Here is a 128,347-nt window from a genome sequence, read left to right as displayed (position 1 = left end):
CATATTGCAACCCAAATTGGATTTGGACTAGCATTTGCCTCTGCTTTTATGATAAGATTCAATGTGATTTTTAAGTGCTTAGGATCCTCCCAGCTACATTTCATTAGGAAATGTAGTCTGGAAATGCTCTAACTCAGTAAACTGAGGCGGGGCAGAAGTCCTAGAGAAAAATGGTTTCTACAGTAGAGCAAAAAGAGTACTCATAGCATCCTTGATATTTTTCCTGTCTTCATTTCTAAAAGGAAAGGCATTTGACATACTGGTTAATGTAAGGACTGACATTGATAAATAAATGTTAAACAGCATTTGGAGAAAGTGGGATGTTAATTAGTTACAAAAAAATATGCCGCATTTCCAACAGTTCATACTAGAGCTTTTTTTCTTAAGCAGAAGCAAACAGGAAGCATAACTCTTTCAGTATCACCACTGATTCGGATTTGATTCAACTAGGGAAGAAAAGTCTGTAGTAAAAAAAAAAAAATTAAAAAACCCTCTTTCCTTCCTGGAACAGGAAATGTAAAAATAGGAATAGTCTACTTCCAAATCCTGCTAAAACACATGAAAATAATCTCATTTCTTTGCCAAAAACAGGCTCTACCTTGGTTTTGAAAAGACAAGTATGATGACCTAACCAGTTTCAGATATGAATATGCAGCATATTATAAAAGCTTCAGACTTCAATGTCTGAAGTGACATTGAAAACACTAAAGCACACAGAGATCCTAACTGCCTTGATTTTCAAGACCACTATCACAATCTCCAAAACAGTGTCAATCAATTCAATCTGTGAACTATGAACCACTATTGATCCATAATATTTAAGAGTACAGGCAATGGAATACTTGCTGACTTCTGACTGTTGGAAGCCAGCGAGCAGTATCAGTTAAAATCTCCAGTTAAAATGGCTGTGATTATAACATGTAATTTATTTTTTCTAAAATCACAGCATTTTATTAACTAGGTGTCAGGTGCTTTATTTATTGAGCTCCTAGTTGACAAACACTAGTACTATATAAAATCTTCTAGAGACTCACCACTTTTTCTCTTCCCCCCACCCCCCGAAAACTATTTGGCTTGTTAATTACAAAAGGTTGAGAACCACTTTTCTTATGGCCCAGGTTTGGGCTTGGATATTGATTCTCAGTTACAAAATTCCTGTCCCAACTCTCTCTTTCTCTTGGTCAGCTTAAAGCCACAGTTTGAAATATGGATGCCTTAGTTTTCCATATGTTGAAAAGAAGCTTCATGTTCAGAAGACTCACTAAACCAAATAGGTAAGCCTCAAATACTGCACAGTTCAAACCCCGGGCATCTTGAAGTGAGAGCCTGAGTCTAAAAATCTCTTTCTGCTGGATTCATGAGAATTGCTGTGTTTGGACAACCATTCCCATTTCTCAAGATAAGGAGGCAGAACAGGAGTTTTGAATTTTTTAGGTCTGATGCGTGGCGAGCAACTTGACTAAAGAAGCAGCCACGTTTGGGGGGACTTGAACAGATGAACCCCTCTCAAAATGCTGAGGCCAAATCTCCTCCCATCTAGAGCAGGGAGGTTTCTTCCAGAATACTTTCTTGGTTGCATCCAGCAGCCTGCACTCACCTCCTTCTGCAAATACGATCTACATGATTAGCTGGAACTGAGTCAACACCCCCAGACTAGGGTACAGGATACAGGAGAATTTTATTACGAGTTGGGTTTCCTGGAGGGAAGTCCAGCTAAAGAGGAAGCTCACATTCTCCCCAGTCTATTGTTCAGTCAGACTTGGACCCTGGCCTTTTCTGTTTATTTGTTCAGATAGCCCATCTCCTTGCGTACCAATCTGTACGTTTACAGTAAACACTGAAAGCTCATTGTAGTGGTAATAACGCATTGCAGCTACAAGAATCCACGTCTTCCCAGGTCAGCTGCTAATCTTGGTTTTCTCTGGCCTCTCTTCCCCGCTGCCAGGCTTATGCAAGAAGGTAGGTGCAGGCAGCGTGTATCCTGTGCACACAGACTGTCATTCCCCTGAGCACTGTTGCATACTGCAACTTTCATCAGATGAAAAAAATACCTTTATGTCAGCAAAATGTCTTTTTCAAGGGTAATGGAGGTGACAGAAGATTTCATTGCTTAAAATTACATATTTATAACAGAGGAATACTTTTTTTTCGTTAATTTTATGACCACTGTGTGTAGAGAAGGGGACAATATGGAATCAGATTATGGCTAATTACAGTTGACTTCATTGACTTTGCAGTTCAGGCTGTGGCTACGTATTTGGCAGCAACATAGCGTAACTCATGTTAACGCAGTTATTTCTCTTTGCCTCCTCCCAGGGATGTGTGTCATCCTTGTGCCATGGAGTTTTCCCCAGCAAGACATCTGCCCTTTGCAGATTTTAGAAAACGTAGATGTGAAAGTAAATTCAAACACATTGGCAATTGTAGAGAAGGAGTGATTGAAGTGCAGGGAGCACCTCTTGCTAGCTTTAACTTAGCTAATACAGGTAAAAATAGCGGTGGAGATAACTAAGAGAAGTTATCTTTCCATATGCTTTTCCTGTTCCTATGGTACTTTTGGCTACTGTTGGAGACAGAAAACTGAGCTAAAAGGACCCATTCTGCCCATTAAGGTGTTACATTGCCTAGTAACCAAACGCAAGCTGGCTGAGGTCCCTGCTAGCCTGCCTGAGCTGAGAGTTTTGCAATCAGACAGGTTCCCTATTTCCAGTTGCTTGTAACAATTGTACAACTAGACTAAGCAAGCGTCTCTCAGTGGTAGAACTACTCATTTTTAAACAGGTTGATTATTCATGGTGAAAATGGATCTGTCAGACAACATGTAGCTGCACTTGCTTTTGCCTCTCACTTCCAAAATCCACTGCCTAGGGCTGAACACCACCTCCCCCTCACTGAGCAACCCTGTGCACTAGGTGTGGCCTAATACAGAGTCCCTTCATAAGGCACATTCCCCAGCTGCAGGTGAACACCATAGCCTGTTGCTCTTTGCATATGTGCTTCATTTGGTAGGCCTCCTGGCCCGTGACATAATGCAGTGATAGCCCAGGCATTGCTTTACTGAGGTCTCATTAAAGCTATTTTTTTCCACAGTTCAGTCCTGTGCCTTTCCTTAGCCATGACCCAGCAGATGCACTTTCTGTTGCAGAGGGAGGATGTGAGCAAGAACGCCTGCCCAGGGCATGGTGTGCATGGATCCGGTGAGTAATAATCCGGAGTAAATTACTGTTTACTTGGCATGCTTTTGCCATTTTGATTTCACATGTTTCAGCAAAGTGTGAAAATGGTGGGGAAGGGACAGAGGAGGAGAGGGAGGGAAGGAAAAGAGGCAGGCTGTTTTATTTGTTGAATTTTTTTGCTTGCAAAGCCCAAGTGTTTGCCCTGTGTCTGTTCTAGTGAGTTGGCACTACACACACACACAAAATCTCAGATTTCCTTTATGAATGGCTGAAATTCCAGTCTTGCCTGGCAGAAGGGTAAGTAAGTTCCACATAAAGAACAGTCTCTGTGGAGAGTTTTTGAAAATAAATCAAAAACCTGAGAGACTGAGAAAAAGCCTGAGAACTGGAGATGTGTCAAACCTCTTTGCCCAGCTTCATATTGGCGCAGTTAGGATATGACTTTCTTCCACACAAACGCAGAGCCACAGGTGGTGTTCAAACAAACAGCCATGTTAGCTCTCTGGAGGAGAGTGTGTCTGTACACACAGCCATTTGGCCACTATACGGTATCTCTCCTAAGCAATATGAACACGTGCATATGGGATTCTCTAGTTAAATAAATTTATTCTGGCAATCACAAGCTGAATTCCACAAGTGCACAGGCCCTACTGGCTTCCAAAGACTCATCCTATGCAGAAGATTGATATGCAGTCTGCACCTTCATTTAAGCAGCACTTTTAGCAGCTTATATCCTTCCTCCCACTTTATGGTGCCTTTGTGGTACAAAGGCTCTATCTGATAACAATAGATAATTTGGGATCAGAGGCATCTGATAACATGGAGGAATACTCCATGAAGCTGTCCTTCACTTTACCACCCACATAACTACCACAAGCGGTGTATATTCTGGGTATTTGCATCTTACTCTGTATATTCAAATGCCGTCCACCTTTCAAATGCCCCCATTTGTCCACCAAGCCCTTCTTAGCCTCTCTAGTTTAATCCTACAGTATAGCCTCACTGTATACATCACTTCTATGCCAGAAGTCACTGATACTCCTGTGCCAGAGGAAAGCATCTATTCAAGGAGTTTAACTGGTCAAGAAAGAGGGATATAGCTACAGAGTTATATGCCAGTCCCTTTCTCTGTGTAGATAAACTCTGAATGGCCAAGGGCTTTCTTCTCCCCCCTGACTCCCCCCCAGCCTTCTACCCCACAGCACAACCCCATTCTTGGACAGACAAAATAAGATCCTTTAGCTACTAAAGGCATCTTCCTGTTTGGCTCAACCTCAGCACTGCTACATCTGGACCTGACATTTACGGTGGGAGTCAAGAGCAGACGAGTAAATAAGCACCAAGCTGTAAACCTGTAAATTCAGACTATGGCACCTGGCTGCATTCTGTCATTCCTCCCTTCATCAAGGAAGGCAGTGTCACCCCAGGAGGTGACGCTAAGTTGTCAGCCACTGCGCCAAATCAGTGGCATATGCCATACAACAACAAATGAGAAACCTGCTCTGAGGGTAAAGGGCATGTCTGCTCATCATCCCACCAAGTGTGGGATGGCTGGAAGGGTTCAAGTCTCTCCTGCATTCTTTCTGAATATAAATATAGGCAGAGCCTCTGTGATCACTTCTGGTGCGACACATGATTTCTTCTTGGCCCCTGACTAAACTGTTTCTTGTGCCAGTCAGCTCAGGAGGTGAATGTGTCCTCCTGCTGTATCCACAAGATTCGTTGACTTCAGCTGGCTCTGAGAGCTATATCAAAGTGACGGTACTGAATGCATTTATGTGTTTTAAGGAGAAAAGCCTATTTTTTCTCACTAAGAGAGCTCTACCATCGGTAGTGGCTTTCACTGTGTCAGAGTGCTTCTGTCCTGCAGAGCATAGCATGGTCAGCAAGTGAGGTGCAGGAAGTGAAAAAAAGACTGAAAACCAACAGATGAATCACAGCAGGTCAGGGATGAATAAAGAAAGGAACCTTAGAAACCTCCTGTAATTAGAACAGCATGATTTGGCATCCCTTCACCAATAAGAGTCATCTAACACCCAGTGATTCACTTGTTTTGCCATAAGAAAGATGTCTTATACCACATGCATGCTCTTTTGGGTGTGCAGCTTTGAAAGACAATATAACCCAAAGTTGTTGCCAGCAGACAGCTGATACTTGAAATATCAGACATCTCTGCAGCTGGTAACTGAGCTATTGGTCACCTTGCCAAAATTACCTACTGCGGTCACCTCTTTACTGGCACAGCCTACAGATCCTAAATGACCTGAAAGTGAGCCCCATGGAGCAGGCTCACAACAAGGCAGCGCAAACAGCAGAGAAGCTTGCAGTGCTGCTTTTGGGGCTTTCCACATACACACTGAGGTTCTCCTGGGCTCTTAGGCTGGTATCACTGTGTGATTCGCACAACAATGGGTCCAATTGCCTTTTTCCAATGCCATCAACAGAACAGAGTCAGGCCAAGCTCCCCATGCAGAGCGAGGGTGGTGTCGGTTTTGTAACCCAGTTCATCTTCCTGATCCAATTCGCTGTGCAGTCGAATAGATATTTGGTGGCACAAGGGAGGGACAGTGCTGGGCAGAGCTAATGGCCAAAGCCAGTGTGAGTGTGAGATGGCCTTTTTCAATGGCAATCACAGCTAATTTTGGTGAAAAACTATGATGTGTGAAACTCCAGTAACACGAAGACAGGCTGAGAGCTGTGGTGATAAGTAGAGAAGGATGGGCCAAGAGAGGGATGGAAAGTGAAAGGGATTGCTTTCAATGTGAGAAGCGAGGGCAATGACATTTGTAGCACCGCTGCAGAGCAGTAGATAGATATGAGTGAAGATTATATGTTTGAAAGCTGGAGGAAAAGATATCACAGTAATTTTGATATGAAGTGACTAAAGTCAGGCTGAGATACATTGCTCTGTGGATAAGTAAGGACATTAGTTAAAAGAAGACACATAGAAAGTATCTGCAAAATTTAGACATTGCCTGAATATGAGGACCTAGAGAAAGAAAGGTCTCAGTTAAAAACAATGTCCAAATAAATGTGTATAGGTGGGACGGGGGGGTGTCATTTATAGTGTAGTGTAGTAAACAGGAAAAGGAAGAGATAGGACTGGAGTAGAGAGCACAACCATGCAGTGGCAGTTAAACTGTTTTTGTGTATGTGAAATTACCTGGAGACAACATGAAGGAGAAGAGAAGTGACCAAAAGAAAAAGCCCTCTGTTAGGAAGCTGAAGGAGGATACAATGATGAAGCAATTAAGGAGGTAGAAGAAACCACAAGAGGACCATCAGGGAAAACAAAAGGCAAAAGGACAGCCGTGTGCTTCAAAAATGGCTGATGCGTCAGAGAAGATGGGGACTGCTCTGAGGATTGACTGAAACATGTGACACACCACTCTGATGCCTAAGGTATAGAAACTAGATTGGAGAAGGTTTAGGATGGATGTATAGGATTCCAAGTAATGAATTTAAACATTCAGTTTACTGACCTTGGGGATGAAAGGCAAGAGGGAGACGGAGCAGAAGAAGATGCTGGAGAGACACATGAAGTCAGGAGTGGGATGGGAAGAATTAAAGCAAGAGGATGGAAAGAAGGGTCTGTTCTACTTGCTTGTGTCCTTTGGAAATTTATATTATGGGTTCTAGCAAAGGTCAGTATAAGGAAGACTGGTCACTACTGCCTTTGCCTGGCTATGATTTGTGGTGTGACTGTAAAGTATCACACACAAACATGCTTTAGCTCTTTTCTTCATTTAGATCTTCTCTCCCTGTGGGCTAGTTTGTTTGTCTTCTCCTCGGAGGTTTGCCACGGACACGACAAACAGTGCTGTACAGAGGAGGAAGCATTAGAAACATAGAAATTAGAGATGGAAAATTCCTCTGTAAAAGATCAACTAGCCCACTGTGCTTGGTAGGCCAAGGGATGAACAGCAACATTGTGCTTATTTAAAATACTGCAAGAAGTCTCCTGGAGCAACTGCTCGACCAGGCAGTGGATCTTACAGCCAAGCCATTTTAACAGTACTCACCCTAATCTTTTTGCCTCATTTCATCCTAGTTTCTCCTTCCTCACAATAATAATGCTCTCACTTCTGCAAACCTAAACAGTTGTTCTCCCACGGTGCCTACTTTTTGTAGCTGTGTCCTACACACTGTGCACAGCTGTATTTAGCTCTTCCAACTCATACGACAGCATCTCTAAATCAATCCTCATTACTTCTACTTTTTAAAAAAGTTAATTCCTTTATGTTTGCTGATGTCTTTTTGACAAGAAGATGTTCACGACTGAATGCAGTATTCCAGGGGGTTTACACTACAATACCACTAACAGAGGCCTTTGTTACAGTTTCTGTTTATGAACTCCACTATCCCATTGTTCTCTTGTTTCTGTGTCGTCGTCATCCCCCCCCCCCCCCGTCATCTCAAATTACAGGCTTGTCCTCACTGTTTGAGCTGGGATAGGAGGTTGCTGCTCCCAGCTTATCCCCAGCCACCTGCCCCATGCTCCTTGCTAGAATCTGTAAGGTAACTTCAAGTGTAGCTATTGCCTAAACCTTTGCTGTCAAAATCATCCACTTTAGTTCAAGTCAATTTTTTCTCACTTGCTTGTGTGCCCCTCCCTCCTCCCACCATTGGAGAGCTGGAGCAAATACATGCTATCCCAGCAGATGGAAAGGGAAAGAGATCTTTGGTGGATAGGATAAGAATAAACTGAAGGATGGTGACCTCTTAACCTGGTTCAGCTGCAACCCTCAGCTCTTTGAAAATTAGTGCCAGAATTAGGAATGCTCTTCAGAATTGCTGACTCTCCTCATTGCTCCCCTCACAGATCACACTGTGGGTCTTTTCCCAGAACTCATTTCTGGGAAGCACATGATGCTGAAGACCTGTTGGATCACACAGCCAAAGCAAAGGCGAAATGTTGTGGATTCATCCCATCATCAACTGCATTATAAAGCAAACCAATAAAAGGTCACATCTGTTAGTCACAACTCTTGTGGTTTGGCTCTTATTGAACACCAGGCTGTGTGAGAGCAGGACGTGTGTGTGCTCAGGGCTGTCTTGCTATAGCATGTGCTGCAGAGAGGATGTGTGGTGTTGAGGCAGAGTGTCAAAAACAAAATTAAGGCTGTAGCTATTTTTCACATATCTGTTCATTATGTAAATGTCTGTAGCAACATCATTGATGTTGTCAGTTTGCCTGCTTTTCAGTTCTCTGAGATGATGCTTGATGATAGACTTGAACAAGGCCACAGAAGAGCTGATTCGTCTCACACAAAGTGCATGGCAGTCCATTTGCACCATGTATTGGCTTCGGTGCTGAGAGCGGACATCTGTAAATTATTACTTGTCTGTGTAAGGCAAGGAGCTTTCTTTGGGAACCATATTCTTCTCTTTTTGCTCTAACCAAAGCTAAAAGGGAAAAAGGGAGCCAGTAAAGGTCATTTTTCTCATCTGTCAATCTAAACATAACTCTTTTCTCTTCATATCCCTTTCACTGCAACCCTATTCCACTCAGGTAAGGTTTAGGGCAGGATTTCTCTGATCTGAATTCTCTCAGTGCCAGAAGGCACACAAGGCGCGAACATCGTTCTTCCACTTCGATCGGTCTGCTGCTGCATGCTCTGGAGTCAAGGGCCACAGCGCAGTCTTCCGTCGGTTTCCCCCTCAGGACATGATCGATCCAGCTCCATCTCCTCCTCCTCACTTCGTTACTGATTTTCTCCACCTCTGCCATTTCTGATGCTCGTCGTTTCTGCAACTTTTTTTTTTTTTTTTTTTTTTTCCGGGAGGAAGTAGTTGGCCTCCTGTAGGGCAGGATTTACCTTACCTGATTTTGAAAGCTAGGTGTGTTTTGCATAATATCAGATAGCTGAAGTTAGGTAAAGTGAATCCCACGTAAGACTTTTATCTCTCTGCTGGGCTAATGTTTCTAATTCTCTTTCTTGTCTGACCTTGCCGTGTATTAAAGTCTTCCCAGTACCTATGCTCCTGCGTAAGATAACAGGGGGCCCTCACTCCCAGTGACAAATACTCTTTCCTTTCCACAGAAGCCTCACTTCTTGCTATTGAAGAAATCAAAGAGGACCTCCCCCTTCCTCCTGGTGAGGTGGCAGGGATCTTTTCAGCTCTTTTGTCCCTCTTCTGCCACAAGCAGGAGTCCAGCTGTACATCAAGATGGTCACAGTAAGTCTGTGTTGTGGCAATGGTGTCCCTCAATGTCCTGAAGCTAGAACCACATGGGTATAGTGAACAGCTTCCTCATAAACCCAGAGTTCCACAACTCTGCATGTGCAGGTATTTGTCCCACACCTGAAATGTATTGTCAAGTTTTGATTCATAACCATGTGAGTTAAAATTTGGGGAAAGATGCCAGCTTGTGTGCTTTTTGTGCTTTTTTTCTTAGAAAAGCTGAGAATTTCTCTCAGATTGAGCATGCCACCTAACCAGGTATGTCAGGTCACCATTCTCTTCAGCTGCAAATTCTTTAGGATCTTTGCTGGCCCATGGAGAACAGTTCAATTATGATAAATCATATCCTTGCTTCTGCAGTCAATCTACCCATAGTGGCAGTGACTTCCCAGCTTTATCATGAGCCACCGATTGAGACCACCACTCAAACTCCACTTCAGCAATGGTGTCTCTGAAAAATTAGTAGCTGTTGGCTTGAAAAGCAGGTGCAGAATGAATGACAAAATGTACTTCTAATTGTTAGCAGATTAACAGATGCACTAAAATTTTATGTGCTGGATAGGTATCAACTCTCATCATATGCCACATCAGTCTGGGACAGGAAACATGTTTTTGTATGTGTTCATACAGCTTGCAGTAAAGTCCTGTCTGCAAGCCCCAGGTACTGATTTCATGTTCATAATAGTAAATCCTATTTGTATAACTAGTAGTAGCAATGGGCAGCAGGTAAGGTTCACAGTACCTCAGTGACTCTTTGTTTTACACATCTGGAGATAGAAAATGATGAAAAGGGACATGAGAATACCTCTCCTACAAACACATATGGCAAGTGTTCTCATCTAAGCTTGCTATGGATACCTACAGAACAACTTAAAAGTGTTAGAGGATCCCCACATGGGCTGATGGATCAACATACTGGTTCCAGAGTAGCATCAGCTTTTCTCATTTTAAGACCAGATGCAACTCAGTTGTAAAGCTACAAGTTGAATTCTCTTAACAAGCAGTGCATTGGGTTACCAAACATCAGCAGTATCGTGCATAAACTAATTCACAAAAGCCTCTTAAGCAGTTAGAGAAAACAATACTATTTCACAACTTTGGTCTGTCTCCCTTAAACACTTAACAATCTCAGCGCTTTAAATTAATGAGTAGCTCTCCAAAAGTCGGCGTCACTATTTGAGTTACACGTTCCATGCAATTGCTCGCGGATGGCAATTAATTGAGGCTTTTTGATCTCCTTAAGGACCGCGAATGACACGGGATTTTTTTTCAGCAGTTTCCTGTCTGATACCTGCTGCAGGCTGTGACAGCTGAGCAGAGCAAACTGCACGGGGCTGCGGCTGCCAGAGGAACCTTGAACCGTGAGATCAAAATAAAATAAGCCCTATCTTTAAACGGCACATCCCCTTCCCCCGCGCTGCACGTTTTATTGGCCGTAACGACCCGTGTCTTTATCTGTAGCTCGGTGTGAAGGCAAATTCCGCGCCCGGGCCAGGGCTGCGAGGAGCCGGCGGCGGGTCCCGCATCTCCCGGCCGAGCCGGCGGGACCCCTGGGAGCGACGGCGCGCCGGGGCGGGGGGCGCCCCGGGGGAGGCGGCGGAGCGCCCCGCGGGGCCCGGGCGCGCCGCCCTGCCCGCGAAGGGCCTCCGCAGCTCCTCCATCCTCTCCCTTCCCTTTCTTTCGCTAAAGGTCAGAAGAATTTAAACTTCCTGACTCTGCCGGGACGGGTCGGGGCGGGCTTCCCCCACCCCGCAGCGGGGTGGGAGGCCGGAGGAGGTAGCCCCCGCTCGGCCCGGCTCGGCTCGGCTCTGCCCGGCCCGACCGCCTTTTGTCTCTGCTGGGAGGAGCCAGCAAGAGGCAGATTGTAAAAATAAAGGCTGGCCGGCAGCCAGGAAGTGTAAAATCCTGGCCGGTTGGTGGCAAATTTCGCCAGATCGCGGCGAAGAGGCAGCACGTCCCCGGGTCGGCGGCGGAGGGGCGCGGAGCGGCGGGGAGCGGAGCGGCGCGCCCCTGGAGCCGCGGCTCCGCAGCCCGGCGGGGGTGAGTGCGAGCGGCGCAGCCGGGCGCCGGCCTCCGCTCGGAGAGGGCTGCGCGGCCGCGGGGGTTTCGGCGGCGGCCGGGCGCGTCTGCCCTGCCCGCGGAGGCAGCGGAGCCGGCAGCGATGCTGGCATCCGAAGGACGCCGGTGGCGGTGCGAAGGGGATGTTTACCGGGGAGCGGCTTGCGGAAGGGAGAGGGCTGAGCCGGCTCCCCTCGCCCGGCGGTGCCTCTGAAGCAAAGCGCAGGCATAAAACCTGGGTAAGTTCTCCATTTAAAAATATTAAAAATAGACCCTCCGGCTCCATAGTGCTGCCGAGTGAGTCATTTCCAAACCAACTGTCTCAGTCTAACCCTTCCCCCCAGGAGACATAATAATTCTGAAACCGGGGGTGAAGGGAAAGAGATTTTTGTCCCCTCTTTCTCTAAATAAATTGAATTAGCACGTAGCCGCTGCAAGAGGAGACAAAAGCCGTGAGTAGCAGGCTGCCTGTTCAAAAAAGTGAAATGTATCTCCATCCCTTTCTCTCTTCCCTGTGGCCTCTCCCCCTGGTGATGCCACCCGTGTTTCCCTGACAAGCACTCAGAGCCTCTCTGTCCTAGGAATATTTACAGTGCTTTCCATTTTCGCAAACATAATCTACTTTTCAGTTCCTTCAACTGCCAAACCCATTCCCCGCCACCTTCTTCTCTGCAGGACATCGGCCACAGCCGCGCGTCATGCCAGCAGTGACCCCAGTCAACGCAGCTCCTGGCTGTCTATGCCGAAAAGAATAGTCCAAAGCACAGCTATTTTTCTTCTGCCTTTTCCAGTCATATGATGATTTGTTCATGTAAGTGGGCTGTCTCAACTTGTTTGTCAGCAACAAGTGCTGAGCGAATTTAGACGCAATGCTGCAATTTTGTAGTATGAAAGGTTTCAGTTATGCAGCAGTCGTTGGACCTGGATCAGTGTGCAAGAGCTGTTTACATCTTGTATGTAGTGCTGTATATGCATGCATATTTAATGTACATGCCCATAGATCTTATTGCGCAGTGAGGCAGCATGCACAAGGCACAGAAGCTGATGTGTAGGCTACGTAGTTTTTTTCTAAAATAGATGCCACAGTACAACTGTGTGGTAATCCCTAATGGTATAGATAGATCAGCAGAGACAAGACGTTATGCTCTCCTGATAAAATGACTTTCCTGAAACTAGGAAACCACCTAGCCAGGGGTAAAACCCTGTCCTCTAACCCCTGTGAAAAACTTTGTTAGCATTTTGGCAACAAAAAATGACCTGTAGCTGAAAATATGTGCAGTAAGTTACGCCAGCTATTTTATAGCCATGTGAAGGATGTTAGGTTCGGGAACATGATCTGTGGTAGCAACCCAAATCTAATGGCATTTCTATATAGGTAAGTGGAGAATCGTGATGTAAAACCACTTGATTGATTGACCTGTCACGTAGGGTGCAGAGTGCTGACAGATTCCCGCAGGTTTGCAACTTTTCTTTTAGCTGTAACATGTAAGAGATTCATGAACTTAAAAGTGCTACCAAAGTACTAAACTCAAAAAAGAAAATATGGTTCTGTTGTGTTCCAAAACACAAGAAAAATCAGACTTCACGTCCCAAGTAAATGAAAATTTTACAGTAATCTAAGACAATGTATGCTCTTGATACATAGTTCATAGGCAACATCTGGCATTCTTCCTAAGATTTTAGTGCCATGGACTTCTATAACATACCAGAGGGAGGAAAATTCTTGGACTTTGGTCGAAAAACAGCTGCCTTTTGGTGAAGCCAGGAAGAAACTTTTCCAGAGGTGGATTATTCCATAGTTGTCTATGATGGGGGCATCCTGAATCTCTGATTGAAATAGCTGTCAAGTCAGGTATGGTGCATGGCACTGGGTTCTACATGGATGGTATGTGCAAACTGGCAGTGCCAAGGTTGGGCAGGGAAGTTGAAGTGCACTCAAGCCCACATGGGAGTCTTTTTTGCTATGTTAATTTAATAGCAGTATTTCCTTTTGGCAGTTTTACAGCAGAGTTAAGGTGACAGTTTCGCATTTGGCTTCAGCCTTCAAGACAAAATTCTTTGTAATTATTTTTATGCAGTGTGCTTATGGGCTGTCTGATGTCAGCTGAGACTCTGATAAGACTTCCAATATTGGCTTTCAAAGTTCAGCTGGAACACAGGTAGTATTTACCGACTCCTCAATCCCTTTTGGAAGAATTTCAATTTCTTAAATTTCCAGCAACCAAAGGCACAGAATAGGTGAGATATTTAACCTTTTATTTGAGAAACAAGTAGATATAGTTTCCATTCTTATGGAAAGAGTGGAGGAATAGGACTTGAATGCATCATCAAGGGCTTACAAGTACCAGGCAAATAAGTACTAGAATTGTATCCTTTTTGTAACTCATTTCAATGAGTTCAGTTTTCATGTTACTTTTCTAGGTGCCTGTAGTCTTTGTGGTTCCCCCCCCCCATAATGTATGGCCTTTTGTACTTATTTCTGCTGATGTGAATTCAAGCATAAATATACACTGACTAAGTATGTGCTGGGTTCCAGGGCTTATTCAGTAGGGCATAACAACCCCTTCTTGCTACACAAGATGGGGCTAAGTGCAACTCAGAGGATGGAAGATTGTGCTGAGGATTTTAGCAAAAACCTGGTTATACTAGAGCTGGCTGACAGTGGGCTGTGATGTATAAGCAGGCTACTTAACTGCCGTGTTTTGTATCCCCAGGGTTAAAAATGTGGGGTATACTTATGTTTTTAATAACAAAACAGGAATATGAAAACAAAAAAACAAAAAAAAGGAATAAGTATGAAGTGCAAGAAAGCACAAAGATAATAGATTGTCATTCTAGTGGCAGCAGAGAGAGTTCCTAAAATAATTGCAGTTGCTGACGTTTTATTTGATTTTGATGAAGTGTATCCTGCATACTTTCTAATTAACATTACTAGAATATTAAAGATGTCATTACATTTAGACTGCTTTGTCTTTTCTGCTTCTGAAACTCCCCTGTTCTCCCCCCCCCCCCCCCCCATGCTTCTGCCTGGCATCTTCAGGAAAGCATCCCTGTGGCTCTCCCTTGTCTGTTCCCCTTTTGTAACTTTATGAATTTGCTTGTGAATTTCACCGTATTTGACCAAGGAAGGAAAGGTCTAAAAGGATAAAGTTTCTCTGAGCTTTGTGAAGATGGCTTTAGAGCCCATGCTGAAGGAAGGGCTCTTGGTGGGGATTACCTCATCCTGCATGTGTGAAATTCAGAAGGGAGCGTGATGTGGGAGAGCAGGGCTGTTTTAGTTCTGCTGCTCATGTAACTACCGAGTATGAACAGTTTACTTGTTGAGCAGTTATGGCTTTTATTCCTTTTAGATACAAGCCAGCATCTTCTCTGTATGCTAAGCAAAACTCCTGTGATCTCTACAGACTGTTCCATGTACTTTGTAGTTTGTTTTGTATGAGTTAATACATATATTTCCTGAATTTTGCAGCAGATGCTACTTGGAAGTTATTGGAAACAGGTTGAAGCTGCTAAGTTAGTTTCTGGTTTTGAAAACACGTTTGTCAACTCAATCCAAAGGCCTTTTCTACAGCAAAAAGTTTGATAGCTTACTCATACTTGTGTCATTCAAGTGATACATTCCTGGCCTGTTTTGCTACAGTAGGGATGCCCTTACTAGTGTGTCTATTAAATGCTATTCCCGACAGTGGAAGAAAATAACTGTTTATGTGCACGTCATCTTTTTTTCTTGTTTTCATGCTATGACCTATTCCCATATAGCTGTACTGATTAAAAGTTGTTCCAGTAATCAACAGAGTTTAAGACTGGTAGGCATCGGAATAACATAGGCCACTGAACGGGGGGCCTGAGCTCCTTGGAGCACTACTTTGCTATTAAATCAGTTGTGGTTTTTAGAATGTAACAGCTTGAGTAAAGCCTTGCTATAAAATTGGAGACAAAGCATTGGTGATTTTAACCCTGTTGTCTGAAGCGAGCTACATCTTGGTGGGTGAAACTCAAAGGAGGGATGCAGGTAAGCTTGCTGCTTAAAAAACCTGTGCCAGCTGCCGTGGATTAGGACAGTACTTCACTGAGTTCATTTTGAAAGATAGTTACTGTAGCTGTCATGGATACAACTTTATGGAATGCCTAAAAAAACCCTAATGCTTTCAGTTTTTCAGAAAATGGTGATATATCTCCACTTTACCCCCGTCTTATCTGTTCCTCCTCTCTATTGGGTTCTTATTTAACCAAAGAGGTAAGTGTATTTTTTTCAATCCCAATCCAGTCCATCAGTTTTATGATTCTGAAACTCCACTATGTTTTTGCTTCTTGCCTTTCATAGCTAGGTTTTTGGTATAGTAGTTGCGTATACAGGGAATACAATTTCTTTCAACCAGATTAAATCTGTTGTTAATGCATCTAATTCAAATTTGTCTCTAGCTTCATACTGATCAGCTAAGCGATTCTAATGAGGTGTTGTCCTCTATTCTTGACCCAAGCATTTCAGAGTGTTTTGCAAACATGTGGCACCTTTCAACAGCCATAAAAATTTTCTCCATTTTTGAATGATGTGAGTCCAAAGAATTAAGAAATGTTTTTGAAATATCACAGAAAACCTGTGGTAGAGAACAAAATAACTTTGTTTTCTTAGATGCTACTCTTGTATTGCAAAATATTTCTTTTTCTGTATGTTCTTTACTATGACCTGATCTCTTTAGTTCACATTGAACTGGCTTGCTCTGTGCCATTACTGATTTCTTACATTTTTTTATGAGGAATTGTACTATCATATATATAGATGTGAAGTAGCAGTCTTACTTCTAACCAGCCTTCAGCTCCAAAGGGGTTGCAGTGATCTCTGAATTACAGAGAAGATTCTCAGACCATGGTGGGATATAAGCAAAGGTTTTTCCCCCTCCTTTTCTCATATATTTCCTCTCACTCTAAGCAGAGTTTCACTTTGAGTTTCAGGTTTGCTTTAACCTCAGAAACTCAAAGTATAACTAAGTGGAAACCACTGAGTTTCTTTTCAAATGTTACATGGCTCTGCTATCAAAGCCAAGTTAGATCTGTTTATGAATTTGTTTGAGATGTATTATTAATACAGGCATAATGTGGGTCCAATTTGAAGAGGGAATATGGAAAAGATGGGGGAGGAAGGCAGGGATGCTGGGGTCTCATTTGTGGAGATGGGCATGTACTAGGAAGATAGGGAAGGTGAGATCTTGTTTTGGGTAGTCAAAGAGTAGCAGTAAAATTGCTGGATATATGGGTGCATACCAGAGCGTCAACACTTTGTACTGAGAGGGCTGTTTTCCCATATTCTCTTGATGTCGCTTCTTTTATATACTTCATCTCGATCAATAGTTAAAATCTATCAAGTTTAATTAAGGATAGGTGAGGCCAGTAGAGCACGTCCAGACTATTTATGGGGCACCAAGGTGCTGCCTTCATGGTGGGGTAGCCCAGCAAAAGAATAATAATAAAAAAAAATTGACACCTTTTGATATTGAGTCAGCTTTGGAAAGGAGAGGTAGATCAGATGAATCCTTGTTCTCTCCAACTCTGTGGAATAATTTGAAAAGCTTCATTAAAGAAGCTTAGAGGGATATTTTTGTTCGGTGAATAGAATCCTGTCTTGGGAGGTGGAAGTCCTGGGTAAGTCACTTCAGTGGCTTTGCAACTTCATTTTCTCAGGCAGAAAATGGAGATGATAATTATTTTTACTCTTATTAGTAATCCTCCAAGAGCTCTTGATGAAAGGAGCATTTTGCAGGACTGAGTGGGCCACCCACCCCGGGCTGAGCCTGCCTGGGATACCTCGGGGCTTTCCCATGGTGCAGGGTGGGGAGGGCAGGCCGGAGGTGTGGGGCGGGTGGTTTCCCCTTGCAAAATTTCTAAGCTGGTTTTGTTGGTGGGATTTCAGAAACAAGAGGTATTAATATATGGGCGGAAGAAGCTGTCTTTTAAAGGCTGCAACTGGAATCAATCCTACTGACAAGATTGTCAGACCTGAAGGCTGGTCTTGCACTCTTCCATTTACCTTCCTGGATCAGGAATGTCTCTTATCATGGGCTGTGCTCCTGGTGCTAGCATGAGCACACCTGACGATATACTGTTCCTTATGTGAGGGGCTGCTCACAAGAGAAAGACTTTTCCTTGATGTTTCAGGGCTTGACTCAAACCATATTAAGACCAATATTTAGATTCCTATTGTTTTTGATGGGCTGTGGATTAAGCACTAAAATTTTCATGAGTCAGATTTCCAAAGGTGTGAAGGCATGAAAGGATGAGGGTGTAGGAAGGACTATGCCTTGAGATTGGGCCCCAGACTGCCTCCAAAATTTTTAAAACTCTTGCTTTCAATAACTTCTGACATACATCTAAGACAGAGCTTCTGATCAATGTTAACCAGGAAGGACCTTTGTTAGTTATTGAATAAATCTCGATTTGATCATCTTCTCTCCTTCTGAAAAGCAGACCTTGTTTATTTTTAAGAAACTGAGAAATTGGGGGCTATAAGAGGAACTGAATGAGTTGTAAATTTAACAGTGGCAAATGCTGTCTGTGTTTTCTTAGAATATAAACTAAGTTCATGCATGTGCATGTGTATTAGTGATGACCTAAAAGACTTGAAGTTATAGATTGTGGGCTGCTTTTCCACTTCTCAGTATGGCTGCATAGCAGATAAATGAAGGATTTTTGTCCGAAATGGTGTCTTCAGATCTTGTCAGCTGAACTTGAATCACGGATTTTGCTAGTCACATACTTTGTTAAGGATTTACTGGGCCGGAAGGAGAATTAGCTAACAAGAATCTAGATGGTTCTCTGCGTATTTTTTGTGACTGAGGTAGGATGAAACTGCTCATTATGGGTGTGTAGGCCTAGTACAGTGGGGGGATTTTTGTTAAGATTATGCTTCTTCCACACCCAAAATCATTACAAAAAATTCTGGTGCATGTAGCGGTATCTGGTTCATGTATTTTGTGGTCATACGTCATCAATGTCACAATTGCACAAAGCATATAAAGAAGAGGAAAATGGGCAAGCGGATATCTTTCGTCATGAAGGGCTGCTTTTTACTGCTAAAAAAAGTTTAAATGGCAAAACATCACTTATATCTGGATAACCCCTCATTCTCTGTTGCTCTGTTTCAGGAGACCTGGGAAATGCTTGTTTGGATGAATTGAGGATCCTGTGATTTCTCTGCTCTCCTTTTCCCTCCCTTGCCATCTTGTTTAAAGTTACTTTTTGACTTGTGGCTTTTTGGTGTTAATTTGGTGTGAAATAGTGTCGGTGCAAGTTTTCCTCAAAGAAGCAAAAACAGTTGTAGTTTTTGCTGCCCCATCACTTCCATTAGCGGGTATTGCACTGAGCCTTGCAGAGAAGGCATCAGAGGAATTTAAAATGGCCTGTTCTTTTGTTAAATCTCAGTTACCATGGGCTTTTTGTTTGTTTGGCCCAAGATTATCAGGAAGACTCATAATTTGGAGGAATTGCTGCCAACTTTTTCTTTGGGTTATTTTTTTCTTTAGTAGAGAGAAAGAGATCTAGGTATATTGTCTGATCTTGCTTTTCCTCCAGACAGTCAGATGTATTATGGTCTGTTGGGAGGCAAAGGTCTTTTCATGAAATAATTTTATAATGATTCCTCTGTTGGTTTTCGTGGCTAACAGAAAACAAACGATAAAAAATTCCTAGCTTGATGACTGTACTGTTTTTATAAATGCCTGTATCTATGTATGTTGGGAAAGGGTTTGTCTCCATCCTTGATTCTTCTCTTTAAGTATTCAGATTAATCCTAAAAGTGTTTACTCAGATGTGACGAATTACAAGTGGATGAAATTACATTGTTGTCAGATTGACTCATTGTCCTGCTTCGCTCCCCCAGTTGAGAACATTGACTTCTAGCTCTGAAGAGTTTCCTCACTCGAAGACCTGGGTTTTACACAGATGACATATCTCCATTGTTAGAGGTCTAGAGGGTTTTGATAGCTGGTTTTTGAGATGATAATCAAGGATAAGCGAAGAAAAAGACCAGGGGGTAGGACAGCTGGAAGGGAAAGAAGATCAATACCTGTCTCTCTGACTTACTTATAACAAGCTTCCTGCCAAAAAAGATGGGCAGGGTTGTTAAGCAAGATGAGGAGAGCGGGGAATGTTTTAGGATATATCAGCTGGCAAGCAGTTTGAAATGCCCTCATGCCACGTAAAGCATTGCCCCAGCAGCTGGAGCATGTGGCAGTGAGAGATTATCTCAGTGTGGCTGTATCTCTTAAGCAGTTGCTGCACATTAGTCTCCAGGTCTTCATACCTTTTATAATCAATGATGAGAGTGTTGCTTGGTGGCTAGAACATGCTATACTCTGGTGTCTCCCTTCACTCTGTATAAAAAGGAAAAGTAATAATTGCTTCTCTGTAAAGCTTTTTCTAGTTCTGTGGTTGATAAATAATAGGACTATGATTATTAGAGGTAGGTTTTATTTTGTAGTCTTCTAAAACACTTTAATCTTAGGAAGAGGAGACTGTAGATGTAGAGTTTGGACTAGAAGGCCTCTAGGGCAATATCTGTTTCTGAATATTTCTGCATAATTCTATGAGAGTTTTACGGCAAACTGAAGAGGAAATTTGTTCCTTGCTGTACTCAGCATTTTGCTAAACACTGTTCATTCCCAATAGCTAAAATAGCCTGAATACCATGAGGGCTTCTTACTAACCTATAACTATGTTAATGCCTTTCTTGCCACAAGGATAGTTTCTCTCAGTAAAAAGCCAAAAAATTGCACACTGCAGAATGCACCATGGACATCATTGCCAACAAACTGCTAATGCAGCTTCCCTGTGAAAATGAAGCAGTATTTACAAGGCTGCCTTGCTTTGGGGAAAACTTTCAGTGGAAACTAGTTGCTGTGAAAGGAAAATCTGGTCTGATGGAAGTGTTTGGTTGGGTTTGGGTGCTTTGTTCTACCTCAAGGTGCACAGAATCTGCAAACTGCTTGTGCCAAAAGTCTGTTTTCTAGTAAATGCTCTGTTACTTCGAGCTTTATGAAACTCTGAAAATAGTTTAAATAGGCTGCTGGCATGGGGTCCTTCTCACGGGCTTTGGCATTTCCAGTTCTGGTAACGTGAGGGTCAGTTATGTTTGGATACCATTTGGTGGCTAGCCTGCCTTTAGAGTAACAGTTTGCTGTGCCTGCCATTTAACAGTTACCAGTTTAGATAAGATAGGAGAGATTCATGTCTTTGAATCCTGAAGAAAGGAAAATAAGACTCTGAATCTGGTCCTAAAGCTGAAGATCTTGTCTTAAATTCCTGATGAGAACCTAAAGTAAGGTTGACTTGACAGTAACACAGGACTGCAGAATAGGGTTAGGGGAAGAGGGGTGTCTTATCTGCTCTTTGCAGGCAACAGCTTGTTATTATCTGTCGGAGAGACTTTAACAGAGATTAAGGAAAACAACGTGTATGTTTCCGTGAGCAAAAACAAGCACATTCCCTTGGTAAGAAGTGTTCAGGAAATTTTTCATGGGGCCCTGTGTAATGCCATAGTTCAGCTGCTGTGGAATCAGTCTCATAAATCCATAGCCCAAGCTCAGTACAGACCTTCCTGATCATGGTGTTTTACCGCTTGCGCACAATGGGCCAAAGAATTTCCTACACAAACTTTAAATATATGTATATTAAGGCATAGAGGTTGTTCTCCTGATTTACATTTCTGAATTTAAGCTTTCCCCTTGCAACTTAATCTAACTCAAATTAATATAAATGCAGCTTTATAAAATTCATTGCTAGGTAGAAAGATACTTGTATGCACTTACGGCACCTGGAATAGTGATAGGAGGCTTGTGGGCTAGCACAGGCATCTTAACCGCTGCTTTCTAGCCCTGTTAAATGCCTACAACTGATCTAAAGTAACACTTACATTGCATTTTATAGCTCTGAAAAATATATGCGGTTTTCCCTGTGTAAAAATTCCCTGTGTAAAAAGCTAGAAATTTTACTGCACTGCTGGGAGCAGCGAGCTGTCACTCATTCAGCTCCTCACACTGTCTGTCAGCTTTGGAACTTGGAGACAACATACATTGGCACAAGCACTTGTTTTGCAACAGAAACATCCGTTATACTTACGCTCTGCCTCCTGGACACCTTTTGGTATGTTGTGAGGAAAGCCTGCCCTCGGCTCTCCAAGGTGCTGTAGCTTTTTCCCTCTGATGATTTCTGATGTGGTTACAATTGCCAATAGAGGAATTGCTGGCAGATTGAAAATGTGTGGGCAATGTCAAATGAACTGTTATTTCAAAATGCACACAGAAGATCCTGCTGATTTTGTTGTATTAGTTTACATTTATTCTTAATTTCTGAAAGTTATGAATTGGTTGGTTTTTTTTGTTTTTTTTTTTTAAAAAATTGGAACAGAGCAGCCACTGAATCGACAGATTGCTGCCCTTTCAAGCAACAACAGTCAAGGCTAAGCTCATGGCATGAAAGACCGTCTGGGCTTTGTCATCTCTAAAGACAGCCAGGAGTTGTCTAAACACAGAGAAAAGTTGCACTTGTAGCCATGTTCCAGTTCCACAAATATCTGTGCAAACTGTATTTAGCCTGTGGGGGAATAACAACCATATTTATTTCTTGAATAGCACCAAGAATGGTAGTACCACATGTTTCAGTGCCTAAAAATTTAGATGTTTTCTCTGTGTTTTCTCCTTTAACTTCCTTGGTGGCAGGGCGCATGGTGTCCATGGCACAGCAAGGGCTTGTGAGGGCTTCATGGTGGTTGATCAGAATCTGACAAGGCCACGCAGAGGCGGGGTAGCAAAATGAGCTCAGCATGAAATGTGGCTGGCCGGGGGGGAAGAAAACTGTTCTCTTACATGTAAAAAAGTTAATTATGGTTTGGGGAGTGGAAAGTGTTTCCTGAACCTGAGCACTAGTCAAATTAGAAGCACTGTGCAGATACACAATCATCTCTCTTTTCACCTCATGTTGAAGATGTAGTGGAAAAGAGAAGATTTTTCTTTATATCGTTTGTGTGCAGTTCAGTTACACAACTTCTTTGTTTGGTTTTATTTTTTTCTTCTCTCTCCTTTCTCCCACATCTCCATTCTCCAAACTGCCAACTACATCTACTGCTTGTATTCGTCTGAAGTGGGATTTCAAAGTACAGAAGCTTTGCCAAAGTTTTTTTTTTTGTGGTTTTTATCCAAGCTAACTTCTTCTATTTCTGTGGTTTACTTGGGGCTACATGTTCATCTACATGGAGATGACGATCAGAGTGGAAAATACAGGCATTTTGTATTTGGCCTAGCAATTACTTCTCATTCTGTAGGAAACAAAACAAACAGAAAAGTCCTGCTTACTCTCAAAATATCTGGTTGTCAGACCTCTTTTGCAGAAGCTCCCTATTGTATCCTTTTTGTAATGGACTGATAACAAGTGGGTTTATTCCCTTGCACAACACTTCTCAAAAAAAAAGGCATTGTGTTTGTTCATCTTTTCTTCCATTGTTCATCTTTTGTTCCTTTCTGGTGAAATAGTTTTCTTTTCTCTTTCTCCAGTTTCTACTTTATACAGGCTGAATGGCTAACTATATTTAAAGGTATTTGTAAAGTGCCTCTGGCAGAAAAGTTTAGGCACCTCTGTTCTTGCATCTCTGCTAATTGAAATGGCAAGAGAGACCATGCTTCTATTTCTGGCTGTCTGTGTTGGGTCATTATTTAAGGGGCAAGATGGGAAAGGGGGCTGCTGTTGAAGAAGTCCAGAAGATTTGCCCAAATTTGCCGTTAATGTGATAAGATATTTTCACACCTCCCTTCTCTGTCTTGCTCTTTTACTTTCTCTTCGCTTTGCAGGACTGCTTCAATTCTTTCATTGTCTTGCAACATGTGTCCATGTCACAACCTGATGCTGTGGGGAACTGCTAGTCCAAGGCTGACTCTTTGCTTTTGCTGCAGGGTGATTCCTTGGGTTTGAAGACTCGTTGACATCACTGAGATTGATGCTTCGACCTTCAAGAGAAGAGACTTTCTGACAGCCCTGCTCCACTCCACCTGACCCTATGACTGGAGGGTTCACCGTAGCTCCATCCTTTGCTCTCCAGTTCCACAAGATGGGTTCGTTCAGAAGGCCCCGACCTCGCTTCATGAGCTCCCCGGTCCTCAGTGACCTGCCACGGTTCCAGGCAGCCCGGCAGGCTCTGCAGCTCAGCTCCAGCTCTGCCTGGAACAGGTGAGCAGGTCCACCTGAGCTCTCGCCCTGCAGCAGCCTCGCAATAAGGGCCGTGCATGTCTGATCTTCGTGCTTCAGACCATTTATGGCTAAGCTCATCTGTTTATAAACATGCATGAATTTTTGGCATTCCCGAGCTTTGCTGACATTGAAAGCCTCCATGGAGGTGAAAAAATTAGACCTAGTAGTGATGAACCTTGGTTTTGGCTAACGTTGTTGGTACTGTCTTCAAGTAAAACAGAATTGCTCTTTGTTAACAGTTGCATCTTTTAAGTACCATTTAGGAAAACACATTCCTAATACTGTAATAAAGGCCAGTTTCTTAATACACGACAGGCATCTATTTGCATATTATGAAGCTTTTACCACAGTCATGTTTCTCTAAACAACTGCTAAGCTTGTGGCTTCTACCAGCAGTTCCTATTGACAGCCAAATCCTGTCTGCAGTGCATGTCATGCAGCAATGGCAACTGGAAAAACGATGTGTAGGTTGAAGAGTGAGATGTCCTGATCTGATCTAATGGCCTGCTGCTACCAAAAGTGGGTGTTCCCACCTTCCCTTCTGCCACCTTGCGCCCGCTCTGCGCTCTGTAGAACCGTCTCTCTTGCTGACCTAGCTCAGCTTACTAATGTCACACAAAAGTAGCCTGGCAAAAACATTGCAGTTTTGTGCCAGGATAGAGAGCTGAGGTCCGTGAAGCATGCAAATGCCATAACTGGCCCACAGAAGGGAATGCCCGTTAAGGGAATGACACGTCCTCTTGTTAGCCATGGCTAGCCTTTAGACCTGCTAAACCATCTTGTATGCTGTCACTTTATGACTTCCTCTGTGCTGGTGACAGAAGCATGAGTTAGAAGATCCTCCAACATCATCTTATAAGCATTAACAGGGCTAGAAGTTGGGTCTGACTGAGGTGATGCTGGCTGCAGACTGTCTTTCAGCACAGCCAGGGTCCTGTCAGACACTGCAGATAGGGTGTTCCTGCTAGCATCGCTGGATAATGTAATGTGATGTGTTTGGCAGATATTGCCAAAAATCTGTGTGTCCTCATAGCAGCTAGCCTGCAGCACACAGCACAGATTCCCTAAACAGTCGTGTTAAAGATATATCTGATGTGAACGTGTTCTTTGTGAACAGTGTCCCTGTAACAACTTTCCCTCACTTACTCTAGGCACCAACTTGAGGTTGGTTCTGTTCTGCCTTCCATGAGAGATGTAGTTAAATAAGAGTGATGATTTCCAGGAGAGAAAGAGTGGAAGTATTTAAGTGCAATTAACCTCTCCACCCCATTATAACCACTCAGCTTTTGGCGGCTAGCTCACGTTGTGCTCTGTGTTAAATCATACTGGTGGCTGTTATTTATGGATGTTGTACTGTCTCATTTCTTTTTTGGCAGTGTTCAAACGGCAGTGATAAATGTGTTCAAAGGGGGAGGCTTGCAGAACAATGAACTTTACACCCTCAATGAAAATATCAGGTAGGTTGCTGAAATACATGAAAAGGGATTTTCGCTGCTGCTTGTTTGGTGTTTGCTTGGTTTTGTTCCCCTACAGAACCACAGTTAGAGCATATTAGTGGGAGGAGCAGGGATCGAAGCAAACTTAAGCACAGCTTTGGGGTTTCAGGCTAACTTACTTCTTTTTTGCTATTGGGTGGAGTGAATGGCATGGGGCACTTGGATAATGTTTCTCTGACTTGTGTGGATGTGTAGCTTTGACAAGGATAGGATGTGTATTGGCTTGGATTATAAGGATTTTGTCCCCTCCTAGGGAGTTTGCCTCTTCTGGCTGCTCTTTACACATTTTTATCAGGGCATTCATGATGGTGGTAACATCTCTTTTCTCAACCCAAGCTTCTCAGAACAGTGGAGTGTTTAAAATGAAAGCAAAACACAGCATTTCATTTAAAAGCTTAATCTTCACATGATAATTGCAGAGCAAGACCTGAAAATATGAACGCTAAAGATAAAAAAACTAAAAACCTAACAAACATTTTCTAACACTGATGCTAGTGATGGTTAAAAGTATCATTTTTTTTTTTAATCAAGTCTCATGATTATCTGTCGTTTCATTCTGATTATTTGGAAACTTTGGTTAGCAATAGATAGGACTGTAGAGTAGATAAAGAACAATTTATTCTTGCCTTGCTTCCAAGTGCTGCTAAGAGGAGTATTGTCAGAGCTCATGGATGTAGTTTGTCCTCTCTCTGTCTTTCCCATCCGTATTAATTCATCATGAATGCTGTCATATAGATCTCCGCTTCTCCTTTTATATGCCGCCCCCATCCCTATTGCATTTTTCCTGAGCGCCGAGATTCAAATAGCAATTTGGGCTAAGCACATACTAAGTAGCAGTTTAAACTACCCCTTTCCCTACTTTCAAAGTAAATGCAACTTGCAGGACACAAGACTCTGTCCTAGTTGGTCTGGTCCCAAAGCTGAAAGTTTAATATAATTCCTTCTGAGAGCTGAGTGAGGGCAGTGTCTCAGGCTTTAATGGCATTTTAGTGTGCTCAGGTCAGAAGTCCTCAAGTTAGGTTTAAGTACTTGGAGCAGTCTTAATTCTCCATGGGATGAGTATTTCTGTACATGAAAAGAAAAACAAGTATCGTAAGACTTTGGAAATACCCTAACCCACAGCCTGTTGGCAGACTTGGGGACTGGCCAGGCTGTTACCTGCCATGGTGGCTGCTTTCCCTCCCCTGTGCAAGGAGGTGCTCCTTCCCATCCTTGCACGGAGGCAGTGCGCTGGGTGGAATAGCCATGTTGCCTGGGCTTGGCCTCAGTGGCTGGACCATGCTGTCTGCATGTTGGTTACTGAATTGGATCTAGACTGTTGAGAGCCAGGCGAAGAACAGGAAATTCTTTGTGAACTGTGTATGCTTTGTAAGCAGTGCTCATGGTGGGAGGGGAAAGGCTCTCTTCCACGGACAGGCACTCCCAGGCAACACTTGGAAGCACTCACCTTGAAATACATGATTAATGTTTCTGCAGGTGCCCTGAGCATTGGTTACATCTCCAAATGTCATCCTCTAAATAGGCCACTTTAGCATTCAAGTAGCTCATTATCGGCTGCCTAAGGAGCAAAGGACATGCATCTGCATGTACGTTTATAGGCACACCTGCAGCCACACATCTGTGACTCTTATTGTAGCTCCCAACACAATGTTAGCTCTGTGTGCGCAAGGTGAATCTCTAGCTTGACACTGGGCAAAAAGCCAGACCCGTCAAACAGCCAACTCTTGTGTGCCATTAGGTCGAGCTGGTGCATTTTCCTTGTTTGTAGTTCTCCATTCAGCTCCTTGGTGGGAGTTAGCAAATGCAGTGTTTTAAGACACTCACAGATTCTGCACAGCACTTAGTTATTTGACAGTGGGAAACGCAGGAGCGTTTTAAAGTAGGACAGTAATGACAGGACCAGAAGACGAGCAGGTGGTAACATTTTGCTCTGGATTGCTGCCACCAAGTTTTTATCTTGCTGTGATTTGATATCATCTCACTGGATACTTTTTTTTTTTACTTCTCTGAAAGTCAGTTGTCACAGCAAGAGGAAATGTAAAAAACGCCATCAGGAGATGGGATTTCAGGAAGCAGGAGGTGACCTGGCCATGATTAGGAGGAGACCCCTCCCTTGGGTTGTCTCTAGGGTGCAAGCCTCCAGTTGCTGGTCTGCCTGTGTGAGGCGAAGTCTTGCCGTGGGCTTGTCAATCAGCTGGTGGAGAGCCCCCTGGATTCTGCCCAAGCCAGTGGAAGAGCTTCTGGCGAACAGGGCCCCAAAGACTTCTCTGGTTTATCAATCTATCTCACAGAAATAGAAATGTGCTTTGAGATGGGCGGGGTGAATATAACCGCTCTGAGAGAGAAAGAGTAAAGGCATGTTGGCATGTGAATAAATGTAGAAGTGTTACAAAATGGTTCGGGAAGAAGGTTGCTGTCAAAATTGACTTTCAGCAAAGATTAGGAAAAAGTGGTGTAGTTTGTTAGTAAGAACCCAGCCTGAGAAGTGGATGGTCCTTGATTCAAATGCCATGTTTGAGCACTCTTGATTATACTTCACATTGAGGAAAAGCAACACTCTTAAAACAGAAAAAAAATGCAGTGTTCTGCAGTGGAAAGTGTTGGCTGCCTTTTAAATTTTAGGCAGAATTTACTGCTACAGAATTTATGCTCACAGTCACTGAAAGCTGAAAGTGCAAATGCTCTGAACTTTGTGTGTTTTTTTAATGCTTCTTCTGATGTAAAACAATCCTGATTTTTATACTGAAGTTTTGAAATATAAATATGTATTAGAATTTAAAACTTTTATCACAGCCTGATTTAAAATCCAACAGATTTTACCAGAAATACTTGTTTAGAGTGTCTTCTGCCTGCATGTATTTAAAATGCATCTTGTTAAATTTCTAGAATTTCTTTCTTGAAAAATAAGCCTTCTTTTTTTTTTTTTTAAATGTGGTAGTCAAGGGGAAGCCGCAGCTTCTGCTTGTGTGTTTACTTCATTGCTCGTCTCCTTATCCTCCCACCTTCTACTTCCAAGAGAAAAGGAAGTACAGCATTAGGGAGATATGCTATTTTCAGTGAAATGAAAGGTGTCTTTGTTTAAACAAAAAGCAGAAAAAATGATTAGTTTCAAACTAAATAACTTTAAATTGTCTCCCCAACTTTCTGTGTATTCAGGGTGGTAAATGTTGTTTTTTTGCTTGTTCTAGGTGTATGGCTTATAAATAGGATACTTCAGGGAAACTGTTTCATTCCTTCATAATTTGAGAATAGCCTTTGTGGGGATTTAAAGAATAGATACCTAAATGTAAAATAAATCTAACTCTGGCCAAAATGACACATTCACATATACTCATGTATCTTTGGTATGACTGGTAGTAAAGTGTGGATATACTTGTAAGAAATGACCAGCAATAGCTGTTACTTCATAGCTGCATTCCTTCTGTCTACAGACGGCTGCTGAAGAGTGAACTTGGATCCTTCATCACAGATTACTTTCAGGTATTACATGATTTGCTTGCTTTTTTTTGAGGTTTGCTCTCTTCAGCTTTTTGGTCTATAAAAAAATTAGGACCCCTTTTTACATGCACATAGCTTACAAGTTTCATTTTTGTTTTGCTACAGAAGATGTTGGAGGTACTGGACCTTTTTAATGTGGGCCATATAGCCTTGGGAGTAATCATATTTATGGGTGTATGTGCTAAATTAAGGATAATCTTTCTTTGCACTTAAGAAAGGCTGCTAGTAGCCTGCCAAGGTCAAGAAGGAATTCACTTGAACTTTTTAAAGATGATGGGATACCTTTTCATATTTTTTTTCACCCTGTTTCTCTAGTATAGAGAATTCAGGAGTAGGTTTTCTGCAACAGGGGCCAGCAAAGGGGAAGAGAAAAGATAACGGCTGGCTGTTTTGGGGGCGGGGGGCAGAGAAGGAAGTCCCTATCAGCAGGAAATCAACCTAGGTACTGTTTGCCTTTTAGTCCCACAAATATAAATGCAACCTGTGAAAAAACAAAAGATGAAGGATGAGGGAAGACAAATGTGAATAAGTGTTATTGCCTTTTACCGATACTGTCCAGATAGACAGAGGTTCAAATGTAACCACATGAAAGTGTGTTGGATGATTTTGAGAGAGCACTGATGGCTTTCAGTGTTGTAAGTTGTTCAGTGTAGTGTTGATTAAAAAAAAGGAGGAGGCTGCTAAGAAGACAAGAGCTTTTTCTTCTCCTTGAGTAAGACAGAGAGGGAGAGAAAATTTCAGTACTTTCTGAAGTGGCTGACGCTTCTGCGTACTGTGCTAACAGCTTAGAAAGGGGAAAAAGAAGACTAGTGTTGTTTCCTATCAGTATTAGATTACATGACTTCTTTAAAAAATCCCCCACGCTGTGCTATCAAGTGAGAAGCAAACCCCTGCCCCAGGGGTAGTCATGTTTCACTTCTTTAGACCCTATCTGCACAAGCTGTTTACTGGAAAGAGGTGGCTGCTGGCGCCGAATGGCGGGACATTTCCTAGACTGTGAGTGGGGTCTGGTGGCAGCCTGGCGGCAAGCCTGTGAGCCCGTAGTGCAAATTGTCTGGTTTAAGTGGAAATCTGCTACTGCTCCTGCTAATTTAAAAACAGGCAAATGAAAGTTTGCGACTAAATATATGTGGCGAATTGAAATTTGAAAGGTCTTGATCAGGTACCCAGGTACTACAGTGTTAGGCATGGTGTGCAAGGCTGGAATAAGCAGAAAATGTCCAGAGGCAACTTCATGCACCCATAAGCCTGAACAGAGCATGGAGATGAGCATGGTCCCGAGGGATGTGAGGTGCTGACGTATGACTGTTAATCTGGTTTTGAAAATTCAGAGTGTACTGAAAGAGGCCTGGGTGGGTTCCAGTGCTGAGTAAGACACAGCTGCATCGTGTCGCTGCGCAAGAGGAGCAAACAACTGCTGGGACCGGATGGCTCCCAGCGCTAGGGTTTGAATGTGTTGTTCTCTTCCACCAGACTGTAAACCTCAAGCCTGTCATAGTAATGCCAGGGCTAGTGGCATTAGCTGACACTCCTTAGATCTTTTAGTAGTAGAGCTGACAACTGAAGAGACTGCTTAGACTACAGCCTGCTCGCTGCTGGAGGCTGGATATCTGTGTTGCATCCCTCTTAGCAAGGGAGCATCTGATCTTGTCCTGGGAAAAGGATCTGATCACCAGCACTGTTTTCTGCAAAAGCAGAAGCAAAAACTGCTCTTTCACCTTAATGGCAGGGCTGTACTACTTCAGCCACAGGCCGTGATCACAATGTAGGTACTCAGCACTGCACTGCTGCTGAGAGAGTGGTGGCCTTTGCCTCAGAGAGCGTACAGTGCAAGGGCTTGGCTGCGCTCACCTCGAGTTTGTTTTTCTGTCAGTCTGTCTGTTCACACTTGTGTAAATACCTCAGTGTATATGTATAGTTCACCTGCAGCTGCTGTTCTCCCACTGAAGCCACTGAGACTCCAATTTAATTTCTGGGATTTTTTTTTTCTCAATGTTAAAAGGAGTAACTTGGCATCTGTCAGACTTAGCCTGAAGTAAAACTCTTGGTGCTGGCAAGCCATAAGACAAACTGTGAGATAAAGGCTATTGTAGGAAATGAGCTTTTTTCCCCACTGTGAGCTAAGATGCAGACTTATTTCTGATTCTAGACTGACAGCACGTGGCAATGATAAAAGTTACCACTCCCTCCTGAATGTCCTTACTCAGAAATCCTCAGGCTGTGGAGCAGGGAAAGACTATTCAGTTGTCTGTGGGTTCAGTTTCACTGCTGATGCCAGCTGATTTATGGCAATACTGCTGCCACCAAGATGAGTAGAGTTGAATCAGACTGCTGATTTGGCTGAAAAACAACCTTGAAAGAAAAAATAAAGTTTTCAACTACTTCCTTTGACTTGTTGTGCTCATCACCTCTGACATGGGGGAGGTGATGGGAGTGGGTCACCAGGATGGAGAGTGGAGTGGAAGTGCATCTTTTGGCAGCAATTTCCTCCTCCGTCTGTTAAAGCCCACTGAAAAGCTATCCCAAGAACCAAGTTTACTGCTCTCTTAGACTGAAATGGACCCTGAAGTATCTGCTCTCCTCTGTAACCAGGCAGTTTTAAATATCCTAGCAGCAATTAGAGCAACTAACTGGATCATGTAATATTTAGATGTGATAAATTGACTTAAATGTTTTCCATTTCTTATGCCACAGCACTTGTAACAGGAGCCATTAAGATAATTTTTAAAATCACATTTTCCATTGTTTTAAGAGTTCTGGCTCTTACATTATGTATATTTTATACACACACACACACACACACTTTTCCTAACCAGTGAATGCTTAAGACTAAAATGGAGCAGAGCTTTTGTAGTGAGACAAACCTACCTTTGTGATCAACTTGATTACTCACAAGTCCTTTTCACCGACACTCATGCAAATTACCAGTTCTTAGCTCCTGAAGTTGCTAAAGGAATGTTTAGGAAATGGATGGGCTTTAGGCAATCTTTCTCTGCTACCAAACCGTCATCATACCAGAGTTACTGAGTCTGGTTTGTATTTGAAAGAGAAATGTAATTCCTGTAAGGGTTTCAGTGGGAACTCAGATGTTTCATTCTGAGGGAGATTTATGTTTATAAATCTGCTCTTTTAGCAACCCTATTATGTATACAAGCCATCTTCTTGGATCAGAGTCTGAGTGTAAATGCCAGATAGTTGAGACTCACAATATTTGCTGCAGATCTGCTTTAAAGCAATGCTTCATGCTCCAGGTTTTCCAGTACTGACTTTGCCCATGAACTGATCCCATAGTTTCCTGCTGTTGAAAAGGGGCACTTTGTATGCACCCCTCTGCTTAGTAACCCAGCAGGGCACCATCTGCTCTCACTGCTGGGTCAGTTCTCTGGTTGTCAGCTGAACCGCAACAGGGAGGAATCCTATGACCATGGAACGTAAGAGGCTGGGATTTGGAGAAACAGGGTGTATTGGCGATTGGGACTTCTCTGAGGCAGCTGTAAGATTTTTCTGATAAGCTCCCTTCATTTTCATGCTGTCTGACCCTCATGGTTGTGGAGAAAATTTTTGAAATATAAAACTAGTGAGTGTTGATAAATTGATGCATTATCTTCCTGATTCTGCAAACAGCCTGAAACAAAACCTTTGGAAAGGATGAACTGTTTCTTTTCACTCTCTGGGGGCTTGTTAATCTTGAAACTCATGGGGGAAAATGGAAATGCTAGCTATTTCACAGCTAACCACTTTAGCAGAACTGCCCGGTTTATGCATGTAACTCCAAACTGTCTCCTCCTGAGACACAGAGACCTGATCCCTTCCCAGGCACTGTAACCTCTCCCAGCACCCACGGGCTGCAAATGCAGAAAGTCAGATGCCCGGAGTTGATGCCTCTCCAGCCTGATGTCCACTGCCTGCGCTGGCAGAGCTGGTAGGTGAGGGTTGGCGAGTGGACTGTATTTCCTCATTTAATCCAATGAGAGCTTTGATGTCTTAAAACCAGAAGCGAAGCTGTTACATAATTTCTAGCCTGCTGCAGTGGAGAGCTGTGGGAGGTGACAAGTCCTGACTCAGAATTAAGCCTGGCTTTCTATTTGTATGCAAAACCATAGAAACTGCAACGTGCGAGCACCCATGTTGCTAGGGTGTCAAGCAAAGTAAAAATAGCAAGATGATAATGGATAGCTGCAAAAGTAAGCAGCAGCAGCGACGAGGCAAGCCTGGATCCAAGCCAAAATTGATTTTGTCTTCTCCCTTTAAAGCGGTCAAAATTGGGACTGGTGAACCTTCCTGTGGTCAGAGTCCCTCTCGCTGTAGGTTAGCCGGCTACGCAAGGCAGCTGCAGTGGTAGGGGGAAGCATGCATTCCCCCCTCTACTGTAGCACCATAAAGCTTTTGCTTAAGTCCCCGCTGCATGTCTTTCTGGGACTCCAGCATATCCAGCATCTCTCGTGATGCTTGCTCTCCTTTGAAAGGCTGCTTTGTAAAGCCATGCTAACAGCTGAAAATGCCATGTGTCCCTCTCTCCTGCTTAGTCAAATTGAAAAACCTGATGCGTGTGACATTTCTTTCCTTGGTGCCAGGTTTCTACTTTTACCTGTTTTGCAGCAAGGCAAAGAAATAGTTGTGTGGGTCATTGGAGTGATGGTTATTGCTGGATAAAGGCAGTGCTAGCTCTTCTCTGGCCAAGTGCTGTCTCATCCCTGCTGCCAGGGGCTGCAGCAGCTTGGCCACTGCACAAGGGGAGAGAATTCACACTTGTGTGATTTGCAAAGCTCAGCCGTATGTCTGCAATACCCTTTCAGGTCAAGCTGGTCTTCATTATTGTATTTCTCTCCTTGCTGGCTGGGAATCCCTGTTCATGCAGGTCTGCTAATTATTTCTGCTTCAACTGGCACTTTCTAGGACTGAGCTTTCATGGAGCAGCTCCAGAGACTCCATAGCAACTGCCCAGCTTCGTTATCACAGATGGGGTCACCCAGCAGCTCAGCCCCGTTACTGCGAGCCAAGCAGAGGACCTAGTCCTGGGTGCAGCAGCAGCAGGGACACCTTCTTGCAGGCCCTGCATCAGCTCCATAGATGTGTGTGATTCACTTGAAATGGTGCCTGGTTGCTACCGCTCAAAGTGTAGCGTGGGATGGCATGCCATGCACTGGCTAGGCAGGGTTTCCACCTGGAGCAGTGACTCGCCAGTGCAGAGCTGGGAGGCCTGGCCGCGGGATTTTCCCATACCTGCTGCCTCTCTGGCGCATTGTGGTCTAGATCATAGCAGTGCAGCCTACTCGGTCTGCCTGGTCTGCTCGCCTTCTTACTCTCCCTGCCTCACTTTCTCTCTTTAAGTGGGCTTTTTTTTAATCTTTTTTGAACAAAGCTGTCTCTAGAAGAGTCATTTTAGGATGTGATTTCATATTTATCTTGCAATTTGTTCTCTATGTAGGATCAAAATGATCTCTCTGCTTCTATCACTATTTCACCTCTTTCTAGAGGAAAAAAAAGGACAGGGGGGATGCTCCAGGTATGAGATGCTGCAGCTCACACAGATTTGCATCTTGTAAAACACTGCCAAGAAGTAGGTAGGTGTTGTGCAACTGGCAATAACTTTGTAGAAAATACTTGCCAAGTAAGTTTGGGTGATGCTTTTTTTTCTCAAATTAACATCAGATTAGCCAAGAAACAGTGGCTATGCACTTGTAGAGCCTGTAAAAGTGTGGTTTAACACTAGAACACAAAGCCTCCATTGGCTAGAAGAGGGGGCTGCATTTAAGAAATGCTGTAATGTGTAAAAGAAAAACTGATTTTTTCACCCAGCAAAATGGGGTCAATTATTTTGAGTTTGCTTTGGGTCAGTTTACTCCTGTTCCAAGCTTATGTTTCTGTTTAATGAGCTAGTATTAATTTGTTAATTTCAATGTGGCTTTTTAAAGGCATACTGGCCATGGTAGGCTTGGAGACATGAAAGGAAAACAAAATTTGTCCATAATTAAATGGGTGTTCATGTAAACTTCCCCCCCCCCGCCCATGGACAGTGGCTTATTGGGAAATAGTAATATTTTTTGATTACTTACTTAAAGGCTTTCTCTTAGCTGCACTTCTTGGTGGTATACCTGAAACAGCTATTGTGGTTTTCTGCACTGAGAAAAGTAGGGAGGTTTCAACCTGTGAGATTTTACAAGCTCACTTCTATCTATCTATCATCTGCTGCAAAACATCTCTCTCCAAATTTCTCGACTGCATATACATGTAGGGGGTTAACTCCGGGCTTTGTTTCTATTTCCAACTTTTTCAAATAAATGCAACCTTCAAGTTCACTTCGTGTGAGTCTTTATCTGGTCTTGCTTGCAAATAAAAGCTTTATCTTTCCTATTAGCTCTGTGCCTCTGCGTTGCCTCTGGCAACCAGGAATAAAGCAGTAAAATGAGACTTGTAATCTAGACAAGGTCTGATACAGACCTCTGCTGCGGCTGCATTTATTAGATTGTATTGATTTGTCAGCAAACCCTGTAGGGTTTTTTAATGAAAATTTACCTGTGTGGCTTGATCTGAGGGGGTAATGTTCAGATTGAATGCATTTCTAAGCCTGTGACTTTAGCAGAAAAGACAGATAAGTAAAATTTCCAGATATTTTTAAGATGAGGAGAAGGGCAATGAAGTGTGGTGGTTGTTTTTTGTTTTGTTTTGGTTTGTTTGTTTTTTTTTTTTTTTTTAAAAGCCTCTCTCTTCCACAGGAAAAGGGAAAATTTGAGAGGATAATTGAAACTTCTGTAGTAACTATATGGAGCTAAGCTTTTTTTTTAGAAACCTAAAGAATGATATGATGTAATCTATTTAGCACATGGAATTACTGATAATACATTCATAAAAGCATTATAAATTCTTTACTACAGGGTAATGGCTAATATATCTATTTTTAATAGATAGAACTGTGCTGCCCATAAAGGTGTAGAATTGTGTATTTTGTTTGCTGACATAGCTGTAAAATACAAAAAAAAATCTCTGAAAGTAGAAAGCGTCAATATTACTAACTTATAAGCAAAGTAGCTGGAAAACTGTATCCACAGTGCTCAGGAAGCGTATGTAAATTGAAACCTGATGTTCTAGTGCAGATAGAGACGGAATTCATATTTCTTGAGAGAAACAGAAGCATATAAGCATGACACCCTCATATATATACATATATATATGTATGTACTTTTTAATTATATAGTAGTTTAAAATGACAGAGTATTAAAGACCAGCTGTAAATTTTCCCTGCAATATATGAGAGGTAATTACCATGAGCTATAGGTTGAAAAATAAAGAATTGAAGTACTTTATTAACAACCTGAAAGCATTTGGAAGGATTAAAGTGCAGCATCACTCCAAACATATTGTCTTATTGTTCAGGCAGAAAAATACTTACAGTGTAAGTGGGTTTCACTTCTTTTTCCCCTCATAATTTTTTCCATTCCAGATTTCTTCCTCCCTCCTTTTTCACATTGTTTTTTCCTGGAAAGTCTTTTTTTGTTGTTATTGTTGTCCAGAGCCTGACATGTGTAGTCATTTATTTCTGCTGAATAAATCTAAAATTTGAGTAGAGATCCCAACAACTTAATATTTCCCTCCAAAGCCTATATTTCTGCTAGAGAATCTTTGCAAAATAGTCACCTTCCGTTAGTTGATAACAATGTTTGGAAACGTTGCAATTTTTTTTCATTGTGTGAACGTATTTATCCAACTTGCTAATTGCTGTTGTCTTTGCCCAGGTGAAAAGTGCCTCCCAGGCATGTTTTCTTTGCAGCTTATCCATCCTTTGGCAGCCCTGTTCCTCCTGCACTCTGCTGGGAGCTCTGGCTTTCTCTTTCTCTCAACCCTAACACTCATCCTAACTGAGTGACACCCTAACTGAGGAGTGACAAAGCCTCCCAGCCATTAAAAATTTCTCACTGACAAGTTCCCTTTGCTCCCTGCAGCTTCCTTTGGCAGCCCTTTGTCACATTGGTGATAATGAATAAATCAGAAAATAGGCTTCTGCAGGAAAAAAAATTAAATTGTTTTATTGGGGGGAATTCGAGAGGCCAAAAAACTGCAGAAAGTGTACTTTTTTTCAGAATAAATTTATGGCTTTTTGGCTAAAACTGAGTAAGCTGTTGTAATCAGGGTGAGATGCCACAGGTCATGGAGGTGGTGTGAGCCGCCAGGCCCTCGGCAGTGCATGTCCTGCTGGAGGTCCCTCCGCTCCTGATAACCCAGGTGGGCACCAGTGGTGTGGAAGGAGTCAGCAAAGACCAAAGCATACCCTCCTAAACTGACAGCCGTGCACTACGTGAGGCCTAGAAGCAGCTGCTTTGCTGTCTGCAGTGTTGCCAGAGAGCTCTGCTTTTTACCTGTTGGCATTCACAGCTTTTCAACTGCAGTTAATGAGAGTCATTCGTACGCTGTTTGTGAGCAGGTTCAGAAGGTCACATGCAAAAGTACTTTGGGTTCCTGTCTCCACATGGTCACCGGTGTGCAGAATAGCAATTTTAGCATGTTCCTGTGACAAACAGGACTGTTCAAGTTAGCTCTGATTCCTGTGTTGAAATTCCTAGGATTGGTTAATAGTAGAGTATTGAAATTTGTTTATAGTTTGACTGTACTGCATGGATAGGATTGCTTTTGCACTCTGCTAGAGCTAATAAAGGTCAAAGTCTTGTGACTTGGATGGGTCGTTCAAATCATATAGTTTCATCCCATGCGTTGCTCCTAAAATGCTCTGGTTTTGTTGTGTAACTAATTTAAAACGAACCTAAATTCTACATTATTTTGGGAATAAGACCATACTAAATATTTTTGGGTTTGAATTCTGAAAAAAAAGCTACCTGCTAGCAGGGCCAAATTACCTTAATTACAAGCATGACCATTAATTATTTTTCCTTTGTATGCACTATACAATATTTAACCATTATTGCTACTAACAGAGCTTACCACTGGTGAATTGGATGGCCATTCCTCCTTATGTCATGACTGAACTCTGGATACACATTACAGGATGCAGGTTTTTTTTTTTTAAAGCAGTATCTCAAAAGTACTTACATCTGGCTCATTTAAGACAAGTAAGCCATTGTAGCAAAACATGAGTTAATGTTTTAATGTGGATGAAGTAGCCATGAGATGGGATAGCAGCCAAGGAAAGGTACCCGTTTCCTCTCTGTTGTATTCCATCACACTTCTTTCACACCATGAACAAGACAATCTCCATACAGTCTTGTCTTGTCTTGAGATGAAACTTTTAATGGAAGTTCCCCCTACTACCAATAGCATGTGAGGCGACTGGTGAGCTTATATGGCTTGTTCTTTGTTCCAGGCCCTTTTTGCTGAAATCTTGACAAAGATGCCAATGAAAAAAATTCTCTCTGGTATTGCAGTGGTACCCAGCCCCAAAGGGTCTCAGAGCTTGCCTTGCATGAGGTGAGATTTGAAAGCAAAAGAAGTTTCTTGAATTCAGCCCCTGATTTTATTAATTTCAGTATTTTCCTACCTGACAGCTTTTTGAATATAAATTCTCCACCAGGACAATGCATCCAGAGATGTTTCCTTACTGATGGGGATGTATGGTGGTCTCTTCAATCCCTCAGCCTCAACCTACTTGCAAAAGACTTCTGGAGTCTGTTTGCTTAGATGCTATTTAAGGAAGAGCCCTTTCGTTTCTACACATTTCAAAGATGTCTGATGCTAACAAGTAGGACTCTCGAATGGCAAGTTTTTCTTTTGTTCTGGAAAGTGAAGTACAAGTACAAGCGGAGAATGTCACAGAGCAACGTTTCATTCTTTTTATTCCCTTCAACAATACCCCAGTTTAGTATTGCTTCTTGTTGTAGGGAGGATGCAGAGGTGTGCTGCTCTCTTTGCTTAGGGTGGCTTACATGGTTATCTGCTTGTGTGTGGCATGAATGAGCCAGCCTGGTATATGGTTACAGGAGGCAGGTCTGTCATCCAGAACAACAGTGCAAGGGCAGGTGTGCACTACGGCAGCTCATCAGGAGGCCATGGTGGTCTCCAGGCAGTGGTGTAATGGCAGTGGGAGTGAAAAAAGATGTGCCTTGCTCCTCAGCTGATGGAAGGTTGAAAGGTGCAACTTTGACCTGGTTACCTGTTAAAAACAAAAGCTGGAGGATGAACATGAAAGAGAGAGAGAGATACTGAGGTCTCTGAATATTGTGTGCTACTCTGGTATTGAATCCTTTCAGGGGGATGGAAGGCTTTGTTCTCTGTCAATATGATCTCTATGGTAGGACTGAACTTTTTAGGATGCAGTAATAGTGTGCTGTGGTGATAGCAGCTCCTTTCTCTGGGATTCTCAAAGCTTTTCAGAATAACTGATTCTCCTAGTGCTGTTGGGAGAATAAAAAGGTAGGTGGTGTTTTTGCACCATTCTTATGTTTGGGGAAATGGGAGCAGAAAGCTTGTCAGATATTTAGATGTCCTGAACTGCAAACAGGCACATCGATATCTTGATCTGTCTGGTCCGTGATAGTTAAGTTTATCTGGAAAGACTAACTCCTGCCACTTCTTCTGCAGCTTGAGACTGCATACTGGGATGATCCAACTGCTCAATATAGCAAAAAAGATAGCCTCATAGAAAGAGAATAGGTAGGAATAGAGAAGTAAGGGTTTGGGAGATGAACTGGCTTACTGTGCAGCCAGGCAAGCACTGAGCTAGTGCAAAGGAAGAAGAGAGTGGGACGTTTTGGTAGCAGCTGGCCCTTTGATCACCTCCATCATATGGCTGAGGTATATCTTATGTGGCTGCACTCATGCTAAGAACCGTTTTATTTTCTTGACTCCCTCCCTGTGACCCAGGACAGGTCCTTCATTCCCACTTCTGGCAAGTGTTTCAACTATCTGCTGTCTGTTGTGTTCTCATGTCTGGCTGAATAAGAGGGGGTTAATGAATGTACAGCACTCATAGTGAGACCAGGTCTGGTGACGGTGCTGGGAGAAAGTACTATGATATGACTGATCTTTAGATAACTGCATGCAAAGTGGACAACATCTGAAAAAAAATCATTCTTCCATGTTTATTTGAAATCTCAGAAAAAACAAATGCATGTCTCTCTCTTCTCTCTTGGCAGAACCAGCTCCTTGTGAAAGGCTTGCTGTTTATAGAGGAGAAGGTTAAGCTGTGTGAAGGCAAGTATAGTAAGAAACCCATGTTGGAAGGGAGTTGTGCTTTGACGTTTGGTCAGACAAGATGATTTGCATGTCTGGAAAGCGTACAGCCCTTTCTGGTAATGTTGTAGGGTGTCACACAACTTCTCAGGAGTCAGGTTGCGCTGCAGCCCTTGTGAGGCTTAAGGGATGGTGGGCTGTTTGAATAGCCACGAAGCTGCAACACTCCCACCAGCCACATCTTCATTGCCAGAGCAGGAACGTGAGTCTTGTGTGGCAGTTGAACCTGGGCTTAAAGCAGTTCTGGGCTGCACATGGATCCTGTTGCAAAAGTGCTGAGAGCTGCCTTGTGCCTTTTATTTCTCAATGTGATTCACAGCTCAATGTAAGCACAATTTTGGTTACTGTGTCATGCTTTTGAGAGCTGAACTAACAGGCTTTGTGTGAATTTAAAGAAAAAACAGTCACTTGGGTGGGAATGAAATCCTTCAGGAAAGAAGTTGATCACACATGAAGTTCTGTTCAAACCACTGGGGTACACATGCTCGCTACCGCAGAGCCTGTGGATGAAGGCCAGTGTGGTGCAGCAACTCTCAATGCTGGATGTGTGGGGAGTTAGTCACTTTTATTAACAGTTTGCTCAAGCAGAGCAAGCTGTCTAGAGCACGTCTTTATTCAAAACTAGGCTGCCGTTTGATTTGACCCAGTTTTGTAGCCTATAGAGAAGATCCCTTGCTAATCACCAGCCTGCTGTATCTGGGTCATTAAATGCCAATAGATACTTATAATCTTGCATCATTGTTGGTGCTGGATTCCTCTGCACCGTTCTTCACCAAGTGACTTCACCCAGCCAGCGGGCTGTAGGACTCATACCCTGAAGGAGCTGTGCAGTTGCCAGCCTCCTGCTTGGTGCACGCTTCTTCGGCCCTGGTCCTGTAAGGGAGGAAAAAAGGCAGACTCGTGCATTTTCCCGAATGTGGGTACCTGCCCTGTCACTGCCAGCTCTTCAGAATGGGAGTTGTGCAGCTTATCATAGGTTTTGTTTTCTGTATTCATATGAAACTATTCCAATGCCTGTTTTATCATTATGGAGTTCCAGTCTGTAATAAACTGAGAGCTGCCCATGAGTAGTTTGCAACTGCTCAAGTAGTTTGGGTAAGATGAAGTTTCTCAGGCAGACAGCAAACCCTCTTCCTATGCCTCATTTTTTTGTTTCCAGTTTGAAGCAACACTGGAGCCACTTTGCCTGTGCAGGCTGGCATCTCTGCAGGAGATGACTCACGGGCACCTTCCTTTCATAATGTGTAGGCTTGTTGCAGGTCTTGTGGTCACAGCAACAAGAACTTCTTGTACATGCTTCTCAGTTAGCTCTGTCTTCCTGGAAAATTTCTACTGTCCCAGTACTCAGAGATGGAATAATGTTCCTGCTGCAGGGCATGGCAATGTTTTACTGTGTCTGTTTTTCAAATCACAACCTCTTATTTTAACGTGATTTTTCTTTATACAGTCTGTCAGAACCTCTTTCAATGCCTGTAGGATTTATGATTTCTTGAAGAAACAAACCATTCCCCCTTCCCCTTCAGAAGGAGAAGTGATCTATGGCATTTCATTCTGGCTCCACATACCAAAGCGTTGCAGTCCTGGGGAGGAGGCAGAGGAAGGAAAAATTTAAACATTCAATTAGTCTGTTTCCTGTTGTCTTTTTCACTTACAGTTGGCAGTTTCTGGTAATGGGTAGCTGTTATGGGGGTGTTGGGTATGTGCTCGTCTGCCTGCAGTTCCATTTTTGAAGCTGGCGTCATACCTAACACAGTGAAGCCTTCCTCTGAACCCTCCTGCGGTCGTCGGTGGGCTCTCTGCTCGAAAGGAAACATCTGCAGGATCTGTTCCTGCTCACTCTCTGGCCATGTCCTAAGCAGCACAACCCATGGGCAAGCACAGTGAGGGCCCGTGTGGAAGTCTCCAGATGGGGAAAGCACTTCAGTACACAGTAATAAGGCTCCTTTGAGTTGCAATTTTATGTGTGTTCCAGTTCCTCATGTAGGGCCTTTAGGCTGAGTCACCTTGAGGCTGAGCCTTCAAAGCTGTCTTGAGCAGCTGTCTTCCATTACTGCTCCTTGAGTCTTGACTGCTTGTGAGCTCCAGCTGAGGCTCCGTGGAAGCTATCCTGGAAAATCCTTTTGGCAGAGACTTGTGTTATTAAACCTGGGTCTGTATTTGCACCTGAAATATCTGGGGAATGTATCTAAAACTTGAAAAAAAATTGCAAACCTTTGGCCTTTGGGATGGGAAAAATCTCCTAAAAAACTTAGAAGCTTTGGGCCCAAATGCTGAGGAACACGCAGCTCTACAGAGCCTATGAGCATAATTTAAAATGTCTATTCAAATGATTATGTTCAGTAAAGCATTTTTTGTTAATAATAGGCTTTTGACCACAGTTGTATTCCTGTTATGGGAATCATGAGTTGCATAACTTAGCCTGCCTTCATTTTAAATACCCACGTACATTTGGTGATGTTTGAGTAGGAGTCACATGAGGAGTGGCCACAAGTAGATTTAATTCAGGAACCGTCCCAAATGCCACATTTGAGAGGAGCACCATGGCTGCGCTTGGGAGTGGGGGGATGCCAGAGGAGGCTCAGCTCTTGTCAATGGTCTCCCTGACTCAGTTGCTGCAGCTGCTGGTTTTCAGATTCAGCTGCTAATGTGCGGTCATGCTCCCATGCTAGTTGACCATGCTGACTGTGAGCTGTGAGGTTACACAATCCTTTGCTGTGCAGTTAAAGCCTCTGGTTGAAGAATGGCTTGCTCTTTTGTTGGAATTGGTCTCATGTTTGGCACAGAGCTGTCTTTGCAGTAAGCAACATAGCAATTTATGGTCACAGCCCTGTATCTCTGTTGAAGGTGAGGCTTAGCTGAGTGATGTCCTGTTTTGGACGGAAACTGTGAATTTGAAGGGTGGGTTTGTATCTCTTATTTGGGGAATTCGAGAGTAGTGGGAAAATTCAGCTCGATTTTAGTGTCTGTGTTGCTAAAGCTCTGGCTCCCAATCTCTCTTTTCATAGGTGAGGATCGCATTGATGTCCTGTCTGAAATCTGGGATCACTATTTTACAGAGACTCTTCCTACACTCCAGGCAATATTCTACCCAGTCCAGGTAATCTTAATTATTCAGTCTTAGTCAGGTGAGGCAATGTAACTGCGATGTCTGCACACAGAAACTTCTCTTCTGTTCCAGCAGTACTGCTTGGCCAGTGGCTAAACAGATCTCAAAACCTTTAAACTAAATCTGGGAGGAAGCAGAGTTTGCCCAAGTCAGCATTAACTGTGTAGGAAGGACTGCTAAAATCTACTGGGCAAGCACAGTGTTTTGGGCTGAATTATTCCCGTTTGTCTACCCTCTGTCTGTGCTTAGCTAAGCTTGAACACTGAAACTATTGGACTATACTGAGTGTAGACGGAAGCTCTGGGATGTTTGTATTTATAGTTCTTCCATTTTTACATACCTGGGACTCTGTTGGTGCAGATGACAACACTGACAACTTGTCTTCAGAGGGACAAATCTGAAGACTAGATCAGGAGCAAATGTGTTTAACTCTCCCTAACTACTTTTGGAGGGCTTATGTCCCAGTTGTGCCTTTGGAAAATCCTCTGTTGGGTTTTTTGGAGCTTTAATAAGGGGACAAGTAAATCTATGGGCAGAAGATGAATGAACAGCTTTAGACCTGTTTACACTGAGTATTTTGAAAACTGAGTATCCCATCAGAAGTGTTGAGCTGTATCATTTTTTAATGTAGTTTTAGTCAGGATTTCCATATGAGCAGTCTAATTACCTCCCCAGCCTATTCTGATCTTCTCTTCCCATCAGAGGAAAAGAAAAATATACCTCATGAGGAGACTGATGTTCGTGGAAATGCTAGCCTCGTCCTCTTGACTTTTCTCTCTCTGCACAAGACATGCTTTCCAGAGCCTTATAAAATTATTTTTCCCTTGTATTGTCTGAAAGGCAGCAGGTAAAGCTCAAAGCTTGCCCTTTTCCTCTAATCCTATTAAAGCTGGCATTTCCTAAAAGAGAAAGGACTTCTGTAAAGACAGACACTAACCTTTCTACTGTGTTTGTTTTTATTCTTTCCTTGCTGCAGATGCTTAAAGGTAGGTGTTTGGCAGGTAAAACTCTGCAATTATAATATCTCCCCTTTCTCTCCTTTTGCAACTAATTCTCAGTCAGGGAGTGACCTAATGTATTTAAGCAGGGGTTTGTCTGCACTGCAGCTATCTGTGCACTGTGGAAACAGCTGAGCTAACTGTGTATCATAGCCACTGATGCTAATAATTCTGCCATTTACCAGAAAAATCTACTCCCCTGCTATTAAATGTCTCTAATGAGAAACTGAACAAAAGTTACTGCACAATGGGTGCAGCTTTTGGAAGTAACTTGGTGGTAGTGGTGAAAGCATGACTATGGGATGTTGAGGTTCTTTGAAAGCCTAACTTTCTTACTGCACTTGTCTTGTCACAATATCTGAGTCACTCAAAAATATTTCATAGAAGCTGTGAAGTTAGGGAAGTATTGACATTTTATGGATGAGGAACTGAAAGGTACAGACAGCATATTTAAAGCTTTGTAGGCACCTAAGCCCTGCACAAATGTGTGGATTTAAACTGCCTAAATACATCCAAGAATTTGACTCTGAGTAAGATGCCCTAGGCTGCAGCAGAGAGTTGCTGGTGCAGCAAGAAATAAGAAATTGCTCGTATCCCAGGCCAGTACCCTAATAACAAGAGTGGGCTCTTCCTACAAAGAGGGAGCTGTATGTACCTATTTCTATGGTGTTTCACCACATGTGAAGAGAGCTCATCTAGCAAATCTCTTTCACCAAGTCGCAGTTCTTCATGCGCTACTCTGGTAGATGGGAAAGTCAATTTGTTGTTGGTTCCCCATCTTTTGCTGCGAATGTCAACATGATTATTTAGTTTTGCTTTTCTGTGATCCCAGCAACTGCCCATTCAGTCAGAATGAAAGTGAGTGAGCCAAATGTGTGAGCGTATGTTACCAAAGGTAGTAACTAGAACTAACTTCCTATCTCAGCTAAGTTTAAACCCGAGGCTCATAGCTGTTGCAGAAATATGACCTTTAAGCAGCCAAGTTGGTTAAATTGCTGTACAGAGGGAAACTATGTAAACAGGTCATTGGCTTTTGTATAGTTGCAGCTGTTGATGTAACTACTTGATGTGGAAAAAGAATAGCAAATCTTGTTTTGTTTGGCACAGCAAAATGTTTACATTTTGAAATGGGGCATGAAGTTAATGGGACTAAACGGCATGATATAAATAAAAAGGGTGCAGCTGCTGAAATATAGTTCAGAGATAAGTACTGGTCTTTTCTACACCTCCATGTTTCTAAACATGCAGTGATGGTTTAAAACAGCAAAGTGCTTTTATTATGGCCAAGCTGCCCTCCAGACTATTGGCTTTAATTTGTATTTACATATTGATGATGCTATTAATTATGACATTAAACCTATTATGAATTAATGATTAACTGCTGTTAATTCCTTCCAGCTAAATATTTGCCATGTTGAGTGTGTTCTGGAGACCATAAAATGGTTCCCTAATAGACCGTGGGGCAGAGATTAACATGCTGGGAAGAACAAGGGAAACTCTTCAGGCTGGAAAGTTCTGGGCAGGTCTGGGAGGAAAATTTCTGCTGTTAAGCTGCAGTGGGGCAAGAGAAACTCGTGTGGATGTGCATAGCAGAGGGAAAAGCAGTAACACCAGAATGTCAAATGGAGTCCAACTGTGTTTAAATATGCTGAGAAATATTACAACAACTTCATCTGTTAAGCCTGCTCACTTCTGTTGTTGATGTAAAAAACTAACTGGGAGGACACGGAGCACCTTGCAGTGGAAATCAAAGCTGTTGCTTTTTTAAATGATGTTTGGTACAAGCAGTCTCGCTAGCTTTGCTCTAGCCTAAATCCTAAAATCTATAATGGACTGAATTGTGGATTTTTGTCATATCAGCAAGGTCTAAAGTGCAGACGTTGAGCAAAAAGAGGATCCAACACAGACCAGAGGTAGGCTTGGTTAAGGAATACTCTGTACCAACCTTGTTCTCTACCAAACCTCCTCTGGTTTCTCAGCTCCGAGTGGCAAAAGCACGAGCTGCATCTGTCCTGGGCTTTGGATGTTTGTGACCAAATTGGATGGCAGTTGGGTTTCAGGAATGCATAGTCTCTTGGTGAAATACAGGCCCATTTTTGGCTTCATTCCAAACCTAGTGGTGCCTCAGATGAGGTGTTACTCATTTTATGTGGGACAAAGACTGAGAGGGAAGTGACCAAAGAGTACCATGAATCCTCAACCTGAGCAACTGGGGGTGCTTTGCCACAGCAGCAGCAGGCAGGATAGACCCTTTCTGTCTGTGTGCATACATGTGTTGGTGTGATGCTCGCATCTCCCTTTACCAACTCTTGGATTTTGCCTTCTGTGGTTTTTAGGGTCAGGAGTTGACTATCCGTCAGATTGCTCTTCTTGGCTTCAGAGACTTGGTCTTGCTAAAAGTAAAGTTGGAAGAAATTCTTCCTCTGGTCCAGACAAAGCTCCCAGCTTCCATTGTCCAGATGCTGTTAATTCTGCAGGTGGGGAGCCTCTGCTCTTCTTCGTCTGACTCCACTTGGGTATCTCAACCTCATTGAACTAATACAAACCCTGGAAAGGAGAGTGGGGAGGGTAGAGGGCGTGGTGAAGGGGAAGTGATGTGTGCTTATTCGGGAGCAGTAAATGTAGAAATGAGAGCTGAATTTGTATGTCCTGAGCTTTCCTGGGAACAGGTAAGGATGTTGCCGTGAAAGGGCTGGGTTCTGCTCTTTGGTGTTTGTATTTTTCTTGGTACCTCTCCTCCCCAGCTAGGAACAGTCTCAGGACACTATTTTTTTTCCCATAAATTTTCATCTTCCAGCTTCTCTGAATGCCTCTTTGTGCTCTAGTTCTCCTGTTTCTCAGCTTTGCAATGACAGGTGAGTCTCCATCTCAGAGGACTGTGGAATTTGAATGAGCTGTGGCTGCTGGCTGCCCAATGCCAGCCCTTTGGCTGGCTGGGATGCTGAGCAGTGCCTATGAGAGAAGGAATACCTTTTGGCAGCAGGCAAAATGCTATACATCTTCCAAAAGCCTCTCCCAAGAGACCCAGACCTTCTGTGAGGACTACCCTCTTTATCCAGACCTCAAGAGAATATTTTCCAAGCATACCAAATGCAGCCAAGTATACCAGCTGTTTTACCTTTTTATATTGCCCAGCCTGACAGTCCTGCAAAATACCATATTACAGGTGGCTGTTTGGGTTCATCTCACTTTTATTTCTTCTCCAGTATACCTTATAATGAGTGGCGGGGAATGAAACTTTCTGAAGTACAATCAAAACTGCAAAGTGGATAAGCTGGTATTTCTGTATGAGTTCTTGCTGTTCTCATGTTGCCAGTGACCCAGACTATAATATCAGGAGATACTAAAGTGCTAGCTCAATTTCCCTGAAATATTTTAATAAAAGAATCTTGAGGGCAGAGAGGGTCTCAGAGTAACACATTTGAGAAAGAAAAACTTATTGAGGCTTTGCAGGAAGTTAAGTCTGTGAACGGTTTCTGAAATTACTGTTAACTTGGTTAGTGTTATCTACCATCTTCACAGCTGTAAGCTGAAGTACACAGGGTGCTTTTCCTGTGGTCCTGCCTAGGAAAAGAGCAGTGCTTTGCCCAACGTGGTTTAAGGCTTTTCTACAAAGAGACATTTCCTGGCAGAACTGCCCTGGTATAATTATATCGCTGTAGTTACACTGTGCAAACCCTCAGTGTGAGCATACCTTGTACCTTCCTATCCCTTGGTCAGAAAAAAGACAGCTAGCTGCTCGATGTCCATAGGGTTATGGCTATGACTTGAACAATGAGGTTGACCTGAATGGCACCAGAACCTCCATTTGGATTCATCAGCTGTGCTCCTCCAAACAGTCTACTGATATGGTTGGGATATTCCAGTGCAGAGATATTTGACAGACCCCAGGTTTTACTCAAAAACCTTACCCAAAACTATGTAAGGGTGATGTTGACTTTTTATGTTTGAATTTCAGAGTGTCCATGAGCCTACTGGCCCCAGTGAGGGCTACCTACAGCTGGAAGAACTGGTCAAGCAGGTGGTATCACCATACTTGGGTTTGTGTGAGGATCACAGCTTCTCTGGTAGCACCTGCTTGCTTGGTAAGACATGTGCATTGTACAGATGCTCTTGTTGGGGTACACAAGTTGGTTAATGTGAGGTAGTGCACATCTGTGCTAGAAAAGGAGACAGTGCATGACTCCATGAGAGGCAGAAAACAAAGGCTAAAAAATCCTCGAGAAGGTCCTGATTAATATGTTTCTGAGTGTAGATTTTTGTGATGGGCTTTTTGTTTTCCATGACTGAGTGAACTATTACTGCCCCACCACTGCACACATACACTCGTGCAAAGTCTCCCATCTCTCTGGAGATGGGCTGGATTTTAAAACTCCCTGGTCTGTGCCTGACATACTGCTCTCACCCTGGTGTCCCTGCTTGCTAGCCCGCTTCGGCTGCCTGGATTCCCGTGCTCACTGCTGCATCACTCACCCTTCGCAAACAGCAAAACTGTTGGATGCTCATTCTGAGGGATTATAGGTTTTTTTTGCATGGAGTCTTCCTTCCATCTTAGGACTCTGTTTAAAAAAAAAAAAAAAAAAAAATCTGTGTTTAAACTGTGGATAAATGGGTCTAGGTGAGAGAACTCTGTAGGTGAAAGAAGGGGATGCTTATAGTGGAAAACTTCTCCGCACATGATCCAGGAGCTCTGCTTACATGCGTGGCCAGCCAGAAGAGATTGACTAGCTAAGAAATGGGCATAGTGATACTGATTTGATAGTCAATAAGTTTCAAATAGAACAAATGAAGAAAGCTCCAGTCTCCCTCTGTTTTTATAAGCTTTAGCCTTTGCTTTGATGCAAATTGTAGCAAGCTGGAGACACACAACCTGTCTTGTACTACGCCTTAGCAGCACAGAGGAAAAGATGGTCTTGCGGTAGAAGGACTTATCTTGTGGACACTTGGATGATCTGTGCCAGTAACAAACTCATGGCATCACTTTAGGCAAACTATGGCTCAGGGTTTTTCTTCTGGTGGTTGTTGGGCAATTAAGTATCTCTTATGCAAGTGAACATGGTTATACAGTTCGACATTGATTTGCAGACCTGATCCTGAGGCTAAATCTAGACCACGTTCCCCCGTAAAAGTTGAGCCTTGACAAATTTGATTGTTTTGCTGTTTATGGACACCTGCATGATGCTGGGATAGTTTGAAAGGTAGCTGCGTGACCTGTACTGAAGTTTCTATCTCTCCTGGATTTCCACCAGCTGAACAAGGCATTAGTGTCATTAAAAAAAAAAAATTCACACGAACTGGCCTTGTAAAGTTTATGTGCTTTACAATCATTGTATTTACTTTGATTTTAGCTGTTATTTATCTGTGCGTATTTCCAAGGTTGCCTTTTGCCCCTGCTCCTCCCTGTGCTGAGCAGGAGGAAAGAACAAACTTGTGTTTGCATTACACAACATTGACGGCAGAGCAGCACTTCTCTGCAAATAATCTTGGTATTTTCAAAGTGCAGCTGTGGTGGTGGTTTCTTTTCTTTAGCTCCCACTTCTAATCAAACTTCTTTCTCTTCCTCTTCCCCTCTTTCTGTCACCTTTTTTCTTTCTCAGAACCAGTTTCTTCTCTCACTGGGCAGCCTGTAATGATGATGAAGCCCAGTAGGTTCCCTGTAGTAGCTTTTTGGAAATGCACTGTTGGGCTTTGGGTACGCTTGCATTCTCAACAGATGCTGTGGAGGCCAAACTGCTCTCTGGACTGGAGCCTTCAAGACAAACGAGCATTGAGAAATGCGACTGAAGGTGTCTGATGACAGCTGTGAATACACATAGGGCTTCAGCCTGCAAGGCTGCTGTGTCTTAAACTTGATTTAAAGTGAGAGAGGAGTGCAGCAGGCATAGGTGTGAAAGGGGCCAGGACAGCTCGCAGAGGGGATTCGTAGAGGTCAGCGTGCCCACCTGCCCTTCTGTTACCACCCTTCTTGCTTTGCCCGTGTAAATTAGCCATAACCTGCATTGTAAGGGTGGAGTATGCTGAAGGGATCCAGTTGTCTAAGAAACAATGTTTAAATTGGGAATAGCGAAGAAGATAAAACATTCACCCTATTGCCCCTGTGTATTAAACCTAACATTACTGCTGATTTGAGTTTGCTTGCAAAAAATCCCTTAAAAACTCCTCCCAGTTTATGTTCCTGGCCATAATGCACCAAAATAGAAATAAAATTTCTAGTTAAACTATGCATGATAACTCCCTTAAGAGACTGTCTTTTATGGCCAAGAAAGTAAAGGGGGAAAAGTGAGGCAATAAACAAATGTTCAGAGTTTAGCCTAATTTTTACCTGCTTCTCATCATAAAGGACTTTAATTTTGTTGCACAAAAATAATCTGTGGATATTTTTTCCTCAAAAGAGTCAGGTGATTCCTCCCTTGAAGAGAATAAACATTGAGAAATTCCTCACTGTCCATCTCTCACTATCTTGTCAGTCATATGTAAACCATTTCTACAGCTAACCTGCTCTTAAAAACTTCCACTGAGGGAAGCTCCTCAGCTCCTCTGTGCAGTTTCTTGTAGCCCTCACCCTTGGCATTAGAAAATATTGCTTAATGTCTTAAGAATGTCTTCGCTACTGTTGTAGGGAGAAAATAAGAACAGAGACCTATCAGGTCTTAACTGAATTAGCAAATTCAGAAATCAAAAGCGAGGCCTGTTTCCTCAGTCAAGCTGAAGACTGAGTAGCCTTAGTAGATGGCAACGAATGGACTTTCCTCTTCTTGTGTTAGTTACACAACACCTGGCCTCCTGTAATTGCCCAGGCAAGCCTTTCCAGTCCTAGCTCTTACAGCTACAACTTCAGGAAAAAATGTTTGCTGGTGGGGGAAGAACAAAGAATTCTTCTAACTTGTACTGCTGAGTGCCACCAGCTCTGTCACATGTGCTTCCAACACGTTTCACTGGAGTCCTACCCATTTTGCTGTGACAGCAGGATACTGGACCGTTCCTGTGCTGCTGTGAAGCTGGATAATTCCTGTGGCTGCATCAGATAAAATTTGAGCACTTTGTCCTTTAACCTCTTTAGTTTATTTCACATCACCACCACCTTCCTCCTCCCTCCTCTGTCCCAACTTCTGTGAAATTTTATGGGCAGGGATTGACACAGATGAAGGTCTAGGTTATCAATCAAAGGCACTTGGATGCTTAAACAGTTGGGTTTCCAAGTCCACCAGTGAAGTGCTAGCATTGTCCTGATTGGTGGGTGAGACTGCTGTAAGAGGAGTTGGAGGGGAGTTTTGGTAATTTTCAAAACTGGCCTTTTCTGTCAGTTGGTTAACTCTTCTGCTGTCTACTACAGTGTTTTGCATTCAGCTGTATCTGAAGCAAAATGTCTGTTTGAGCATCAAACAAATAATCTCAAAAGACCATGGTGGCAAGAAGAGTATGGTGAAATTTCTGTGACAGAAAGTAGCAGCTTGATTGTAACAGAATTGAAGAGAGGAGAAGAGTTATAGTTTCTCCAAACTAAAGTATGCACTGGGGATAAACTGCTATCGATTGCTTGCCTACTTAAAAAACCTGCCATGCAAAGGCTGACTAAATGTGGATCTACTTTTAGTATAAATATGCTCACACTGGTAACCAGCTGTGTGGTTTAGGTGAACAGGTGGCAGCACGAGCCCCAGTGCACGCTGCCTGTATGTCTGTCCAGATTCCTGGGTGGGTTTGCAACCTCTGCTCAATTCTGGGCTCAGCATATTGCAGGGTTTCTGGGCTAGAGTAGTTACTTCAGTATAGTCAAACTCAGGACCTTTGCTTTATTTTTGCACGCAGCAGGCGGTGCAATGGTCCTGTTTCCATGCTGATATAGGTCTGAGGGGAAGAGTCTTCTGGTCTTCTGAATTACTGTCAGTGTTTCCTTTGATACCAGCAGGTTTTTACAGTCTCCCCATCCAGGTTCTGATTATATTCAAAAGCTGAATGATGTCAGACTTTGAAACCCTGGCATGTGCATCAGCTCTGTGCAGTCTGCTAGTCAGTGAGTGTGTGTGTACACATCCATGCAAACATATATGCAAGAACATACATCATGTATAAGCCTGTGAAATGGTGAATACAGACTGCCTGGATTGCAAACAACCACTGTAGTTGATGTAACTAATGATACTAGTTGACCATTTTACCACAGCAGTCAAGGACGTGACAGAAAAGGATCTCAGGGTCTCTTTGCCAGTTCATGTGAAGGCAGGGTTGCCAGGCTGGGCAGAAATAATTTTATATTATTGCTTCCTATATTATGCTTGCTCTTAGTGGACTTTAATCTCTCAGGTCATCAGGCTTGGCTCTTCCAGCAGCACTAAAAGTTTGCACACAAAACTGGCACTTCTTTCTCATGGGAGAAAAAAATATTATCTATTAAGTGAATATCTATTAAGTGAACATCAGGCCATGGCCATGATTTTTCTTTCCTGTGTATCCTGGCTTTTTGGGAAGGGCTGCAAGCTGTCCCTGTTTAAATGAAGCATGTTTTAATTTTGAATGTGTTGTATAGGAGCAGAGAAGAACAAAGATTCAGCCCTTGCCTGCAAAATCTGTAGCTGCGGAGCCTGGAAAATTGGCAGTGTTTTGCACGGCTCAGTTCAGTTTAATCTCCTCAGATCTCTCTAGTTAGCTAAGACACCTCTGCATAGCTGAAGCCACTGCAGGATAGACACAATGTAAATATTAAATCATGGGACGAGGGAGTGCAATGAACCAACCTGAAGAGGCTACTGAGCTCTTTCTCCTCTCAGCCCAAGAGCTGAACAGATCTTAAAAGTGTCTGACTTCCTAACGTAGACAGGAGATGGGCACCTAAATACGTTTAAAGATCTCAGCCTGGGTCGGTCATGTTGCAAGTATGTAACTGCCCGCACCATTGGCTTCTCTCTTTTGGTATCAATACTTCACTTTGTTCACAGAAGTCAGAAATGAAGAAGCCCTGATAAGTACTGCTGAAGGTGGAGAAGCAGCTGCTGCTGCTGACACCAGTAGTATTTTGGTCTTGTCTGTGCCAGGGTAACTTTCCAAGAGCCAGGCACGGGCAGCAGCAGAACACTAATGCAGTGCGCGGGGTTTGGTGACGCTAGTGTTGTGCTAGGATGCTCGCCTGCTGCTTCCCTGCCTGCCGCTTCCCTGCCTGCCGCTGCCGTGCAGAGCGTAAGGATGCTTGTGTGGCTCCCCCCCTTAAATTACTTTCTCCCAGTGCCCTCCAAGACTACAGCTTGCTGTGGCTTCAGCTGCAGGTGACACCTAAAGAATATATTTAACATAACCAACTTCAAAAATTATTTGCACATACTCTTAAGCATGAAATTAACCATTTTGAATGAATGTATTACTGGCAGCAGCGGGGTGAAGTGTTGTCATAGCTTGGCTGCTGCCAGTGGTGGAGTTTTGGCTGCTTACCCGTTCCTCCCTGCAACAATATAGAGTTTGTGTTCTGCTTTTCTTCCTGATGCAAGCTTCCAAAACTCTTTTATAACCTTCAGTGATGAGTGCTTTGCTTTGCATTTTGTTACTCTATCTCCTATGCTCTGCAGTCTTGGTGGAAGTATTTTATATGGTTTAAAGGCTTCCGACTTTATGAAATGAGACCCTGCACTTCAAGGAAGCTGGTGAGAAACAGGGAGACAGGTAGGGAATAGCTTTGTCAGCTACTTCGGGGATAGATTACATGAGGTGTTTTAACATCACATGGCAATGCTGCACGGCAGTGGAAGAGAGTAGGTGAAAAGTAATACTGCCTGATTCAACCTGCTAGGGGAGTGAATTACAGTGAGCCAAGGCACAAACTCAGATCCCTGCTTTTCTTAAAGCTTTCAGTGTCAGAATTGAAATGGTGCTTCATGATACGAGGCTGGGGACTGTGCCTTGGATTTGAGTTTTAAACCAGGCATTTTTTCCCCCTTAATGTTTTTGCTAAACAGATCATAGACCCTGCACCCATCAATTCTGTGTCACCACCTTCACCCATGCTCTGCAAGTATTGCCTTGCTCTTCTGCCCCTTTCCCCTGTTGTGGGCTGTTGCTGTGCACTGTTAGGTGTTTTCAGTGTCTAGCCCCAAAACCAGACATGTTTTAAAGTGGATGAAATGTTCTTTTTCTTGTATAATCTTTAAAAAATACAATAGGATAATGCTAGCAGAACTGCCTTTTCCTAGGCAGCTGGAGAGGCAGTGCAATGTAAGCATCAGGAATTTCATGCTGACACCAGCTAACAGCATCTCCTGAGAGAAATTTTCCAGAGAAAGGGATGGCTACTCAGGTCCTCACTGAATGTTTCTTTGGGGACTTGTGCCACTTTAGTGTCACTGATTTTAGTGGACCTGCACGTGAAAGCCCCTGCTCCCCTGGGTAAGAGAGGAGACCATCAGGATGCTGAAGAAAGTCCCTTTGCTGCACTCATTACTTTTTGGCTCACTTCTCTCCCAGGCAGCAGCACTGTTGCCTTACAGCAGGATTGGAGGCATCTCCTTACCAGGGGAGAGGCAGACCTGCTTTCCAAACCCCTGGCAGTATGAACTAATGAGCACCTGACTGTTCCCCAGTGGTAACGAGGTGAGAGGCTCTGTGGCTGCATGCTGAGTCCTCTCGGTTCCCTGAGGCCAGCCTAGCAGTTCAGGCGATGCTTTGTCTGTGCCCTATTGACTGTTCCTGCTTCCTTTTTCTCTTCCAGAGAGACGGTACTCCAGATCCCGTCCTAAGACTGGTGTACTGAATTATTCATCTCATGTGGTGACAAGCCGGCAGCCCAGCGAGATGGCCCTGACCCCACTGACAGAGCAGGAGGGTGAGGCTTACCTGGAGAAATGTGGTAGCATCCGTCGCCACACTGTTGCCAATGCTCACTCAGATATTCAGCTCCTGGCAATGGCCTCCATGATGCATACAGGAATGGTGATTGAGGAGTCAGACAGTACTGACAAATGCCTCCTCCTGCAGCCCAGTTTTAGCCACAGGCAGTGCTCCAGTGAGCCCAGTATTGCCGATGGGCCAGAGGGAGTCATGGCAGAAGGCAGGCAGGACCCTGCAGAGCTGAACTGCACATCAGTCAGCTAGAAGAAGTCTTGCTGAGGAGAGAACTGCATGCACTAAACTGGACAAAGTGTCATGTCATCCCTGCTGGGAAAAAAGAGAAGAATTCAAGTTTTGCTCATGTCATTGAAATGGCCTTGAGGGATCTTGTGTCTCTTTGGGAATGTTCTCTAGATTTGTTTTTCTTGCCTGTCTGGGATCATTGTTGATGGAGGTACCAGGCTGCTCCCAAATGAGCACTGAGGGCTGCAAAGGTTTCGCTGTTGAACAGCGCAGTCTACCTTCTGTAAGCTTTCTTCCTCTAACTTGTCTAAACTCTTTGGCCTCAGGTTTCCTTCTGTTTCTTTGGTATGATACAAATTAGCCTCTTTCTGCTTTTCTCCATCTTTCCCAGCTTTGTGCTGCTTGTTGGCTCTTTATTCCTGCAGCAGAGAGCTCTGTGCTAAACGTTCTCTTTGCTTCTGGCGCTAGGGTGATGATGGCTGAGGACTGCATTTTTCTCTTTTAAAGTTGAACTCAGGGATGAAACCATTTGCATCCTGCAGAAAGATCTGCTCAGGTGGCTTGTGAGAGAAGGACATCCTTCACTTTGCCTCCCATGGGCATGGATGAAAAGTCCAAAGCTGAACAAATCAGACTTTTTTTCCCCGAACCTGAAGAGAACTGAGTATACGTGGAGTCCCAGCAGAGTACTTCATATGTACTTTGTTTGGTTCCAGTCATATCTTTGGAGGTGGTGGTGTAAATTGGGTGCAAAGGAGGGGTGTGTAAATTGGGGGCAAAATAGAGTCCTGAGCATCCTGGCATTTGGCATCAATTTGCTCTCAAAATGGATTCCTTTGGGAAGGAAGCGCTGGACAAAATCTGCACTTGTGCAAGAGACATAAAGGTGCTTCTCAGCACTAGGCCATCATGATTCCAGAACAGCAGGTGACAAACATGATTTCATCCTTGGGCTGCTCTGATACTTCTAGCACTTGCAGATTTTGTGAGACCAAAGATAACCAGAGGGGTGTAGAAAGGAGTCCTGTCTCAGTAGTGTATTCATGAAGTGCTCCTGACCTCCAGTGGTATCTGACTCAGCGCAATGTTGCTTTTAAGATAAAGCGAGGGCTCTTTGCAGTCTTAGTTCTTGTTTTTATTTTGAAGATTAGGAGTGGGTCCAGTTTGCGAGTGTCTGTGTCAGGCACTGCAGTCTGCAGTGTCTGCTTTGTAGCATCACTTGGTACTCAAATGCTGCTTCTATGGGAACAGAACCAATCTGTTTGAGCAGTCCCCTAGGATACTCTGCTGATGTCTTGCTAAGCAGATTTGCAAGTGTAATTACAGGCTTAGAGGTGAACTGAAATGCTGCCTTAAATGTCAAATCCCATTAAAAATATGGATATAACACCACTGCCACTCGAATCTAGTCCCTGTGGTACTGACTGTAAATAAATCTGTCTTGACAAGGAAACAGAAGGTTAGGATGAGCCTTAAGGATGTTTTTTTGCATGCTATGACATTAACTGCAGAATTTGCCCTGCTTCTGCTGGGCATTAAGCATCTTCTGCTCCATTGGCTGCAGTGAAAGTACAGCTCTGACTTGTCAGGATTTGGCCTTAGTAGCATGTGCAGCAACACACAAATTATTATTTGGTAACAAAGCATCAGAAATACCAGCGATGAGCACAAGTCACGCTGCCTTTGAAAACGAGGGTGTTGCTTTGTCTCCTGTGGTTTGCAAATGTTGAAAGAGATACTTGAAAGGGCCTGCTTTTTCTTGTAGTCACCTAAAGTGCCCTAGCTATTGGCCTTTGTGGAAATGCCAAGTGTTTTGATCACCAGCTGTGCTTACATGTTGAAGAACAGAGATTTAGTTGTGCTGGCTGCCTCCTCCTTGGAGCGTGCACAGCCCAGCAGAGGCCGGGAAGATGTGGCTTTAAGCAGTCTTCTCTTCAGATGGGTTCTAGGATAAATTGCCCTTCTATTCATAAATTGGACTGACCAGGCCAACTTATTTGCTGTCATCTGCCCCAGGATGGCCATGGATTGTGGTGGAGCTTCTGTGGTGACAGCCAAACCTAGTAGACCATGCTGGTCTTTCTTACCTTGGCACAGTCCCTCCAGCGTGGGCAGATGATGGTGTCCTACTCAAAAGAAATTTCTTTGGCCCCTTGCAGTGATTTAAAGCCTTCTCTTAGTCACAGTGGGGCATGTGGGAAGTGATCACCCTGCAGCATTTCAATTCACTCTTATGAATGTTTTTCTTCTTTCTATTTCTCCTCTAACCCATTTGCCTTCTGTAAATATCCAAACCATTTGGATTAGTGAGCAGTGCCCTCTTTTATGGTGAAAATCAGAATGATTTATTTATTTCCTGACATATTCTTGGATCATCTCTAGGGCTAATAGGAATCCAGTCCTGGTTTTAACTTGAGTTTCTTTTGTTTTACATGTATGTATAATTTGAATTATTTTGATTTTGTGTCTGTTACTTTGCAAAAATTTGCACCATGCCACTCTGAATCATGCACTTCACCAGTTGTTTTGGTTTTTAGGAAGAATTAAAGCTGGTGGCTTTACTTTGTAAACCAAAGTAAACAAAACTTGTTCTGTAAACCACACTGAGGGTCTGGTCATGAGCACCACTTCTACAGCCATGTGAGATGCACAAGCCTCTGCAAGCCCATACCTTTTACAGGCAGACTGGGTGAACCTGGAAGTGGTCAGAAAGCTGCACCCTGTGGCTGCCGTGATGGCAGTGCAAGGCTGGCACTGAAGGGCCATGGGGGCAGACCTGGGGGGCAGCGCGGAGTGGCCACTCTCCACTGAGGACGCTCTCAGCCTGCAAAGGCTCAGTCCCCTGGAAGCGAAGAGCAAAGACTCTGTCTCTGCGCCAGACCTGCGGTGTGAGAAACACTTGCGTTTTGGATACAGGGTTCTGGTCTGGGGTTACACTTCTGCGCTGCTCACCATGTCACACAGCTGTGACAGGGGCACAAGGCAGGTCTTTTCTACCCTCATGGTCATCCACTTGAGAATACCTCCTCAAAGAGCTGTCAGAATGGGAAGAAGGGATTTCTCTCACCACCTCCCAAAGTCTGTCCGTTACCTTCTAACTGGATAATTACCTAGACTGAGTCACTTCAGTGTGATGACACTGAATCTGTCTTCTCTTTTTACTCTGTCTCTTCTTCTTAAGGTAAGTGATTTATTCTCCATGTCCATACAATTCTGTCATAAACTTACTGAGGGGACCTCAGCAGAAAGCTATTCTTAGTACAACTGGCCTTTTTCCTGACATCCCCCATAGGCAAACAGAATGTTTTTATTGCCAGCAAGCAGAGCTTCTTCAGTCCCCAGCTGGTGGGCAGAAACCTGATTTATTTTTTGTTTTTTTCTATTTGAAGAAATGCAGTAGATCTTGGTGCTGGTACTCGTGGCAGCAGGGGGAACGCTGCAGGGTTGGACTGATGCTGAAGTAGGGTATTGCCCTTTCTTTTTAGGTCTGAATGGTAATGGATTACCCTGGAAGAAATGGTCTTTTGATGCTTACAACCCTGAGTCAACAGACTGAAAATGCTTGGCTCTTAGAGGCAGCCTGTATGTCCCAGAGAGCAGAAACTGATTGTCTAGTGAGGGACAAACAATGGTGTTTATGGTGTACTTACTTAAACAAACTTCTTAATTCTGCTGTAGACCCAGTAGTTTCCCTGACTGGTTTCCCTGTTCCTTCCCAACCTGGCTCCTTCCCCATTCCAGCAGCAGGGCTCCTGGGCCAGGCACACACCTTGTATTGTGTGTGGGTGTTTGCAGCAAGAGAAACAGGAGTTGTGTGGTGTAGAAACTCAGCCGAAGTTGATGACATTGACTTGCACTAAGTTGCCAGAGCCAGAATTGCAAGTTCTGTGCTAAGAGCAAAAGATGCTGCCTGTGCAGAGGGCTGCAGGCAGGGCCCTGCTGTGCTGCTCACAAACTCTCTATGGGTGTTTCTCGTACTTAGGAAAGGCTGAAGAAGGGTGATTTTTAAGTATTGGTGCTATACAAGTAAAAGTGAGCTCCTCTCCTCATTCACAACTGAAATTTAAGGGAGACAAACATGTATTCAGCTGTGGAAATTGCAGCCAGCAAAAGCAAGTGATATTGATTGTGTTTTATCCAGTGATTTTAGTGCAGCAGGCACCTATCCCTGTCGTGAGGCTGGGGTCCCTCCTCACCGAGCCAGAGTCAGGCCCTTTGCATAGCCCCGCGAATCTCCTGTGCAGTTTGGTCAGTGATGTGTCTTCAGCCGGCTGTGGAGGAGGCTGGGAGAGCGCATCCTCCTGTTAGCCTGCCCTTTGTGGTAAACCACCCACTCCTGAAAGGAACGTGCGTGTTATATGGAGCCATGAATCGGGCGTCTAAACTCCTGAAAGAGGTCGGGGGCCAGGCTGTCTGCGCTCCCTGGCTGCCCCTTCCCCACGCAGGACAGGTCTCTGCAGAGCCAGCACTGCTTCCCTCACGGAGCAGCCTGTCGGCGGAGCTCAGGAAAGTGGGTGAGAAAGCAAGACTTACCCTGGTGTGGATGCCCCACAGTGCTCAGGGAGTTTCCCAGGGCAACATGAGCTGGAAATTCAGCCTGCAGTCAGCTTGTTTCTCACTCACAAACACTCCGGCTCCATAGGAAAGTTGCTGCAAATTTTCCTCTTAATTCAAAGTGGGAAGAGCATGGCTAGTATTTGGTATCTCCCTGAGCAAAGAGGAGATAATTAGTTGTCTTATCATTTTTCAAATGTGGAAGGCGGATCTGGCAGCATGACAACAGCTTAAATGGGATTTTGTTACTTATCCACCCATTTGGAGAGTGCTTACTGTCCCCCTTGCTATCCCAACAGCTCCCAGTGAGGGTACCAAACACTTAACTAAATAAACAAAAGCTTCAAATCAGAAATGCCAGCTTTTAAAGCAGCTTACCAGCAAAGGAACAGCATGTTCTCATTAATACGGTGCGCAAAATCGCATGCAGTAAAATAGCTGCTACTTTCCACCTGAGAACTGGCTGCCCTTCATTCATTACTTGCACCTGAAGATACCTTGAGTACCCCGTTAGTTATATCCAACAATTATTCCCACCTGGGAGAGCAAGTGCTGTATAATTGTTGTGCCAGTTTATGTCTGCCCTGTGTGTAAGTAAGTTCATCCCTTCCAGGGGATGAATCCTGCCCCAAGCGCTTCTCCAAGTCTCGTGAAAGCTGTCCTAAGTACACAAGGAGCAGCAGCTTGGGGTGTATTAGTAGTTTGGGCTGCATTTCTCCAGTCCAAATGATAAAAAGAAATAGCAATTCCAGTGAGGAAATAAGTGACCTGAAAATTGTCATTATTAATCAGTAGTTACTAGTTGTGTATGGACAACACACTCTCTGGGCCACAAATATGGGTGTGTGTGTAGGAGATACATCTGTATGGGAGAATGTATGGGAGAGGGCAATGAAGAAGAAATATATGCAGGTAAAGGAAATAGCTGACTAGATTAATCTTTTCCCAGATAATTGGTATAACAGAAAGTGGGGGAGAGGCTTAATTCTGGTTTTGTCATCAGACTTTTCAATGAACAAGAGGAAAACAAACTCCTTAAAAAACCCACCAAAAATACAATGGCTTGAAGGGTCTCACCTACCCTAAACTCTTACCGTAGTACAGAGCAGCTTTGCAGTAGCTGTAAATTGCAGCAATATTCAGGGAATCGCTTTTTGAAGTGTCTGTCATTAGGCTTCAGAGCTAACTCCCACTTATGCCAAGAGCTAGTTTGTAATTCTTGTGGCATAATTATTATAGACTGTGCAGTAACAACCTCTGTTACATTGGAAAATAGATTGGAGTCACAGAATCATTCTTTCTGATCTCAAAATTTATGAAGACAGCTGCATTGGCTCACACCCAGGAGTTTTCTGTGGTTGCTACCATCATTGAAAACTTTTTTTTTTCTTTTTCTTTTTTTTTTTTTTAACCCAAAAGCATGAGTTCTGTGAGAATTGCTTGGGCTCCTCAAAGAGCAGTCAGGCCAGTTATGAGATGCTCAGGGTTCAAGTCAGTACTGCACCAGGACTACCTGGAAAGTATCAGAATTCATATATATTAAATGTCAGTGAGAAACCACAGAATCTGTGCTATACATCACCTACCCTGTAGGTGTCTTAGACTGTTTTACAGCCGTTATTGGTAAGTAAGCCCTCTTTTCCACTGTGGGTTTTTAATCCACTTCACACTATATGCTTATTGACTAACATCTATCAATGGCTCTTGGAGCAGAAACAAGAAGTTCTCCCTTGTCTCCTGCATATCTGTCTCTAAGGGGCAGCTTCACTATTACAAGTGCTAAACCTGCTGTTTTTCTCCAGGCTCATCTTAGGCCAATGAATTCTCATTTATTTGCTGTGTGGTTGGATATAAGAGATGAGAGGGTGGGAGAGGCTGTTCTGAAGGAGGGGACTGACAGTGTGTTTGAAAAGTCCCCCTTAGGTGGTACATGCACTATCTTTACAAGAAACACCCTGCTCTAATCCTTTTTCCTTTGGTGGGGATGGGAGGGAAGAGCTGATGTGCATTTGGGACTTTGAATCTCAGGGATTCAGAATGACTCACTTTTACAAGTTTGAGTGAGTGCTGGGGAGGGGAGAGAGGAGGGGATTTCTTGTGATTTTCCCCCATCCTCAGTTTTTTTCTCAGAAGACAGTGGTGGGCAGCTATTACATGCTGAGCATCACTGCATTTGGTAGTGCAGATGGAGCTCCTCTGAGCTCCTCCTTTCAGCCTGGTGCTGGAGGTGATCAGTCTCTTTTCTAGCTCTTAAATGTTGGACATCTTTCTTCCCTGAAAGCCCAGCAGCAGACTGGAGGTGTGCTGCCCACTGCACCCATAGTCCTGGTTAAAAGCAGTGGCTTATCCTTAACAGCACTGTGGCAAAAAGTGACTGCCACCATCTAGTAATTGCCCCGTCAAAGAGTGCCCCCTAATCTTTAAAAGTCCAGCTCTTTGAAATGAAAATAAATGCCGAAGTAAATGGGACCCAATAGCACTTGCCATGAGCCCCCTGCTAGCTTATCAAAATGTATAAGGTGGTGTGAACAAGACACCCACGCTTGTCATGCAAACAAACAAAAAAGCCCATGTTCAAAAGCTTATTTCTTTGACTTTCCCCACTGCTTAATCTAATCCACTGGCTGTCTGCATTGTTGTTGCCATCCTCCTTTGCTCAGGGGTTTACAATGTGGGGTGGAAATTGATTAAGATCTGCAACCCTCCTATTTTTTTTTTTTCCCCCGACTAATTGTCATGATAAGCTGATTCACCTGCAGAGCCAGTGATGCCTTCAGAGGGCGGCAGCAGGCCTCTATCCACACCTTCTCTGGCCTGGCAGTGGTTATGAAGACTTAGCTCTCTATAAAACAATAAGTGAGAGTGCATTCAGCAGCAGGTACTTGTAGCTGTAGGGGCTGTGGAGAGGCAAGCAGAGCAGAATTATGCCCTTGAGGGAGTGGATATTTACTTTGCAGATGTGTTGTTCCTACACTGCTTGTTTGGGGTTGTCCTTAGTGGGGGAGCCTCAAATGAGCTTCTGAGGGTCTTAGAGGAAAGAAAATTTGTCCTTTGTTACTTGCCCTGTCTCTTAGTCCATTTGCAAAGCAGCTCTCCCTTCCCCTTGGCTGTGCCTGGGACAGCCTGTACCCCCTGTGTGCATCGGTGTCCTGCAGTGCATCTACCTCAGGAGCTGTGCTCAGCCTCTGCCGTGTGTAGAGATGCAAAGTGGCTCTGAAAGCAGGTAAGTTAACTTTGTTAACGCTGGAGAGGGTGTACAGGGTATTACTGCAAAAAATGTGGTTTTGGGAGGAGGAGGGCAGAACCTGTGGGCCAAGTCTGAAAGGGCTCCAGGTGCTTAGCACCACAAACAGCCTCTGGCACTGCTTGTGGTGAAAGCAAGGTGTGTGCACAGGAGATGATGCTTTTGGATTAGCAACAGCCATGCCCATACTCAGTATATCCCTTCTACCTGACTCCTATCCTCCGCCTTCCTGAGACTGCTAATAGATGTCCTCTTTCTCACTCAAGTTGATAAAGCCATGTTTACTTCAATATTGCAGATCTGCTCTATCCAGCAAAGTGTCCGTAAAGGTAACCAGTGGAGCTCATTGCCAGTGTGCAAAGTGTCTCCAGCTGCAGGGGTGGGTGAAGTCCAAACTGGGAGACCTAAACCAGTTCAATTTTTTTGGGTATGCCTTTAAATCACAAGAAATCATGGGTATCAAATGATACCAGCAGGCTCTGCAATCACCCATTCGTAAAATAGGCAGGTGTGTCAAAATGCTGGATGAGCTTCCGTAGCATCAAAGCAGGCTTGCATCTAACAGGCAGGGCAGCCTTTAGTGAAGGGGATAGCCACCTGTGGAAGTGGGGCTAAGGTGGTCCTGCCATTAATGCTGGAATCTTTTTTTTTTTTTTTTTTTTTTTTTTTTTGCTTCAGACACACATAGTACATACCAAAAACTGCAGCTCTGTTAGCAAGCCACCCATGAGAAACGTATTCTCAAAGCCTTGAATGGGGGAGGCCAAATATTTAGGTCACTGGACAGCAGGGGACTCTGTTATGTGGGAAAACATCGGCCTTTCAGGGATTCAGCATGCGTGTGGATGCAGGTTTATCCCTTGACCTTGAAGGGAAGCAAGTAAATAGGATGGTTAAATGAAATGTAACAGATCAGCTTCCATACCTGAAGGACAATTCATAGACTGTAACAACAGGCATAGATAGCTCTAAGGGTTGAAGATCACACTGCAAAGGGAAAAAAACCCTTTTTCTATCTTGCTTTGTATCAGAACTGCTTGTTCAGAGACATTTGTTTCTGTGCTACTTAACATCACTCAGTGATGAGCTGTGGCATTGGGGTCCTGGTCTGAGAAACGGTGTCTAGGAAACTGGACAAGCATATGAATTAGTAAAGTCATTGAGTGAAAGTCTGGGTGAATAAACATTCACCTGCACACTGAGATGCAGATTTTGTGGGTACAGGGAGATCAAAGGCTGGGGGGAAGGATAGATTTTGTACACGTTTTTGTGGCTGCATGCTCTGGGATTAACAATGTAGGTGTGAAGGTGCATCCATGTTGCCCTTCTGATGGATCAAAAGTGACCGGAATGAAGCTGAGTTTGTGGCTTTTCTTTTCCAGACCAAAACAACACCACTTATTGAAAGAGGTGGGAAGAAAATGTATGGTTTTGTCTATGGAAAGCCTTGACTCAGTAAAGCAATTCTGCCAAGACAAAAAAAAAATCTCCCTGCTGGGTGCCAGCTTGCAGGAGAGGCAGGAAAAGCAGTGTGTGATGAGAGCCTGCCACGTGGCAATGCAGCCACAGCAGACATGGAGCAGTGCAGCGAGCTGAGGCAGACTGGGCTTAGAAGGTCTCAGCTGAAAACGGAGCTTTGTTATGATGGGCCTAAACAGCAAAAGGCTGAGACCAAAATAAAAAACTCCACATATCAGACTTTACATGGAGTTTGAGGCCTAAATGAAAAGGAAAATCATCTTTGTGGGCTATTAAGAAAGGCTATTAAGAGAACTTTCAACAAATCAAGCAAGGACCAAATCCTTTCAGTTTTGGAAATGACTTGCAAGAAAATGATCTCTTAAGACAGGGAAGATTTTAGGTGTCCTTAAATAAGGCTTATGTAAATAGTCCTCCAAAGAGATAGATGTTCAGTATGAATTACAGTGGTCAAGAAGCACTGAGGGCAGGACACTTGACTGGTAATGTGCTTTGGAAGACTCCAGCCATAAATTTGTTTGAAAATAGTGCCTCCCTGCCCCATCCCCTGGAAAAAAAAATACAAAAAAGCACTGAGCAAAGTCAGAAGCGGCTAGAGTGGTCTGCCGTCCTCGACGTGGATGAATGTATGTTAGTTTGTGCTTATAGTCTTGTGGGTTATGTCCTGTCTAATCCTGGAGAAAATTGTTCATGAGCTGGGTGTCCTTGCCCTATTACAAACAACTGTATGTTGCAAGTGAACCCTAGGAGCTTGCTATGCCAATGTGCAGGCCAGTACGCCTTCTTGCTGAAAAGGCCTTATTGCCCTGACTTTTTGTTATCATTCATTGACTTTCAGGAGTTTAATTTTGTGATAGGAATCCTAGACCAGAAGGAATGTAAAGGTAGTACCCTGACAAAAGCTTTTCATTGAAGGAGGGACTGAGTGAGAGGGTGAGGTCTGGCACTCCATGCATGTGGGTGTCTCTTCATTCTTCCATTCCTTGTGGTGGCCTCTTCAAAGGGCATCATCCCCACTTCGTGTGGTCTGGTGGTGCCCTATTCAGCTATATTTTCAAGGAGCAATAAGCCTTGTCCAGTGATTATGATTAAATTAAGAGAGAGAGTTTATGTGCAGAACCTTTAAATGCATTTTGATGCTCACCAGCAGTCCAACTCTGTTACTGCAATGATGTATGTTACTGCGGCTGTTAGAAATGAATCAAAAGAGCTTACCCTTGCTTTTACCCTTTCTGATTTTGACAAGGGCTGGTGAAGGTGTTGGATGCACAGTTCTGGCTCAAAAACCTAGGGACAGTTGGACTGAACTAAGACTGTTTATTAGAGTTTAGGATTTTTATCTTTATATATATTTATATATGATCTATTTATATTATACATTATATTATATTTGTATATACTTAATACACTATATCAATATTACATTAAATTTAATAATTTTAAAATATGTATTTTTATATTTTTATACTATATACTTATATTTAATTTTTATTTTTGTATTGAGTTTATCATCTTTGTCTGAGACTATTACAGCTGGACTGAGAATATATGAGAGTCAGAAATAGGCAGAGGTTAAAATATGGTTCCTTTGCATTCACATGCTGGCGGAAAGCAGTGTGCAAGAAATCAAGGAGTCTGCCACGGGCATTCATCGCTGTCCTGCTATTTAATTGTTTGGCCATGGTGTTTGGTGGTCTGACCTTCCCTTTCCCAACAGAACTGACTTGTCTTTCAAGAGAATTGTGTTTTCTACCCTTATAAAGTCTAAACCCCTTCCATTTCCAGGGGATCCAAAACCACACTATGTATGTACCTACTTTTTTAAAGTCCATGTGCCATAGCTGATGCAAAACAAACAAACAAAAAAAAGCAGATCACTGAGTTGAATTTTAAATATTGATTCACTTTCTGAATTTAAACTAGAAGGATGAGGACAGGCACATGCCCATATAAAGGACTTCTTTGGCATAAAGAAACCCAAGTGTTAGCCCAAGGAGCTGTTTCTAGGAGGTGAATCACACTGGAGGCACTTACTTGCTTAGGTAAGTCTAAACTCCACACTATGTGAAGTTTATCACACCTGGGTGTGATACTGAAACTAGGAAAACTTGTACGTATCACTTTTCCTTGGCAGTACCTTGGTTCCTTAACACCCTGTTAGCAAAGCCCAAGTTCATACCTGGCTGAAACTACCCCTTTAATAAAGACAGCAACAGAAGCAAAGTTAAATCTTGGAGAGAAACAAGTCCATGCATGTGTGAATGAATACCAAAATGGAAATACAAATGCTAAGCTCAAGCATACTGTTGTAGAACTTGACAAGCCAAACTCATGGACTTCACGTGATGCCTTTGCCTGGCATGCTGCTGCTGTGTGAGCAGTCAGCAAGCAGAGTATCTGCTGCTTAAGGCAGAAGGGAAAAACAACAAGGAACCAAAACTGGTCTGTAGCAGAGTCAGGACTCTGCAGAAAACAATCTTCTCTGCAGATCAGGTGACATAAGGTAAGGTTTATCTTGTTGTCTTTTTTTTTTTTTTTTTCCTCCAATGTGCTAACTATCAGCTGAGTTTCATGGAAATCAGGTTCTGTCTGGGAGGGGCAAGAAACTGAACTCGCGCTTTTGGATGGTTCATCACATGGTTTTTAGCAAGCTATCACTTCTGCTTTTAATCAGCTGAGAGAATGCAGGAGGCTGCTTTTCCAGAATTGTCAGTACCTGACTGCTAAAACGCTGCTCCATTTACACCTTGGCCCCTTCATTGTTGAGTCGGGTAAGTCTCCTAGACAAAAGCCACCAGAAAACGTATGTATGGCCTATGAATTCAGTTTGCTACAGGCTGGTGTGTGTCAGGTCTGGCTGAGCCAAGTCCAACCCACTGGTACCTCAGTTGGAAACTATCAGCTAGGATCTTCAGGACTGCGAGCAGACCAGGGCTTTCCCCCTGCTTCAGTACTGGGTGACTGGCGCTCCACAGGGGCTGTGCGCCAGCCAAAATAACCATCCACAGTTGCATGGGAGAGCAGCTAGCTCCAGGAGGCAATGAAGAGCTGATTGGGACAAAGGAGCAGGATGAAATCACTAAACTTGGGAACCTTCATGGGCTGTACTGCCTCAGGGATCTGTCAGAGCACAAACCGAAAGGAAAAGGAGGCTCATCAGTCGAGGCTCGGACTGCAGCTAATCAGGAAATCGTTTTCCTGTTTCACAGTCTCCTCCTCTCCATTTCAGAAAATTTCCTATGCATTCTGAGAGGAAAAAAACCCCACGAAACCCAGCCTTTCAGAGCTGTGAAACCTGAGCACTTGTTTCGATGGAATGAACGGGTTCAAAGAACTTGATTGCGAAAAGACTAGACAGTGAAGCAGGGTCCCAGGTTTTGAGCAGAAAGATAATCTTCATGATTCTGTATCTCAGCCTTTTTTCTGCTCCTCCTCCATCATAAAATAGCAAGGTAAATTCATTTTTACAATATCATGTATTTTTTTGGAATAGAGAAAATTGCAGTCTTTTAGATGTGATGAGAAGCAATAATAACAGTTCCACTTTGAATAAAATACAAGCGAGGGTGGACTCAAGCTATGACTACTAATACAGAATATTCTTCTGCTTCCGTATAGGCAAGAGGAAATGAAAAAAGAGAGAACAGGAGAAACAAGGACAGTTCTGTCTGTGGGTTGGTTTTTTTATTGTTGTTTGCAAAAAGACTGCAGAAGTAACATGAACTCTTCACACATTCTGAACCCTGACAAGCTTAAAGTAACTGTTAAATGGCTGCCTCTGTGCTCAGAGACATGTATTTTTATCAAAGAGGTTAGGTTTAATTGAAAAAAATTAAAACCAGTAAAGGAAAAAGTCATGAAGGCCTGAAATTTTGTATTCCAAGTCACTAAGACTCTCAGATCCTATAAGGGTGGGTGGTGGTGGCAGCACTAGGGTCCACTCAGTCCAGCCTGGTTAAGCCACCCCTTCCAGATGGAGCAGACAAAGGCTCAATGGTGGGAAAGTTATGAGGGTGAGACAGTTGTGATAGCGAAGTGTGTTTCCTTTGGTCGTTTTTCCTGCTAAAATAACAATTTCATCTTTGAGTGGCATGAGTGTGGGTTTGAGGTTGGTATGTTGTGTTTGGTTTTTTAGCCAAAATGTGCAACAGACAGAATTCATCAGCCATCTTACTCATTTCATCCAGACAGGCCTAGTTTCCCTACTCACCATTTTTGTTCCATTAACCTCCCATTCTGTTGCCTTATATTTATTGCATGTGTTAATGGCATACTCAGCCCTCACTGGGGCTAATTTAGTAAGTTTTGTTGACTTCCATAAATGTTGTCTTGGAAGAGGCTAAATAGTCACAGCATCTAAACAAGAGACACAGCACAGAAAAGCTGAAGTTTAGCACTGTGTGTACTCACCCAGGATAGTGCAGTAAGGAATTGCACAAGGAGTTTTCTCTTTCCAGATGGAACAGCCTTAGTGCTGGGCTAGTGCTTTTTGGAGATAAGTAAAGCAGCAGAGCAACTGATTTTGCACTAGTAAGGATTCTAGCTAAAAGACATTCTTCCTGTGAAGTTGCTGCAATGAACTGGTATTTGTCTAATAAAATATTTAGTCAGAATATCCTGGTCCACATCTAGCCAAGTTTTTTCAGAAGCTTACAGGTACATGAGACATTTGTATTTACATGGGTGTGAATGTATTTTTATATTGCTGGCATCTTCTACTTCTGCATGTTGACTTTCCATTCATAGGTGCAGCTGCATATGCCTATTTTTCCTGTTTAAAAAGAGACCATTATTACTTCAGCTCAACAAAAGAAGATTTTAGTGCACTTAAAAATATGGAGCATTAAAAATGGATTAACACAACACATCTGAGCATGCTTTCCTATCCATTACTCATGGAAGCTATTAGGACCAACTTGGATGAAAGATAAAGTCATAATTAACTTGACATTACCTGCACTGCATTAGATATTATGTCTAGTAAATACCACAAAGTTTCCTCAGAGGAATTTGAAAGTCTTGAACATTATACACTCTATAGGGCATGGAGTCTGAGATCAAGATTTCCCTTCCTGCAGATGCTGTTAAAAAACAGATCCAGAATGCCTCTGTAGTTGAGATAAGTGTTTGTTTCATGGCAATCTGCTAATTTATTTCTCTTATTGACAGAGGAACTTCCTTTGGTTTCTGATCTGAGTTTCTTGCAACAAAGCTTCAACGCAGAGTTGTTTTTGTCACAAAAACAACAAGCAAGCAGGATGTGACCAGAGGGGTGATAGTGTGCAGTATTTTTCAGAGCTGCATCTTAATTTACGGGATGATCATGAGAATACTTAGTTTATTATCAATTACACTAGCTCTGTCTTCTAGTAATGAATAAAACTATTGCTACCCTTCATAAGTGACAGAAATTTTTTATCTTGAAATATATTCTTTGCCTTCTTGGTGCTATATGATACATGGTCTCCCTCTTTAAAAACTAGCCAACTCTGAAACCCACAAGACAGGAAACTACCACAGAGGTCCTGTATCAGTAAATGTTTTTGAATAGCCCTCTATATGAATAAAGATGCAACATACAGTGCATAGTTTAATTAGTTTATTTTTTAAAATCCTGTCATAAATATAGCTGTGCATTAATTACAAAATATATTAAACTATCTATTGTTATTTCCAAGGGAACAGGAGTACTTTCATTCTGTTCAAATGCAAACCAATACAAACCTCTAACACTGACCCCAGAATAATCTTTTGCATCCATCATCAATATATTTGATGTGAAAGCATCCCTAAATAAGAACAGAAAGGCCACCCTGATTTTATTTCATTAGCAAGTTTAATCCCTTGATAGCAAACATGACCAGGCATATCATGAGACCACTTAAAAACAGTCTATACATCTCACGTTATCTGAGCTCCTACATATACATTACATACCAACACTTCTAGTAAAACAAATTTCCCTGCCCTGCAGGGGAAGACATTCAGAGGCAAAAAGAAAACACATTTGCAATATATTATAATTGGAAAATTTTTGCCATAGCAGCTTTGCGAATACACATACTAAGAGTGGCTGACTTAAAACACATTAAAGACAACAAAAATTTGGAGGATAAAAGAAGCTAAGCCACTTTCTAAATCACTTTGAGATCCAGTAACGCTGCAAAGCATGAAGAACCCAAATCCTGAAGAAATTACACAGGAAACCAGTTAAATCCCCATATTTCTTCATATTTGTTTTAGAGACAACTCTCAACACTGCATACCTTTCTGCCCCCATTTAAGTAGTTCTAGCAATTATACCTCAATCCACCATGGTAAAACAATTTCTCAAAAGAAAAGATCAGATTTGGAGGAAAGGGAAAAGAAAAGAGGTTGTTTCAGTGAAAATGAATTTTCACATAGAAACTGAATCTCTTTGTGCTAACCTTAGAAAAGTTTGAATAAAAGATAATAGTCATTAAGACTATGCAGATAGTAACAATGTAGACTCATAAGTTCTTTCATTAGCTGAAGATGATGTTCTTATTTGTAAGAGAAAGCTGGAACAAGTAGATGAATAAACATTTCATTGACATTTATAATTTTTCATGACAGATATATTTAACTGATACTTAGCAAATAAGCTCTCAAAGTCTCTCATGTAAAAGTCTGGCATTACAGTAATTTGGCATCACTCAGAGTTCTACTTGGTAATATTAAAATACAAAACCAGTAGAATAGCAGCAGTGAATAAAGCATTCATATTACTGTGGCCAATACAGTATTATACATGCAGTAGCTTTCTATTCCCTATTTGTTTGTGCTATTGTACAATATTAACCATTTTAATCATTAATCATTTAAGCTCCTGAACCTGCCACCAAACTGAGTTTCCTCCCAAGGCAGAAATATATCAGATCTAGCAGATAAGGCTCAAAGCAAACATTCTGTTCATAATGCAAAGCTTCAAAAGGAAAGAAAGTATTAATGCACTTAGTGGGTCTTGGGTATAAGCTATTAGAACACAGACTAAGGACGTTTTTGTTAATATCACTAGGGTTGAGAAAGGAACTGTGGCAGCAAGAAGCTCTCAAATTACAAGTGTTTCTTCTGCCCCTCCTCCTCCTCCTCAAAAAAAAAAAAAAAAAAAAAAAAGAAGAGAATGGTAGTCTGAGCATCTTGGAAAAACATGGATAACTAACATACAGTACCTTCTGTATATAGTGGGTCTGGGCACTGTCACGTACATTAAAAGCTTTTGGTTAAGAATGGTTTAACTACTAGGAATGCTCTAACTGAAGACACTCTGAAACAATTCAGCTAATAGGATGAGGCTACTCAGTATAAAAATTACTTTAGAGGTTTAAAAAGACAGTTTTAAAGCATGAATCTTTTCCTATTTTGAGTAATATATGCTCACCTGTCCTCTAAACACACAGAATACACTAAGTAGGTCAACAACTGACTGCATTTACCATTAGCTAGGAAATTCATGTTTCAGTAGTGACAATACTCCATCGAACACAATCCCTCTTCAACTAATAGGCTCTATCAGCAAAATAAATTTTACTCATCTGGATATGATGAACAAAGTGGTAGGTTGGGTCCTGGAACTTTTGATCTCATGCAAGCAGGCAGAGTATCCTCCCACATCAATACACTATAGAAGTCTTTCATTAGCCTTGTATATATTAAGCATATGCACTTTCCCCACTGATGATCCCCATGGGATTGCTTTGACAAGGCCAAATAGTTGGAATACTCATTAGTATCTTTTAAGTTGCAGTGTCTCAAGTCAAGGTTGTTTCACTAGCTTGGAGAAATAATATAATGATGTATGGCTTAGTTCTTTCTTCAGAATCAGACTTAAGCTGTGGGGTGAACAAAACTTTTTTCTTCTCTCCTTTTAAAGACAAGATTCAGAACTTTATCAGCACCATGGTAAGTTAAAATTTTTAGCACCAGTGAACTTGAACTACTCAGCTTTGACTGGTCAAAACTAACATTTATATGGCATACAAACAATCAGTACAGAAAACAATAATACATGCAATGTTAGGAAGCTCATGAATTCTTGACATAGTGAATCTAGTGTTTGGTAAATAAGTAACTATGGAAACCAGATTTTCTTCCCAAGAGCAAACAGGATTGCAATTTTTCCTCACGCTAATTACTAGGCTTTTCTTCCCCTCCAAGTGTTGAGGGTGGCCCAGCTCCTATTGTCTAATGGGACAGGAAATACCCATGACAGCTGGATGTTGATATGTTATCTCAGCTGTCCACTGAGAATTCATAGGAGTCAACATAGGTCAGACGTCACCCAGAACACCAAGAGATCACTCAGATGCAGGTCACAAGTTCAGCTTTGGCACAAATTCAGGTTTCAACAACAGTAAAACAAATTCTGCATCACCCTATCTAGTTAGTATATACCATTGCTCACGTATCCATTCACAAACTGAAAAACGTTCAGCACTAGGAGGAGATCCCACCAGCACAAAGGTATCTCATTCAAATGCCACACTTTCATCTCTCTGGTGATTGTGATTGACATTCTACGCCTGGAGCACACACTTACAAAAAGATTTATCAAAATAAAGAGAATTAGGGGTGGCACTTTCAGACCACATTGTAAATATTTCTTCAGTGAACTCAGAGTCATTTAACCTTCTCCACAACACTACCACATATTTCAGAAATACTAGTATCAACTCTACATCAACATGCAACTTCCTGAAGCTAACTCTGCAGGAGGGAAGGGTCAAAGCATACCTCAACCCTCGGTGACGTGAGGAAAGTCTTAACCTGACTTCAGATTTCAGAGAAGCATAGCCCATTGAAAATTCTAGGTAAGTCAATATAGAAACTATCTCACCTTTCCCAAGCTCTATAAAAAAACAACCAACCAACCCACTCTCATCTTTATTAATTTAGCTATTTCCCTGCTACAGTATCTATTCCAAGGCACTGAGACAAAAAGACTTGGAGGTCTTTTCTGATATGACTTAAGTTTTACCAAACTGAGATGTACAGGTACTTCAATAGGATTTTCCTGTAGGCAGTTAAGTTTTGATTAACAACACTTCATTTAGTTAGCTTGCTACAGAAGTAGCTTATTACTTTAACAGAGAACAATACCAGATATTTCAACACATGACCTCATACAGAAAAAAAAAGTATACCAGCAACAACAAAGTTCTATTCAGGTGAAGATCAACTATGTTGGCAACTATGGTCTTTTACAAATGCAGCCTATATGGAAGATGAAGCACACTTGTAATCTGTGGTGGAAGAACATGACTAGTGGCTCCATTCCTCTGGTTAAGACTTACAGGCTACATAGCTCCATCAGTACTGCGAGCTTGAAACCCTTCTCTGCGGAGACTGTTTAAATCTAGACGCGTTAGAACTTCACAGCGCACCAGAAGGGTATCATCCTTTATGAAGGTTCTTTGTTTCAAGGTTTGCAGGTGCATGAAAGTCACATAACCAAAACCTTTTGGATTGCGATGAATTGTTGGTCTCTGGAAGGCTAGTAACTCTGGCTTGGCTTCCATTACTTCTTCATGATTCTGCCTGTCAGGGCCTTCTGATTGATCCAAAATAGAAAGTCGTATAGTGCCTTGGAAAGGCCAAGGCAAATGGCTGTCATATTCTCCTTGCATAGTGTGGACAAACAGAGATATAAAATTAGCACAACGCTGAGCATTCGGTAATTGGATATGCAGGCGCAAACACAGCTTGTAGCCAGGCTTTCCAGTATAGAAGCCAGGACTGTGCATCACGACAGGTCTCTCTTCTTCCTGGGCTTTCTGAAGTCCACTGAAGTTCTCAATCTTCCAGATATAAATACCATTACATTGCTGTGCCTCCATTTCAGTAATCTTTCCCTCCAAATTTCGGATAGTACGTTTGAGTTCTGCCATGTGAGTGTTCTGAGTCTCCATTTTAGCAATGAGTTCTCTGATTTGGTGATCTTGTCTTACCAGCCGACCTTCCAACTGCTGAATAGTTTCTTTGAAGTTTTCAACTTCTGGATTACAATCATATGCGGCATGTGACACGGGTGAGAAGAGGGCAGGCTCAAAGGGTAGGCCATTGATGAAGGGTACAGGATTTGTAGCAGTAACACTGATATTTTGAAAACTCTGAGCCATCATTCTCATGTGAACCTGAGTGAACTCCTGCATATGTCGTGCCAGTTCATTCCTTTGCATCTAGAATTTAAGAGATGTAGCATTAGGAACATATCAAACGCTATCTGCAATCACATCTTAAATGTGGCTCTGAAGAAAATCAAACAACTAGTTGCTTCTCCTATGTGAGAGAAACTGGAATGTGACTCAAGGACAGGTGATGTGGAAAAAAATAGCACTTTACCAATGGAGGGCTCCAAATTTAAGATCACTGTTATGACAAATGAAAAAAGAAGTTCAAATGCCAGTGGGCAAATATTGTTCAACTCAAAATAGTGACACAGTGAAAAAGTGTTAGTGATAAACATACATTTAGTATTTTTTCTGTGTTCTAAATCAGCATTGTATTCCCTTCATTGATTTGCTGAAATGCTCCATAGTACCAAATACAAAGGTGTATGAAAACTGATGTGGAAATGATGAAGGGAAAAGATCCATTTTTATAAGGAGGTATTAAACAACTAGAAATAAGAGTATCCAGATTAATTTTAGAATTTAGTCAAATCTAAAGCATTGTCAGGTTTTCCTCACTGAACTCTAAGCCGTAACTGTATTTGGTCACAGCTTTGGAAGAAATGCTAGGAGCCACTTTATTGACACGAAAGCTGGGAAAACACTCATGGATTAATAAAAGCAAGTTCATCAAGCAAATCATTCACAGAATTTTTTTAAATTTGAAAAGCAATGTATCCGCATGTAGTGTTTTAGAATTAAGATACCTCGAAACAAAAAAAAAAAACACAAATCACTGAGGATTTGTGCTGGTGAATGAGACAAGAATAGGAAAACACAGTAAAAAAAAAAAAACCAACAAAAACATGCAGAATGTCTGCAATTCATGATTCTGAAAAAAGGCTTACCTTTTCAGGACACCCAAAGGCACTATAAAAACATGGCACTGGGGCAGTAGGACAATCATTGTCATAATGGTTAGGCATCTAAAGCAAATCAGATTTGAAATTAATTTTTCCATCAAGAGTATTCTTTTATAACATCCTAAAAGAATACGGCTGGATGGACTCTGAATAGGTACCTGATGTCAGATCAGTTTATACTTACGTAATTTCTCAAAGAACTATGGAAGTTTTGAACAAAAATGTTAGCTGATGATAAAAGTTCTACATCCTCTATGTATGTACTTTAACAATTCATTGCCTTTGTTCTTTTGTAAGCATCAGAAAGCATTCAGGTTTTCTTGCTAGAATACATGCCTTTTGTTTCTAGCCTATCCTCAAGCTAGACCACAGTCCATTTCCTTCCCTTCTGAAGCACTACTTGCATATACTTGTTGTGTCTCTCTTCATTATCCTCTTCCTGAAAAAGCTCAAGTTACTTCAATTTTTCTTATGGTCCGTGTTTTCCAGACCCAATTATCTCACTGCTCTGGATCCTCCCTATCCACCCCCACCTCAAAAGCTGGAGAGCTTCAGCTGATGCCTTATGAGCCCTAAACAGAGCAAAGGATAATTCTGGGTTTCACAGGCAAAATACCTGTTTATATAATCCAATATGTTTGCCTTGTTTAAATATCATGATGAAGTAGAACACAAGCTTAATATAGGTCAGTCATTAATTCTAAACCATTACCTAGTGTTGTGGTTTAACCTGGCAGGCAGCTAAACACCACACAGCTGTTCACTTACTCCCCACCCCGTCCCAGTGGAATGGGGGAGAGAATTGGGAAAAAAAAGTAAAATTTGTGGGTTGAGATAAAGACAGTTTAATATGACAGAAAAGGAAGGAATAATAATAATAATAATAATAGAATATACAAAATAAGTGATGCAGAAAGCAACTGCTCACCACCCGCCAACCAATGCCCAGCCAGTTCCCAAGCAGCAATCACTGCCCCCCAGCCAACTCCCCCAGTTTATATACTGAGCATGACATCATACGGTATGGAATAGCCCTTTGGCCAGTCTGGGTCAGCTGTCCTGCCTGTGCCCCCTCCCAGCTTCTTGTGCACCTGGCAGAGAATAGGAAGCTGAAAAGTCCTTGACTAGCATAAACTCTACTCAGCAAGAACCAAAACATCAGTGTTATCAACATACTAAATCCAAACCACAGCACTATACCAGCTACTAGGGAGAAAATTATCCCAGCCAAAACCAGGACACCTAGTTTAGCATTCTTTGTTCCCTATTTTTGCAGTTCATTATTCTACCTAATGACAGATTTTTGCCTTTGTCTTTACTGAACTCAATCCTGTTTTTCAGAGTATTTCTCCAATTTGACAAGATCATTCTTTATTTTAACCCAGGTCATTAACATAGTTACCATCCGATTCAAACAGGGATAGGCTGCAAATTAAATAACGCTTATTTTCCTGTCAATGAAGCAAGTTATTATTGAATAGAAGAAATAATAATGGCTATTACAATAGTAATGGGCAAGCAGAATTCCAGCCAGCGTCTAGTTGGATAGTGAATTATTTATAGCTACTTTCCAACAGAGGCTTTCCAATTACAAATACTCTCCCCTCTCTGCCCAAATCAAAGCCTTGTCTTCTAATGTCAGCCATAACCACTGTCAGCTGCTTGGTATTCGTTAACCTCCATTCAAGATCAGAAACATGCAGCACGGCCCCTGTCAAGAAGCAGTATAGTTAAACAATGTGATTTGCAGCCAAAAATCCTACAGAGGTTTAGCAGACTGCAACTGCAAGCTGGAGCAGCATTGAAAAGAATATTACACCTGCACTGGATGCAACATTTCAACATTTTCAGAGAGAGACGGGTAAAGATTTATTAGCTAGCAGACAAACTGTTTCTTCAAGTTCAATTTCAGATTAAAGCAACAATGTAAATACAAAACATCTGACCCACATTAAACACAGAAGAAAGGCAGTCTCTTACCTGCTCTCTGATGAGTACTGTGTTGCAATATTCACAAAATACATTGGCAAGTGGGCAGGTTTGGTCATGAAGCTTAGTTATCAAAGAGAGAAAAAGAGAGGAAAGAAAAAAAATCAATAAAGTTACATAATTTAAAAGAGCGCTAATCACCTCTGATAAAATGTGAAAATTTTATTTACATTTCAAATTCTACATTTAGCTATATACAACTATGAAACAAAGACAACACCCTTACCCTGAATAGTATGTTTTCTATAATTACTGGTTTTTTCCTGGACCAATACAAGAGACTCAAAGTTGCAGATATTTTACTTTCTAAAGCTCTTATGCTCCGAAGGAGTCTGAATTTATCCAGAAGTTTCTGAAATTCAAGTTCAATTGTAGTGGAACTATATCAAAGGATTTTTTTTTTAATTGTTTTGTATGAAGTATTTTTGTTTGACAGTTCACAATATGATATCATAAAATTAATAGCCCTTCAGATAAAACACATCCATATACAGAAAAAGAAATGGAAGCTCAAAAAGGAAAGGACTATCCTCAGTATCACCCATGTAAAAAATGCAGACCCAGGAGAAGAATTCAGAATTATCTTGGTCTTGTGTGTTAGCAGATATCCCCAAAAGATGCATCTCCTGACACATCCTTTCTGCCAGGCATGAAAACTGTAAATGTAAATATTGGTTTGTGCGTTACTTTGGCAGTAGATACCAGCCTCTCTGATGGTAAGGCCAAAAATCAATGGTTCTTACACAAGTCTTTTCATACTACAGGGTTCCCAATAAGTTTGTATCTAAGCACAATCCTCTCCTCAGCTCTTCTGCCTGTTCTAGACTAATGTCCTGAGTTTGTAGCTTCTTACCTGTGCAGCACAAAGAGTTCTTCTAGACCAAAATGCTTTGCTTTTTTTTTTTTTTTTAAACTGATGTTCCATTTACAAGAAAACCCATGTGAATGAAAGATGAAAAACTGAGACTTCTGCTAAGTACCTCTTTATCTTCATAGGCCATAGAGGTGGCACAGTTTGGACAACAGACTTGACGCCTCGGACACTCCTGTGTCATATGCTCTTTCAGATGGTTCTTCTGGAAGGCTCCCTGGCACTGTGGGCATTCCACAGTGCAAAAATCACACTGCAACTGGTGGTCCTGATCAAGGACAAAAGAGGAATTTGATACTGCAAACAGGTACTATTGTCTCATCTGTTTTCATCATAAAGCATAATACAAGAGGAACAAATTGCAATCTTTCCTTCATGCAAGCAAATCCTTATACACTTATGCTGACTTTACCAACGGCCTGTATATTGTCCCATTACTAAGGTCAGGACTTCACATATTCAGAGCTTTAAGAATGCTCTCAGGTAAAAGTTCAGCTTTATGTTTATCCTTTTAACTTTGTATATTATTTTCCAAAACAATTATTTCAACTAATGTATCCAGCTGCTTTGAGGAAATATTAAACTGACTTTAGGGAACTTGTGTGAAGTACAGCTACAGCTGATCAAAAGGCAAACATGAATGATCCTAAAGAGAAAGCTGCATTTGTACAACTTTCATGCACTGCAATGTTCACTTGATAATCACCTACTTACAATTAAAGACTCATCAAAAAACAAATACATGTAGCTATAGTCTTGAATGAACAATGCACTGAATCAGCATAAACAGGTATCAGGTATGACCATCTATGTTAAGTTATTTTGAATTTTTACTTGTCCATGGAAACAAGGTTCCATATTTTCAAAACCAATTCTCACCTCTAAATGCCTCAGCTCCATCTTCATACTGCAGCCCTTGTTGGGACACTTAACCATTAATGAAAGGATTTCCCGTTTAGCGAAGTTGTCAGGAAAAAGTTGATTTTCAAGCAGAATTTCATTGTCTACTGGACATTTGTGACCTGCATCTCTACAATGCAGAAAAGAACGGAAAAAGAGATTCCAAGTTTCTTTTGCCCTTCATTTAAAGTATTTTTACACTAGCAAGACATTAGTGGCCAAATTATAGCACATTAAGAAAGTCTTTCAAAACAATGGCATTTATATGGCAATTACCAGACAGTAAGCAATGTACATCAGAGAAACTGACAAGACGCAAGTTTCACTAGAGGTTGCATGACTGGGATGGCAGCACTTTTCTAACTCAATAGTTTTTATTTGGACAAATGCCATGATAAGTACTCTGGAAATAAACTTGAGGAGGGTGTAAAGAAACTAAGAACTTACGGTCCTGTTTCTGTAAGTACTTCACATAGCTCAAACATCAAAGAATATTTCGCACACTATTTCAAAACAATCCTTTAAAGATTCTTGGAGCTTCTCTCCTTTCTTTCTCACTTTATAAACAGCCAAGGTGATCATAGCTGAGAGAAAAAGCAAAAACATCTTTTCTTTTCCAGATTCACTTCATCTATTTGGCATTACTTTTCATATAGCCCATTTTGCTGTTTTTCTTGTACAACCATTGGATCAGTTGGTCACCCTTCAATTTTTTTATTTATACAGCAAAGAAGGGTGAAAAAACACTCCAAAAAACTCAAAAATTACTAATAACTACAAAAATTACACTGGATTTGGAACTGGGTGTTGTATCTGAAGCTGTTTTAACTGCAAACAGACTGGAAGCCAGTGCTAACTGGCAAAAGTTTGCAGTCTGATGGTGGAACACAGGTGCATGCAACTTGCACAGGAGAACTAACAACCTGTTCCACTTTGTCAGGTTCTGTCCACCTGCATTTAAACACAAGAGTCAGTAGAAATGGAGCAAAAAAGGGATCACCTCCACCAAATTTGCCTTTAAAAAAAATATCCAGTATCAGCTCATTTCTGAAAGCAGTAGATCAACGTATCTATTCACAATTAAGTAATACAGTTAAAGAAGCATGAGGGATCAAAACTTCAGAGCTGAAGTGCTAATGGAAACAGCAATAAAATGGAAAAATACATGAGGCGGAAAAATGTCAGAGAGCATTTGTGGTGCAAAGATCAAAGGCCAGATCATTGTCACTGCTTGCAAGCACAAGGGGAAGTAGAACCTAGTGGGCTGTGGAGACCAGAAGGGAATTTGTGTTCTTTGCTGGAAAAGGAAATAATTGCTCAGCAACTCCTTCATCAGCAACGCTGCTAGAGGAAGCGGGGGTAAAGTTGAGACTTCAGAAAGAGACAATGAACTTCCTTTCCTAGGTTTTGCTTGCAAGAGCTAGCTTGCCACAAGTCTGATAGCCATGGTCCTAAACAAGTGGAAAAAAAGAAAATACCTCGCATGCCATTTTATTTCATAGCGCTCTGAGCTACGATTAGCGTGCTGATCTTTGTCACGACCCAGAAATGTTCCCTCACTTTGCAGGCACCCTACAGGAAATCATTTTTCACAGGTATAACTTGGTTACAAATACCCTGTTTAGTGAAGTATAATGATAGTTCAGTAGGCCTGCTGATAAGACAGCAGCCTTATTTCTACACAGAAAAGCTCATCATGTGTAATAAAAGCCAACAACAGATTAAAGTAATGATTACCGGATCCCCAGTTTAAATAACTAGCAGACAAAGGGTAAAATAAGAATGAATGGCAATTTTCCCAGGATTATAGTAAGGAAAGAGCAATAACTAATTGTAGTATATTAAACAGACTTCAAACACCATTTACAAGTATTGGGATTGTGTTTAAAAGGCTGCTTGGATCCATCTACAAAGATGTTGCTATACACTTCCTATCACAGAATTGAGTTTATGCACCTCAGTTCTCATTTACATTACAGTGGAGGCTTTCCTATGCTGGAATTATTTATCACATTGGGCTGTGCCACCCACAACAGTACCTGTGAAACTATAATCACCTGCTACAAAGTACAATGAATATTCCTATAACTTCCCTTGAAATTAAAATATAGGTATGAAAAGTAAAGCCAGAGTAATTTTGTTTGAAGAAAAAGCCTGCTCTGTGATTTTTAGCAACTGAGCAGTTTAGCCTAGAAGCTGAAACAGTTGGCATACACTTCAACTGCAGCCATGGCTGCTGTTTGACAAACCGCAAGCACCCAAAGCTTTTTTTGCTGCCCCTTGTCAGCTCACAATTCCACTTTTCCAATAAACAGAGGTTCTGATATTTGGTGAGCTCTACTACAAGCCCTAAGTCAGCTTTGACCTAAGATACAGGAGAGGGAAGACTATAAAGAAATTTAATTAGCTACTACATCTGAACTTAGTTCTTCTAAAATTTCTAATCAAGTACTTTGTAGACAGTAACATTTGTAAACTATTATTTGTAGTTACTTAGGTAGATAAGCTTCTTCACTACCACGACTCATAGCACTTCAAAGCACTCCAAACAGCTTTATTTAAAAAGATGCCAAGACTTTCTGGGAGGCAAACATTTACTGCGATCAAATCCATGTGGTCTAATCATGTCCTTCACATTGTAAGATCTAAGACTTCAGTCTTTAAAAGCTTTTTAAAAAATCTTTCTAGTTGCAGCCACAACTTCTTCAACATGGACAAATACAATTGTTTGTGTAAGCCACAAGAAGCAATTACTCAAAAACTGCTTGTCCATCCTTTATCATTTAAAATCCTTAATCTCTGTGTTCACTTGAGCTGAACAGTGGGGAAATGAGGAATAAACAGAAGCGATTTTTTCCTGATCAAATAAAGGCTGTGATAATCACTTAATGAAAAAAACAGTTCTTAGAGAACACAAAAATCACTTTCCATTTTCATTTTAGTTCTGTAGAAGCTTCTCAATGACATCAATCAATATGTTACTGCAGACATTACATACTCCAAATCAATATTGTACTGTAGACACTACATACTCCAAATCAATAGTTTGATCCATGGATCCCAATTAAGCATGCAATTCATCCCTTCAGGGATTCAGAGGGGTGTGACACTTTAAGTTGTCTGCCCTGCTTTCACAAGCATTCACTCAAACTGCACTCCAAAGACAGATATCAGTGGGGAATGAGGGAAAACATTTACTATCAATGAAACATCTGAAATACCACAGTGATGATCTATCTGTTTCCAAGATGAAAAATGCTTTCCACCTATGTTTAGTATTCACTGAAACAGTCACCACCATCTATAGAAATGAAGTAAAATAGGGAAAGGGTGTAAAAGAAACAAAAGCTTCTGGTCATTGAAACTGTTTGCAGACCTGAAACTCTGAGCAGAGCAAATGCTCTGTTAACTTAAAAAGGAAGAGAAACCATTTCCCATGCCTGGGGTTTAAGAAGGAAGTTTCTCTACCTGCTACGAGATGTTGCGTTCTGAGCATGGGTTCACTGCAGTTCCTCACCCAGTCCTGTGGTAAATTCTAACCAATGACTGTAACTGCGCAGCTCATCAGCAGAAGGATTAAAAAACAAGATCACCTTAGCTGTTAAGGATCTGAAAGACTGGAAATGAGACATCCATTTTTGGTAATTTTAAGTTTAATCATTTTCCCCTCAGTTTTCAACTTAGGAATTCTGTTGTCTTTGAAATGATTGGTGAGCAGACATTTCTAAAGCTCAGTATACTTAAGTACTGACTAATTTACCTTCAGGATTTATAGACATCATACTCCCATGAGAAGGTTTAAAGATTTCTTTTCTTTCTCCCAGAAATATCCAAGTTAAAGAAGAGTATCAAAACTGCTACTGCCAACAAATAGAGCAAGCAAGGAACTCAAAAATTTCATGGCCTTTATTGGTACAAACGTCTAATTCAATGCTTACAAGCATGCATGAAACCTCTTTAACATTAACCTCTTGAAAGAATTTAGATCGGCATATGCAAAGCAGAGACCAGAAAGTGAAGCCAACTGCTTGTGCCTAGGCAACTGGATTACAGTCAAAGCTGACAGGTTCAGGTTTGGGGTTTTTTGCCTTCTTCCATGCACCCAGCTGATGCAAATACCATTGAGTGACACAGTTGGGTAAGGCCTGATGTACTTTTCCTGTAGAAATAGGAAAATAGTGAACAAGACAAGGGACTAAGGGAGCAGGGTGATCTCATGGTATAGTTAGTGGAGAACTGATTATCTCTCAGCTTCCTCTGCAGAATCCAGAGGCGAGTCACTTTTCATGGGTGAACACTGGTGGCATTCTGCATTTTCTGGATAATGAATTTGCATACTTTTCTCAGAAGTACTGATGAAACTAATGTTAACAAGAACTGTGCTGCAAATGCACACAATAAATTTCTGTGTTTGCTAGAAAGGAAAATAGCCTGCTCTTTTGCTATCATAAGTAGGGAATGCAAAATTAATTTTGTCTTCTCATACTCAGCTCCAACATTTCCCTCCTTGATCTAAAAGGGATGCCATGAAAAAACAGAGTAGGATCAGATACAACAGTGGCAGAAGCTACAGAGAAGCCCATAAAAAACACAAAATACTGTATTCAGAGAACATTGTTGCTGGCATACTATTCACTTAGTGAGCTTCAAATGATGGACCATGGAGAAAAAGAAATGGAATAGAACTATGGATAAATGCTATGGAAAACCACTCAAGAAAGCACTGCCCATTTTGCATGCTAAAAATAAATGCCTGGGAAAAACAACATTGTACAGTAACACTGAAGACAGTTTGATGATCTTTACAGAAAGGTGTGCAAAGTAATTTTGGAAATTAAATATATGTGGGTCACACAGAATTAAATATTTAGATTCCTATCAAAGTACTGTGACATTTGAGCTAAGTCAGCAATTGATAAGAAAAAAATCTGGCTTATGCTCAGAAGGAAAAACCCTATACCATAATATCTGGCCTTCTATCAATATGTTCCAATAACTCGCTGACACATGTGGGACACTGATGACTCTATTCCAGGTTTGAGGGAAGTACACTCTACCAGTCTACTTCCTGCCCTTCCTGGCTCTTTCAATCATTCATTTTTGTGAGCCCAGCCTGTTCTTGCCTTCATATCTCATTCCCACTCCCCCATATGCCACCTAGTTTCCTCTCTCAATGCTTTGTTTGAGACTATTCCCTCATTAACATTCTCTCTTCCAGCTCAACAAGGAAGCAGCTGATTTCAAGTGAAGAACTGAAAGCATGAATCTGCGCCAAGAAACCATGTTGCCTGTAGCTGCCTGTAGTTATCAAGAGAAACAATCATAGGGAAAACACAGGTTTTATAATCCTGGGCTGAAAATGGAATTTGTTTGGAGGATTTGACTAGTTTTAAAAAAGTTATTATTTAATGTTTACTCCATCAAATTTTTATATTCATAACCTGGGTAAACTTCTATAAGTGGCAAAACATCTAAAGCTCATGCAACCTCCAAACTCATGACATTTTGGCCATACATGGTGTTTACTAGAAAGCATCTTTAAGGAATTATAACTTCCCAGAGTTCTGTTAGCACTCACCGGTAATGCACCTTAAGCAGTTCTATTCAGTTTACATTGCCCTTAAACTGCTCTGCTTTGGTAAGTGAATTTCTTCTTAAAAGCAACTTCCACAAATTTTTCTTACCTTATTGATTTGACAATGCAGCCTTTGCAGAAACGGTGTCCACATGGTGTCTGCACTGCTTCCCGAAGAGCCATCAAACAGATTGGACATTCATATTTACTTTCCAAGGGTGGATCAAACTCCACATCATATCCTTGTGTTTCCTCTGTGAAAGAACTTGGAGGGTTTCCAGTCCCACTGCTGACGCTTACGCTGTCTTCTTTTGCCCCAACACTGCAGGCACTGGCCATGGCGGCACAGCAGCCGCTTTCCAAGTCTCGGGCTCCACAACTGTTATCACTATATAGCAAGCTCATAGTAGCTCATCAAGTCCCACACAGAAATGCTCTGCAAGATGACAAAAAGATGTGTTAATTTAAAATATTCCAAGACCTTCCTTTCCAGAAAAGAACAAATTTTATTTCTGACCAGAAACACTAGAACAGTGGTGCAGACGTGGTTCTACTCAAAATCACTGGTTTTGTTTTGTCTCGGTTTCTGTTATCTTTTTTACCTATCTTGTTATATATAGGAAAGAGCACTGCATCCTGTCACCCTAGTTCAAACACACACACCTTTCTGTAATCTCTTTCATCTGACTACCTAATTTCTGTAAAGAGAGGAATGCTCTTTCTCCTTGCTATGTTTACTGAAAATGCCTCTTTACCCCATCAGTATTATTTACTTCTAAAGCATTCAAATATAATTTGCATGAAAAATGCTGTACAAAACCAAGTTTTATTGGATGACAATGGCTCAATAGCATATTTTCCTTGCAGTGAATGTTACTTAACATTTTCTGTATACAGCGATTCACAGTATAGGTTTCAAATCAGTTTAAGTGCATGTCCACAAATAAAATGCAAGTCCAAGTACCCAAACAAGCAAATGCTGTGCTGCAAATGCAATTCAAATATACAGCACTGAGAAATTTTCCTCTGCCCTGATTTTTTAATGGGTACAACCATTTTCTTAGAATCTTATTGTGGTTAGTTTTCTATAATGACATTTCTTTGAAACACAGAGGTTATCACGAGGTGCAAGGCAGTGTGAGTAGGCTGAGGGTTACAGAGCCAGGCATGCAAAACAAGCCCACTAAGCCCAGATTTGATCTTCTTTTGCACAGCAGTATAGGCAAAGGTCTCTTGCAATGTTCACCTACTGCATTCACTGTAATACAGTTACATCCTTTAAAGCATATTAGGGATGGAAATCTAAGGATTAATCAAGAGCTGAACTGTAAGGATTGTTGATCTGCATCACTACTGCAGACTCTGTGGGCAGTGAGGGATGCTGAATGAATAGGGTTACCTTGACCACAAGCTCACAAAACTGAACTTTTTCCTGCCTTTATCAGAATTTGAACATCACAAAGCATTTTAACAAAATGTTCATGGATAGGAGGAGGACATACACGTAGTTTTATTTGGGTACTTATTATATGACACCTGAAGATTACATTGACAGAAATACTAATCACACAAAGCCTCAACTAGCATTTACTGGAAATATATTTTGAACATATACAGCATTACAGATATGCGCTTTACGTCACCTACATGATAAACAATTAGCAATACTGCCCATGCTAACAGTGCATGAGCTAGTATTTTTCCAGCTATCCAGACCAAAAAAAAACAAAGGCAGATCTACCAAACAAAACCAAACAGGCAAAGTTACCATATTTAGGTCAGTTACAGTCAGAATCAAAACAGAACTTTTATTCTGTTGTGTAAATATGTGACTTTCTATTTTGTTGAGGTATGCAGAGGTATGAGAAGTATCTGAAGAGTAGCATTCCTGACATTTCCAAAATACCCTTAAGGTACAGAGTCTCAAAGCACAGTTTGACAGTTTAGAGTTGTACTGAACTGGTCAGCAGTGCTCACTTTATGCAGAAATAACTCTATAGCAGAGCTGTCTGGAACTGCATCCAAGGAGTGATGTTTACTGCTATTCCTGTTCTCTGCTCCCATTATCCCTAAACATTACCTGCCACAACAGGCTTTATAATCAAGGCCCCTACACACATCAGCAATACAAACTAAACACCAAGTAAATTCTCAGCAGTTGCTTCAGGCATAGTCCAACAACGATCAATTTAATCCCATGGAACTGAGCAGCTCCCCCAATGACTCAGAACGGAAGCAGAAGAATCAATGCTTAGAAAGATGCTCTGTGACAGAAAGATGTTTTAGACTGCCATCGGTAGGTCTCTCTCTCTGGAGGAAAAACAAAAAACTACTTGTTTCTGTTGTTAAACTAACATAATTTTTATTTAACAGCTGCTGCAGAGGATGATTAGTCCACAGGCCATATTTCACAGAAAAATCACAGGAACTAAGTTGGGCCAATGGAGTGGGAACGTTGGTATGCAGGATATCAGAATCCGCAGGCCAGCCTAGGACTGAAAAATTCATATTATTCTAAGCCACAAGGGTATATTTAGTGAGACCAAGAAAGGGAAGAGGAACATAGATCCCTTTAGGAATGTCACAGAGGAATTCAGGAAGTTGCAAGTAGGAAAATATAATAGCTTTACCCAAATTCAGCTGTCACGTTAATTGCAAAAAAGCGTGCGACTCTCCCTTTGAGCTGTTCCTAGGAAAAAAACATAATATTTAAAATATTCTTCTTATAAGGAAGAAAACAGAATCTGACTCAGTATAATCTCGATAGTTGAACACTTTGTAGATTTAAGTGCTGTGCAAGTGGTGTTCTCTTTGCCTGTTTAAATTGTTTCTACAGACATAGCAGGTATGTACATTCAGTTTACAGAAACAAAAATCTTATACCAGAGTCATTTTAATGAATGAGTCACTGCAACCAGGCAACATCCCAGTCTCACACAAAAATCCCCTTATTCAGTGATATACTCCACTCCCACACGGAGCTTTTTGTCTGCATATGACCAAGGGGTTCATAAAAAAAAAAGAAGTGCAAGTATCATTGGCTCCTCTTTATAAATAGGGAAATTCAGGCACAAAGAGGCAACCTAAACAAGGTGATTAAGAGCCAGATTTTAAATTTTGTTCATGTTTTATATAAGATAGGATTCCTACTACTACACTTACCCATTTCATCTTATCTGTGAAGAAAATCCTCCTTCCTCCACACGTATTTATAGGTGTGGGGCAAGGCACAATTTTTCAAATCAAAATCCACACTGCTGCTACTCAGACCATTAACTGAGGCCTGATTACTCCACCACAGTTTAAAACAATTCCTCTACAAGTTGTAACTACTGTAGTAGGAATTAGTTCTGTTTCGTGTGGCACTTATTTTACCCTCCAAGAGGAGGAACATAGATTCAATCTTCTTAAACAAAGCAGTGCTAGAGCAAAACCAATTAAAGAAGAGTATGCTTTGAATGTTGGTGACAGGTCTTTCCCCTGATGAAGGTGGAGCAGACAATTTGTGAGCCTACTGTAGCAGTTTTGCATGTTCCTCCCCTGGGGAATTTAAAAAATTTTCAGGCTGTAAGAGGATGGATTTTAAAACCCAAACCAGTATATATCCCAAAATTCACATTAAATTGCTACCCTTTCTTTTTGATTACGAAATAGATTACCAGTGAAGTAAAACCTAACAAACATCCCTCAAAAACCACATCAGTGTTTCTTCCTATTGATAATAGTTGTTATTCTTCCTCTGTGCTGAACAAAATTGAGTCAAATACAAGCACAACAATATGCAAATATTAATTTATAAAACCATGTCTATACCACAGCCTTTAGAATTTATCCATTTTTTTTTGACGTTGGTATTTTAATACAATAAACACTTTGGTAGCCTGCTCTTATGACCTTTTTTGTTTGGACAACATCCAGTCTTCAGATTGAGGAACAACTGAAATTAAACTGGATCATTACATGGTAATTCTTGTTTTTGCTAGTGTGAAGTTTCTCAGGCAGAGAAAGCCTTAAAACTATGTTTGGTAATGCACCTGAAATGCCCTTTTCTAGAGCTAGTAAGTCCTATCAGACTTGCGGAGTACATAGATAATGGGTTTTAGCTTGCACACATGAGGTACCCAAAGTCCTTGGGCCGGCAAAGGTTGATTTCTCTCTCCAAGGCAACAGCTGTATTGTTCGACAACAGAAAGGCAGGTGTTTTCCAGGCCAAATGGTAATGGACAGAATTTGTTTGATCGTTATTTGTGCTGCAGAAATCTGGAATGCCCTAAGGATCAAACCTTCATGCCCCAGAAAAGACACAGTTAAGACTACAGGGAGTCCCCATACTACTCTTACGACTTTAAGATTAAACCATAACAAAACCTTTCTTCAGTAAGTAACCTGTGCTATGTTGCTATTTACACTGTTGCATTACAAAGTGATTAGGTTGATCTAAGATAGCACAGTCAGACCAGAAGAGCAAACTCCTGCAAGAATAATGTACTTTATGATTGACAAAACCAATTTCAAAACAGAATGAAAAACCACCCATATTTTAAATTAACACATGCAACAAAACTCAGTACTCTGATTTGCAAAATCCCACAGTATAATGGAGTTTAGGTAGGACTTCTACAGATTTTCATGCTCCAAAGAGCCACAGGATAAATTCAGAAACTTCTCTAAATCAAAAAATATTACTGGTACCAGAAGATATCTTCAGATTGCCTGGAAAATTATACTATAATTAGAGTAACAGGGAGGAAATAAAATAGGCATTGTATCCTATTTACACTGAAATATGAAACGATACCTTTGAGCATTTGGCAAAGGTGAAGGAACACTGTACAGAGAGTATATCAGTAAACATGAAATAGAAAATTTTGAGCATTAATCAGTAAGTATTGAATACAATAAATTTCCACATGCCCTTTCCTAAAAATTCACACTGATAAATAAGGAAATCAATACAGAAGACTATTCCAAATCCCTTTTCTTACTTGAAGTTCACAAACATAATTTATCTGCTTGCAGTCTGGCCAGCACACAGCCAGCAGGAGAAATGCCTTCAACGCCACACAGACAGAAAAAACAGGCAAACTCTTCTCTTTTCTTCTTCTGCCTCGCTGAGAACAGTTTTGTACATACAGGTTTCTGGGTCATGAGATAACAGACGAGTGGAGTGACTTTGGATAATTTGTTTATGAAGCAATACTTGCAACACTTATTCCCAGGCATATTAATCAATGGTCTATTGACAGCTGATAAGCACTGTGTGTTTGCGTTATGAGGGTTGTAACCATCATCACTGTGGCTCCATCCAGGCAGAGCATACAAAATTATGCAAGTTCCTTTTAACTAATACCTATAAATCACTTTCATTTCAAAGCCATCAAATCGCTAGAGAAGCTAAAGCAACAGGAGATTCAGGCAGAACTCATACCTGCAAAAAACAAACCCTGGTTTCTTGTGAAAGCCTGCAAGCATGTCGCAAACATTTTGTTGAGATATCACCTTTTTTTTCTAATGGCAGTAACTGTTAAGACTTCCAAGTCTTTTGGATAACCATTATACTCATCATTTTAACATGTGAACCTAAAGACTTAAAATAAGAATTTTTGTTCGAGGCAAATACAATTGAACAACAATATTAACAGCTCATTAGACACTATGAAGAGCTCCTGCCGCTGGAGCAGAGCAGCCTTTGGGGGTTTCTAAAGCTTTCCAGGTGATTTCTCTTTCCTTGGAGAGAATGCTGTCAGGCTTTAATCACATACGTATTTTTATGCTTAAGTGTTGCTTAGGAGACTAGATGGTGGCATATTCCTAGTTATGTTCATACTTTATCCTACTTAAGCATGTCAAGAATTTTAGTGAGAAGTGGGAGTGCACTGTACTGTATTTAACACCAAAATATTCCATGGGTTTTTCCATAATCAAAAAAACAACTCAAACCAAAATCCCCCAAACCTTTCTTCAATTTATTAACTTCTAGAGCCATTTCACTGAGAATTGTTCAGATTAACAAATACAAGGAAAGCATTGTTAGTGAGAAAAACAATACTATTTAATTCTTTACTTTGGCAGAGACTCAGCTCTCTTTGGCCTCTGCTCTCCCTTTGCACACTGAGAACACTTCCAGATACACATTGTGCCCTTCTATATCCTTCAGCAGATCTGCAGAGAATTTAAGATGCTGCCATAATGGGGACAAAGTAAACATCTAGACAGAAAGTAATTCGAAAAGAGGCAAGGAGAAGTATGTCTATGAACAAACGTCATTTCTGCAAGGGATGGTCTCCAGGCTAGATTTAATTACTATCTACCTCAACAAGCATTAAGCTTGTATCTGGCCTTAGTAAAACGATTTGAGACCCTGGGAACAGGAACAGTGAATTAAGAACACATTCTGAAACAACTACAACATTTCTCCTTTTCACTCTACCTTACGTTTACTTTTATTTTCTTTTTGACATGCTACCCAGAATCTTTTATCAGTAGTTTTCACAGTCTGGATCTAAAACTTTTTTATATTTGTTTAGCTGATTTGTGCTACTGAGATACAAAAGTTACTCTTGTTGACATATTAAACTCATGAGAGTTCAACAAGTGAAGAGAAACTGTGTTAACCTGACATTTTTTCATTCTGAAGTTCTATAAGTATCTATTGTGTGCATTGTCTTTTTAAATATAGTAGCACATTTTTAAAATAGAAAGCAGTATTGCAGTGATGCAATACTACAAAACTTAAAAAGCCATTTATGTCTTGATGACTTCTCATTCAACGGAGCCTGACTGAGCTCCACAAATCTTTAGCTGCTGGGAAAAGCTGAAGGTAATGTGGAACATGCAGAAGAATTATGCCCAAAGTGATACCTGCCATGAAAATAATCCAGCATACTTTTGTGACCTTTTTTCCTTCTGATACTAGTGGGACTGGTTTTATGGCCCTTTCATATTATGAAAAGACAAAGAAGTTTGCTTGCAAGTGTTAACACAGTCGGTGAACACGGGGTAAAATGCACTGGAGATGTTAAACAAGCTGTTAGCACAGCCAGTAACTTTGCTTCCCTGCCCCCGTTCCTTTTCTTACCTCTCCTTCACCAAAAGTTTCAAATCAATACTTTCTTAATCATTCTGTCAATGGTGTCTAAGACACAACAAAATCCGCGTAGCTCTGCAACATGCAGAACTTGTCAGAGGCAAACATGGAGAATACTTTCTGCTAGCTTTAAGTTCTGGGTATAAGGGATATAATTAGAACATTTTCCTTCCACCTCCAGCTGAGATTTCTGTTTAAGTATGAAAAGACTCAGTGTGAGCTACCTAAAACAGATGAAATTGACAGAAAGTACTACTGAAGTCATAACTTATTACTCATGTTAATAAATTCACCATAAATATTAAGTACTGCCAGTCTCTACTAGAAAATAGTTTTAGAAACAGTAACCTCTCTTGCAAATTATCCTTACAGACCTTTAACATGTTCCCGAAAAATTTATTGAGTATCTCCATTTCACAGTTGGAAAAACAGAGCGCCCTTTTAAGGTGATGTACCCGAGGCTGCACAGGAACTAACCATTCGGACTGTAACTCGGAAGCTACCCGTTGCTAATGCTCCTACAGCTGTCCGACGGCACACCCCGGACAGTTAAGAGGCAAGAGAAAGTCATTCCAGCCAGGTTCCCACCCCCCCGGTAAACCGGCGTAACTCCGAGCCCTTGCGGCGGACAGGCACGGCTGGGCTCACAGCTGCTGAGCGCGCCGTGCAGCCGCAGCGCAGTTTCAATTTCGGAGCAGCACAGGCTGGCGTGCCCCAGCCCCAGTAACCGCCCTCCTCTCGCGCGGGCCCTCCTCGCCGGCGAGTCCCCGGACCGACGCAGGGGTGCGCCGAGACGCCGAGCCCTGCTCTCGGGGAGGAGGCCGTAGGGCTACGCGCCGCCGTCCGCCCGGGCTCGGCAGGAAAGTGGCTCCGCCCGGCAGCGAGGACCGCGCTCCGCTGCCGAGCCAGCAGCCACGGCCGGGGTGGGAAAACGCTCCGCGCCGAGCGCCGCGACACGCCACACGCCTGCGGCGGCCCGCGCCGGCGGAGCCCCGGCCGGCCCCTCGCTTCCCAGAGCCTGGCTCGCCAGGCTCGCCGCGACCCCCCCCGCAGCAGCGCCGCAGGCCGAGGGCAGGCCCCGCCGCAGCCGCGCCCCTGCCGGCCGCGCCTCTGCCGGCCGCCCCCCGCGGTCCGCCCGCCCGTACTCACCACCGACCCGCGGCCCTACCGGCTGCTCCCCACCGGGCGCCACTTCCGCCTTCTCCTCTGGAGGCAGCGGGGCGGCGGTCGCCCAGACCAAGCGGGGCGCACCAAGGCGCCACGTCCACTGCAGCGCCCCCTGCCGCCGCGGAGGGGGAACGGCGGCAGGGTAGGGGCGGGGCGCTCGGGCCCGGGCCCAAGGGACTTCGCCGCGGCGTGGTAGCGGGAAGGGTTTGTCCCTGCTGGGGACAAACAGACATCGCCCTGTGCCCCGGCGTGGCCAGCCTCGCCAAAGCTGCTGAAACCTGAGTGAAGCTGCCATCCCTTTCATAAAAAAGAAATAAAACCGTCACCGGTTTTTGTGTCAGCAATGAATTTTACTCCCATACCAGTTTTCACTCCGCACTGCTGATGCTTTTATGAACAACCGTCAGGATTCACTCAGCTCCGTTGTGAGTGCTATTAAAAATGAAGCATTGAAAGCTGGTTGGGGGGGAGGGTTGCGAATGGCTTGGGATTTACAAAATAGCCATTTCTACGTGTAAAACAAATTCTTAATAGAAATAATTTTCTGTCTCAATCTCAACTGACCCAAGGGGACTCCTGCAGGAGCTGAAGCAAGCTGCCCTACTTCCATCAGGGCAAGTGCTGAGGTTAACCTTTCCCGGTGGCTTGTGACAAGGGGCAATTTTAAGGAAGTGAAAAACTGGGACAGTGCAAACGCAAAGACAGCTTCATTTCCTTAAAAATGAACAAGGGGAATTTGGTTGTTTGCATCAGTGACTTTTCTTGGCAAGAACCTCCGACTAACACATATCTAAATCCAATACACATTTCCGTTCCCAGCATTTGGGGGGATATAAGCTGGGGGGCTTGTGGGGCCACCATTTTCCAGTGATTTTCAGCGTCCCTGGCCATGCACCACGCTCCCTGGGAGCTGGAAACCAGGGGCTGGTGCCATTGCTAAACTGCCTGTCTCCCTTTAAGTGCTGAGCTCCCAGGCACAGGCAGGGTGCTGCTTCTGGAGCAAAGGTGCATGCCAGACCCTAACACACCACTCCAAGCACTCCTTTTGTCCAAAATATACTTACATTTTTTGTTAGGACCTGCCAGGAGGCCAAGAGCTAGAGGAGAGAGATAGCTGGGTCATCAGATAGGGCTCCAAAGCACCACAGTAAAGAAATAGTTATATTAAGAATAAATAAAAAAATCAAAACTTTGTAGACCCTTTCCTGGACAACTGGCTGAATTTCAGAGCTATGCTTTTTCTCCTGCTAACTGAACAAACTGTATGTTACTTTCATTAGCTGTAAAATGAGGAAATTTATCATTATATAGCTTTGTAAAACAGATATCCTTAGATGGAGAGTTTTCTATGGCTGAAAAATACTATTTTTAGTAATCTACAGATACAGATACCAAAAGCACTGATGTCCAGCCTATTTTAACTGAGAATTCAAGGAACTTATCTGGAGTTTTTATTCTAAGTGTAAATGAAATGCCTTTATTCAGAGCAGTTTCCAAACCTGTATGGTTTATGGGAAGAAACCAATGCAAAAATGGTTTTCTCCACTCGGTGGTGCCAGTTGCACGGGGAAAACATTTTCCAGCACTGGATATGTGCAGCTCAAGCTGTTGAGCAATTATGGTCATACGGACATAAAACACACCCAAAGCTGTAGCAATTTGACATCAATTAAAATCTTTAGTTGCCTGCAGTATCCCTACAAGACAATATTTTTTCAAGATGATTTCCTGGGTACGTTGGAAGTAAAGCACTTGACTAGGCTTACATATGCTCATGTGGCTCCTTTGATAACCGAACTGCTGCCTGTACAGCACCATTTGTACAGGAACTCAGGCTCCCAGGGGAACGGGGCAGGTAGCCAGCTACCTCGGTGAAGTTTTGAATAAGCACCCCAGAGGGAGAGATTTGCTAAACTACTTCTCAGAGACCCAAATTCCTCAATACTAACAACGTGTATTGTCAGGGAGCGGCATCTGCCATTTGAGGATAAGGGAGGAAACTAGTATGTGACTGCAGAGAGTGATTTTGATTGATATCTGGTATTGCAGCCCGATCTGATGTGTTTTTGAAAAGGTCTCTCCAAATGCTAGGGAGTGAATAGTAAAAATAGACAGGTTGTTAGGAAGTCCAGGCAAAACAGAGACAGCGGAAGAGCTGGGCTCGGGACTTAGCCATCTAATGTTCTCAGAGGTCTATAAATGCCTCAGCCATGACATCCTTGTCCCACACTGCCTTGGCCTGCAATAACCTCCGTGATTTCTGTTCCACCTTATCCTGACACTCCCATTCAGTTATTTCTGACTGAGATTTACTTCACATTAGAGTTTTGTGTGAGTCAGAATCTGAGCAAGGATATCAGGGTTTGGCTCCGAACTTTACTTTCTCCATGCAGTACATACACCATACATGCTTTGTTTACTTTCTCCACGCATTACTTGCTTTAGCATGAATCATTACACTTGGTTACTGAGGAACTGTTGGCCCCTCATGTGGCACACAGACTCCCATCTAACCACTTCTCCAAGACATCATCTTGTAAGAATGGCTTGGGAAAGAGTGGATGGAAAGCTTCCTGGCAGAAAAGGACCTGGGGATGTTGGTCAACAGCTGGCTGAATGTGAACCAGCAGTGTGCCCAGGTGGCCAAGAGGGCCAATGGCATCCTGGCTTGTATCAGAAATAGTGTGGCCAGCAGGACTAAGGGAGTGATCATCCCCCTGTCCTCAGCACTTGGTGAGGCTGCATCTCAAATACTATATGCAGTTTTGGGCCCCCTCACTACAAGAAAGACACTGAGGTGCTGGAGTGTGTCCAAAGAAGAGCAACAAAGCTGGTGAAGGGTCTAGAGAACAAGTCTTACGAGGAGCAGCTGAGGGAGCTGGGGTTGTTTAGTTTGGAGAAAAGGAGGCTGAGAGGAGACCTTATTGCTCTCTACAACTACCTGAAAGGAGGTTGTAGTGAGGTGGGTGTTGGTCTCTTTTCCCAAGTAACAAGTGATAGGACGAGAGGAAATGGCCTCAAGTTGCACCAGGGAAGGTTTAGATTGGATGTTAGGAAAAACTTCTTCACCGAAAGGGTTGTCAAGCTTTGGAACAGGCTGCCAAGTGAAGCGGTTGAGTCCCCATACCTGGAGGTATTTAATAGATGTGTAGATGTGACACTTAGGGACATGGTTTAGTGGTGGACTTGGAAGTGTTAGGTTAACAGTTGGACCTGATGATCTTAAGGGTCTTTTCCAGCCTAAATGATTCTATGATTCTAAGAACTGAAAGCATTGTAAGATCAGAGTGGATAATAAAGAGGGAATCCTTTCACCTCTTTTAGCTATAGCAAATGCCAAATATTACAACTTTTGCTGATTTTCCCTCTGGCTGCCATCAGTTTTGTATAAGATGCTTTCAGGTAGGAGCTGCATTAATTGGGAGATCCTGAGCTGCAGTGAAAGCACAGTGGCCTCCGTCATAGCCACCTTGTCAGGGAAGAGTGTGCAAGTTGGAAATGGATTTGAGTCCTGTAGGATCACAAAGTCTCCTGAGAAAGGGAAATGCTTGGGTAGGTGTTTATGTAGTTATGCTGCTATTGCAAATTCCTTCTTCTGGAGTGTGAACTTATGTTCACATTTGGAAGGGCTTGACAGATTGCTAGAATTTTTGCACAATGTTATGTGTGGAAGCTGAAAACTTTCAGGGTGCTGTTGTGTGACAGAATTTAGTTTCTTTCCACTTTGAGTCGTTTTTTGAGACGGTTGCTCTGTGGAAACTAAGCATTGGTGTTAGACTGGGCTTCTCCAGAAAAGATAAGTCTATTGCTCATTGTTTGTGGCTACTCAACATGTATATAGCTAGCTTTTATATTGTTGATTTGTCCTCCCTGACCAGGGCCTTCAGGACTCCGGACGCGCATCACTGAAGAGGTAATATCCTTGAAAATTAAATACTGGTATCAGAAGAAAGGACATTTTGTGATCCCCATTGTCAATTCACCCAAACCCCAGAAGCTTGGCTGCTGTTGACTTGAGGAAGTGGGCCATTGGCCTTCAATGAAATAGCTTTGATGTGGGACAGTGCTGTGACCAGGCACCAGGTTCTTCTCTCTGAGAACACAACAGTAAAGAAACTAGCTCTGAAACTATAAAGAAGAAAGCCAAATGCAAAACTGTGTTAAAAAACAGTGCAGGTGCTCCTGCATACTTATCTCAGAGCCCAGGAGTCTCACACGAGAAGACCTTGTTTATATGAATTTTGTGGTTAAGCCTCATAAATTGCCAGGTGCCACCTGGATTTGAGAGTTCTGTATTGTGTTTAGTTGAAGTAACCTGTGGTTAGCACCAGAGTGGCACTGGGAGCTCAGAGGGACAGGGATAAGTGAGATAAACAGCACTGCAGTGTCTTTAAAAAGCAGAGGGAACACAGAAAGCGTGAGAGCACGCAGGAGAGACAACAAGCAAGCTTGACATTTGGAGCACGCTGGGCAGACATAGCAGCAGCTCTACAAACTGACAGTGAGCTAAAGGTAGGCTGACAGTACTAATGACAGTATCCCAGACACTTGTAGGACATCCGACTGTTGGTTCCTTTTCCTGGTTTAATGTGCAGGTCAATGATTTTATTTTATATGTGCTTCCTCACCTCAGAGGTTATTCTGTTCATTTCAGTGAGACTATCTATAAAGCAAGGTCTTTCTTGATGTGAGTAAAAGTATTGCAATCTTGCTCCTCTTCAGAAATGTATGAAATATTGTGATCTGGGATGAAAAGGGATTTCTTTTCCCTTTTCAAGATAAAAAGAGGCAATACTGAACACAGCTGTCACAGTCGATTAAATAACCATGGCTGGGCGTTCATGCCTGGGGTTCACTCCATAAGAATGTGAGTCGGGTAGGCAGGGAGAAGAAAGATTGTGCAGTGTGACCCCCAACTAGAATAACAGAACACAGGCAAGTTTAGCATGAGTAGCAGGAAATATTCCTAGCACTGTGAATATTTCTAGCTCTCCCAGGAAAGCTGCTGAAATCTCCACTGCCTGGGAGCTAGGCAATTCAAAGTGTTTGATGAGTAGCCTGTTGGCAACAGTTATCTACTGCAGAAGGCAAAGGTCGGGTGACCTGAGAGGGCTTCTTTGTCATTCATTTCTTCCAGAGCATGTTCAATGAAAGAGAAAAAAAGAAAAGAACGCTTGAACTTTTCTTTAGCAGGGGTAAACCCTGTCTGATTCATTGGAGTTGGCAATTAATAGCAAGAGTTAGGTCATGGGTTTGGAGATGAGTATGGCACTACAGTGGCACTAAGTCAAATGGTTAGAACAGTAGAGAAAGTATTAAATATTTTGCTCTAAATCTACTTGGTGCTGGCTGTTTTTTTACAATGACTTAGATACTGCCCTGAGGAGGCATTGCTCATGGTTTAAGAGATTCTGAAGGTGCTGCTGGAGATGGTGAAATTACACAAAATTGCACAGGCTGTTATGTAGAAGAAACGGATATGTGGACGATATAGGGCAACTAGCTATTTGATTACTCTGCAGGTAATAGGAACACAGGACTATTCAGGGCCAAATGGGTTATTGCTCAGTGGACAGATTTTACCAAGTCTTCCACAGGGTGCAGCCAAGAAAGCGAGACAGTAGTAATGCTCTGAATACATCTGGGCACAGCTGCACATCACAGATCTATGAACAGCAGAATACAAGCAAGCATGTTGCCAGGCTACATTGGTGATGGACAGCAGGGGACCACAGTGCAGACATATATTTAGCAGTATAGGCAGCTGGACGGAGCAATGCAGGCAGATGGGGACAGCAGTATGGGCAGCTTGTTCTCAGTGGGATGAAATGAAGAGAAGCTGGGAAGAAAACAAACCTAAATTTTAGTTGCCAAGGCCTAATGAATGATTTTGAAGTTAAACGCAGCTCTTAAGGAAAAGAGCTGAGCAGACTGATATGTCATTCTGGATCTGGAACTTAATCAAAGCATGCTGTCCTTTCCCAACAGACTTTGAAAGACTGTACAGAAATGATGCTTTATTGAAATGTTATAAATGAACTGATCTCAGAAGCACCCTGGGCAGCATCACTGTAGACCATGGCTTGGATGTATTTCTTATCATAGAATCATAAAATCATAGAATGCTTTGGGATGGAAGATACCTTTAAAGGTCATCTAGTCCATCCCCCCTGCAATTGGCAGGGACATCTACAACCAGATCAGGTTGCTCAGAGCCCCATCCAGCCTGTCCTTGAATGTTTCCAAGGATGGGGCATCTACCACCTCTCTGGGCAACCTATTCCAGTGTTTCACTACTCTCATTGTAAAAAATTTCTTCCTTATATCTAGTCTGAATCTACCCTCTTTTAGTTTAAAACCATTACCCTTTGTTTTATCGCTACTGGCCCTGCTAAAAAGTCTGTCCTCATCTTTCTTATAAGACCCCTTTAAGTACTGAAAGGCTGCAATAAGGTCTTCCCGCAGCCTTCTCTTCTCCAGGCTGAACAACCCCAGCTCTTTCAGCCTTTCCTCATAGCAGAGGTGTTCCATCCCTCTGATAATTTTTGTGGCCCTCCTCTGGACCCACTCCAACAGGTCCATGTCCTTCTTGTGCTGAGGACTCCAGAGCTGGATGCAATACTCCAGGTGGGGTCTCGCCAGAGCAGAGTAGAGGGGCAGAATCACCTCCCTCGACCTGCTGGCCACACTGCTTTTGATGCAGCCCAGGATACGGTTGGCCTTCTGGGCTGCAAGAACACATTGCCGGCTCATGTCCAGCTTTTCATCTACCAGTACCCACAAGTCCTTCTCCTCAGGGCTGCACTCAATCCCTTCATCCCCCAGCCTGTATTGATACCAGGGATTGCCCTGACCCAGGTGCAGGACCTTGCACTTGTCCTTGTTGAACCTCATGAGGTTCACACGGGCACACTTCTCAAGCTTGTCCAGGTCCCTCTGGATGGCATCCTGTCCCTCAGGCGTGTCAGCTGCACCACTCAGCTTGGTGTCATCTGCAAACTTGCTGAGGGTGCACTCGATCCTGCTGTCTATGTCATTGATGAAGATACTGAACAGCGCTGGCCGCAGTACGGACCCCTGAGGGACACCACTTGTCACTGTTCTCCATCTGAACATCGAGCCATTGGCCGCTACCCTCTGGAGGTGACCATCCAGCCAATTCCTTATCCACTGAACAGTCCACCCATCAAATCCATATCCTTCCAATTTAGAGAGAAGGATATCGTGGGGGACCGTGTCAAAGGCCTTACAGGAATCCAGATACATGACATCAGTAGCTCTTCCCTCGTCCACCGAGGTAGTTACTCCATCATAGAAGGCCACTAAGTTAGTCAGGCAGGACTTGCCCTTGATGAAGCCGTGCTGGCTGTCTCGAATAATGAGGGAAGGACACCTTCCAAATAGACACTGAACTGAGATTTCTAGCAAGTTATATGAATTGCTAAGTGGCGATATAATCAGTTAAAGAAACCACAGCCATACCCACGTCTAGTTCTAGTATGTAGCCTTAATGTATAGTTTTCCTCATTTTTATTACTCACCAAACCAGATCAGTAAAACCAAAATAAATCAGAAAGCATAACTGAATCTTCTCTGTGCTGTTTGTTTACTTTGTGCACTTCTCATAGGCAGGTAATGAAAAATAGGTTAGTCACTTCTGTTGTTTTTCTACACAATTTTGTTTTCTAAGTCTGATGCAGTAGCAAAAAGTTTCAGTGTTTGAGGTGAAAGTCTTGTATTTATTTTTATACAATACCATATTTCCATGGCAACCACATTGATATTACTTTTGGCTGCATCTCTATGAAAGCTAAAATTGGGGTCAAATTGGAACAGACATTTTCAGCTTTCCAGTACCAGTAATCCTTACAGACAGAGTTCTCAGCACGGTACTTAAACAGACGACTAACTTACAATGTATAAATATTCTCTCTAGAGCAAATCTGCAGCCAGTATAAATTGCCATATTTCCTTTAAAGCCCAGGGAACTATAGCGCTTTGCATCAACAGAGAATACAGTCTTCCTGCTTTAATGGAGCTACTCACATTCATTAAGCACATGCTAAAGTATCTTATAAAACTGGGGCCTGAATGAAGTCTACAGTGGGATCAAGTAGTATGTGCTACTCTGCCCACGTAGAATGGCATGTATTAGACACTTCAGATCAGATCAAGGACTAACGAGGTGTGAGAGCAGTGGTCTTGCTGATTTAGATAATATAGCATGAAGCAGACAGAATTCTATCTGTCAGACACAAATCGAGTTCAGTTTCATATAAAAAAGTCAGCGAACTTTCTGAATGTAATTCTGTTGCCTGTAGTAGCTTTACCTATGGTAAGCTCAGTTGGGTACAGGAAGGAAGGGGCAGATTTGGATATTCATACTGGATGACTAAAGGCTTTATGTAAGGTGCATTGGTGATCTAATAGACATGTGGATGCCTCAGGATCAAAGTCAAAACACATTTGGGTACTTATCTGAGATACTGAGTGGACAGTCATGTCTGGGCCTCTCAATTCAGTAGGTGTCTTGGATGAGTAACTCATTTTCAAAACATTTCTCGGTTACAGTGATAGAACTCTTCTGTTAAAAACCATGGCATTATTATTACTTTTGGAAGATAAGCTAACTTACAGCTTCTTTCTCTTTCTTAGGTGATCTGGTTTCTGCCAGATTGCAGATGTCAGTAGCATCACAAATGGACCTGCCTGAAGAAATTCAGCATCCGTATACAAAATTTTCTGAATGGAAATTCAAGCTGTTTAAAGTGAGATCATTTGAAAAAACACCTTCTGATGACAGCCAGCACATAAACAAAGATCAGACAGAAGAGGTTGCTTCTTTAAACAAAGAAATCATACTGTGTAAAGATGAAACAGTGCCAAGAGGAGAAAAGATGGACTTAATGGGCAATAGACAGGCACTTGAGAAAGATGCCAATGACATGACAACAAAAGACAATAATGCTCATCAGAACAATCTGAAGCAACTTTGCCGCATCTGTGGAGTTTCATTTAAAACTGATTGTTACAAGAGAACTCATCCAGTGCATGGGCCGGTGGATGATGAAACTCTGTGGCTTCTGAGAAAGAAAGAGAAAAAAGCAACCTCTTGGCCAGATCTTATCGCTAAGGTTTTTAAGATTGATGTGCGAGGCGATGTTGATACTATACATCCCACCCGATTTTGTCACAACTGTTGGAGTATTATCCATAGAAAATTCAATAATACTCCATGTGAAGTATATTTTCCTAGGAACAGCACAATGGAGTGGCAACCCCACTCCTCAAACTGTGATGTGTGCCGCACTACCAGTCGAGGAGTCAAGAGAAAAAGCCAGCCACCCAGTGTACAGCATGGCAAACGTGTGAGGAACATTGCAGAACGTGCTCGAATAAACAAAGGTGTAAAGAGCCAAGCACAGATAAACAACAAAAATTTAATGAAAGAGATTGTCAATTGCAAGAATATACATCTCAGCACCAAGCTGCTTGCAGTTGATTACCCAGTAGATTTCATTAAATCCATCTCTTGCCAGATCTGTGAGCATATTTTGGCAGATCCAGTGGAAACCACGTGTAGGCACATGTTTTGCAGAACTTGCATCCTTAAATGTATCAAGGTTATGGGAAGCTATTGCCCTTCCTGCTGGTATCCTTGCTTCCCTACTGATCTGCTAACCCCAGTGAAATCCTTCCTGAACATCCTTGATAGCCTGGGTATAAGATGCCCTGTAAAGGAATGTGATGAAGAGATCTTGCATGGAAAATATGGCCAACACCTCTCCAGCCACAAGGAGATGAAAGATAGAGAGCTTTACAGCTACATAAATAAAGGTGGCCGACCGAGGCAGCATCTCCTGTCTTTGACCAGGAGAGCTCAGAAACATCGTCTGAGAGAACTGAAACGTCAAGTCAAGGCTTTTGCTGAGAAAGAAGAGGGTGGCGATATAAAGGCTGTATGCATGACTTTGTTCCTGCTAGCTTTAAGAGCAAAAAATGAACACAGACAAGCAGATGAATTGGAGGCTATAATGCAAGGGAGGGGATCTGGACTTCACCCTGCTGTCTGCCTGGCAATCCGAGTCAACACGTTTCTCAGCTGTAGCCAATATCATAAAATGTATAGAACGGTAAAAGCTGTAACTGGGAGGCAGATCTTCCAGCCTTTGCATGCTCTTCGCACTGCTGAGAAAGCCCTCCTACCAGGTTATCATCCATTTGAGTGGAAACCTCCCTTGAAAAATGTATCCACTAACACAGAAGTAGGAATTATAGATGGACTATCAGGATTGCCACTTTCAATTGATGACTACCCAGTAGACACAATTGCAAAGAGATTTCGATATGATGCAGCCTTGGTTTGTGCCTTAAAGGACATGGAGGAGGAAATCTTGGAAGGCATGAAAGCAAAAAACCTGGATGACTATTTGAACGGTCCCTTCACTGTGGTAGTAAAAGAGTCCTGTGATGGAATGGGAGATGTCAGTGAGAAGCATGGAAGTGGGCCTGCTGTCCCAGAGAAGGCTGTTCGCTTTTCTTTCACAGTCATGAACATTGCTATAGCACATGGGAATGAAAGCAAGAGGATCTTTGAAGAAGTAAAGCCCAATTCAGAGTTGTGTTGCAAGCCCTTGTGCCTTATGCTGGCTGACGAATCGGATCATGAAACTCTGACGGCAATCCTGAGCCCCCTCATAGCAGAAAGAGAGGCTATGAAAAACAGTGAACTACTACTTGAAATGGGAGGCATCCTGAGAACATTCAAATTCATCTTTAGGGGTACAGGATATGATGAGAAACTTGTGCGGGAAGTAGAAGGGCTGGAGGCCTCAGGTTCCACTTACATTTGTACCCTGTGTGATGCAACCCGCCTGGAGGCGTCCCAGAATTTGGTCTTCCACTCCATAACCAGGAGCCACGCTGAAAATCTGGAACGATATGAAATATGGAGGTCCAACCCATATCACGAATCTGTTGATGAGCTCCGTGACAGAGTGAAGGGTGTTTCAGCCAAACCTTTTATTGAGACTGTTCCCTCCATAGATGCGTTGCACTGCGACATTGGCAACGCAACAGAATTCTACAGGATTTTCCAGATGGAGATTGGTGAAGTTTACAAGAATCCTGATGTGTCTAAAGAGGAGAGGAAGAGGTGGCAGTTGACTCTTGACAAACACCTCAGGAAGAAGATGAACTTGAAGCCTGTGATGAGGATGAGTGGAAATTTTGCTAGAAAGCTCATGTCCAAAGAGACAGTAGAGGCAGTATGTGAATTAATAAAGTGTGAAGAAAGGCATGAAGCCCTAAAAGAACTAATGGACCTTTATCTGAAGATGAAGCCAGTGTGGCGATCTTCATGCCCTGCCAAGGAGTGTCCAGAATTGCTGTGCCAGTATAGCTACAATTCACAGCGTTTTGCTGAGCTCCTATCTACAAAGTTCAAGTACAGATATGAAGGCAAGATTACAAATTATTTCCACAAAACCCTTGCTCATGTTCCTGAAATCATTGAAAGAGATGGGTCCATTGGGGCCTGGGCAAGTGAAGGAAATGAGTCTGGAAACAAACTGTTTAGGAGGTTCCGAAAAATGAATGCCAGGCAGTCCAAATGCTATGAGATGGAGGATGTCTTGAAGCATCACTGGCTATATACCTCTAAGTACCTCCAGAAGTTCATGAATGCTCATAAAACATTAAAAAGCCAGGGCTTCACCATTGATCCAGAGGATAGTTTAGGTGACTCGTTGCCACTGGAGGTCTTGGAAAGCAATGATTCAGTGGAACTCTAAATGTAAAGCGCATTTGGTTTTGGGTTTGTGATGGTGTCTTCCTGCAAGGAGGCAGCTTCTTTTTCAGGCCTGTAGAGGTACAGGGAATTCTGAAACAATCATTTTTACACTCCCTGTTACAGGTGCTGAGTGGAGTTTAATAAACACCATGTCTGTTGGGAGTTTCCAAGAGGCAACGCAGTGGTGCATTTACCAGTTATGTGAGATGAAAGCAGAAACAAATTGCAAAGAAGGGTCTTCAGTTTATTTTGGTCTTAGAGTGTTGTTTGTAAGTGACAAAACCAAAGTAAAAAAGGTTTTATATAAAGCACTATTTTGGAATGAATATGATTCTGGAGAGTTATGACAGTTGCTGAAAAAGGGAGCATGGCTATTTGTTCTGTTTACATTTTTAAAACTATTTTACTATTTACTTTTTAAGAGGGTTTGATTATTTTATTGACAGTCCTTTGGCTTTTATAAGTAAAGATTTGTCAGTGAGACACTTGGGTAATTATTTTGGGATAAAGTTCAGTTATTTTTGTATAAAATACTGACTAAAGATGCAAACATTGATCTCACAAACTTTAAAAAATATTATTATTTAACATTTATATTGTAGTACTGCTTAGGAGCAGATGGTGGTACCACCATGCTAATTTACTATATGAAGATACAGGAAAGGTAGCTGGAATTTTTTAAAGATATTTTTATTGTAGTCTGTTTACTCTAAAATGCAAATTTGTACTTGTGCTCCTAAATCAGGATTTACAGTGCTTTGTGGTTATCTTGCTATACAAAGTACATTCAAGCTCTGCTGTGTAGCTTGTTGCTTCATGAGCATTTTAGATTTCTATGGTAACTTCAATATATAGTATAATTTCTATTAATAGAGTTTTATAGGGTGAATTCCTGGCCTCACTGAAGTCACCAGTAAATTGTCATTAATACCAGCAGGCCCACAGTTTCACAAAGTGACTTTAGTCACAGCAGACCCATTTCTCAGGAGATGAATATTACCTTGGTCAGATACATGACAGTGTTTTGATCTTCTCTATTAGGATATTTCACTGACCACTCCTGATGTGCTTCAACTGTATCTGATACTGAGCTTTTTCATACCTGGGATACACCACGCTCAGAGTCTCATTTTCCAAATCTGTAAAAGAGGAATGATATTTATTAACCTCAAAGAAAGATACTTGGCATACAAGATTTGTTAAAAAGCAATGAACTGTCTTGAAATTACTGCATACTGTATTTTACATTATTACAGCAATGTTTATTTGGCATTCCTCTTTACTATGTTAGATGAACTATTTTGTTGGTGATATTTGCCTTTCTGAAGTGGTATTTAGTATATTCATTTACTAAAATTATATGAATTTCATTCAGTGACATATTCATGAAATATACTCAAAAGTACCTGAGATGCCCCGAAATCATCTAGCCTTTCAGATTTGCACCTGTAGCTATGGCATTATTGTGTTTGGAGTAATATTTCTGAAACAAGATAATGAACAAGATAATGAACAAGACAATAAACAAGATAAAATACAGAAACAATCAAAGCACAGATCTAAAAGAATCTGCTTTTTGTTTTTATTTTGATGTGGCAGAAGTTGGTTTGTGAGTGTAAGTAAGTGAACAACAAACTTAAAGAATTAATGGTCTGAGGTTTGTTTAGTAGTATCTTGTTCACGTTATTTACTATCTTTGAGGGTCTGGTATTTACCATTTAGGGACAATGAAAATATAGAGTTAAGTGTTAGTAATTAGTACAAATATTAGTGTTATTCTGATTATGTCTTTCTTTTTATTTTATTAATTAAAATATTATTTTTAAAGTATTCTGTAATTTAGGATTTTATTTTAATATGGTTTCTTTAAATATAGTTTAACATTATGTCAAAATTTGCAGTTGGAAATAATGCCTTGTACTTAAAACATTTACTTTTCTAAGCAGTCATAAGGACTACAGTGTCTTTTGTATGGTGTACCATGGATATCTACACTTAGTGAGTGTTCATTTCTAGGTTAATTTATTTCTTTCAATTCTTTGAATAAAATGAGTATTTCCCATAGAGCATAAATACCAGGTTTACATAAGTATCATTCTTTACCAATAAATGCAGACAACAAGTTTTCCAGGGAGTATACATATCAGGTATAAAAAGCATCCTTTAGCAGTAAATGCTGATACAGTTTGCATTTTTGGTTGGCGTGTATTTCATTATGCAAATAGTTGCACACTTTTTAATCTGTACATATATTTGGGTCAACTGTATTATCTTATGTTTTATCCTTGACTCTGCTTGAATAACCTAGGGCTCATTTTAACAATCTTGGCTCACCTCATGGTGATTTTCACTCCATTTAAGTGGTATATACAGTTTTTGCTGCCTTTTGCACAGGAGTGAATTTCACCCCCAAGTAATCCGGACCCATTCATTGCAATACATATGTGCCACTGGAGTGATGGAGCAGATTTTGTTCATTTTGCACATGTAATTTCAGTGACTTCACTGACATTTTCAAATTCCAAATTCACTTTAACAAGCTGCTGATGTAACAGCAAGTGATTCATCTCACCTTCAAAAGGGTTGAGTAAGTTTTATCCATACATATATGATTTCTCAAGACGAGGCTTATATCCTGGGGTAACTCGTCAGACTGAACAGAACCTGGGCAGGGAGAGAGGAATGCAGTGGCACGTGAAAGTATTCTTTTGTGAAATATTATTAAGCCATCAAGACGCATTTCACATTCTACTAGCTCTGGGCAGGAAAGCTGACACAGAGAACTACTACTATTTTTTTTTTTCTTTTCTTTTCTTTAGACTTGAATCTAGTTTAATCTTCTTTTTTCCCCATTGTTGACATCTTCTGTAAATCAAGAGACTCTCTTTAAGAGTTTTGAACACATTAGAACAAACAGCACTGAAAGGCTAGGTACCTGCAAGTGAAGCTTTTGTAAACAGGGATAACAATGCTGCATGCACACAGCCATGCATCAGAAGGCAAACAAATTCTGACTGCAGACAGGTGCATCATTTGGTTACACAGTCTATTGTTAAGCTTTTTGATTTTGAAGAGGCTTTAGAAAAATGGAGACACTTTTATTCATGGTACTCTTTCAAACCTTCACATTTTCTTTTTTATGTTAATACTTGGTACAAATCCTTCAGTAATCAATGGTAAATAATTTTCTTGTTCTGAAATTGTATTGACTGTAGTTTTTATAAAATCACATTATGTATCTTGTTTTGTTTGGTTTTATTCAAGGGTTTTGTATTGTGAATTGCCATGTTACGAAACCATGTGAACTATTTTGGAAGCCATGATTCTGGTTTCACATATTTTTTTCCTTGGAGGAATAACTCTATTGACTTTAACCAAATCAGCTTTGACTTTTAGTCAGGTAGTTCAGAAACAAATTCTAGATATTTACAGCATCCTAATTTCTGACTACACCGAGTTCTGTGCTTTGTCTCACCGCACGGCGTCCTAATTTTACTTTTTCTTACTGTATTACAGTTTCTTAATTCATGAAACCTGTTTAAAATAAAGGTCTTATTTAAGTTTCTGGCTTTGTATTTCTTAGCAGTTTTTCAACTATGCACATAATTTCATGGTAACAGTCTTACTTTTCATTCAAAATGTGGAGGCTTTTCATATTTAGGCTAATCCCCAGAGACAGCTGTGATTCCAGCCCTGTTCTGGAAGTCACTAAATTAACACAAATGAAGATTACTCTGTGAGTCTCAGCAGTCCTCTCAGCACCTTTCCTCACAGACAACTGTTTGACAGAAAACTAAACTAATTTAAAAACAGTTTTATTTAGTCTGTAAATGGCTTTTGCTTCATTTACAAATACCATCCCAGTGTTTGTTTAAAATCAGCCTTGCACTGTTATGTCCATGCTAATATGTTAAGCCTCTTTACTGGCTTCTGTGCATCCTTTGCATCAAATTTTGGCTCCTCGTCGTAGACTGAGCTGCAAAGATTAGTTCCAATCTACCTTTCAGTTCATGATTTGTAGTTTCCCTTTATTCCACTTCAGAAAATCTTTCTTTCTTCCCTCCAATGATATCTCAAGGTCAAAAGACTTACGTAAACCAACTGGTTTGGATGGAATTAATGATGAGCAAATTAAGCTACCTGATTTCCTTGTGCAATCAAGTAATTAGACACCTAATTGCTGGATTTTATATCACCAACTTAGTTCTTTCAGCTGACTTTGAATAAAAAATGTTGGATGGAAAAAACAGAACCCATATAAAACAAAAAAACAAGCATCAGGGAGTTTCCTGGTAAATTAGGATGATTTAATTCCTTTATTCCTAAATCTGTAATAACTGACTGAATTTTACTTTCCATGTATTCCCGTTAGAATAGGGATCAGATGAAGAATAATGAGGCCTGTCACCACTTTTCTTCAGAGTACTGTTTTAGGTGACTGAATATGGCATAATTTTCAAACAGCTGACCAGCTGCAACTCCTAGGTGTGGGAGCCTTCTGCATCAATCTTAATATTGTCCATAATACAAAAAGACACATTAGAAAGGACTTAATTAGCACCTTTTCTAGCAGCATCAGGAGAGAGGTCAAGAGGTGTATTTTCAATGCCGAGCTCTTCCTCTGAAGATGGGCATTCTGAGACAGTGGACAAGGAAATACACAATAACTACCACCTGAAGGAGGTCCTGCACACCTGTGGTAGTGGCCAGTGTCCTGTTCTTCCTGTATATGTGTATGTATTGAGAAATCGAAGGTTTATAAGGTTATTGTCTTGCTTTTTTTAAAGAAAAAATGGGCTTCAGTGTCACAATTTTCAAAGGTCAGTAGAGACACCAAATTGGACTTTGATCATCAGAGGCTGTTGCTCAAGCCCTTCCCAGAAGTTGGTCTTGTTTGAAATGGGATAGGGTAGGAAATCAAATATGGAGGCAGGTATGAAAAAAAAGAAGTAAGGCAGTCCTTCTGTCTTTAATACACTGAGTCTAGCAGTAAATAACTTTACAGATTCCTTTTCAATCTGAATCCAATCTTTTCCTTTTGCTTTGGGCTCCCAGTTGTATTATTTCCACTCCTTTCAATAGTCTGTTGGTGCAATGAGTCACTCTGAACTATGACACATGCTTTAGTGCTACCACTGAAGTTTGTGCTGTGCCTTTCCTGTAGATTAATCAGGTACTTCAGGGTCCAAGCACCTTTCAATAGCAGTAAAATCCATATATTATTATCATAAAAGCTGATAATAACAACATGGTATTACTAAAATGTGGCTGGGAACAACAATGCTGCTTGTTGTGGTTACAAAACACATAGGTCTGTTGGATGCAGATACAATAGAGATTTACTTCTGCACGCAAATTTACTTCATTTTATCTTCTAATTCTAACTTGTCTGGGGAAGAAACATCTTGTATTGATTAGCTGGTTTTGAAGACAATGCTCTAACAAGTACATGACTCAAAAGTGTCATCAGAATTGTCAGGGAATTAAGTACTTTCTGCGGTCTTGAATGCTATGTCAAGTGTCTTCTTTACAGGCTGATGTTCATATATCTCTTTATGTTTGAGTCCTTTGGAATATTATATTTTACTTTTACATCCTCTTCCTGCAATGACTACAGTCTCTCAGCTGTGATTTAATGCTGCTTGTACTGCCCTTCACTGTGAGGCTGGGACATGGTTTGACCAAGCAATTTCTCCCTCCTACTCAAATAAACCATACATTTAAAAAAAGCACATCTCAAACATAGAATACACTAACATTATGGGCCTGATGAGGAATATTGTAAAGTCTGACTGTGAATTGCTTTTTTCATAGCCACAGCCTTAAAGTAAAGAACAACAATTCAGGTAAGAATTGGAAGGGGCTGCAATGTGTGCTTGTACTTGCCACGTGCTAAGCGTACCTGCTCTCGACTCCTAGGGGCTCAGGGAGCCACTGCAGCTGCAGGAGTGTGTTCTGGAAACTCAAGAGATGCTCCCAACATACTGCAAACACATCACCAGTGCCTGAGCCACCGGGCTTTATCTCAGGCTGAACATCACTTCTGCTAGGCCAGTGTTGAGCTTTCCCTTTGGAAAATGTTTTTTCATTCTTTTATTTGTCTGCACTAGCAGACAAATTTGTCACACAATGTGGGTTCTGAGGAATTTGAGGTAATGACAGTAACTGGGAGAGGTAACAGGCAAAAACTCAGACTGGACATTGCCAGGGAGTTCAATAATTGTGGGGAGTCTTTTGTTGTTGTAAAATGGTGAAGGGATGAGAGGTGAATTTTTGTTGTGTGAGTATGTTGTCCCTCTTTGTTGGTGTTGTGATGATGTGGCTTTAATTTTGGTGTGGATTTTTTTTGGTTGATGTAAATGAAGTCTATGAAGAGTGCATGATGAATGTATATTTTAATGACAATTCAGCTGAGTAAGACCTATGACTAATCTACAAAAGGGGATGTTGACTATTGAATTTCACCAGTGTGAAGGGACTTTACATGGGCATGATATTAATTTATTCCTTGGAAAAACATATAGCACTATATACTCTGAGCTTAGGTAAAGTAGCATGACAAAGAAAACAGGAAGCTGGCATTGAAATCTATGAATTTATACCAATATCAAACTGGTGAGAGGGGAGTCAGAGTGATATACTTCCCATTTACAAGCTCTACCCAAACTGTAACCTCCCTCAGCACATGAAAAGGTTGGAAGCTTTGTATGGTTGCCCTTTACTTTCCTCTGCTGTTGACTTGAGTTGTGAAGGTTTTAAGGGGAGTACTGTGCATACACATCTGTGTTGACAGGAATAACGTGCTACACGTCCTGCTTTGTAAAGGAGTGGCTGCTCAGGGTCTGCACATCGTGATCAAATGGCTGACAGCTGCTCCTGTTTTTCTTTTTTATTCAGGGGTCCAGCATGAGAGCTGGACTGTGAGTACTGAGCTATTATTGTTGGCTCACAAACGTTGAGCCGATGGCATTGATTTTTTCAAAAGATGTTTGGAGCAGTAATAAAAATAAAAAATAAAGTCAAGAATGATGAGGCTTTACAAACAGCCAATAAAAGAATCCACAAAAAAGTTAGTAAACTCTTGGGCTATTCAACCTTGACAATGTCCTTTTCAATCTGAATCCAATCTTCTCCTTGTGCCTGGCGCAGCTAGCTGCATTTGTTTCCACCCTCACAATGCTCCACTGGCTCAATGAGTCACTGTGAGCTACAGCTTGCGCTTTTAAGCTTTCACACTCTACACAGTCACCCTGGGAGAGCAGAGAAAGAAATGTGTAGTGGAGGACCTGGAGTAAATGATAAAAGTCCTGCTCATCAGAAGGAACTTCTTCTGAAGTCAATGGGAGCTCACAGCATGGGGCGGCTGTGAAGCTAGACCCCTTATCAGACTTCAGATGGACCTCCCAAGCACACATGCTGTCCTTTCGTAGACTTTGAGATTTACAGTGTTTGATTTACCCCATGAGTAGGTGAAAAATATGCAGTCATTTTTATTATAAACTTTATTAGCTTACTAGATTTTTAAAAATACAAACACAAAGCAGTTGTTGAGCACAGTGGTTTAAAAAAGCAATTTGATTTTTACTATGAGATGATATTCCACAGCTGTAGCCAAAACTGACATATAATCATTCAGTACCTCTCAAAATAAAAAATTAATTATCCAGAATTAAATGCTCCATATTTAAGCTTTCCATAATGGAATTCCCTGAAGAAAACTGACCTGCAGTGTTTGAATATTTCATTATTTCTGACACAAGGGACTTAAGCCACTACTTTAGTTTAAAACCAGAGTAATTAGTCTAATTTTATTTCATTACAACAATATAAAATTGGAGTAATGCAGTTATAAATTAGGCCAAATATTTCTAGAACTACTCACTAAGATAAAAAATTAAAATGGGTAATATAATGTTCTTTAAGGACAGACGCTAACACCACTGAATACATGGGATAATGTCTTATACTACCGGCAGTTCCATTAAACTCACTGGGGATAATTGGGTAGTAAGTTATAGCATAAAATACAGCACAAAGTTACCAGTATCTGTCTGTGTGTTTGCACAATGCCCTCTATGATGGGGTTCCTGTCTGGATATTACAAAAACACACATAAGAGACAAAATAAATTCATGAGCTTTGAAATGTAACTGAAATATTGAGATAATTGAAATCAATTAAATAAAAAGATCTCTCTGAGCGTCAATAACCCATTCTGCTTCAACCGTTACTAGTTGTCTTTGACTGTGATTTCACTTCCTGCCAGGTGAACACAAATCAGTAGTGTAAATCTATTCAAACAATCTCCGAAGGAAGGACTTTTTCACGGGCGTTGTTAACTTCATGGTCGCCTTTTTGCGCAATGGTTTCATGGGTTGCTTTTTCAGGTGCACCAGCTTTTTGGGAGTTTGTAGCCCTTTATTAAGGTCAACATGCTCGTTACAGAAGTACTTGACATTTGCTTCTGAGAGACGTAGGAGCATGCTCTCTGAGAGATCCATACATTGCGCATGGACCCAGTGGCCGGCCCCGCTGGAACACAGGATCATTGCAGGCTTGTTGAGTTCTGTCGAATAGAAAGGGACCCAGGTGTTAATATCAATATTGCAACTGGCAGAGCAGGTGATCCAGTAGCCCGTTTCTGATTCATCTTCTTCATCATCTTCATTGTAAGTGTCAGTATCATCAACATCAAAGCTATTGGCTTCAGCGCTAAAACAAAACTCTTCCGAATCTTCAAATGGAGTGGAGTCTCCAGGGTCTTCGGTCGATGTCTGACTGCAAATTTGTGCTGTCAGTTCTTCCTCCTTGTCCTCTTCTGCTCCTTTGCATCTCAAAATGTAGAAGTAGTTTGCATCTGAGATTAACTGTTTGTTGGCCCCTGGAATGCCCAGCAATATGGATCCTTTGCCCATATCACAGCCAAACCACATCCTGCAGTGTTTAATATCTGGTGTCCAGTCTGGGCTTGCCGTTTCAACAATCTCTATCTTATTATCTTCCAGAACTATGGTGTTACACACCAACCGTTTCTGGTTGTCAGACTGGTAACCCCCAACAAGGACAAATTCGGTATCACCAGTCTGAGTCACTATAGCACTTGACACAGATATCCCCCCTGGCAAGATGGTGCAGGTCACGGCTGGGCTGCCCAGTGGGAGATCAACTTTTAGCTTGTACAAGTTGGGGGATCTTGTGTTATTTTGAAGTGAATGACCTCCCAAAATGTAGATTGTATCATTTCTGGCAACTGAAACGTGGAAAGAAAGTCCATCTTGAAGCTCTGGAAGTATGTATGACGTACAGCATCCAAACTCAAAATCAATGAGAAACACAGATGGCAAACAGTCAACTACGCTGTTCCATTTTTCAGTGGTTCTTTGTGCAAGAGGAGTATATGATCTCCCCCCAAATATAACGCTCATGCTTTTTCCCCGGCTATGAACTACGTTAATTGTATGCCCATATCTAGCTTCAGGGACATCTCCACCCAGGTCTTTCTCAATACATTGGAATGTGGTTTTCTTGCTATTTTTGCTTACCAGGGTCATAATGTAAATCTTATCAGAAAGGTCATTGTTAGGTGTTTTCCCACCATGGATGATATACTGGTACTCATCAGATTCCGCATTGCCCCTAAGCGTGCAAAGAGCAGGGTAGCGGAGAGGGGGGAGGTAACAGGAGTCTTTAGAGAAGGCGGCAGGTTTCATTTTGAGCTCATTCTGCTTTATATCAAGGAGGAAAACACCAGTGGGACAGGATCTCTTTGGCCACCCTTTCTGCCCAAAAAAGAAAACATGCCCATCAAAATTCAGGAGAGAGAAGCCCGGCTGAAGCAAGGATGAATTACTGACAGCTGATACCACCTGCAGCGACATTTCATCTGCTGACTGGGCCATAGTGTGGTCAATATCTGAGAAAAAAACAAAAAAGAAACAGATGAAACATGCTTTAGACCCTATGAGAGTTGTTTAACAGTACTTGAATAAATCGTATTAAAGTTGCATTTCAGTTCACACTTTGAGACCCAAAAAGAGACCCTTTGCTGCAACTCAGACCATGAATCAAGCAAGAGCTGTGTACCAGTTCCCCGGGATTTTATACAAGCAGCGGCCCGTTAGCACGTACAACCCGAGCATTTGTGCGCGGGGTCCGGGGGCCGCCCGCCGCCGCTCTGCGCTGGGGCCACCTCCCCGCTCCAGGCCCGGCCGCTCCCATGGAAACGGCAGCCCCGCGGCCTGCTGGGGCCGGTAGTTCTCGCTTGGCTCCTCGGCCCGGCCTGGCCCAGCGCGGCGCGGCGTGGAGCTGCCTGGCCGCCGCTCGCCTTGTCCCCGGGCGTGAGGAAGCGGGACTGGAGGGGTTAGCGGGCAGGCGGCGGGTGAGTGGGGCCACAGGGCCGGGGTCGCCAGCGGGCGGGTCTGCTGGCGATGGGATTCGGCTCCGAGGCACCCGGCGGCGGGCGGATCAGAGCCGGGGATGACACAAGGCGGGCTGTTTCCTGCCCGTTTCTCGCCACCAGGCTGCCGGGAGTGCCGCGCTGGTGCGCTGGAGCCTCTCGGGTGCCGCAGGCCGCCTCAGCAGGCAGCGCGGGATCTGCGGAGAAGGGGCGCGGGTCGCAGGGCCCCGGCCGCTGGGGGCCTGCCGGCGGGCGGCCAGCTGCCTGCGCCTCGCTCCGTCCCTCGGGCCGCCTGCCTGAGGGGCTCGCCTGCTCCCCGAGACCGGCGCCCCGCTTGTGGGGAGGGTGGGGAGCTCCCCTCGCATCCAGGCCCCTGAGCCCGGCCTCTGGCCGGGAACGTGCCGTCGTGCTCCTTAGTTAGTGAGCTGGAGTAAGTGTGTACGTAGGTGAGCGCAAACTTCAGTTGAACATTTTGCAGGTTTACAAGGAAAACATCAAGATTTGTTGAAGACATTTAGGAGCAGTCGATGCCAGCTGTATTTCTAACCACGTTGAAGTGGCAGAGGTGGAAGCTTTTAGTGCCGGGGTGAATCTCGCATACTTGTGCTGAACAGCCTGCTTGGGGTAACTTTGTGGCTTGGGAGTCTCGCTGCCAGGTGTTCTCATAGTGTGATCAAATTCTTTATCTTTGATGCTTGCTGTTTGCTCATGGTTTCGTGAGTAGTTTTCAAGGGGTATCTTTTACTTTTTTTACCTGTTTGTTCAAAAATCTAAAAGAGTTTATGTAGTCAGCCTGAATAATAACACTGAAAGAGCCTTGGAGAGCACAGACACCAGAGAGAGACACAACTGCCGGGTTCATTGGCACTGTCCTTTGGTGACAATAGAGTTGTGCCTTTTAGTAAATGTCCAAGTTCTCTGTCCCAGCCTTTGCCAAATCCCCAGAATTTAAAGGTACAAAGTAGCTTTTAAATACAATATTTGAAAAAAACCCAAATCCTCTGCACTTTAAAATATAATTCCTTGTTTTGAAATCTTTAGGATTCATATTTTCCTTGCTCCTGCTTTTCATTTTGCTGTAACAAAACCAAGACACATAGGGTTTCTTTTTTAAGGAAGGATCGGTATCTTCTAGTTATGTGATATCAAAACCTAGGGACTCCGGAACAACATAGTGTACAGTGAGAGTCACTGTAAAGTCATGGGAACTGATGATACTCACTACATCAAATTGCCATTGGTGCATGTTCTCAGGCACAGTAGGAACTGTTGTACCACATTCCTGTACTGCCTGCCCACTCCACTTTCTGGTATGCAAACTGCTGTGCTAAAATATGGATCTGCCATTAAAAGCTTTCAGAGGTAGGTGAGCTTTGTCAGATGTGCTTAGGCCAGAGCACATGGACAGAGTAGGCATAGCCACTACTGAGTCTGTTTTAAAAATAATCCACGGAATAGCTGTCTTATCTTTTTGCACATTGTGGAATCATCCAAATATCATGGTCAAATTCTGTTCACTGTGTAGCCAGTCCTAATGCCTCTGCCCTGAAGGTGGTAGTTTTTTCTACATTTAGGTTCCTTTTCAGAAGTACTGTACTGTAGGTGAAGTTCAGTTACGAGTTAATTAAATTAATGAACCCTGTTCTGAGCATGTCGGTATACACAGCAGGTTTTGTTCTTATTATTTGCATGAAGAAAGATTTGCCAAGTTATTTACCTTCAGGTGATACGCTAAACAGGAATCTCTGCTGCTTGTTTCTTACAGCTATTCAAAAATGATGGTGTTAGAGGAGCTTGCACTAAGTTGGGTTTACTGTTCTTTCATATTGTGTGGTTACTTAGCTTCTTTGTTTTTACAGGATCTTTACAAAAGTAGTATGTCTTCCATACTGAAGATTGGCATCACGAACACATCTGTGAGTTAGTGTTCTATATTTTGTAACATCAGTGTTCTACATTTGCTGCTTTATATTTGAAGTCTAACGAGAGTATTAAAAATGGCGAACAATTTAATTGAAATGTTGGCATTCATCTTATATTCTTACATTTACTTCAAGAATCTCCAAACATGACAATTATTAGTGTCCACAATGTCACAAACTATTTCCCAAATGTTGAGCAGTACTCAATTCTGAAGAGTATACCAGCTGAAGAGGCTGTTGCAGATATAGAGTGGAGAAAAGACCAATGAAAATGACTAAAAGTGAGATTGATAGACACACAGAACTTACTGGTTAAATAAACATACTTAAACACACATCCTCCTTGTCATCCCTTAATATTTCTTGAACTTTACATAAGCAAGCAGCTCAGTAAGTAACAGAGAGAATATTTATCCTAGATTCTCTGACAGAAGTTGCTCCTTAGGCACTTGCTGGAATTGCTTTGGCTTTCCAGGTTGTTTCGTGCTAATTATGGTCTGTTAATACAGTGTGGTTGATCTTTGGCTATGCTGACCTCAATCTCTAACCTTCCAACACCACTGATTCCTTTGGGCCAGTGCTCATCTGACCCTGAGCAGCTTCAGGGAGCCCAAAAGGTAGAAATCTAACCTTATAACCAAAAAGTTTAAAGTTTTTTTTTGTGGCTTTATGCTCAAAACCATGTCACTGTGGAGTCGGATTAGCATTAGTGCCAGTGTGGAGGGAAACAGACAAATGCCTTTGTTGTGGTGCAGCACAAGATAGAGGGGAAAAGAAGTAAAGGTGGATAAATAAAGAAGGGTGGAGTTACGTAAACAATTACTGATTATGGTGTCTTGAGTCATGCTTCATCATATTTGGTATTTTTATAAAAGATCAAGCTCCGAGGATTATACAACTAAGTGAGAATCTCAGCATTACTTTTATAATCCCTGTGTTTGACAAGTGAACTGTAGAGATCTGAGCTAGAAGATAGCTAACAGAAGAAAACTAATATTCTCTCCTATTTTATTTCAAAATCAAACTTATGATTTTAAGCTGTTTTTTTCAGTTAATAGTTGTTTGTATGGCAAGAAGAGATTACAAGGAACTCAGGTTTAGATAGATTCATTTGGAGATTTATTTACAGAAGGATCAAATGAAGAGAGCAGGTGCTTTTAAAAAGCACTAGCTAATGTAATCTGAAGTGTGCTTAGTATGGAAATAGATGGACATAGTTACAATTTTGTACGTGGTGTATTATTTCAGAAACTATATTAAACATTCACTGAGAAGTATAGGTTGAATGTGTTTTAAAAACAAGGGGTAGGATTCAGGTGCCTAAACATCAAGTGACATTTCATATGCCTTTGGATGTTATTCTTGTCTTCTAGCTTGGGCTATGGAAGGCAGCAAACAAAGGCAGCACCTCCCATAGGTCCTGTGTCCTAGGTCCTAATAAATCTAGGGTTTATGAAATGTCACTAGATTACTATGTTTAGGCAATGAGTCACTCCCAAACTGTGTTTACTACTTATTGTTCTCTTTGACCCTATGTAGTAATTGTTCACCTATGTGCTGTGCCTGTTACCCGATTAGGCAACAAAAACATTTTAAACAAGAGAACAATGAATAATCAGTACTGTTGTTTAGTGTGACGTTTCGTATTAACATTTGTCAACATTAAAAAATACCATATTCATAATAATTTCACAGTAATTTGAATGCTACCAAATAATGAATGATTTGATCTTGTGAACTGTAGCAAACCCAAAGCACCTTTCATTTACACAAAGATAAGGTATTTGAACAGCACTGATTGGACACAGAGAATGGATTGCAGGATAGCATGGAGTCTTAGTTGGTAAACACTCATTGTTGACCATTAAATTCTGCCATTAGTTTGCAGTTATTTTTAACTTGGCATGAGCACAGATATCTACGGTAGAATTAAATGTATTTTGCAATATTGTATATTGTTTTTTTTTTCTCTGACTGATCTGCAGCCTCTCCCTTTGCAAAACAAAAAAGCATACCCGTGAAAAGCAAGTGCTGTTCCCAAATTCTTCACAATCAAAATCATATCCAAACACCCACAGAGCTTTGAAGTTCTCCATAAACAGGCTTAAGGAAAGAAATCTTTATATAGAATTTCTCAAAACATTCACTAAGTGTATCAACCAAATTTGCTTTGGCCAAAACAATAAGTTGGACGTACCTGGCTGATAGGTTTTTTTTGCGTCCTCTGGAATCTTTCTATGTAATTGGGATTCAAATGTGAGCACTTTGAGGAATCTTCTCTGACAGCACAGGGGGCTTGTGGCATGGAGAGACAGCCTGATGGAGGGGAATCTATCTGCTTAATTTGCAGATGTGCTCCTGAGAACTCGGTCTACTGTGGCTAACTGGCTGTGACTGTTTTTTTTTTTTCTTTCCTCTCTTGTCTTCAGATGGCACAACAAGAAACCCACCAGCTTCCAGAAGCTTTAACTCTTTGCAGTACAACCAGACCAGAGTGACACTAGATGTCCGTTAGTTATATTGTAAATGTCTGCAGCGTACTCTCCTTTATAGTTTAATTTTTTACACTGCTAAACCTGTCAAGCTTATGATCTTTTTTGGAATTTTTCAGTGCTATTGGAATATAAAAATGTAATCTAAAGTAATTTTGAGTTCTAAGAAAAAATAATTTCAATAGCTAGTAAAAGAAAACAACTCCTGCTGATTGGCATACTACTGCTTTCCCTGGGAATGCTCTGCTGCAAGTAGGTAGTGACATTGAAACACAGCAAAGGAAATGCCAAATGCATGCAACCCAGTGACTAAATGTCCAATTCAAAAATCCACTGAAGTAATTAGGAATGTCTTTTTTTTTCTATTTCACTGACCTTTTGATCAGACCTTAAAAGACTTTGCACCCTTCTGTGGCATTTTTCATTGGTTTCACAGCACTTTTCTCTAGCAAAAAATAATTAGACTCTGGGAAGTCCTCTGGGAACATATCGTTTCAACAGCTAGCAGTGCTGGGGCACAGAGGATAAGCCACTTGCATAACATAGCACACCAAATAATAAACAGAAAAACCTGGAAAACAACTCACTCTTCATAGCTCCCTGCTTTTGTTCTCCTGGCCCTACTTCATCCACTCCTGAGTTACATCTGCTGCACAGTATTTTAGAAATACCTCATCTCCCATTTGAAACTGCTGTGAGAATAGAAGTAGAAAGAGCTTGAAATGGTATTTCATTAGTACAGCAAAGCAAACATACAGAATGTTTGCGAAAGTTGTCTTGAGACGTTGAGTAACTGTAATGCAGATAGGATGTGGTGACGTTTCTCATCTGAAATACAGCAGCTCTAAGGCACTGTGCCCTGTAGCATCCATATGGGCCTATTACTTCTGAAACAAAGATAAAAGTAGACTGTACTGCAGAGTTGAATGCTGAAGAACTTAACTTACTCCAAATTTAAGGGCATTCAGATCACATTTATTTCTATTTTCAGTAGTGCCTAGATGATATTTGACAGCTTCTTATCCAAGTGCTTGACATATTCTGACCCTTGTTTGGGTTTGTGATCAAAGACCTAGTGGCAAAAGAGGTACAAATGTTTAAGTGGAAAATCCAACCCCCAATTGTGTCTCATTTAGTATTTTACATTCATTTTATTCTCCTCCTGCCAGTTGACATGCCTTATCTTTAGAAATTCTTTTTCCAATTACTGTGGCTGAGAAGATGGAGAATTTAAAGTTTGTTGGCAACAGCATGTCAGTTTTGGATGAGAACATGGTCTGTCCAAGCTGGCCTTCTATAACTGTCAGTGACAAACGGCTTTGGAGGAGCTGCAGCAAGTAGCTTCAGAATAATATATCTACAAGGCAGGAAAATCATGTTCAGAACTGTCCAGGTCATAGGAAGAACATCTGGGATTTGCATCCTGAATTTATTTGGCAGAGAACCCATGCAAAAATGAATAAATAGACTTTTCCTTCACAATTTCTATTTTAATAACATTGACATAGGTATTATGTTTTCAGCAGATTGCTCACTGTTATGGAAATGCTTTGTTTCACTTGATTTTCTTCTTCTGCAGTTAATTACTTAAAATAATATGTGGTTTACATCTTCATCACAAATAATTCCAGATTGCGCTGAGATATTTCCAGGCTTTTCAGCGTGAAACGCAGTCATCTCTGAGCTGGAACATAGCTGGCTCCCCATGGGTTGCAGTAATGCACTCCAGCTCAGCAGGGAAAGGGAGGGCCGCCTTACTCGTTTATGTAGGGTTAGCCAGCCAGAATGAAAATATTCTGGATGTTTAGCCAGGACCCATGGGCTGAAACCTGTGAAAAAATGGCACAGGGAGTCCAGCGTTCTACAGTCTTCAATTTTCTGTCTCATCTAAAACATCAGTAAACAGTAAAAACATGTGAGGGACAGGGCTTTATTTGGAGGCCTGATCTAAAATAGCTGATTGAATCCAGCTGTGCTTTGACTGTCAAATCCAGGGTGATTGCACTCCAGGGGACAGTGGCTACTGCATCTTGGAGCAGTGCTTGGTGCATAGGAAAGGTTACTCTTGTTGTAGGCCTCCAGGTGGTCTTTAAAGGGAGCAGCGCTCTTGAAGCCATTGGAAATTCATTAAAAAAAGCTTCTGATCATGTACGGGACTGGCATAACAGCACCGAAATCAAACAGGATCAATGTGCTTGCTTGCAATTAAAGCCCTTAGGTATATCCCTTAAAAGCTCATACGAGCTGGGCATGAGAGCCACATGTGTTTGACCATTGCAGAGGTTGGCTCTGAGGCTCAGTAACGCACTTATGCAAGCAGATGCAGCTCCCATCCACACAAATTGCTGATGCATTAAGTGTGTGCCCTTAAGGCCTCCTGCTGAAGGCAGTGGCAAACATCCAGTTGATTTCAACAGGATTAGCTGTTGCAGATCACATTGAATTGAGAGATGCTGCAAGGAACCTCATCTGAAAGTTTTTGTCCTGTGTAATTGAAACCTTTTCTTTTAGTTTGGTCCCACAGTTCAGTTGACCTGCACCTGCTTGTGGCCAGAGCTTGCTGCTGTCGGGTTTGCTCCAGGAGCGCTGCCTCCCTGCAGGTGGTGAGTAGCAGGGAGGAGGAGGGAGAAAAGTAGGGCAGGACAGTACAGCAGGGAGGGCTTTCTTTTGCAACTGTAGCTTTGCAGATGTCTAGACAAGAAGGAAACAGTTGACTACCTTCTGGAAAGTGGGTAACCTTCCTGTGCTGCCCCACTGAAAATGTTTTATGTCTTTCTTGGGACAGGAATTCCCAGAATCACTCCTTTCACTTGGCCCACTTTACAAGTGCCATCCTGGGATGTTTGTTAAGATAATGACCACAGTCCATAGCTAACAACAAACATTTATTAAGGACAGGCTTGAGTTCCAGCTTTGCATGCCTCTCTGCTCCATGGGGGCTGATGATCTGCACTCCAGGCTTCAGCTCTAGCGGTAGTGCAGGTCTAAGTACCCTGGTAACATTTGCTTTTACTAGCATGGAGGAAGCATGGCTTTCTGGGCCATTTGTGAGTGGTGTTTCTGATGAGGCCGTGCTTTCACGGTTGCATAAACAGCTATGACAGGCTGCCAAAAGGGGCAATCCTGCATCCGTCCCTTGCTCCCACTGCCTGTTCCCACTGTCCCCTTGTGCAGGCACTCACGATTATATGGCTGTAAGGCAGATCAGAAAATGTGTGTTTAAAACAGGACATATGTATTTGCTTAGTTTAGTTTCATGTTTTAGATTGGTAGTTTACTTTGTCTGGCCAAGAGATGGGCTGGAATGAAAAGCCAAGGGGTGAAGAGGGAAAGAAGGGGGTACTGGCCTTTTTGGGAGTAGCCAGCACTTAGATACACTTAAATTGGTTCTGACTGCAGTTGTCTGATACAAGCTTATAGCTTTTGCAAAGGTGCTACCTCATTCTTTATTGCTGTAATAATATAGAGTGGCTGGAGAGCTGCCCAGTAGAAAAGGACCAGGGGGTGCTGGTTGGCAGCCAGCTGAACATGAATCAGCAGTGTGCTCAGGTGGCCAAGATGGCCAATGGCATCCTGGCTTGTATCAGGAATAGTGTGGCCAGCAGGACCAGGGAGGTGATAGTGCCCCTGTACTGGGCACTGGTGAGGCCGTACCTCGAGTGCTGTGTTCGGTTTTGGGCCCCTCACTACACGAAGGACATTGAGGTGCTGGAGCGCATCCAAAGAAGGTCAATGAAGCTGGTGAAGGGTCTAGAGCACAAGTCTTGGGAGGAGCGGCTGAGGGAGCTGGGGTTGTTTAGTTTGGAGAAAAGGAGGCTGAGGGGAGACCTTATTGCTCTCTACAACTACCTGAAAGGAGGTTGTAGTGAGGTGGGTGTTGGTCTCTTCTCCCTAGTAACAAGTGATAGGACGAGAGGAAATGGCCTCAAGTTGCACCAGGGGAGATTTAGATTAGATATTGGGAAAAATTTCTTCACGGAAAGAGTGGTTAGGCGTTGGAACAGACTGCCCAGGGAAGTGGTGCAATCACAGTTCCTGGAAGTATTAAAAAAATGTGTGGATTTGGTGCTTGAGGACATGGTTTAGAGGTGGACCAGGCAGTCAGGTTAACAGGTTGGACTCGATGATCTCAGAAGTCCTTTCCAACCTTAATGATTCTATGATTCTATTGTAGCAAATCCGTACTCCTCTAGAGCCTCCTTGACTCACTAATGTGGTAAATGGTAGTAAGACAGCAAGGAGTGGAAATCAGATAGTTTTCCTCCAAAAGTACTTATCCCTGCTCTTCAGAATGAGTTTACTTTAGTTGATAGGACCTAGATCACTCATTTTGTGTGTAATTAAACCAGCTTCCTGAGCAAGCTTTACACAAATATATGGATATATATATTACATGGGGTGACTTCTACGGTACTTCTGTCTAGAGGGCAGATTGGGATGGTATGTTTTTCTGTAAGAAACAGCATGCTGTTATGTACCTTCTGGAACAGGCTGGAGAGGAGACTGATGTCCTGAATCACCGTGTGCTTTCTCATCGTCCTTAGGAGGCAGTAACCAGCTCTGGTTCTGTACTTGGTCCCTTAACTTGCTGCACACTTAAGACTCGCCTATACTCCTGCAACATTGCCTAACTATATGATCAGTCAACCCACAGAGATCATTTCTGCATTGCCTTTAGCAGCCCGCCCCATCACTAGTGACAGCTTTTATGTTGCTGAACTAGCAGGCCAAGAGAGTCCCCAGAATCAAGGTGTCTACTGCAGACTGACATGTAAAACCTTTATGGATGAGAGGTGTTATAGAAGTACTTGTTGCTTAGTTCTGTATTGTGGGTTGTAAGAGTGTAGGATTGCTTTTATGAGAAGTTAGTTAGATCTGAAGTATTAAAGACCCTTTTGAAAAAAGTTAGTTGTGACAGGTGTAGTTACTGTGCTACCTCTATAGGAAAAAAAGATCAGGCATTGTCCAGTGGTAACAGAGTATAAGATGTAAAAATAATGTATTTGTGTTCAACCTGATTTGTGCAGAGACAGGGTATAAAATCTCAAGAACAGGTGTATCTAGTGATGCTTTCCATGAACCTATGAGTGATGGATAAATAAACATTTCTGAGTATCCCTGTTTTTACTGAGAATGATTTTTGGGAGAGCAAATTCATAGTGTGGAAACCTGACTTTAACTTATGCCAGAATCACTAGGGAAGTTTTTTTTTATATACATAGGGAAGTATTTTTTTATATACATAAATAAAATTATATAAGGTTTTAGTGAGCTTGTAGAGAGGATTAGCTTATTGCACTTTCCATTTAAAAAATTAGAATCTTGATTTTTCTTTCATTGCCTATATTATATATAAAAGAAACACAATAAAGCACTCAAAAATGCAGCGTAAAACAGGAAGCCTATATTCCACCACATTTTTTATTGTTTAATAGAACTAATTACTGTGTAATTATAGTCATGCTAACACTCACTTGACCTGCCCCTGTGGTTCAATGCAGAGATTTCTGGTTTGGCTTAAACTGCTGGGAAGAAGACTGCATTTTGAGAACTAAAATTGATTTTGCACAATCTGCTGATGATCAGCAAAGCTTAATGAATGATCGCCTCAAGAAACCTCATTACAGTAATTAAGATGCATAAGCAGGAGTGGAATACAAAAAGAAGAAAGTATAGTCGCTGCTTGAATGCATCACTTACTGATATTTGACTCTAAAACTATCCAGAGCCAGCACGGGGAAAGGATCAGATATCCTTGCCTTACTTTCCTTGAAACCTCCAAGTTAGTTTGATGCCTATTGGGAAAGGAAGATAAGTTTTTGATTTCAGTAGTAGTTATTCTCTAGCAGAACAATGCAGTCATTTCATTCATAGAGGTGTGAATGTATCCAATAAATTGTTGGTGATTCCAATCCATTATTGTACATTTTTCTCTTTTTTTCATGACAGTTCAAAGAAGTCTTTGCCTTGAGGCTGTGAATTGGATGATTGCTGAAGCCTTTTACTTATGTAGAATCTACTGGTTAGCTCCTTAGCAAAGGTGAGAGTCTTCTGGTCAGCCTGGTTTCAGCTGTGCACATCACAAAACTTCTCTGCAGCTGACACAGTTTGTTGTTCCTTTAAGAGAGACTCAGGAATAAAGTAGGTGGGAAGCAGCAGAAAACCAAAGTGGAATGAAAAATACAAAAACCTTGATAGGTTGAGACATGTTTCTGAACACCTCTATTGTACCATCCATCCTGACCATATGTTCAGTTTCAGGTAAAGTAGATGTTCTCCAAATACCATCCTCTGTGCTTGCTTTCATTTAGGGTGATGCAATAGCACCTTGCAGTTCTTCAAAATGTTTGAAAATGGGTCTGGGACAGATAGTTCTAGCTGCCAGTCTCTCCTCTCTATTGTTTGAATGAATGACTGTTCTTCTGACAGAACCTAGGCTTTTATTAGGACCTAGCTGTTTTTTCCTGTCCATGAGGAGATGATTCTGTAGACACAGCTGTGCAAGGGAAAATTAGGTCTGTGTTGGACTATCAGCTCTGTAGTCCATTTTTCGTTTTATTTCTTGCTTTAGATTTTTGAAGCAAAACTGTGAAGTTCTTATAAAAAGCAATGGAGGATGGATGCCAAAATGACAAATAGGGTTTTCTTCCCTCTTTTCCAATTTAGGATTTATTAAAATATGAATCATTTAGTGAACTCACGTTCCAAAATGTATTCTTTTTTTTTTTTTTTTTTTTTTTCAGAAGAAAAAATAAGGAAATGTGGCCTATGAATTACAAGTTATTTTATTTTCTTAAGCCAAGGTGAATACCTTTGACATCGCTGATAGCAGATCTTATATACTAAAGCCTGTAATAACTATATTGGCTATAGGAGAGCTACTCTGGATTTACTGCTTTGACTTGGGTAAAAATTTGGTCCATTTTCTGGTAAAAAAAGCTGTTATTCTTGAGAAAGTAATCTTTTCCCATGCTTGGAATATCCAGGGAATTTTCTCTGCTATTTTTTTTAAAGTAATACTGTTTTGATGATGCTTCTCCCAATGCATACATATTGAAGTGCATACTAGATAAAAACGTATAGGCTCAGTGAAATATATGTTTAAAACCTTTAGGGATCACTTCCTAACCTCCATATGTCAGGAGATTTCAGGTATTAAATGTTAGATTATATTCTAACAGCATCCAGTGCTTGCTTTTTCATGAGGCTAATGTTCAGGATTTTGCAATTGCGGTTTGGCTAAAACTCTGTCGAGTTGAATCCACCACTGCGTTTCCCAAAGTCTTGTTGCACGATTGCTCCTCTACAGCTTAACCAGTAGAGAATGTTAAAATCTGAAGTAAAGTTTCCTAAGTTCTGTAGGAAGTAGAGGCTGCGCAGCAGAGTAAGAATTGAGCTATAGCAGTTTGCTAACACCTGGTCTGGATGCTTAATCGCAGGTTGATGACCCAGTGGCTGTAGAGCATGGCATTCACTGAGAAAGCTGCCATTCAGCTTGATTAAGGATACAACTCTTCCCCCAAATTGCTTATCAGTTTTCTAGCTTCCTAGAGCATTTTAGAGTAAAGGAATCTAAGCTTTATTGCCAGCCTTCCTCTGATTTGTTTATAAGTCATTTAAACTCTTGGTGACTCAGTTTTTTTTAATCTGTTACTTGAAATAATATTTGTTTGCTTTTCCTCATGGGACTATTGTGAAGTTTATTTCATTAGTGTTTATAAAGGACTTGGACATCCTAGGCGCCAGATGCCAAAGAAAACCAAAAGGTTGTTATTACCATTTTCTTGATTAAATATATGTATATTTTTTTTCTTTGACACTAGCCTCACAAATCACTGCAGTCTTTCATATAATGAAATTTACCTCAAATAATGACTGTAATAACTGAACAATAATGAGGAATAGAAGGCATTACTTCCCTCTGAAACCGCTGTAATTTGCATAAACCACTCCGAGAGTCTAGTAAATTATATTCTGCTTGGTCAGTCCACAGAGATGTTAATACTGGTTTGTTTTTTCTAAAACATTAGAAAAGTTAAACTTTAGGTCATGTGGGTGTGCGTGTGTTTTTATATCTTCAGAACATTAGTCTTCTTTAGAAGATTGCAGTCCAACAAAATTAGAGTTTGACCTTAGAAATCATGTTTTGTTTTCCTGCTGGGCTCTGAACAATTCTTGTTCAATCTTATTTAACTTTAAAATCAGGTTGGCAGCTTTTCTTTAGTGTAGTTGATTTGAAGTTTTGCTGAAGTGTTAAGCTTTCATTCCCAAAAGACACTTCTTAATACTGTGGTAAATCAAGAGAAGAAACACAGGAACACATGAAAATCAAGCACTTAGCGTATAATGCATGCTTGCATCTTTATCACGTTTATGTATGCAAACTGGTCATTTACATTTTGTAGTTAAGTTGCCACTGTGTGAGACAATGTGCCAGTTATGTATGTCTACATCCTCACCTGTGTTTTTCTGCTTTTAGTAATCTGGTCTTATGTGTATAATAAATTAGTTATATTATTAACTATTTAGCATCACACAGCTGTTAAAATGCATTTGCACAGCTTTTATAAGTGAGGGGCAAGGTTAACTTCATCAAACTTCGTTGAGAGCTGTTTCAGGGCCATTACTTCCCTTGGAGTCTGGTAAGGTGATGAAGATGGGCTGGAAAGCTGTTGCTGTGTGACTGAAGTGGAACTTCCAAGTCCAGAAAAGCCTCTATGGGGTTCCTTCAGCTCTCAGCATTGCTTCCCTTCTTCAGAGTGGTCCTCGCCTTCCTCTGTGGCTGCCCAGTTCCATCATACCCTCCCTGTCCTGTGTGCTGTCTCAGCATACACACACATCTCAT

General features: G+C 41.9%; 4 protein-coding genes across 10 annotated transcripts; 2 read left to right on the top strand and 2 right to left on the bottom strand.

The window, feature by feature from the left end:
- Positions 1-11,334: 11,334 nt before the first annotated feature.
- On the top strand, positions 11,335-57,364 carry PRR5L (proline rich 5 like). 4 transcript variants are annotated; one of them, XM_082317253.1, is made up of 10 exons: positions 11,335-11,402; positions 12,096-12,231; positions 23,357-23,630; positions 25,028-25,108; positions 28,579-28,627; positions 39,727-39,784; positions 42,829-42,920; positions 46,264-46,404; positions 47,886-48,012; positions 54,621-57,364. In XM_082317253.1, exons 3-10 carry the CDS (start codon positions 23,461-23,463, stop codon positions 55,001-55,003), a joined length of 1,101 nt encoding a protein of 366 aa, XP_082173379.1. In that variant the 5' UTR covers positions 11,335-11,402; positions 12,096-12,231; positions 23,357-23,460; the 3' UTR covers positions 55,004-57,364. The 4 variants fall into 4 exon arrangements, with proteins under 4 accessions (XP_082173379.1, XP_082173378.1, XP_082173380.1 ...); XM_082317252.1 differs by lacking the exon at positions 11,335-11,402 and adding an exon at positions 11,566-11,659; XM_082317254.1 differs by lacking the exons at positions 11,335-11,402; positions 12,096-12,231 and adding an exon at positions 11,566-11,659.
- An 11,579-nt stretch (positions 57,365-68,943) lies between these two features.
- On the bottom strand, positions 68,944-92,952 carry TRAF6 (TNF receptor associated factor 6). Of its 4 annotated transcripts, none has more exons than XM_082317852.1 (8): positions 92,884-92,952; positions 84,757-85,083; positions 79,052-79,202; positions 78,282-78,440; positions 77,293-77,364; positions 75,298-75,375; positions 73,574-74,458; positions 68,944-69,030 (listed from the first exon to the last, which is right to left on the bottom strand). In XM_082317852.1, the coding sequence occupies exons 2-7, from the start codon at positions 85,050-85,052 to the stop codon at positions 73,577-73,579; spliced, it is 1,638 nt and encodes a 545-aa protein (XP_082173978.1). In that variant the 5' UTR covers positions 85,053-85,083; positions 92,884-92,952; the 3' UTR covers positions 68,944-69,030; positions 73,574-73,576. The 4 variants fall into 4 exon arrangements, with proteins under 4 accessions (XP_082173978.1, XP_082173979.1, XP_082173977.1 ...); XM_082317853.1 differs by lacking the exon at positions 68,944-69,030 and adding an exon at positions 87,278-87,336 and having other exon boundaries at positions 69,877-74,458; positions 92,884-92,944; XM_082317851.1 differs by lacking the exon at positions 68,944-69,030 and having other exon boundaries at positions 69,877-74,458.
- An 8,648-nt stretch (positions 92,953-101,600) lies between these two features.
- Positions 101,601-104,693, top strand: RAG1 (recombination activating 1; the record flags this gene model as incomplete). The annotated part of the gene is made up of 1 exon (XM_082317289.1): positions 101,601-104,693. The coding sequence occupies one exon, from the start codon at positions 101,601-101,603 to the stop codon at positions 104,691-104,693; it is 3,093 nt and encodes a 1,030-aa protein (XP_082173415.1).
- Positions 104,694-112,983: 8,290 nt separating this feature from the next.
- Positions 112,984-114,591, bottom strand: RAG2 (recombination activating 2; the record flags this gene model as incomplete). Its single annotated transcript, XM_082317102.1, has 1 exon — positions 112,984-114,591. One exon carries the CDS (start codon positions 114,589-114,591, stop codon positions 112,984-112,986), a length of 1,608 nt encoding a protein of 535 aa, XP_082173228.1.
- Positions 114,592-128,347: the final 13,756 nt, after the last annotated feature.

This window comes from Platalea leucorodia, assembly GCF_965183815.1.
Source record: "Platalea leucorodia genome assembly, chromosome: 7".
NCBI lineage: Eukaryota > Metazoa > Chordata > Aves > Pelecaniformes > Threskiornithidae > Platalea > Platalea leucorodia.
Note: the sequence above shows the minus strand (reverse complement) of the source record. Positions and strands in the feature narration are given on the sequence as shown.

Coding starts and splice junctions, on each gene's coding strand:
- PRR5L (XM_082317253.1), top strand. CDS start 23,461: ATGACTGGAGGGTTCACCGTAGCTCCATCCTTTGCTCTCCAGTTCCAC. Junction 28,628..39,726: donor TCATCACAGATTACTTTCAG/GTATTACATGAT, acceptor CTCTCTTGGCAG/AACCAGCTCCTTGTGAAAGG. Junction 39,785..42,828: donor GAAGGTTAAGCTGTGTGAAG/GCAAGTATAGTA, acceptor CTCTTTTCATAG/GTGAGGATCGCATTGATGTC.
- TRAF6 (XM_082317852.1), bottom strand. CDS start 85,052: ATGAGCTTGCTATATAGTGATAACAGTTGTGGAGCCCGAGACTTGGAA. Junction 78,441..79,051: donor TGGAGCTGAGGCATTTAGAG/GTGAGAATTGGT, acceptor GTCCTTGATCAG/GACCACCAGTTGCAGTGTGA. Junction 75,376..77,292: donor CAGTACTCATCAGAGAGCAG/GTAAGAGACTGC, acceptor GATTTGCTTTAG/ATGCCTAACCATTATGACAA.